The sequence below is a fragment of the Triturus cristatus genome, chromosome 9 (assembly GCF_964204655.1).
Source record: "Triturus cristatus chromosome 9, aTriCri1.1, whole genome shotgun sequence".
Classification (NCBI taxonomy): Eukaryota; Metazoa; Chordata; class Amphibia; order Caudata; family Salamandridae; genus Triturus; species Triturus cristatus.
Genome location: NC_140592.1, coordinates 824,274,056 through 824,418,234, shown reverse-complemented (window position 1 = coordinate 824,418,234; position 144,179 = coordinate 824,274,056). Strand labels below are relative to the sequence as shown.

Sequence of the window (144,179 nt, the reverse complement as noted above, 5' to 3'; positions counted from 1 at the left end):
TTCTCTGTCTCAATAACTCACTCTTTCTTCTCCTCCTGAATCCACTCCAATCATCGCTCACCTTTGTTAGGTATGATTAAGGTTCTTCTACCTACTCTCACTTCTGTGTACACATGCTCTAATTTAACAAAGGCGGAATGTGAACATTGCTTTTAACAAAGGCATGTTAGGTTTCTGTTCCTGAGAATGCTCCTGTGTCCAAAATGCTATGAGTCACAAGAGCAGTGCCAAGAGTAACAAAGGACATGTATGGGTAGCAGGTGCTCTACCTTGGTGCCCCTACATGATATCTACTGGTTTACTTGGAATGCTATATGTCTAAAAGACAGCTAGAAAGCAAATGTGTCTAAAAGGTTAAAGTGAAGTTGTGGTATGTTTTGATTAAAACACCTTTAATAAAAAATTAAAAATTCACTAAAAAACATAGTTAAAGTGCTGTTACTGCTGCAAATGAAAACTGAAAAACTGCAGGAATTCACAAAGTATGGGCAGGACTAGTCTATAACTTCACAAACCAGACCATAACGTGCAGACCAAGTGCAACAGCTCACGGCCTTACCCATCATGCAACAGATGCAATTATACATTTCATAAATGACCTTTCATGTCAGATGGTCATATATGTTGTGCTTGTAGGTGTTGTTACAAATTTGTGTAAATATTGTGAGGTCATCAGTACTGCATTTTGTGTGCGACACCTCTCTGAAGGACTGTTGTGCGAGTTTCAGTGGTTTTAATTGTGCCCAGACTATATATGTTATGTCTTTCTATACTCCATAACTGTCCACTGAACAGCGGAAAATGTCTCTGAGGATTGTTTTCCTGCTCAAAAACAACCCTGCTGTAAAGCAGACCCCCTTGCATAAAGACGCAAAGGAGCATGCATTGGCGCTAGGCAGCACTCAGTGTGCCAGTGCAGGGAGAGATCAAGAATGTATAATATCTCAGTAAATATGGCGCATTCCTGCTCTCTCCCTGGCAAGCAGGGCAGCACGTTATCTGGCTACATTGAACATCAATGGGACCCTTATTACTTAGTATTTATTTTTATTTGTTGAGGTATGGAAAACATTTAGGAAGTGGGTAAAGTGTTTTAATTACATTGTTTTCATTTCATAAAGTTAAAAATGTGTTTTTATAATATATGTATAAACCATAAATATGTTTTAATTAAATTTACTTTAACATTATTTGTATTTTATTAAATAAATAATTATTTTATTGAATTAATGTTTAAATGTGTTTACAGAAGCACACTTAATGTTTCACTATTATATCCACTTTAATAAATGTTTCGGGGATTGGATTTAGAATAGTAAACCTGACCCTTTATAAAATATACTCTTTTCCCAATGTTTCTGGGTTTGGAGTTAGAACAGTAAACCTGACTGCTACATTTTGCACACTTACCCACAATGTTTGTGGCACTGGAGTTAGATTAGTAAATCTGACTCTTAATATATGCACTTTCCCCAATTTATTTATTTATTTATAAAGTTTTATGTAGCGCGAACGTGACCCATGAGGGTATCAGAGCGCTTTACAGTCACGAACATAAATGGATGAGGTGGTATACACACATTCAAAAGTGTCAATTCGTACATAAGAAATATAAAAATATATAAATAACAAACATAGAGGACCGGGAAACTGCAGGACGTTGTACAATAGACAGTTAGTGAACATTAGGTGATTGTGCTAGCAAACATACATAGTAAGACCTCAATCGATTCACAATAGATATAAAGTGTATAGAAAAAACCAAGAGGGACCCACCGCTGGCTAAGCGTTACATTACATACAGTTGATGAGCAGTATGAGCTGTGATAGTAGTCTTACAAAGAAAATAGACTCATCCATTCCACCTGAGATAGGTAGAGGCATTCGGGTCATAAAGATGACTCAGGGACATCCTAGCGTTGAAAATTAAGGCATGTATTTGTTCATTAGATGTATTTTTACTTCTTTTTTAAAGGCGGTAAGGGAAGTGATTGGAAAGGAGTTCCAAATCTTAGGTGCAATCCCTGAGAAGGCTCTACAACCGGTTCTCTTCTTGTGGAAGGATTGAGGTTTCAGAAGGAAAGTGCTCGCACTTCGCAGCTGTCTACAGCCACCAGACCTTTCTAACTTTAGAGCCAAGTAGCTGGGAGTATTGTTGTGAATTGCTTTCTGTGTCATGCAGGCCACTTTAAGGTGTATTCTTGCCTCGTAAGGTAACCAATTCAGGGCTTTTAAGGTTGGCAAGATGTGAGTATTTCTTTTTGTTCCTGATACCAGTCTGGCCGCGGCATTCAGTGCTGCTCTCAGCGGAGCCATCTTGTATTTAGGGAGACCACAGAGGGTGGTGCTTCCGTAATCTAATCTTGGTAACACTAAAGCTTGAACTGCCATTTTTAGATCAGCCTGAGGGAGGAAGGGTTTGAGTTTCCTTAATATACTCAACTTGTGATTAGCACCCTTGGTGGCGATAGAGATGTGCGACTGCATATTCAGATGTTTGTCTATAGGGATTCCAAGTGATTTTGCTGAGTCAATGATGAGGGGGACACAATCAAAGGAGGTTAGGTGTTTTAGCCATAGGTCTAGCTTTGGAGTGTGGCTCGGGGGCAAGATGAGAATGAATTCTGTTTTGTTAGTATTCAGCATGAGGTGGTTGTTTGTGAGCCAGTTTTGCGTGTTCAGTAGAGTAGTGTTGAGGGCAATGAAGTCTTCTGGAGAGGTGATTTTCAGATACAGCTGGGTGTCATCCGCATACAGGTGATATAGGATGTTCGCTGATTTCAGAGCGTTCGCCAAAGGCTCCATTAGGAGGTTGAAAAGAAGGGATGATAGGGCAGATCCTTGAGGAACACCAAGGGTGACCATAGAGGGTTGCGAGAGTGAATTCTTCATCTTGATTGTTTGAGTTCTGTTATTCAAGAAGGAGGAGAACCATTGCAACACTGTGCCTAAGAGACCCATCCTTCGTTTCAATAGGGACAGAACGTTGTCATACTTGACCGTATCGATGGTGGAGGACAGATCAAGAAGTATCAATAAGCATGATTCATTGCGGTCAAGCATTTTTAGTAAGTTATCCATAATATGTGTGAGAGCAGATTCTGTGCTGTGCCCTTGGCTGAAGCCCGATTGGTGACTGTCTAAAAGGTTGTAATGCTCAATGTGGTTGCAAAGTTGAATTTGTACACATTTCTCCAAAAGCTTCGCCAGGGTGGGAATGTTGCTTATTGGACGGTAGTTGTTTAGATCAGATGGAGTGGCGTCTGCTTTCTTTAGAATGGGTGCAACCTGCTCTATTTTAAGGCAGTCCGGAATGACACCTTGACTCAGGGAAGCATTTACAATTTTAGCCCATAGTGGTAGGATCAATGTTTTTAAAGTTTTGAACAGGGAAGGAGGCAGGGGGTCAGAGAAATGATTGGAAGGGTTGATTACTTGCAGCGTGTTGTCGATGCTTTGTTGAGAGATTGGCGAAAAGGTGTGCCATGAGGCATTATTTTTAGTGACTTCCCCTGGATTATTAAAATGAGCTTTGAATAGATCGCCACAGTTAGCATCTTGGACCATAGTTTGCGGTAGCGCCATCCTGGAATGTAAGTCAAGCTTGATGTTCTTAGTCTTTTCGTGGAAGAAATTGGCAAGTACATCACAGGTAGGTGTGGCCTGGTCGTTTAATTCCCTAGAGTTAGTTGTATTGAATGATTGAAGCTTGACGATTTCAAAGAGTTTTTGTGGACGTTCGAATGCTTGATTCAGCTGAGTTCTGAAAAAGTCTGCCTTTGCCTTAAGAATCTTTCTATTGTAAGAATTCCTTAGCTTTCTAAGGTGCTCAAGGTTGTCCGTGGTAGCAGCCGATTTCCATAGACGCTCTGCAACTCTTAGATGTCTACGCTGCGAGTTCAGGGCCTCGTTGAACCAAGGTTTGGAAATCTTAGAGGAGACGTTTTTTTCCTGGAGTGGCGCTGTAGAGTCCAGGATTTCGAGCAACGAAGAATTGTAGAAGGTTGTGAGGTCATGTACATCAGTCATATCCCTCATGCGGGTCAGAGCGGAGTTCCAGCGGTTAACCAAGGTGATGGGGTTGATATTTTGTAAGTTCCTTTTCCTCTGCCTCATTTTTGAGGGTTGGCCCCTTTTTTGAGTTGCTTCGCTGTTGATGTAGAAGAGGATGCAATAGTGATCAGACCAATCGCATGGGGTGATGGATTCAAGTAGGACGATGTTTGATTTTGCAATAATGAGGTCCAAAGTCTCTCCCTTGATATGAGTTGGGCTGTCACAGAATTGATATAGCTCCTGTTCGGACAAAAACTCTTTAAGACAGCCTACAATATGATCGTGTGCGTTGTTCCAGTGGAGGTTAAAGTCACCTAAGAAAATATGAGTGACTTTTGAATTGATGCTGGATGCCATGATCTCCATTATCTCATCAATACAGATCAAGTTATCGCCTGGGGGGTGGTAGAATATGTGTAGCTTGCTGGTGATGCACTTAGCATCAGAGATATTAATGCAAGTGGATAGCCCGATGGGGTCCGCTTCCTTGACTGAAATTGAGTTCCGATAAATGCAGGCTAACCCTCCCCCTAGTTTCCCAATTCTATCTAGTCCCAATGATTAAGAAATTACAATACTAAATATGACTCACCCCCAAAATATGCACTTTCTCAAATATTTGTGGGATTGAAGATAGAATAGTAATCCTAACCTCCTAGAGTATATACAGTGCCCCTGTATTTGTGGCAATAAGTTAGAAACGTAAATATGGTGCTCTCTTATATAATACATTTTCCCAAATGTTGTGGAGCCTCTGGCCAGGCCCTGCGTACAACTCTCCACAGGCATCCATCCCCAGCTGTGCACAGTCTTTAGCTTTCAGCAGGCCCCGTGACCAATCCTCCATTGGTGGCTAACACCAGTTGTGGAGAATCTTCAGCTATGCACAGCAGAGGATTGGCGTCTGGCCAAGCCCTGTGCCTAACCCTATATCAGTGGTCAAACGTTGCACCTTTGGCTGAGCACAGAAGGGTTTCATCACAGGGCCTAGCCTCTGACCAGACCTGCTCCAAACACTTCATGGGTGGCCAATCATGAACAGCCTTTGGTTATGCACAGTGGGGGTTGACTGTAGGACCTGGCTTCTAGTCTGTAACTGTGCCCAACCCTCTGCAGACAGCCATTCTTAGTTGTTCACCATCTTTAAACTGCAGCCAGGCCTTGGGCAGCAAATACCAGATGAGCCTGGTGTTTAGCTGTGTGCACTGGAGGGTTGGTCTCCAGTCAGGCCCTACACCTAACTCTCTAGAAGTGGCCAAAATATGCAGTGCACCACGTCCAACCATGTATAGCGGGGTATTGGCCACATGTCCTGGCTGTTCCCATCCTTCCATTGACAGCCCAAACCAAATGTGTACATCTTCAGTTATGCACAGCAGGAAGTGACCTGCATTGCTTGACCTCAAGCCAGGTGCTGCACCTAACTCTTCATGGTGGCAACCACTGGCAGTGCATCATCCTCAGCTGTGCATGGCTGAGATTGGCCACAGGGCCTGGCCATTGACCAGGCCCTGCACATAACACTCTGCAAGAGGCCAACCCATATTGCACACTGTCTTCAGCCAGACACTGCTGGGGTTGGACATAGGCCTGGACTCTGGCCCGGCCCTGTACTTACGCCTCTGTGGGTGACCTTCAGCCATTTGCACTGGGCAAGTGGGCCCCAGAGCCTGGCCTCCTAGGCCAAACAATCTGTGGGTGGGTAACACCCATAGTGTACCATCTTCCCACAAGCACAGCAGTGGTTGCCACAGGGTTGGGCATCCAACCAGGCCCTGCATCTACTACTCAACAAATGAACACCCCCATTGCACATGGCCATTGGCCGTGCACAACAGGCTTATTTACACACTTTTCCTAATTTTTGTAGAACCGTTTGCAAGTCTTTTCACCCAACCTTCCACAGCCAGCTATCCCCAGCTATGCATAGTCTTTAACCTCTAGCCAGGCCCTGTGACCAACAGTGCATGTGTGGACAACCCCAGCTGTGAACAATCTTCAGCTGTGCGCAGCAGGATATTAGCTTCTGGCCAGGCCCTGTGCCCAGAAGTGGACCCCTTGCTCACTTTGTCACCGGATTCAAGATAGTCTGGCTGATGAGGGCAGGGTAGGCCCTGTGACTAACCATTCACCGATGGTCAACTCCTGCAGTGCACCACCTTTAGCTGTGCATTGTAAGGGTTCGCCACAGGGTCTAGCCTCTGACCACACCCTGCACCCAAGCCTCTATTTATTTCCTTCCCAACTGCACATGGCCATCAGCAATTTGTCGAAGGAATATGGACTGCAGGGCCTGACTTCCTCTGCCTAAGACTCTGCCAGTGGCCAACACCCATAGCACACCACCTTCACCCATGCAAATCAGGGGTTGCCACAGGGCTCACCCTCCAACCAGACCCAATGCCCTGCACTCTTCAAGTGGCCAACCCCTCTGCACAAGGCCATTGGCCATGCCCAGTGGGGTTGGCCACAGGACATGGCCTCAAACAGTTTTGCAAACACGGTGCCCAGTGCACAGTGCTGGGTACTGGCAATCACAACAAACATGCCTCTGTGACAGCCATCCAACCAGAAAGTAGCAGATTTTCAAATCTTCTGTCGGATTTGCAAATCTACAATGGACAACATGTGAAAAAGCTCCCAAATTCAATGAGGTGCCTTTATTTATTTTTTATATTGAATTTGTGGGTCCTAAGAGGAGATTCTGTGATTTAAAGGTCCAGATAGCTCTAAAATGTAACCTCTTCATGCCCAACCTGAGCACTCTTTTAAACATTTCTTGAAAACTGTATCTCTTTACACTGAACCAAGTAAAGGCACTTCTGTAAGTAAAATTCTAAATTATTTTCAAATTTGATGTAGTTCAGTTCAGCAAAGAATCCTTTGGTAATAAAACGAAAATGTCACTTTTTGGACCCAGACAATTTCTTGGCCTCCCACCTTGAGAGATGTACACAAAAGTTGCCATAAAAAGTGATTGTAGTTTTTTCCTTTAAAAAAGTTTCATGCAGATTTGTCCTACTGCACCAAAGTTGTAAAAAACAAAAAATATCTTTCCTATGGAAAAATCTGACTTAACTGTAACTTCACTGGCGCCATTGCCACCAGTGTAATATGTATATATATGTATGTATATATAGTCACACCATACTGTACACATGCACATGACATGCAAAATATTTTAATAACACTTTTCAATCAAGCAAGGGCAAGAAAGGAAAAAGAAGTGATAAAGAAGAGAAGAATACGTGCCCAGGCCTAAAACATGTTAGAACTTTATTCATTGAGTTGTAAACTAAATGCTTCTCGTATTTTGTTTACTTTAGTGGATCGTCCTTAAAAATATGCATGGCACAAAAGCAAAACAGAATGACTATGGCTCAAAGTAACAACTGAGATATGATTTTAATTAATAGTAGTAACATTAATATTAAAACCCTTTCTAAAAACTGCCACTGCAGCAATGATAGAGCACTGAAGCTCGATGAATGAAAATGTATTTCATGTTACCTTACTTTCCAAGTTAAAACGTTTAACTCCTTTGCTTGACTGATTCTTAAAAAACAATTACACATTTCATTAGAATTATTTTCACTCCACAAATGTCTCTTCAAGAGTTGAGCACATTATATCTGTGTCACAAGTGCAGAAGAACTGCATAAATAGTATGTTGTGCTCAAAAGTAGAATTGCAATTCATTATATTTGGCATTTATATGTTGCATTCAATGTATATGTACCAAGTCATAATATGTCCAACCTGGTAGCTGAAACAAATAACAAACTGATTGAAGGAATGCTTACTTTAATCTCAGCGGCTGGGAATCACTTTACAATTTGGGTCCATTGTTTACGATTAGGGCATAACTGGTCTGGTGTTGCTTGTGTTTGTATGTGGCTGGTACTCAGCCTGTCAGTTCAGGATAAAATGTTCCTATTATAATGTAATCAAGAATGATTGTCATATGGCTGGTCTACGTCAAGAGTCACATCGTGGACTAAAAAAACATGAACATGGTAAGAAGACTGAGTAATAAACTGCGACTGAGATTAATTTAGGTGTTCTAGTCTTCACCTTTTCTCCTCAGTGCGATGCCCTCCTAACTGTGTTGGCATCTTTTAATTAAACTGTAACTATGATGGGAGGGTGGGTGCATGTGTCCGTGCGTGTGTCGAAGCGTGCTCTAGAAGGTAGGGACAGAAAAAAACAGGACACAGTGAGTGATGTAACAGATCAGGGCTGAAGAACCACTGCTGCCAATATTGAACTGGTATAGGTTTTCCAGGTGACTCGAGCCAGTTCAATTCTTGTGTTTTTAATTAGTGTCAGGAGGCCAAATTTGAATTCAAGAAACAGTCTGCAGAAGTATGAGAAAAGTCACAACACAAACAATAATGAATAAATGCACCATTAATAAATTCTAAATAATATGTATAATAAAATGATTGACTTTTGGTTTTTGTAAAATAAAATCTGAACTAAGATCCCGGCTTGGATTTCTTATTCTATACACCTTGAATCAAACACAGACCCATTTGCTTACAATTTCTGAAGCCAAAATGGAAAAAGTTTAAATTACATTTTCAGACCTGTGACCTTTTCTGGTCAAAAGGAATATACTTAGGTATAATATAAAGTTTAGGTCTGGAGTGTGTTATGTAAATAGTTCCGCACGAATTCCACATCGTTCCTTGGGGCTTTGCCACAATGCAATTGCTATCGCGTTTTGGGTGTGACCATAAGAGGGACCACAATGCTTCATATATTCTTTGCGCATTCCCCATGATAAATTGAACTCTGTTCATAACGTTAATGATAATAGTATTTATGATGTAAATTAAAATGTGGAGTCTATGTGTGCTCTAAATCTGTAAACTTGCAAGCATCCTATTTGGCACATTAAGCAAAGGGGTTTCGTAAAATTCTAATACTCAAGACGTTTATCTTGTGTTGGAGAATGAGCTGCTGAATGATTCACTGCACCTCAGGCAATCACCATCGCTGCTGCGATTCAGGAAGGACCTCAAGATCTGGCTCTCCGAGTGAACCGCATATTCCCCTGCCCCCCCCCCCCCAGTGCCTTGAGACCCTATCCGATGAATAGACGTGCTTTACAAGAAACTTGGTTGATTGATTGACTTAGAAATGCAGCCCACCCCCCTGCAGTCTTATTTATTTTCAATTGAAGGGAAATTCTCAAATTGAGACAAAATCTCTTCCCCCAACTAGTGGAGGACAAATGCTGAGCTTTTCAGGTCATAGACATGCAATATTTGTATTACTGCTACATGCCTCTTCCTCTCCACTGTTCTTAGTTGGATTCCACCTCTGAGACAGGAATCTGTCAGAACTAAAGTTGGCTATCCCTGGAGTCCACAGGTTTCAGTGATGCTGTGTACTGAGGGCGACACTCTGAATTGCATCTCTGGACTTAGTGTGGGACATTCCATGGCCCATACTATTGATGCAGCGGAAGGTGCTTTTAACAATTTTTACCATCTGGACCCAATTTAATACCTACAAGTCCCTTTCACGCTGCATGAGTTTAAAACATGATACCAATTTCTATTGTCTATATTGGTCCTCTTTCCTCTCCCGTTAATCTTTTATAGTTGATAGGGATTGGCAAAGGATTGACAGAATTCTAACAATGAGGACCTAAATAGAGAAATAATCATTCAATATACCCTTTTGATATTAATAAAGACAGACTCTGATTACTTATTAATATGCCTTAATCTAAATTAATGTGAATGCTCATCAAGTACAATACAGCACGAATCATAGATCACTATACAAGAGATATAACAAAATTGTAATTCATAAACACATCCAAATATCCGTGTCATGCGAGAGGATAGGTGAAGAGACAAAAGAATAAAGTCATTTGCAAATAAGATTAATGCTAATTCAGAATATCATACAAACCTATTAGCACAAAATGCTAGAAGTCTGAAAAGCTACTCTCGGGCCGAGAAGGTAACTGAGGCACCCTCAAAGATAATGAGGAGCAAAGTCAAAGAGTCAAGATCAGCAAATCAACAGCCAGCCAATTAAGTTAGGAAACAGCAACACGGGTCTCTCCTCTCGCAATGTAAATCTCGCAGAACTCCTCGCAAGCATCTCCCACTACAAGCATTTCAGTACTAATAGTTATACCCTAATTCATTAAAGATCCAACCCCCCATGTATCATCACAGGACAACATCTCAATCCCCATTGGATTAGACCGGGGGTGTCTGGTCACTCCACTTTCGGTGTGACTAACTTTTCAATAGTTCCTTTGTCTTTAGAAAACATTTGTCATCATCGTTCGGCAGAGGAAGCTCAGATAATCTCTTCCACGGCTTGCACATTCTCCATCCTGCTAATGTATTAAACTTGTAGTACAATTGTCCACATACTCCACTTGGCAAGGAAATTCCATTCATAATATTTATTACTTCCTCCACACAGCCTTGGCCATCAACAGGAACTCACGAAGGACAAAATATAATACATTTTTAGCCAACGTTTTAATAAGCAAATTAACCCTAAAAAGACTCTTGAGGCCTTCTCTGCAGAACAATAACATTTGCTCTAGGAAAAACAAATACACGTGATTATCATTACCACTTTGCAAAACTTCACTATTAATGTTTCTTTGCATCACATTATATACGTTTTCAAACAGTAAGTGAAAAGGAAAATATCATGTCTCTTTTTAAATGTATGGCTTCTATTATTATTATTTCCTTTGGCTGTTATTTCTGCATTATTCATTTACATTTGGGTCCTACTACAAAAGCACTGGAAACACTAGTTCCTTTCCAGCACGAACTTGTGCAGTTTTCATCCTCCCCTTTTTAGTTTTGCACTGTTAATTTTCACGCCATTTTGTTAATAATTCACACGATGAGGAGTTTAATCCGAGCAGGTTTTATATCGCAAAACTCTGCTTCCTCACTATCAATTGTCATTGCCTGGTTTGATTAGCATGCAGGGGTTCATGACATTCCTTGACCTTGTTTGTCTGGCGGGGAAGAGACCTTGATTGAAGTTCCAAGTATGTTTCTGGAGGAGAGGCTTCTATACAGTTCCCCTAGGTCATCTTGGTCCTCTACTTGCTTTGCTCATTGGGACTTTCTAAGATTCTTGTTTGGCCTGTGGCTCGGGTCGAGGCCCACTGGGTGGAGTTGCTTCACAAGTGCTTTCCCATTTGGGTCATCGGTTTTCCTTCTGGGCTGCAGTGTTCTCCCTCCTCTCCAAGGCGTGTCCTCCAGCGGGGTAGTGTTATGCCTGGTGGTTCTCTGTGTATTGCAGATGCACATATTCTCCCTATGCAACCTGACTAGTTGCAATCCAGTTTGGGTGTTCAGTGACACTCCTGTCAAATGGCTTTGGTCCTACTGATCCTTCTGTCATTTGTTTACAGAGCACCCTTCCCAAGCTGACCATTCGGTTGATAAGGTTATTTGATTTGTATTAATTTGTTGCTGTATTGCAGCAGTTTGTGGGGGATCCATGTCTCCTGCAATTCTGCTGCTTCTGGCCACTGGACCGGCCTTCATCATGGACTGTACCTGGTTTCTCCCCACTCAATTAGTTCCACCTTGCTTGGCCATCCTTTACTAGTGGATAAGGTGTGGGTGCAGTGTGGCATCTCCTTTACATGAGAGCCCCAGTGTAACTCATTGCTGTTAAGTGAGATCATAGCAATCTAAGACTGAGGTAGGTTTGGTATTGCTAGATAGATCTCTCCCAAGGGTCATGTTTCTGGTTGCTCCTGGCTTCTTGTTGGCTGTCCTCCAACTTTTCTTATACCTTCCCGTGGCCTGCTTGGCAGCAGGCGTAGTGTACATAGTTTGAATGGCCTTCAATACGCTTGTGCTTCTAACCTTCTGGGGTGTTGACGGGTGACTCTTATCACCTGTACATGCCATTCTCTTCTGTTAAATAGAGCACATTTATTATCCCTGTGGCACTTCACTGATCTTCCATTGTGCAGCCTGCTTTCATGTCTGTGTTGTTTCCATGCCTAGGTTTGGGTGTGTTATTTGTATTTGCTTCTGCCTTCTTCCCCACTTCAGACTTCGAGTGTTGCCTCACAGGGGAATGCCCTGTTACACCCACTCCACTTTCTGGTTTCAATGTTCTGCTCTGTTGAGCTAGCTTCCCATCAGCTTTCATCTTAGTGGCAGCTGATTGGGTGTACATTGGATACTGTTGTGATATGAGATTCCTTTCTGTCTTTCATGGCCCCGCCTTCCACCAGTTTGACTTTTCTCTATACTAGTCCATAGGTAGCATGTCAAATTATAGAGTGTGTCTGTTATTGACTTTCACTAATACTATATCCAGAATATGAACTGCCACTATATTGTCAACGAAAGGATCAATACTTACCTACATATATTTGTATTGATGGTTTAGTGGTAATCAACATTAACTAAACCATCAAGTTAAGTAATGTAGGTAAGTACAGATTTATTATTCTTAATTCCACATCTACTTACCTTGACAAAAAATATCTACTCTTTCTTGTCACAGTCCTTATGAGATTCCCACTCTCTCACTCTGCTGCCCATCCTTTGGAGCTGCTTCTCGGGTGATTTGATGTTGTTCTATGTGCAGTGTTGCTAGGCATCATTTTTGTATCGAGTTTCATTCGTTGCACACAGTTTTCCTACACTGAAAGCACATACTGTGTTACTGCTTCTAATGCATATCATCTTCCAATATATTCATCTACTGGCAGAGATATCCAAAATCAGTCTTCGACTTTAGAAATGGCAAACTCCTCTTTTGGCAAAATAGACATATGCCAATGGTTTGCCATTTTCCACAGACACCTTCTACTAGGAGTAAGCTTTAGTGCATCAAGCCTCACATGGTCAGATGGGTTATCAGCCTGATGCATGGTGTTCTGCCAGACAGCAAAATCTGGAGATTAAGGCTACCATCCACAATCTGTTGCCAACTGGAGCTTGCAGGGATTAAAGTCTCCTTCTGAGTTCTTAGAAGGTCTGCATTCCATTGCACTGGGACAGATGTCAATATGTCTTCAAAAGGAAAGGTGCCCAGCTTTACCTAAGCAAATATAGACCAATGCTTTTTAGGAAAACATGAGCAAGAGTGAATCTTATTGCAAACAAAAAAGCGCTGTAATTAAGAATGTGCAGAAGTCTATGTTCAAATAGCATATAATAAACATGAAAATGTTGTAGTAGGTTATCAAACTTAAATGTTAAAGGCCTACAAGTTAAGTAAATAAGTTCTCATTTAAGTTATCCTAGCTGTCGAGCCCATGTTAACTGAAATTAGTGCATTAATATTCAAAGGCCTGTTTTTCACGTTGAATTGTTATTTTCCATTAAATGCTTTTCTTGTTTGTTGAAGATGTTGTAACTTTTCAGAAGCCTTATTTTAGTTAGTGAATAGGCTCTTGTTTTGTACCACACAACTGATAGTGAGGTTCTTGCCGGGAGGAGAGGAGGCAACAGGAAGGATCATTCATGAGAAGAACAGCCTTGACCACAGAATGTAACTGATGTAACTTTTCAAGGAATTGCATCTAAAGGCTATTGTTCGCTTGCTGCATTATTACAATATTTACTGTTATCTTGACTAATATTCAATTTTACCTTATATTGAAATATCAATTAATAAATTATGTTAAATTCTAATGCTGGTGGTTAAAGTATAAGTTCTTATTGAATAAAATGTATTCAAATCCGAGGCATTGAAAATAAAATTCTTTATTGACTGTTCTAAAAGTCATTAACAGTTAAATGCATTGTTGGATTGATGTAGATAATTGCTCCTTTACACTGTTCATGCTGGTCAATGAACAAAGGTCCATACGACCACTGGCGGCTAGTGTTTAATGATTACACTCAAAGATTAAGGATTAGAAAACCTGCTCTATCACTTGCTTGGAATTTGTTGCACTGAAGTTTGTGTTCAGAGGACACAGATTTCACATGTGTACTTCGATCTGATTTTTCATTTATTTTGACCCCCCACAACCACAGCTGTTCAATTTATAGTATAGTTGCCTTCTTGTAGCATTGGAGGTCCTGCTACAATAAGAGCCTAGCTGAGGGAGAAACCAGGAGTGATAACCAGGAGGCAGTGTTAAGGGGTAGAATTCAACATCATTTATAATAGTGGTGATGATATGAAGGTTCTTGTAACCCGATCAAGCTGGACATCCTAACTGCAGTGTGTAATAACAGAGTGATATGCTTAAGCAACTGTCTCTTAAGGTGGAAGTATAAATCTCTATGGCTATGCACAGAGAATGAATCTTATGCCCAAAGAATCTCTTCATTGCAGAGTTGGCTTATCTCTTGGCACCAGCGTCTGGCTGCTAGAATGTGGGTTATTTCACTATTTATGTACACAAACTTATAGCACCAGCGCATTTGGGGATCACCTCATTATCTTCAAATTGTCTTGATTAGGAAATTCCAATGATTTTTCCGTTGATGTTGAATAAACTGAATAAAACTGTTGTGGTTTGAAAATAGAATCAATATTTTGATGGTTAAACTAATACTGACTGAGGATGTAGAGGTTTACACTTCTCCCTAAAGAGACCATTGTTTTTTCTTATCACTTGATTACATAGGTCACAGGGTTACTGGGTTGCCCTTGTTCTTTTATATAAGCATCAATTAGGCCTGGGTGGTAAAATTCCCTCTGCTCGCGGAGTTTGAGGTATTTTTCCCACTCCGCGCTTCGCGTAGAGCGCGGAATTCAAAAATACTCTGCATAGTGGGCCAACGTTAAGTTGGCGAGTGCAAGGGAGGACAATCCAAGCCTAGACCACCTTCCAGTGAGATTTCTCAATGTGGGCTGTCGCGGCAGTTCACTACCACTCGTGTTGAGAATCTTGCCGCTCACTATGAGGAAGCTGCCGCTTGAGCAGAATATCTACTTGAGTTGTAGAAAGAATCTGTGCCCTCTTGCGCTGCATGTGATGCCGTTCACGCTGATTTACCAGTGCTGGACAAATGCCAGCATTAAAAATCAGCATGAGCAGCGCAAGTTACCTCTCTCTGCTACTTGCAGAAATCAGCGAAGCGTGGCGGAATATTTTTCTCACTTCGCAGTGGAACTCCGCCAAGGCCTACATTTAAACAGGCACATTATTTTTTATCTACTGAGGTAGTTGAATGAAGGCATGGGGACGTACAAATGCATTTTTTGGGTATAAGCACCAACATGCAAAAGCAGGCACTCAAAAGTTCAGAGCTCTCCTCAGACAGGTAGAATTCTGGGGCCTACATTAGAATTTTAGACAGATTTCTGCTCTTAAGATCGCTACCATCTAATATTCACCATTTCAGAAACAGTATTTGTGTGCTCCTGTGGCACTTTTTCTCCTAGATACAGAAGCCAAAAAATTGCACTCCATCAGCATAATAAATATCTTATAGGGGGATTATTGCATGATCTGTTCCAACGGATGAGACCAGTGTCGTGAGGTGCAGGAACAACTCTTGTTTTCAGGAAATCCATGTAAAAAGCTCACCTTGATAATTAGGCTTGGTTTCAATGCAAAACTTTAAGATTTGTACACTGAGATGCTTCAGTCATGGGCACCATCCTAGGAAGAAGGGACCTTGAAACTTTTCTTAGATCTGCACTCATGGACAGAACAGGAAACAAAAAAGCTCTGTGCTGGCCAAGCATGGACACCCAATGTAAAATGAATGGTTCAGCACCATTTGGACCTAAATGTTATAGAAGTACGTTTGTTACTGTAAGATTGCTGCCCATGAATGGTTATATATCCTTTAATGAGTAGAAATCTCCCTAGTTAGAAAAAACATTGATTTTTATTTATTTTTGTTACACGCTGTGTACTATTTTTTTTTTTGTCCTCATTTGCCATATCCCTCATTTTCTGCGTACACCGACCACCTAGCGTGCCCACCGGTAGAAGACATGATTAATTCCTCAACCGAACCTAAGCACGATGGTATATTGGTGGATGATGGTAAGCCAGAAGAGGAAACACATCCCAGCTATAGGATCTAAATGGAGTAAAAAACCGGAGATTGAAGACCCAAGATCCTTGGGGCTTTTTTTTAGGCATAATCATTGGACCCGGGGGGCAAAGAAAAAAAAAAAAAAAAAACACCGGCGCCCTATCTATGATGAATCAAAATGTCCCAAAATGCTCGATTGCCTTTGTTGCCTGGCCTGGCTAAGTCCATCTTGGATGTCTCGATCAGGGACGTCAGCCAGCCGGCATGCTGAGGCGCAGATGGGTCGACCCAGACTTTACAAATCTGTCTTCTAGCCAGAAGTATTGCATAGAATAAAAAGAGTCTGGCCTGGCCCATAATATTAGAATCCAAACCAAAAACTATTAATGGCAAGGTGAGAGTCAGGTTGGCATCTAGCATGGAGTTCAGTGATGTTATTACTTCATCCCAAAACCGGGCGATAGAGGGGCAATCTTTAAACATATGAATATCAGATGCTTTGGGAAGATTGCATTTATTACACTTTTTATTTTGCTGGTACTTTGAAAGCCTTAACGGGGAGAGATAGGCCCGATGTGCTGTGAAAAGATGGTTCCGTCTAAACCATGCAGGTTTCACAATTTTGTATAATATCGAGAAAGATTTAATCCAATCCTCTATGCAATTATAGTCCAGATCTTTTCCCCAAAGATCATCAGGAAGGGTAAAATCGCCATCAATATCTTCCAACAAACTCCAATACCACAAGGCAACCTCCTTACCCCCCTTTTGCCGCTCCACCAGTAGTTGTTCTATGTTGCTAATGGCCCCCAAAGGAACCCCTTTTTCACCAAGAGCCCTGACCCAGCTTACAAGTTGAATATACTTAAATCTTGCCAATCCGGATCCAACCTTACCCAACAAATCGTCCCAAGATATAATGTCGCCTTCTAACAAAAGTTCCCCCCACCTTACAATTCCTGCATCCCTCAAAGGTATGGCCAGTTGGTCTTTCAGCCAGGCCGGTAGGCCTGGGGAGTCCCAGATTGGTGCATAGTTGGAGTAATAAGAAAGCCCCAGGTTCTTCCTAACCGATGCCCAGGTTTTAGCCAAAGATTTTAAGATTTTTAATTTCACCTTTTTGAAAAATTTTTGGTCTCCATATTTAAACAAAAATCCGTCTAATGGTAGGTCCGCCCCCACTAACATTGCATTATACATTAGCCCCAGTGAGATGTTAGATGGAGACTTCAAGAGCATCCTTGAATATGAAAGCATAAAAGCCCATGCGTAATATTCTATATCTGGAAGTGCCAGCCCCCCCTTCTCTCTTCTCCTCCTCAGCTTCTTCCATGCAAGCCTGGTGGTTCTATAGTTCCAAATAAAGGAATTTATCTCTTTCTGACATCTGTTCAAGATTTTAGAGTCGAAAACCAAGGGGATAGTATTAAAGAGAAAAATGTATTTGGGCAGGATAGACATTTTAATGAGGTTTACCCTCCCAATGATGGAAAGTTGGAGATGGGCCCATGATTTTAAAATATTCCGACAATCCTTAAATACTCGATCCATATTGCTTTGTGCAATATTTTCGATGTCCTGTGTTATCCAAATACCAAGGTATCTCATAGAGGAGGTTGTCTTCAGATGTTCACTAGCGATGTTCCATGCCATAATTTCTGTTTTTCCAGGGTTAATTTCATACCCGGAAAAGCGACCAAATTCCTCAGCCCTTTTAATAACCGTTGGGAATGCTAGACCCGGGTCAGATGTTAAAATAAGAATATCGTCTGCATACAGAGCGACCCTCCTCTCCCACCCCTCAAATCTAAATGGTGGAATATTCACGTCAGTTCTCAGGACCTGCGCAAAAGGTTCTATATACAGATCGAAGAGTAAGGGAGAGAGAGGGCAGCCCTGCCTGGTACCTCTCATGATAGTAAAAGGCTCTGTTAAGACTCCATTGATTAATAATCTAGCTGATGGTGCCCCGTACAGCAGAGAGATAGTGCGGCAAAAAAATGTCCCAAAATTAAATTTCTTCAAAACAGCGTCCAGGTAACTCCAATTAACCCTGTCAAACGCTTTGGTAGCATCCAACGTAAGGGTTGCCAATGGAGTGGAAAAAGTAGTGGCGATATCAATTGCGCCAATCAGCTCCCTTGTCAACTCAGCCAGTTGTCGCCCTTTTATAAATCCCTTCTGGTCTTGGTGTATAATAGACCCAATTACACTCCCTAATCTTGCTGACAAGATGGTTGCAAAGATTTTATAGTCACTATTGAGGAGTGAGATTGGCCGATATGACCCGCACTCACACGGGTTTTTACCTGGCTTTAGTATCAACACAATGATTGCCTCATTCCATGACTTGGGAGGAGTATTGCCCTTGACTAAGATCTCGTTAAAGAGGGCCGTAAGTGTTGAAACCAAAGTTGGTGAGAGCACCCGGAAGATCTCACCAGGTAAGCCATCGGGACCTGCTGCCTTCCCCTTTTTAAGTGAGCCTATAGCTGTGATGACTTCAGCCTCTGAGATTTCCCTCTCCAAATACTTGCTTTGAATATCAGTGAAAGTTGGCAGAGGTATTTTCCCCAGCCAAAGATCTCTTGCATCTTGGTCCTCAACGATGTCCTCTTTGTAAATGTCTCTAAAAAATTCCAGAAAAGCATTGCCTATGTCTGAATTAGAGGATCTAAGGTCTGTCTCGCCTTCCACTTTTATCTCTCTAATATAGTTTTTAGCCTGATCTGCCTTCACTTTCCAGGCCAACAGCTTCCCTGCAACCTCCCCTAGCTCGAACTGGGCAAGTTTACTCACCTCCCACCTCCTTGTGACCCTCTCTTGAAGGATAAATTCCATCTGATTCTTGAGATCCAAAAGCCTACCTTGCTCAACAACTGAACCTATAGAGAGGCCAAGTTTTTGTTCAATTACCTTCATCTCAGATTCTAAAGCTGTGAGCTTTTCCCTATATATCTTCCGCCTATAAGAGGCTCTGTTGGTAATGACGCCTCTGAGAAATGCTTTCAGTGCCTCCCATACCATAGTTATTACAGCAGAATCCAGATTTATCTCCAAAAAGATTTTACTTTCATCTGCTAAATGCTTGATTTCATCTTCATCTAATAATATCGTACGATCGAAAGACCACGTTGCATATCTAGGCTGCTGATCACCTCTTAAAGAAAATGAGATAGCTGAATGATCAGACAAGTGAGACGGGAGATAGTCTATTGAAATCACCGAACTATTAAGTGAGAAACTGAATAATGCATAATCTATTCTGGACTTATGCTTATATTTAAGGTTCCGAAAGGAAACCCCCAGTTTATTTCCCGATCTCTCTCTCCAAATATCTGCTAGCCCCAACTGCGTCATAATTGAAATCAGTGTTTGTCTAGAATTAGATAGAACTTGGGCTCTGGAGCTACTTGATTTATCAAATTTGGTATTCATAACAATATTGAAATCTCCCATCCATATTATAGGGTCCTGGTATGTAACCAGATGGTTTCTTATACAATCCAGATAATAAGGATCATCTTGATTGGGCCCATAATATCCTACTAGTATGTAGACCTGCCCATATATCAAAATACGAGTTATAATCCACCTACCACTTTGATCTTCTTTATGACCCAAAATTTGCACTTTCACTGATTTTTTGAAGATAATAATAATCCCTCGTATGTTTGCATTATGGTCCGTGGATATAAATTTATCGATCCATCTCTGTTTCCCCAGGATTTCAGAGGCTTCAGTCCTAAGAAGATGTGATTCCTGAATGACAATAATCTGCGCGGGGGAATCTCTCAAATACTGAAAGATACGATCTCTTCTGCTCCTCACGTGCAGACCATTAACATTCCAGGATAAATACAGTATAACAGTCATGACCTTAAGTAGCTACCCACCACCACCCAAACACACTAACCATCCCTTCCATATAACTTGCAATTGACAGTTGAGGATTATTTGAGGTTTCAGCCAAATTTGGGGACATCTTAATCTTAAAGAGATGTGACAAATGAGAATTTTTAATTTGATCCCATCACCAAACCCCCTTCTCCGCCACCCCCCCCAGGAAAACCCTCCCTTTCTTTCTCTGACCTGTTGGACTGTCAGATTTGCGTCCTTGAGCAGTACCCTCGTTTACTACTACATGATCCAAGCCCTACCCTTCTGATTCCCCATAAAAGATGACGTCACAGGGGAAGACCTTATAATGAAGAATAAGTTATTTATATTTTAGTATATATTTTTTATTATTTCAATTCTTTTATTTATTTATTTTTTTTCTCTTTTCTGCTATAGTTAATTTCCTCTCCCTTTTTTTTTTCCTCCCCTTACCCTTGCCCTTTTTTTCCCCATTTCTTTTTTTTTTTTCTTTACTTCTCCTTCATAATAATGGGGAAACATGGGGGCCGCGGGTTAGCGCAGGTCGCGCGTTTCTGAGCAGTACCTTTTCACGAATGACTTCTGGCTCTGATTCTTCCCGACCCGTTTCCTCGTTTCCCCGTTCTTATGGCGGCTTGGTGTGTCACGATTGACGGGTGCTTTTCTGCTGTAGCTTGGCCCCCTCCGGTTTGCTCCGGCGGTCTCTGGATGTGTGTTGGGGGAAGGTCACCTCTCTCCCCCTGTCTGCTGAGGTGGAGTCGGGCAGTCGTGGAGCTAAGACGTGGCCGCGCGGTGGCGGCTCGCGGTTTCCTGAGACAGAGCTTCGGCGGCCCCGCTGGAGGGCTACACGCTGCCAGACGTCGAAAGCACTGCATGGATGAGGCCGGGGAGGACTGCAAGCAAGTCGATTCCAATCAATCCGCAGAGTCATCAACCCCAGTTAGTAAGGAAGTAAGTCGGAGCTCTGACAGGGTCTTCGAAGCTACAGAAGGTAAGACTTTGTTACATACGAATGGTGCAGAGGAGGCTCAAAATACCCCTGATAAGGTTGTGAAAGGTAAACAAACCGATAAAGGAAAGAAAGCATTTAAAGGGGACAGAAGCATATTTCGGAAGCAGTCTCTTAGTAAAAAAGAGAAAGTCGCAATCTTGGCAAAGGTCAAGAGAGATAACGAACAACTTGATTTGGAAGAAGTCAGAAGGTGTATCCCGATAGGCGAGGGGGTGCTAAAGAACAGAAGGGCAAGTCGAAGTCAGGAGGGAGAGGATAAGGAAGTACAGAAGTACATTAGAGGGAGAAACTCTTTACAGAAGGGGGAAAACAAACAACAGAGCAATATAGTTCGAACAACTCCCTCTCTGCGCTCCTTCTTTAAGGTCCTACCTCAGGTTTTGGAGATCTGTGCTAGTAAGGACACTTTGCCACCTTCTGTTGACCCTTCTCCTGACCCTATGTCTGACATCTCCGATATTAGGCCTTCTGCTTGCGGCATACAAGCACCCGTCCTCCAAGAAGTTAGTACCGGAGTGGTGGAGGCAAGCAATGGGGGTGTGATAATCAAGGCTATGGAGACCGGCTCCGATCCGAGCACACTGGGGGATCTTGCACAAATATTAGCAGATATGAGGGAGGAGATTAGATCTGATTTCTCAACCTCTAAGCTTAATCAGGCGGAAATAAGAGCCACGTGCGAATCACTGGAAAAAAAGTTGATGATCTTGGAGGGCGGATCGAGAATCTGGAGATCTCTGTTGAGGGCTTGAAATTGGGCATGGAGAAAGCCGAGGATAAAATTCACTCCTTACAGAGAGAGGGGGATGTCTTGAAAGAAAGGGTTGAGTCTCTCGAGAATTTTTCGCGTCGGAATAATCTTCACCTCTTAAAAATTCCGGAGGGAAAGGAAGGAGGAGATATTAAGTCTTTTGTGATCAATTTACTAAAAGCCTCTTTGGTTTTTGATGAGGGAGCCGAGATCTTAGAGAAAGACATACAGCGGATCCATCGGGACCCATTTCGGCTAAAACCAGGAAGAGACAAACCAAGGAAAATTTTGATTAATTTTCAGACTTATGCCCTGAAGGAGAAGCTATTACATTTGGCACTAAAAGAGAAGTCGGTTAAGGGTCCTGAGTTCTCCTTCGAGGTGCGATCGGACCTCTCTAAAACTACTCTGGATCGTCAGTGGGAGCTTGGCCAAAGAATGGAACAATTCCGATCATTGGGAGCTACGGTACAGATGAGATTTCCTGCCTTTTTGCGGGTGATGTACAACAACAAAATGCTTAATTTTAGATCTCCCCAGGAAGCAGATGCATGGCTGAACGATACTCTAAGGAGCTCTCAAGGGCGAAGCTAAGAGCTTAAATTTTGATTCTTGAGCTGTCATAATTATGAAGGAGACGCTGTGTACTATGTAGCCTTGCTTCTTATGCATGTAGGTTTTAAATTGGTGTACTTTAAGCTCTTCCCAATAATGTACTTATCCATTGTGCTAGAATGTGCTTGTCTTAAGACCACCCATTTATCAGTTTCCAGTAGATCTACCCAATAGATGGAGACTGAATTCAGGATACCCTATGACATCATATCATGGGCATCAGATCCAGCTATGAAATGTAGTAAAATCGGTTTAGCTAATAACTTTTAGCCAAGTGCTATAACATCCCTCTCCCTGACATCCCTTTTTAAGTCACTGTGCAGTCTGGTGTGCTACAGACATCTTGGGGATGTCCAGAATGTTGATGTAGGAATGCATTCTGCTCAATGATTACCACTGGCTTTGTGGTTTGTAACTCACATTTTCTGGCTTTCTGTTTTCTGGCTTTATTTCTTTTGGCTCCCCAGGTTCAGTTCACCCCTCCCATTGCCTTAATCAGGTTTACTTTATTCTGCCATGAACTCCTTTTCTGTAAACAGGCCTTTAAATCTTGTCCTTATCCTGACTCATTTGCTGTGCATTCAAAGACCTCGGTCAAATGTCAGGCGGTGTCTTCCAAGGGTGTTTGTATACTTTTCTTTCTCTGGCTTCAAAGTAAGAGAATTTTTGTGACAATCCTGCTCGATACTGGGGGTAGGAAAGAGGTGTTTTCTAGTACACAACAACATTTAAATGAACTGTGTATATGTTTCTGAATATATCAGAAGACGTAACACAAAGGAAGCATATTTTTTGTTATTTCTGACGTCTGTTGGAAATAAGTACTTTAATATGATCAAAACAAATCATTATACTAGGTGATGCAATTGCCACACATTTTCATTTGTGCACTGTATAGTTTTATTACAATTAAAAATGTGTTGTCCGTAATGGCAGTATCCTACCATATCATGTATACTCTGCTCTATGCTACTACACTCTACTTTGCACCACTCCACACCACTGCACTCTACTCTGCACCACTCCACTTTTCACCACTCCATGCTACTGCACTCTGCACCGCTACACTCTATGCCACTGCACTCTATGCCACTTTATGCTACACCTCTCTGCTCTACCTGGTACCTCTCTACTCTATGCCAATGCACTCTTCACCACTCTACTCTACATCACTCCACTCTACACCACTCCAGTCTAGGCCACACCAATCTACTCTGCACAACTCCACTCTATTGCACTGTACTCTATGCCACTCTGCAACACTGCAGTCTGCCAGTGCACTCTGTGCCAATACACTCTATGCCAATGAATTGACTCTGTAACACTCAACTTTATTCCCTTACACTCTACTCCAGTCCACTCTATGCAACTATAATCTACTCTGCACCACTGCACTCTATGCCCCTACACTCTACACCACTTTACTCCATGCTATTACACTCTAAGCCACTCTACGCAACTGCGCTCTACCCTGAGCCACTCCACTTTACACCACTTCACTCTACTTTGAAACATTCTACTCTATGCCACTTTACTGCACACTGTGCCACTTCACTCCATGTCACTGCATTCTATGCCACTCTACTCTTAACCACTGCACTCTATGTCAATGCACTCTACATAACTGTTCTCTGTCACAGCACTCTACACCACTGCACTCTACTCTGCATCACTGTATTTTGTCACTGTTCTCTATGCCCCTCTACGCTACCCTACACCACTGCACTCTGACACTCTACTCTAGAACACTGCACTCTCTGCCACTGAACTGTATGCCACTCTACTCTGCACTACTCCACTCAATGCTACTCCACTCAAGACCACTGCACTCTGTCACTGCACTTTACAGCACTAAAATCTACTCTGCATTACTCTATGCTTCACCACTCTTCGCCACTGCACTCTATGCCACTAGACTCGGTGCCACTGTTGTCCTCTGCATCACTCAACTCTACCTTACCCCACTCTGCACCATTCTGTGCCATTCTACTTTATGCAACTTTACTCTAGGAAACTGCACTCTGTGCCACTCTATTCTGCTCAACTCTACTATACGCCACTCCACTCTGCACCACTCCACTCTTCTATGCATCATTGCATTTTACGACGCTGCAGTGTATACCACTGAATTCAATGCCACTGCACTCTATGCCACTATACTCTGCAACACTCTATGCTAATGCACTCTACATCAGTCAACTCTACTCTATGCCACCCTAATATATGCCGCTCTACGTGACTCCACACTATGACACTCCAATACCTGCACTCTCTGCCACTCCACTCTACAAAACTCTACTACACTTATCACCATTCCACTCTGCAACACTCCACATGGCTTTTCTCTATGCCAGTAACTTTTAGCCATGCTGAACAGCAGCCACATTGGTGTACACATGGCTAAAACACTTTGGCAAACCAACAGCTCTTACATCGCTGGGACCTATTGGCTTTGCCAGTGCTTGTTGAATATTGAGACTGTCACCCATTAATATCATTCTTGGAAAAGGCCGGTCAGAGCACAGCACTTCTGAAGCCTACAAAGAAAGAGTGTAGGCCTGTTTTAGAGTAGATTTGTAACAGAAAACAATTAGGAGGAATTCATGAATAGGAAGAAGAACCTGCTGGAGGAATTTCATCCCCAAAAAATTCTATTGGCGGATTCTCCTCCACCTCTAGCCCTTATTCCGCAAATCAGTGGATTTTCATTTTTGATCAAGCTTTTTGAACCAAAAAAGAAGAAACAAGTATTCATGTCCTTCTTGGTACAGAGTGCTTGATAAAATAAAGGAGACAAAACATGTTCCGCCACCATAAAAATGAAATTCTTGAATATTGTTAAACTCGGCATACCTTGAAGCTGTGCCAATAAAGAGATCACGTATTTTCTAATTCATGATAGTTGCAACCAAGGCCATTAACACTCTTGCAGTCCAACCTTACCCACTAACCAGATCAGGTTTGTTTTCAAAATGGAGACGACCCGGATATGGGCAATGCTGAGTGAACCGATAATATCTGCAAGTTAGAATAAACATCGTTACAATGTATAGTTTTATAATCTTTGCTGCAGAAATCAGGAAACACGCTTTAATAAAACAGCTAAAACAATGATACCCAGTGGGCCCTCCAAAGGCCGCCCTAGGCATGTGTCCTTGACATTACGTAATAGAAACGTCAAGGGGAGCTCGGTACCTATTCAACTGTTAGACCTCGATGTGAAGCTGCATCTCTTCCGGGCAAACAATAGGTGTCCAACGTGCAGAACTTATATCAGTGAAGCTGAGCATCGTTCTCACTTAGAAGGAGTTTTTATATCCAAGCATGTTGCCATGGTAGCCAAGGTTTCCAGGAACTTGGAGAAAGAATACTATTTATTGCAACCTATGTTGAAAGTATAATGAATTAGCAAAGAACGCTGAATCTCTTTGAATCTCTTTTCAGGGCTTGGTGTTTCTCTAAAAACATGATAGTTCCCATATTATGCACATTTTCTTAATGTTAACTCTTTGCGTTCTAGACACTTCTAATACCTTTCATCAGGAGTGGACCGTATTTTTCTTCCTCCCGGACGCACGGGGTTGGGAAAATATGTTCCATTAGGAGCTGCTCCCGGAGAGTCTACTAAGAAATGAAAAAATACTGGAGGAATTATTCTATATAGATACTGCTGCTACCGGTCTTATTTAAATAAAGAGGCCACTGGCAATGAGGATCTAAAAAATGAAAAGGCTACCATTGTTTCTTAAGAAAATGTATATTTCTAACTAGGGTTACACATTTTCCAAAGTAGAAGACATTGTTAGCAGCTCTGTAGCTCTGATATCTTGATGAGGACACTATTGGCAGCACTAAGGTTGATTCATTCAATAGGACTGCACCACAATATCTCAGCCTTGCTGTCTTGCTTTTAATGGAATGGTAGGACTGCTATGATTTGAATATTGCAGCGCTGCTACTTGTCCCAGCCTCCATAACGAGCAGCGGTTTGATTAAGGGCAGTCTGAACTCTTTTACACTCATTTTTCTTTTTTCTTTTTCAGTTTCAAAAGTAAAGTTTATTAAGTAGGTAAAAGGGAAATAACAAACAACAGGCTCACAATATAATATAATAACAGTGCACTGAAAACATTTGAATTAATAATAATATAGAACAGGAAAATATTTGCAATTATAAGTTGATAATAGGATACGGGGAAGGGAGAAAGATAATAGAAAGGGGTAAAAATAAAAGCACTTCTCATGAAATGAAACTAGCATAATTTTAAACAATAGTGGAAATACAAAAATCATAGAGTACATATTATCAGGGAAACAAAACAGCAAAGCATATTACTATTAGAATTAAAGCTCTAATAAGAAAAATCATGTCTTCAAGGAGGCTTAGATACTTCATCAGTTAAGAGTTGATGTATGAAAGTTTTTAAAACTGACGAATCTAAAAATATGGTTACTGTAGACCGAAGAGAATTTCGTTTAACAGTTAGAGACATTAAGACAGTAGAAGCACTATCTAGTCTATGATTATAAGAAGCACCATACCACCATGCTTGAAAGGAAATATGTACAATTACACTCCTGATCAATTGTGATGCACACAGTGTACCAAGCAGCATGAGCACACTTCCCATTCATACATCTGCAGCAAATGAATCACGAGGACAGGCTTCACTCGAGCACAGAGGAGGTGCAGAACAAGCTTCCACCGCCTTCATCTTCTTACACACACACAAATAAAAAAGGAAGAACAAGAGTGACATGAGAGCAAGCTTCTCTCACAAAGAACACAGGCACACCATTGATAGCCACAGTACAAGCTTCTCTTGTGCACACAGAACGGTATCTACACAGCGGCTGTGCAATAATCCTTCACATACAGGGCAGGTACAGAATAAATTGCACAAGCGCAGTCCTCTTCACCATCCAGCAACAGGAATGCACCAGGCACGCACCTACATAATAGAAACAGCACAAGCACTAGTGAAAGCTTGCCTCACACAGTAAACAGGTATCCTCCAAACAGAAGTGTTCAAATGCAGGAATCTGTAGTGCAAGCTTCCCACATACACAAATAGCAGTTGAAGCCCAGATACACCATTACAGGTTTCCTTCACCAAGACAAAACAGGAAGATTATGGAGACACGCAGTGCATACTTCACACAGACAAGAGGAACATTTACACCACAGGCAGCAATCTTAGAAGGTTTAGTTCTAGATCATCTAAAGGCTGGAATACTCTTGTTCTTTCTGATGAAACCTAACATAGGCTGAGCACCTCTTCCTAATTTTGGGCCTCTGAGCAATTTGCCAGTTCTGGCAAACAATATTGAAAAAATTGAAAGTCATCCAGCTTCAACCACATCCAGATGCTCTTATGTGCCTCTCCACTATTCTTCAGGGCCTCATTTACAGTATTTTGAGGCACACCAGCGCAGCAAGCCTTCCTGCTGCACTGCCGTGCATCAAAAGAAAAGGGCAGGAATGATACGGCACATTCCTGTCCTTTTCCCCTGCTCGGGCACACAATGGGCTGCCATTCGCTAATGCAGGCACCCTTGCGCCATGGTGCAAGGGTGTCTGCGTTGTAGGTGTGATTGTTTTTGTGCAGGAAGGGACATCTTCCAGCACAAAAACAATCATGAGAGGTGTTTTCCTTTTTCTATGCGTGCATCAGAATGGAGCACACATAAAACAAGCATTTGCAATGCAATTGATCACGCCTTTGGGACCTTATATGTATTTAGCCATGCAGCACATTGGCCTGGGTACTGTTCTTTAACATGGAGGGAAAGTAAGCCCCAAACTGCGTGACACGCTAGGTATGGGAACACATGGAGAGAAATATTGCCTTTCAGCAGGAAATGGTATAGTCCAAAGCTCTGTCTTTAGGATAAAATCAGGGCCTTCGTGGGCATATCACTGAAAATACGAGATTTGAAAAAAATACTATTGTCTATGGGTGTTCGTGGAAGACAATTTCTATGGACTGAAATCTAGAGAATGCTAAAGTGATTCTGGTATTTTACTGACCTCTGGTGGTCGTTTTCTATCAAGACAGTGAAATAGAGGCAGTTGAACAGAAAAATAAAAAAAAGAAAGTGCCTCAGCAGAAAGCAATTCTAGTATTTTACTGACCTCTGTTGGTCGTTTTCTATGAAGACAGTTAAATAGAGGCAGCTGAACAGAAAAAAAGACCCTCAGCAGAAGCAGACTAGTCCTAGGGCTGATCTCCAGAGCCCACAAAGTACATACACATGTAAGTATATAATAGGTATATACTAAAGTATATTCAAAAGGTCTCGAATGCTCAACTTATAAATGCAGTATGTTGCGATTCAATCATGTACCCAAGCTTTCAGAGCTTTACCAAGAAAGTGGTCTGTACTTCGTTATTTGTGAATGAAACTAGAACCTAGAAACAGCTAGCACGTTCCTGAATAGGAAAATGTCCTTCGTGTTGCACTCGGTCTCAGAGATGCGATCTCTTTTATGAAATTAAACTCAGGTAAATCGAGGTTGATTCAAGCATAAATTCAGGTTTATTGAACCGTTATTCCAACTTAATAGAGTCAAAGAATTGTATTCATTCTTATTCAATGCATCATTTGTCCAACTGCCCAATGCATTTCGGGCTTTTTAAGCCCTTCTTCAGGGGCGGTACTCTGAAAGGATAAGGTATAGGATTCAGTATATACACGAGATTAAAGAGCTAGATTGAAAAAAGATTGAAAAAAGAGATGTGCTCAAACGGTTTCGTTGTGCAGTAAGTGACGGTTATAACAAACGCAATCATGTTTAAAACAGTGTTAAATTGGTGCGTTCGTAATTAATGGTAGGTGAGCACGATTACAGTTCCAGTGATTTCCGAAGCAGAGACTCGCTGTATATCGAGGTGATTTGAAAAATTCACTTTCTTAACGTGTCGGGACAAAACAATATGGTGTAGTTAGGTTTGCCAATAACGTGGGTGAAAGTATAAACTGAACGAAAAAGGAAGGTTTAAATGGTGGTATAGGCTGGGAAAAACGAGTGACAAAAAGAGGAATTGCATGCATACAGCGTGAGTATTAGAATAAACTGTGTGAATTTCAAACGATTACCAAGTGACAAAAGATCAAACTTACGGTTAGTAATGATGGTATACAGATTCTCCTAAAACCGGGAGAATCGTGTCGGAGACGCTCCGGTGAGTGTAATGAATCGTGATCATGTGATATATAAACACGTGATAGAAAAAAAGTGCGGGTAAAATCAGAACTACAAAGAAAACAGACTTGTAGTTCCAAACGTAACAAGAGGTCAATAAAGTTTGATGAAACTGAGAGGGTACAAACAACATAAATAAAGTGGTAAACAACATAAATAAAGTGGTAAACTGAGGTAAGTACAGTTAAATCCGGGAAACTGTAAGGGTACAATAAACGTTGAAGTGGAAACGCGGGTAGAATTGAGAAGACAGCGAGTGAAGCTGAGAAAAATAGCGCAAGTGAATTGGAAGATTCCAACAATGAGCAAAGGCTCTGGCAATATGAAATTATACATGATCATAATGCTAATTAGCGTATTTAGGGATGTCAATGTCATTATACAGTTGTACATGTATATGTGAAAAAACTCTGTCAACAGAATAAATGCAAAGTTCAACATAGGCATGTGGAGTTACACAAGGTAGTAGGGTATCCCAAGCCGGGTAAATGTTCAAATCCCAGTTTTGGGTGAGTAAAGAAGACCTTAGTTACAGAAAACAGCCCAGGTCGTAACGTTCGTTGAGACCTTTTGGATGTGTGGAGTTCAGCTTATGAATCCAAAATATTTCTCTTTGTAATAGATATTTACTGTTGTCTCGTCCCCTCAGGTAGGGAATCTGTTCAAGAACAAGAAACCGCAGTTGACAAATGTTGTGCTGATGCTGGTGAAAATGAGTTGCGATTGGTGATTTTGCCTGTTATGTGCGTATATTGCTTTTGTGTTCATTAATCCTTATGCAAATTTTTCTCTCGGTCTTGCCCACATAAACGAGACCGCATGGACATTTCAGCATGTAAATAAGGTTCTGGCTGTTACATGTGGCTGTAACCTTGAGTTTAATCGTGTTGCCTTGTGAGGGATGTTGGATGGTGGTACCTTTGATGATAGAGTTGCAATTACCACAATTGAGACATGGTAGAGTGCCTTTAAAGGTACTGGTGGTTGATGCATCAGCTTTAGATAGTATTTGTTTGAAGTTGTGTGATCTTTGGTATGCAAATCTAGGCGGTATTTCAAAGATGTTATTGAAATCCATTTCCGTGCTTAACATAGGCCAATACCTAAGGATGGTTTTCTTTATGTTGAAAGTTTGTGTAGAAAATTTTGACACAAATGTCATTCTCTGATCAGAAATTTTGGGTGGTTTGGGTGAAAGAAGCGTTTGTCGAGTAGACTTGTTTGACTTCAAAATGGCGTTGTCAAGAACTTTAGTGGGATATTTTCGTTGTTCAAATTTGGAAATGCAAGCCAGTTTACTTGATTCAAACAGTTCATTGGTGCTTGAGATTCTTTTCAATCGTAGAAGTTGAAAAAGTTCCTGTTTAAATCATTGACCTGGAAAACGTGGAGTGCGCACCTTCTGTTTGAGCTTTTTATATGAAACTAGAACCTAACCATCACTTATAAAAAAAAGTCAGCAGCTATACAACTCGTCAGGCTATATGTGAGATTACACTTTATACCCAACATGCTAGTAGGTTCTTTCTCCATCTGTCCCCCGTAAGGCAGATCGAAGGACACAAAAACGTTTTTTTCTTTTTTTTAAAGCACACATTGCCAAAAGGAGCTAGAAGATGCAGGCATATTTTAATAATGAACTTCTGATGCAGTTGTTCAGAAGCAGAGCTGAGATTAATTGCCATAATGGTGATGCTGCCACCATTTTTGCACATAATGACAACTGCCCATAGTCAAAGGACTTGCAATTCTTAAGGCTTAAAGAATTCCCCTAATTTAGATATTTATATAAGAATTCAACTTCCTTTGGAGACCCTATTTAACCCCTTCAGCGCTGCGCGGATTCCCGCGTGGTGCTGAAGGTTCTGAGTGCGGGCGGGGCCATGACGGAACGGTTCCGTCATAAGCACAGCCCAACCGACGTGCATGACGGAACCGTTCCGTCATAAGCGTCGAAGGGGTTAATAGGAGTGAAATACTGAAAAAACACAATTATGAATTAAGACCGGCAGAAAACACCCCCCTTGTTAGGTCAATGTATCAAGTGATCTGTCTCACACATCTTATTAAAAGGGACAGAGATCCTGCATTTTATTTTTTAGACAACCCCATCTACCTTGTACGAGGCATTAACCACATTGGGAAAGTAATAATTCAACTAGAAGAGACACTGAAAAATGACAGTGTTGCGCTCTATATATGATTTCTTATACATTTGTGATACGAATCAAGCACCATCAAGTCACACTTTAGCATGAGTAAGACAATTGATTCATTGGTCATGAAAAACAGTGATTAAGGAGGATAGATGAGTTAGGATTTTGTACCAGAGAAATGGGACTAAAATTTCATTAACATTTGCTCTCCAATATTCAGATTAAAAAAAAAGGTAAAATATTAGGGTATAACAAATACTTTACATTAAGTAGCTGGGGCCAAGCAACAACAAACAGTGCCTACCATGGTCGCATCCAAAAAAGTAGATTAGGAATCGAGGAAAGATGCGACTGGTGCACGAGTAGGAGGAAACAGCCATTACCCACCTACCCACTGTGAGGGAGTGATTCCCTGATATTAATAGAATATTGTTACTCAGCACTATGTTTTACTTTAGTCCATCAATTGTCGCTAAGTATTGAACGTATCTGTTGCAAAGAGTGGTTTTAAGCATAGTTCACATTAAACCCTTTACTTGGGCCACTCTTCAAATAAAATAGTATTTATTGTAGCCAAAAGGGTTACTTTGGCTACCTATTCAGGCGAGAGTAAAGTCTAAGGAGCTGGTGCTGGCCCACAGAGCTTTCTATTGATGAGGTCCTACATATTATCCAAGTGGCTTTTACTACCTGCCCTCCTGAACCCTGCGTTTGACAGACGCATTACTGGCTGTGGTGTCCAAGAGTAGGAGGAAGAAATGGGGAGGATCCTTCCTTTTCTGCACTAGCCGCTGCTAGCTGGAATGCTCTCCCCGGCATCTGAGGGCTATTAAGGAGGCAGGCTCTTTTAAACGTAGCCTGGAAACATAGCTTTTTAAATGTAGCATTTTAGTTTGAGTCCCCTCACATTTACTTTTAGGATCGAAGGTCCACATACCTGCAGTGTCAAGACACTCCTTGAAGTATCTGTGCGCTTTATAAGGTCTATTTTGATTTGACTATTTTGAAAGCTAGCACTTATCAAAATAGCCAACGTTTTTCTTTCGCTTTGAGCTTCCTCAGAGCTTATATATTCAAATCTTTGTTCGTACTTAATTGGTTTTTCTGCACCTACAGCTACCCGGTGATACAGATAAGACTATCCTATATCCATTCAGCACAAGAGGATGTACAACACTACATAAAAAGCTCTGACAAAGCAAATAGGTCCAGCATTGGCTGCCGGACATTTTGTTTTGTCGAGGATTTTGTTTTTTCATGGTTTTTGTGAAGCTGTATGGTATCTGTGGGGCCCCACCAATATTAAATAACCACTGGCTAAAAGCAACAGCAAAAAAGTGGGCCTCAAAAGGCAGTGTCGTAGTTCATGAATCTGTATGGAAGTACTTTGTGTGTGCATATGTGCCTTGTGAAAGAACAGAATGTCTTATTTCCCTATGATTTAGTGGGTGGAACCAATGCTAATGACAACACCAACCACTGGATGAACAGGGTTTGCTAAAAGCCCCTGTATGTAAGGAGATTTAACAAATAATTTGATTAAAATCAAAAGGCCTTAGCTAATGGCAGACCTGAAAACCAACTTCTGAAGGCGACAGGCTGCACATTAACCATTCAGTCCTAGAAAAGACAAACTATCAGACAAATTGTATAGGTTCTTGTTTAGGCGAGAACGTATTCATGCAAACATAAAGAAGGAGGAAGCCGTACAAAGACCAAAATGAACTTATGCACACAGCACAAAAAAAATGAAAGGCAAGCTGACAAGCGTGCCTAAAACAGCCTTTCAAAGAGCCCAGTCCGGTTAGAAACCCACACACAAAGGCCAACAAGGCACAGTGTCACAGACAACACATACAGGTAACTAGGGCAAAAGGATGGACAAGCGCTGGGTGAGTGAATGGATCTATAGTTTCTGCTGGGAAGATGCGTACTTAACTTTAGGTGCTGCAGAGGAAAACATCTGTCAGAGAAAGAAACAAAGTATTATATCAACCCATGCAATCATGGCCCTCAGCTTTCAGAAATACTTCAACTGGTGCCAATCAACATGCCACCAGACAAACACCAGTTCCAGGCTTTAAAGTTTGGAATGCGTGCTAGTTTTGAATTCACGTTTTAAGCTGACGGGCAGTAGGGGTCATCTACATTACATAATGGAACTAGTTTGATGGTCGCAGTGTGCTGGGCTAAATCGCACACTCATCTGACAAGCGTCTTGCAGGTCTAGATAGTGCTCTGTACAAGACCGTCCCGCTTCACAACCTTATAGATCGCATCTGCAGTCACTTTCAAATGTACTTACACTAACTACATACAGTCTACCACAGACCATACGTTCACTGCTGCATGACCACGATGGACCACTGAACTTGTCCTCAACTTCACTACCAGTCTGATACAAAACCAATAGTGAAATCTTGAGTGACTGCATGATTCATCCTTGGTCAAGTACATATGGCCGGTTCCGAGCCAGTAAACAGTTTTATGCATCAGTATTCGTAAGATAGAGATATATACATTTTAAAAATTCTTTAAATAGGCAGTTAAATCAGACCAATCCTGACAAATCTTCTAGTCCCACGTCTTCAAACATGGGTATTTTTACTCGTACAATACTTGGAATATCTTCCATATTGTGACTAGTTTAAGTACCAGAAACAGGGAACTGTAACTGCAGGCAATGTTTGTCATGCCAGATAATGAGTGCTATGACCAGGCGCACACCGAGTGCAATAAAACAGTAAGGGCTGTAAGAGGACAGCACTACAAAATGTCAATGCATATTACCAGAATATATAAAACTCTGTGCACGTTTTGTGAATTGCCTCCCTAATCATACTGGTGATACCTGGTAACATTCTGAACTTTGGATTAGTAGCTAACGTGTATACAGTGAGTGATTCTCTTTCCTCCTTGGCTGAGCATGCCGGTTACTACTTTGGGAACATAGTGAAACACATGTAGAGACTGGATCAATTGGTATCTTTGGGCAGAAAACAACTGAGACTACCAGGGTAGCAATTGTGCCACTAGATCCTTCAGTGAACCTAATTGATATGCAAATACCATCACCTGTAGGCGTTGCACTTGATCAAGGTGACCATGTGCGACAGTTTGGCACCGCCAGGCTGCTGTGCAATGATAGACCTTTAAGTCGAGTACCCCAGTTCTTCTGAATCTTAAACTGTATTAACTGATTGGGGTGGGGTAGCGGTGTATTGTACATTTGTTGTACCCACTTGACACAAGGGCCTGGAAGATCCAGCTATTCTACAAAAATGTAGGAGCCGAGTTAGTACCGTAAGCCATGGCATCGAAAAGAATAGCATCAGAGTGACAAGAAAGTGCCTTGAATCAATGCCAATCAATCCACAGTAGACACCAAAGCGTGGATGCCCTAGCATAACATTAGGAGTGCTTGAATGTACACCGCTTCACTCCCGGCTCTATTTCCTACCCAGGATACTCATACACCCCTGGGGAGGGCAGTCCCAATCTTTCAAGATCTTTACATTCATAAGACTGTCTGGATGATACACAAACTGTGGAAGGACTTGGGAAAAAGGATCTCTTTGGAACAGCACTGAAGTTGTTTGAGGGAACTAATTTTGCAGATTTTAAAAAGGATTCAGAACTATATAAAAGCTACTTTTTTTAGCTCAAGTCTACCCCAAACTAGGACGAATAACTAGTTGCTTATGAGGATGTGCATTCTTCATGCCACCACAGTTTATGGCCCCAAACAGGACAAAACAGCAACCTGCGATATTATGCCCATACGTGCCATTAATGTTGCTGACGCCCAAGTCACTTACACCAGACATGAAAATCTACGAAACAGGAGTGTGAAAGAAGAGTTGAGATTAAAGTGCCACAACCCCTCTAGGCGCATGATGCCGAAAGTTGATTAACTATGCCAGTGAAATACCAAGCATGTTTATTTACAAGTGCTAAGCCATTCTACAGGTCACTGTTTCCGATAAGCATGTCCCAATAGTCAATGCTTGAATTCAAGCCAGGCTGCACTACAGAAAAAGTGCAGGTATTGAGCCTGCAGGAAAACTGCTCCCTGGCCTCAAGTAATAGAATCCTACTTCCATCTCGCTGTTACGTTTCCTGTCATGAAAAGAGTTATCATCAATGTGAACAATTAAAAAGGTAAACGCTCTTTGCCCTGCTAGTACCAGGTGACATGTTGGCAGTTGTCATTTCAAGCACATTCCGCATGCTACGAAATACAACGTGGGGGACAGAAATCCCCCTCAGCCACGCCTGTGACATGAGAGCCCACTTAATGAAGCCTCAGAATGGAAGAGCAGTGCTTACCGGATTGTGGACAGTCAGCGGGAGGCGGCCGATATGGAGCCATGCTCTGCTACAGAGGAGATGCCTGATCCATGAGCGCTGCCCCCTGCTCTCTGGGAACGTGTCATAACACTGGCCCATCCTGGAGTGACAGGTCCGGAGAAACAACCCTGTGTTCACCATAGCGCACCAACCACAAAGTACACACGCCTGGGCGGGGAGCGGGAGGAGGAGTGAGGAAACGGTGCTTAGGGCATACAAGCGGGTGAATCGAAATGACGGGCCGACCGAAAAAGGAAGGGACAAAAGATCAATGTCGTGGGAGAGTGGGTCAAAGCAGTCTCAAGAAAGCAGTGTATTTCAGGGAAAAACGGGGCGAGGGAAAACAAATACCTGAACGAGAACGCTATTGCGCATGAAGGGGCGGCAGGTAATGAAGGGGTGGGGCAGTTAAGAGAAGAGAAGAGAGCAGGCAATGGAAGGCAGGACAGAAAAGCATTGGCAATGCAAAAGGACTTACATTTACGCGAGACCTATTGCATTGCTAACAGGAATGCTTGCGGGCAACAAGGCATGGACAGGGAGGCAGGCGGACGAGAAGGCATCGAACTGTGGAAAGAAAGTAGTCTGTTGTGCAGTAGAGGGGCCAGTAGCCATGGAAGGACACAAATGACGACATGGCCATCATAAGGAGAGACTAACAAGCCTACAACCAATCGGAAGGCAGCATTTAAGACAAATCCAATGAAAAAGATGGGCGGAGAATGGGCGGAGCTTCCAAGAAGCTTCCACGCTATACTGAATACTGCAGGCCTCGCAAAGCGAGCAGTGCATGCGCTGCAACGCTAGGCTCAACCTAAAAAGGAAACACGAGGCAAAATAAAGGTATTTCTCCTTGTTGCGCCTCCCTTCACCCCTTCCATGGGGAGGTGTAGAAATCTGACGCATTTCCAGGTTTACAAAACCATGGAAATCTGGGAATGCATCAGGTTCCCTGGGAGCTGTGTGGGAAAACCCACAGCAACACCCATGGAACGCCCCTCTCATACAGAGTAATACATTAAAGGGGGCCATATTTACAAGGCCATATGTCAAATAAAGTGACGCACCGGCAGTGCAATGGTCTTGTAAATTAGCCCCTCAGGGTATAGCCCAAGGCATGGTGCACAGAATGCACTGTTTTTGTTATGGAATGAATTCCTAAGTTGGGTAAATGGTGGGGGAGGCTATTGGAGGACCTTTTTATTCCTCATCTGTCCACAGGGTTTGTTACACTGAAACACCAGACTCTACTCGAGAGTTTGGCCATGTTTGACTGGATGGGTTGCTGGCTATCAAGTGGATCAGGTCATTCTTAAATGTTGGAACTCAGAGGGTAAATATGGGACTCCCTTAATCATCTCCCGTATTTCCATAATTTGTTGTCCCCCAGGCCTTTCGTCATTCATCCTTTTGTTCAACAAATATATGGCTCTGTTATTTTGGCTGTTCACTTACTGTGAAGCGAACGTGCAACCATATGTGGATCACACACAAGTATATATCTGGTTCCACATATCTCATATGGCAACATGCAGTTTATCATTTTTGTATGAAATCTCTTAGGGATTCAAGAACATTATATATTTCTGCTCTGCTGAGTCTCAGCCCAAAACAGTTCACCTCAGTAGCAAATGTGGGATCCTATTGTGATCAAAGCATGTCCTATGAGGCTGAGAGTGGTAAGTTGGTGGCCAACAGCTTCAAATGCTAGCTAAATAATACCTTTCTATTAGACCTGACATCATTGATGTGGGATTCCCCAAAACATTTTGCCTTCACTCCCCTGTTGTTGCTGAACTTGTTTTTGTTTGCATTAGGACAGTGCAATTTACCCCTGCTAATTATTGATAAATTGCTTGTGCTTTCTCCCTAAACATGGTAAAATTGGAATACACCTAATTGGCACATTTAATTTACTTATACGTTCATAGTAAATGGCACTATATTTTCTAAGGACCTGACAATTAAATACTACTAGTGAACAGCAGCACCCACTGAGCCACCCACTAAAATAGCGCTACAAAATGTCTTAAGCTTGCCACGTCAGCCTGTAGTGCAGTTTTAAACAGACAATTGTACCTGTCGAAATAAATCTTTTCCCAGGCTCACACCTTTTTTTTTATAATTAGAAGGCACCTCTACTGTAGACCCTAACTACTCCAAGGGCAGGGTACAAAGTAATTAAAAAGTAGGACATGTGTGCTTTAGTTTTAAATGCTCTGGCAGTGAAAAACTCCTAAAAACGTTTTTCACTATGGTAAGGCTATCGCACCCCTAGACTAACACAGGGGGTCCGATTCACAAAATTAATCTGAGACGAAATCCTAAACTAACTACTTTTGGTATTCACAGAAGGCATTTAGTAGTAGTAAAGTTAGGATTCCTAACTTTACTACTACTAAATGCCTTCTGTGAATACCAAAAGTAGTAAGTTTAGGATTTTGTCTCAGATTAGTTCTGTGAAACGGCCCCTGGGTTACCTTATTACAATTAATGACTTCAGTTTGGGGAAAGATGACAAAATACTTTTTCACTCATTTGAATAATGTTTTTAAATCCTCTTTAAGGGTAAAGCCAGATTTTAAGTTACTATTCTGAAAATAACCCTTTTAAAACGTTGGCATTTTTCTGCCTAAACAAAATGTATCTTTCTGCCAGTATCCAGGGGCACGTGACTGTGAATGGCTCTCTTTTGGTGCGTCGTGTACTCCTTCCAGACATGGAGACAAAAGGGCCATGGTGTGTGGCAAAGTGCCCTGGGGTTAGTACTCAGCCTTTCTGAGCTTCAAAAATTAGCCTCAGGGCTGCGCCCATCCCCTTCCTCACTTCTAAGGGCCTTGCCACTGAGAAATGCAGCTCACACCTAGGCCTGCCTGCCTGCCATTTGTTAGGAGCCAAACCCTCGAAAAGTGGAAGATTAGACAAAGGTGGCATCCTCCACTCACAGTCTGGCAGTGGGTTTGACAATAGCACATTAAAACTCTCTCATCTGAACTCTCTTGGTCCTGTGGAAGATACAGAAGAAGGACTGCCTTGCTGTCTGAAGAAGGAAGACTGAACCTGCGTGCCTTGAACCCAGAAGTGTCTTCAACAGTCAGTTGGCTGAGCATCTGTTTTAGCTACAGCGACACAGCAAGCTTTCAGGGGCCTCCCTGCAATTGCCAGCTGCCCATAACGATAACCACTGAGACCTGCAGGTGTCCTGCTGCTGGCCTCTGTTGGAGTGAGGCCTGATCCCCAAATCCCCAAATGGCACCCCTCCAGGTCCTTGCTTGGCTACCATCAGAGTGTACATCTTTTGAGCGCCAGGTGAAATTCAAGATGTTTTAGGCTCTTCGTGATCACACACAGACAATTTGCAGTGAGCAAAGCCTGCCCACGACAACATTAATAGGCTGTTATTTTAGAGGACCAGCTCAAACACCTATAGGTTTCGATGCACAATATAATCTAATACGATAACCAGACTGAGCTTTGCCCTAAAAGCTAATACCTCCGGAAAATTTTTCATTTCTCTAAGCTTGCTGGAGTGCACATCACACACCCAATGCCCAATGGGCAGAAAGAGGCAAAACAGAGATCAGCAATAAGCAGAGAGAGGCAAAACAGAGATCAGCAATAAGCAGAGAGAGGCAAAACAAAGATCAGAAACGACCAGAAAGAGACAAAATAGCGGTCAGAAATTAGCAGAAAGAGACATAACAGAGATAAGAAATGAGAAGAATGAGGAGAAATAAAGGTCAACAATTAGCAGAAAGAGGCAGGATAAAGAACAGAAACAAGCAGAAGAAGCAAATTGCAGGTCGAAAATGAGCAGAAAGATGCAGAAATGGGTCAGAAACAAGTAGAAGAAGCAAAATAAAGACCGGCAATGAGCAAAATGAGGCAACAACAAGGTCAGAATCAAGCAGAAAATGCAAAATAAAGGTCAGCAGAAAGGGAGCAGGAAAAATACAGAGAATGAGCAGAACCTACTCAGGCACTCATGTACCCACTCACAGAACAACTCTGACACTCTCACACCCACTCACAGACCCGGTTAAGCACCCATGAACACACTTACAGAATCACGCATACTCTGTCTCACCCATTCACAGATCTACTCGTAGAATCATGCCTGACTCACAGACCCACTCAGAGACTCACACACCCATTCACAGACACACTCAGAGACTGATACACCCACTAACAGACCCACTCAGGCACTCATTAAGTCACTCACAGACTAACTGACACACTCATGGAGTTACTTGCAAACCCACTCAGACACTCTCACACCCACTCACAGACCCACTCAGAAACTAACACATCCAGTGAGACACTCACACACTCACTGACAGACCCATTTAGATACTAATGCACTCACACACAGACTGAATCACACACACATAGGCACTCGTAAACCTAATCAGACACTCCCACACCCACTCACAGACCCACACACACACATTGAGACACTCACACACCCATTGAGACACTCATGCACTCACTCACACACTCACTCTAAAAAGGTACAGGTTACAGTTAGGAAATACAGTTAGAAAACCTTATGTATTCACTTAAAAAAACTAAAGGTTACAGGTATGGTATAGTTTGACCACCACCTCTCTAAGGCTACAATTACACATAAGGCGGGGGTTGTCCACCACCTCCCTTGGGCAATATAAAACAAAGGAAAAGTCCCCTCATGGATCCCTAGATGGCCCAGGGGACTGCCATTCCACAGGGCCAGCTCCAGCAATCTCTTGGGGTGCCCACACCTGGGACATGACAGTTTGCTATGGCTTGGCAGGAGAAGTACTCCTGCCAAGTCACAGCAAACTCTGCTCCTCTTTCTGCAAGCCAGAGCAGAAAAAAATGCTCTTGCTTGCATGAAGTGAAGCAAAATTGCTTTTGGACAGAGGGAGCTGCAAGTTAGCAGCTCCCCCTGGATGCGGGGAGCAGGCAGGGACCACTGGGGCCTTCAGGCTCCCCCACAGTTGCATTGGTGAATGGGTGCCCTCTTTGAGGCACCAACTTTAAATGGGCAGGCCCGAAGGGATTGGGCCCCTGGTGCCCAATTCGGCCCGGAGAGAGAGGCCATGCAGCTCCTCTCCCCATTTGCAAAAGGCTGGGCCTGGGGGAGGAGGTCACCGGGGCCGTAATCACCCCAGGAGGGGGGGTGCACAAACCTCTCCCTTTTTTCATAAAGAAAATAAAGGACAGGCCGGGCATGGGATCTCTGGGGCCAAAATATGCCATCGGTTGGGGGCCACGCAGTCCCCTTTATTTTATTATTATTCTTTTATTTTATTTTTAAGAAACGCTGGAGGATGGGGTCCCTGGGTCCGTATTGGGCCTGGAGAGAGGGGTTGAACAGCACCCCACCCAATTCTAAAAATGCCTGACCCTGGGGATGGGGTCTCCAGGGCCAATTTACCTTCCTTTATAGTTTAAAACATAAACGAAAAAGAAAATGCTTCCGGCACGACACCAGAGGTTTGCCCCCTTTCTGGATCACTCTGCAATCGCGCCGCCTAGTGCGGTGCTGTTTGGGGATGAAATTCCCTTGGCTGCTGAGGGTCCTTAGAGGCCAACAAGACTTCCTGTTACCACCAGTAAGTCCAACACAGCTGCATTGCTGAGAGATGGTCGGAGGCTACGTCCCCTTTCTCTACCACTCTGTAAACGCACCTCTCGGTGCACTGCTGGTAGGGGAATGACGTCCCCAGGCGTCCTGAGGGCCTACACTGTTAGAAGTATTAAGTGTGCCTGGGTCAACATTAGAGAGCATTTGTATTGTTATAGACACCTCATTTACAGACAATTTCTGGAAGCATCTTTGGATGTTTGCATGGACAATGATAATGTCTATGTATACCGCTTCACTACCTCCGGAATTCCCCCGATGTGCAGGAGAATTCTACGCGTGAGCTGTTCAAACAGCCCCCGGCCGTCCTCCGCACACGCCCACCGTGACGTCAGATGGCCAGGGGCCGTCCGACGCACGGAAAAACAAACTCTTCATATGTAGTTTCTTCTGAAGCGTTCTAATAGTTATAAATTTGTCTCTTACTGCCGCTACTTACTCATTTATCCCTCTAACTGTACTGGGCCCTCTACAGTTAGACAGATCACAGCATTACCCTTACCCTTCGGTACCTCTCTAATATTGTTCCTTTTTTCCTTGTTATACCCTTTTTTATATTTTCTCAATGGCTAACTAATTTGTAACTGCGTAAATGACAAGTAAATTGGTTAAAACGTAGCATCCTTCACAATAGAGTTTTACCCCTGCTGAGCGTCTTTTCATACAACCTCCTTCTCTGTACAGTCGTGAAACTATGGAACTCCCTCCTGACAAAGGCAAGAAATATGCAAGGCCACCAGTAACTCATGAAGGCTATAAAAATATTGCAAAAAGAATAATTGATGGACGGAATGCTGAAGAATGTCAAAAATTGATCTGGACCTGAATACATTGTGTTTTTTGCACACCATGCCATTCAAATTTCAACTCAGCCATATGCAAATCAGTCTTGACCCTGCTCCCCATGGAAACAACCCAGCCCCAACTGCCAGGCCTGGTCCTCCCTGAACTGAAGTGGCATGTTCAGCACAGGACCCACTCAGCATACCCTTCCCACTCTGGGTGACAAGTGCAAAAAGAACAATTGATGGCATTTTCCAGCAGATCAAGGAATAATGAACCAACCAAAATCAGAGCCTTTTCTACACCCCTCCAACTAAGCACAACCTGTTGGTTAGCCTGCTACCCATCCACCAAATCCCCTGTCAGGGATATGAAGTGTTTTATAAAAGCAACTACATTACAATACAGATAGTTGCTGAACTTCTTTACTGGCACAGATAGAAAAATAAGTAATGAAATTGAAAGCTACCCAGAATAATTGAGAGTGTGTGTAACTGTTTCAAAAAATGTGTCCATGTTTGGTTATTTTTCTCTCAGTGTGACTAGCTAAATGTTATTCGTATTGTTTATGGGTGTGGCCATCACTGGGTTCTACAGTTTGTTGTTCATATGAAATTAAACAGGACCTCATCCATGAAACTGAAGAAGAACCAAAGAAGGATAAAAAGTGTCATGGTTGCCTTAGATCCAATATAAGGAAGCACTGGACTAGCCGTTTGGACTTCATACTCCTTTGGGGGCTGTCCAAAGAATGATTTTCATATGGTTACCACTCTTCTGTAATGGCCCAGTGTTAGAAATGGGATTTCTGGTTGGCTAGGGCAAGTGCCTAATCCAGACAGAAACCAGCACTCTAGTCAGGGCAAGGGAGTTACACACCAAAGATAACCCCTGCTCACCCCTTGGTAGCTTGGCACGAGCAGTCAGGCTTATCCCAGAGGCAATGTGTAAAGCGTTTGCACAACACACTCACACAGCAGCGACACACTAGGCACACTACAAAAGAAACTCCACACAAGGTTATATAAAAATAGCTTTAGTATTAGAATAAAACCACATTAGAACATAATCACATCTGTATACTGTGCCACCTGGCACTAGTTAATACTTTACAGGGGATCATATACAGGACATGGCCAATCGGGCCACTGTCAGAACCATTAGAACAGGTAAGTAATAAAACGACCAGTAACTACTGGTAAAGGCACACTTAGCATAAACATATTAGGCCAAACATCCTAATTAGTAACAGTTCCCCAAATCATTAGCAGTGCACGTTAGTCACTTACTAGGTGCACACCTTACCATCATAGCCTAAGCACATTATGCATAGCCACCTTATCAGTATGGCATGAACATCATTGAGCGTATAACACTGCCAGAATGTACCTCAGTAAACACTCTCAGTGGGCACATAGTGTAACTACATCAGGCCCATAGCTGCAGGGGCCACAGTCTCCCTAGAAGGCATAGTGACTGCCCCGTTGTCACAATCAGGGCTCGGCCAGTACGTAGTCTCCAAGCAGCTGCCTGCAATCTGGCAGTGCAGCAGCGAAATCCAATACTTGCTCCTAACTCAGAGCAACACTACGGTGACTCTGGCCTATGATGACGGAGACCAACAGAGGCCCAAACAGCCTCCTCATCACACGAGACCTCCCCCGGTCTCGGACGTCGATTCGGGAGGGATGCCGACACCTTGCTCTTCCCTCCTCTGTCCTGATCCCAGACGGGCAATGCCCCTGCCTCACAGCAACCAGATCCCACTCCGAGAGAGTCTAGCCCCACTCACCACTCCTTGGGGGCTGGGCAGGTGAAGTCACAGCCGTCCGCTGCACAGATGACCTGGTTCTTGTATTCCTTGGCGGGAGGCTGCAAATGGCGGTGCCCCAGTCAGGCTCTTCAGATTGGCTAGACTCGGGACGCCGTCCCCGTACTTTTTTCCTCCGAGCACACGAGGGGGTCTCACCGGCAAGGGAGCCCCACCCACCTCCAGACAGGAGGCTTGCCTGACCCTTTTGGTGCTGCTCCTTACGCTCAGCCACTCCCCAGGTCAGGCGCTCCTCACTTGGCTTCTGATTCTTCACGGAATCAGGGAGCGAGGTCTCTGTCGACTGTCGGGCAGATGGTGCAGCCTTTCACACTCTTCACGGCCACATGCTGCTCCGGGCACTTGGCCACATACGAGTTAGAACGCTCACCTTGCGCTTTTGGTTCAGCCACCAGAAGGCTCTGCACGCTATTTTCCCCAATTAAAAAAGCCAGTCAGAGCAGGGTGAATTTCCAGCGCTTACCACGCGCTGGATCCAAACAGTGCTCAGTGCTGGGCACAGGCAGGCCAGCACACCAGGTCCTCAGCAGAGGGGAAGTCCTTGAAATTCCCCCTCCCAGCAGAAGCAGGTCAATCCCCAGTGGCGGTTCCTCCTGGTGGTCCAGCAGCCTGCCGGCCACCAGTTCCAAGTCAGCACACACCATAACACATGGGATCACAGCCCCAATGCCTATACTACTTGTGTCCTATGTTCTGCCCTGGCACAGGGCTCGTGTCCCAGTTCAAAACAGTTCTGGGGGGGCACTTAATATTTTATTTACAGTGCTCCGCAACCTCCTTTGTAAGTGTAGGCTCTGGCCCCAGACACACCACAGGGGGGCAGAGCCAGCATTGTCCCAGGCAGGCACAGACCTATTCAGGACAAAATTCACTTACCTGTGAAAAGTAATTTCATATTCAAACAGAGAAGTGCTTGATCACTTACACATACATGCACGAAGGACAGTAGAATATACATGGCATCTACTGGTCAACCACATATTACTTCCAAAACAACAGACAGCAGTGTTTGAACAATTATATTAGTGACCCAATATCAGAGTAAAAGGTGTCAAAAAATGAGACTATGGAGCCACGGATGGTATAATGCCGACAACAATATACAGGTTATACAAGACTTCACCAACCAGCTCCCCTGAGTTCCCTTGCTGGGAATCTGAAGTGCCTGCTGTTGAGCTGGGCCTTCTGAGAGACTGCGTGTCACTGGGAGCTGGAAGCATGACTCTAGACGAAGAAGCGTGTCGCCACCGCAGCAGTTGTCGTCACATCGCTGAGGAAGCATGCCGCCGCTGCTCCTGTCACCATCGCATTGCTGAAGCACCCCACATGACTGGAGAAGAGTGTCGCCGTCGCAGCAGATGCCGTCGCATCACCAGAGCAGCGTGTTGCAGGGCCTGTCATGGCTCAAGAAGATTCACCGAGTCGCTGCATGGCCATCGGGCGTGCACGCATCACCCCTACGTTGGTGCAACTTCAAGAAGACGCCATCTTTGTTTCATTGCACCGGATCTTCATCGCATCACGGTGTTGCTAGCCGTATTCCCACAGAAGCGCAGTAAGAAGCCGACGCATCACTTCCCCTCTGGTAAGGAACTGACGCATCACCGTCCCCTGTGCAGCAGTAGGGAACCGACGCATCACATCCCCCGGAGTAAGGAACCGACGCATCCCCGTTCTTGTGTGTAAGGAACCGACGCATCACCTTCCCTGCAACTCTTTTGTTGTATAGCGTTACACATCCAAAGGTACATTGAACATAAAGTGTCGCATCTACCATTTTAAGAGAACTAAGCTATTTCTACCATTTTTAAAGTACGGTATTGTGGATTTTTGTCGTTTATGGTCTTGTGTTAAATCTATATAAAAGATACTTATTTTTATAATACAACCTGTGTGACGTCCATCTGTAGTGTTGTCACTGTATTACTGTATGTGTTCACAAATGCTTTACACACAGCCTCTGAGATAAGCCTGTCTGCTCATACCAAGCTACCAAGGGGGTGAGCAGGAGTTATTTTAGGAGTGTATCCCCTTACTGTGACTAGACACAAGGGTCCCTAATTGGTTAAAGGTACCCACCTCTGCCAACTAGAGACCCCCAAATCTAACATTGGTGGTCCGAGGTGAGGATTCTGGACTTGCATTTGTGACTCATATACAGTGATTGGTGCAGACCAAACGCAACCACATACATTTTGGTAGATTGTTTTTTCTGGGATTTCCTATTTTTGCCAAGAACTGCCAAGTTTAGCCACCATGAGTAAAGCAGCATCTATCGCATCCGTTGATTTTGATTGGGAAGAAGAGAAACTAGAAAGCTACAATGTGAAACAGCTAAAGCACTTCTGCAGGAGATTTAAAGTTGCTATGAACGGTCTCTTTAAGAAGGATAAGTTCCAAAAGGCGCTGAGGGCCTGGGTGGAAGCAAGGAATATCCCTGATAATGTGGAGGGTGCTGAAGATGCAGAGGAGCAGCTGGAAGGACCATTGGGTCCAGGGGCAGGAGAGCACCTTCTCCAGCACGTAGCAGTGTTTCTTCCAAGGGCCTGTCCCCAGGAGAGCTGGAGGACAGGGAGAAGTGTAGGATGCACGAGGTGGAGCTGACCAAGCTCAAGTTGAGTGGGCAGTTAGAATTCGAGTTGCAAACTAGGAAATTGGCCGTAGAGGAAAAGAGGATGCAACTGGATCATGAGCAAAGTTTGAGGGAGTTGGAGTTGAAAGCGAGGAGCTTAGAGATTGCTCCCTCTGGTGGCAGCACACCGTCCGTGCCTGGCGAAGTAAGAGTGTATATCCCTAAGGATGTGGTGAAAGAGTTTTATAAAAATGATGACATTGGGCAGTGGTTCAAGGCCTATGAGGTAGCCATGTCCTCCCACCAGGTCCCTGAGAAGGATTGGGGAGCGGGGTTGTGGGGGCGGTTCCTTAGTGAGGGGCGGGATATCTTGTTGGACTTGCCCTCTGAAGTCCACAATTCTTATAGCCACATGAAAGATGCATTGATGCCCAGGTATGGCTTGACCCCTGAACTGTATAGGCAGAGGTTCAGGAATTGCAAAAAGTTAGAGCGCAGTACCTGGGTAGAATATGTCACTTTTCTGCTGAGCATTGGATGGTTGGGTGAAGGGTAGCAAAGTGAATGATTTTGAGGCGCTCTTTGATTTAATTGCATGGGAGCACTTGTAATTGTTTTCCAAAGCTACGCCAGCACCTGATTGATAATAGGCTGACTAACCCTAGGAAGCTTGCTGAGGAGGCGGACCGCTGGTTGAGCACCCGGGTCCACAAGGGTCACGTGGGAGACTCCGCCAAAGGTGGGTTGGGTCCCCAGCAGAAGAGTGGGGAGAACAAGGGTACACAGAGGGAGTTCAAGAGAGGGCCCCACAGTAATTCTCCAGCGAACCGAGGGAAAGGTTCCCAGCCTCTCCCTGAGAAGAAGCAAGGGGCCCTGACAGGTAAACCTGTTCAAAGAGGGCACGTGACCTGATTTAAGTGTGGCCTAGTGGGTCACAGTTCATTGGATCCCAAATGTCCCCAGTTTGGGAAGACAGCACCCACTGGAGCAGCACCCCGGCAGTTAGCTAGTGTAGCCCTGGGGGAGGAGATGGGTGCCCAAGGTGGGTGAGGTCACACAGAGATGTCCCTAGTCTCTTTAGGAGACTGTGAGGTGGTCCCCAGGACCCAGCTGCCTGATAACACTAAGAAGTACAGGCAGTTGGTGACCATCAATGGCCAAAGGGTGGAGGGTCTGAGAGACACCGGAGCCAGTGTGACAGCTGTCAGTTATCGGCTGGTGTCTGAGGAGCAAGTTGTCCCCAATGCACTTTACCCAGTTGTTCCTGCTGACAACACAGAGAGCCACTGCAAGGTAGCTCAGGTTCCCTTTGAGTGGGGGGGGGGTTTTGGGGACTCTTCAAGCGGCTGTGAGTCCAGCCATGCCTGTTGATTGTCTGTTGGGTAACGATTTGGAGAGCTCCCCTTGGGCTAAGGTGGAGTGAAGTGCTCATGTAGAGATGTTGAGTCTGCATGAGTGGGCATGCATGACCACTCGGTCTATGGCAGCCAGTAAGGGTGCTCAAGAGAACCTGGAGCCTAAAAGAGTGGCCCAGGTACCTGCCTTGACGAGAAGAGGCTGGGGGCACGGGAAACCCACCCCCACAGTTCCCACGGTCCAGGAGGAGGCAGACCTTGAGGGGGATGCCCTGGAACCTACAGGGGGACAGGTAGCTGAACTGGGGGACCTGCCTGAGCTTACCCATTGGCAGCAGGAAGGAAGACCCTCCAGGGAAGAGTTCTGTGAGGAGCAGAACAAATGCCCTTCTCTTCTGGGTTTGCGGCAACAGGCGGCAAATCAGGCAGCAGGGGATCAGTCCGGGTCACATTGGATCTACTGGGAGAATGGTCTCCTGTATAGTGAGCCTAGGTTTGCTGAGCCTGGGTCAGCCCGTGTGCTGGTGGTACCCCAGCGCTTCAGAGCCTTCCTACTGGGGCTGGCTCATGGTGTGCCGTTGGCAGGAAATTTGGGGCAGGACAAGACCTTTGAGAGGCTTGTCACCCACTTTTATTGGCCCCAAATGCGCAAGAGTTCAGACACTCATTGCAGGACCTGTCAGACTTGCCAGGCAAGTGGAAAGAGTGGGAGGAAGCAAAATGCTCCTCTCCAGCCATTCCCTGTGATCAGCACCCCCTTTGAATGGGTGGGTATTGACATTGTGGGGCCACTGGACCCCAAGACAGCCATGGGCAACCGGCTCATCCTGGTCTTGGTGGACCATGTCACCCGGTACCCAGAAGCCATCCCTCTCAGGACAGTGACGGCCCCCATGGTGGAATGTGCACTGATGGGGATTTTCTCCCATGTGGGGTTCCCCAGAGAGGTGGTGTCTGACCAAGATACAAACTTAATTTCCAAGTATATGAAGTCCCTGTGGCAGGAGTGCGGTGTAACGTACAAGTTCACCACTCCTTAGCACCCCCAAGGTAATGGGCTGGTTGAAAGGTTCAACCTCAAGGGCATGATTATGGGTCTGGAAGAACCCATGAGGCGTAAGTGGGATGTCCTCTTACCATGCCTTCTCTTTGCATACCGTGAGGTGCCACAGAAATCTCTAGGGTTCAGCCCCTTTGAGCTTCTCTATGGTCACCCAGTGAGAGGACCGCTGAGTTTGGCGAAGGAAGGTTGGGAGCAATCTCCCAGGAAACCTCCCCAGGATGTACATAGTTACATGCTGGCCTTCAGGAACCAGACTAGGCGTTTCAGGCAACTCACTGAGGCCAGCCATGAGGAGATGAAGCGGTGGTGTGACCAGAATGCCACTCTGTATGAGCTTCAGCCTGGTCAGAAAGTGTGGGTCATGGCCCCAGTGGAGCCCTGTGCGATCCAGGATAAGTGGACCGGACCATTTGAGGTAGTGGACCGCAAAAGTCCTGTTACCTACTTGGTGGACTTGCGGTCTCCCAGGAACCCTTGCGGGTCCTGCATGTCAACCGCCTGAAGCCCCACTTAGAGAGGTCCGAAGTGGGCATGCTCTTAGCGACAGATGCTGGAATGGAGACTGAGCCTCTTCCTGACCTCCTGTCTGCAACAGAGCAAAATGGGTCAGTGGATGGTGTAAACCTCTCTTCCACCCTCACCCCTGAGCAACAGAATGACTGTCACCAGTTGCTGGGACAGTTTTCTGATCTGTTCTCCCCGATTCCCAGTGTCACTGATTGGTGCGTCCATGACGTAGACACCGGGGACAGTCCTCCTGTTAAGCACAAAACTTACAGGGTAACTGACAGGGTGAGAGCTTGCATCAAGGAGGAGGTCTTCAAGATGCTTGGATTAGGGTTGATTGAGTCCTCTAACAGTCCTTGGGCCAGCCTAGTGGTCTTGGTCCCCAAAGGCTGCCACACCGGGTGTCACACCAGAACTGCGGTTCTGTGTGGACTACCGAGGACTCAATTCAGTCACCAGGATTGACGCGCACCCCATCCCCAGAGCTGATGACCTCATCGATCGGATAGGGGTTGCACGCTACCTCAGCACTTTTGACCTAACGTCTGGGTACTGGCAGATCGCCTTGACTGATGGGGCAAGAGAGAGGTCAGCATTCTTCACACCAGATGGGCACTACCATTTCCGGGTTATGCCCTTTGGGATGAAGAATGCCCCTGCCACCTTTCAGAGGTTGGTCAACCAGGTGTTGGCTGGACTGGAAGAGTTCAGCGCCGCCTACCTGGATGACATCGCAGTGTTCAGCGCCAGTTGGGAAGAACATCTGCACCACCTCTGGGAAGTGTTGATGGCGCTGCGGAGAGCAGGCCTCATGATCAAGGTGAGTAAGTGCCAGATCAGGCAGGGTTCCATGGGGTACTTGGGACACCAGGTTGGGAGCGGCCATGTGGCACCCCTACAGCCCAAGATTGAGACCATCCTGGCTTGGGAGACCCCCAAGACCCATACAGAGGTGAGAGCCTGTTTAGGACTCACTGGGTATTACAGGAGTTTTGTCAAGGGGTATGGCAGCATCATTGCACCCTTGACAGAGCTGACTTCCAGGGAGCAGCCCAAGAAAGGGAGTTGGACTGACACCTGTCAGAAAGCTTTTGAGGCCCTGAAAACTGCCATGTGCATGGCGCCCGTGCTCCTGGCACTCCACTTCTCAAAAGAGTTTATCGTTCAAACAGACGCTTCAGAGCATGGTGTGGGGGCTGATTTGTCACAGATAAATGAGGAGGGCCTAGACCAACCTGTAGCCTTCATCAGTAGGAGGTTACTTCCACAGGAACAGAGGTGGAGTGTGATTGAGTGTGAAGCATTTGCTGTGGTCAGGGCACTGAAGAAGCTAAGACCATACTTGTTTGGGACTTACTTCCGGGTTCAGACAGACCACAGGCCCCTCAAATGGTTGATGTAGATGAGGGGTGAGAATCCAAAGCTGTTGATGGGGTCCATTAGCCTACAGGGGATGGATTTCACAGTGGAACACCGCCCTGGTACAGAACACGCCAATGCTGATGGTCTGTCCAGATTTTTCCACCTTAGTGATGAAAACTCCCAGGAGGTAGGGTAGTTCTCCCCACATTTCAGCTGGAGGGGACACATGTTAGACCTGGCACCATTGGCGTGGGTCTTCCTTCCATTTTTTGCTGTCGCCTCATGTGTTTTTGCTGGTTTTAGATGCTTTGGGCACTGTGCCACTACTAATCAGTGCCACAGTGCAAGTGTTCCCTATGGTAAATTGGTGAATGGATTAGTGACTCCATGATTGGCCTATTTGGTTTATCTTGTCAGACCCTAGTACAGAGCACTGCGCGTGCCCAGGGCTTGCAAATCAAACGCTGCTGGTGGGCTTGCAGCACTGGTTGTGCCACCCACAGAAGCAGCTTCTAAAGTGTGTCACAGGCCTGCCATTGCAGGGCCTATGTGCAGTCTGTGACTACCATGCTGACTGGGCAAGTGCACCCACTTGCCAGCCCCTAAACCTTCCCTTTTCTTCATATCAGACACCCCTATGGTAGGCCCAAGGGCAGGGTGCATTGTAAGTAAAAGAAAGGACATGCCCTGAAGTGTGTGGCATGTACTAATAGTGAATTACAGCCATTTTTGTGTTTCCCTATTGCAAGGCTACCTGTTCCCCATAGGCCAGAATGGGCAGTTTGATAATAACACCTTATAAATCTAACTGACCCAGGGAACATGGTAGAAATTCGAGTTTAGTATGCCTGAACTCAGAATGATAAAATACATATTTTAGTGAAGTTAGTTTTAACATTCTGCGTTTGAAAATACAACTTTTAGAAAGTAGGTATTTTCTTGCCTAACTTTCCAAGCCTGCCTCTGCTAGGTTGTGTATTCCTTGTCTGGAGTGTGAGTGACAGGGGCTGGTGGATTCCAGGAGACAGGGTGAGTCAGCACAGGGCTGAATAGAGCTATCTGCATGTAGGTGGGTGGGAGGAGTTGCACCTGGGTCTGAATAGGGCTGTGCCTTCCTGCCACAATGCTGGCCCCACCTCCTGTGGTGCATCTGATGTCCCTGGCCCACACTGTCAAAGGAAAGAAGGAGTCTTTTCAACAAAGTGCTCCAGGACTGACTAGAACTGGTTTGGACTAGGCAAAGGCCTCTCTGCCTTCAGAGAACAAAGAAAATATGAGTATAAATACTAGGGCCCAGACCCCAAGACTTTGGATCATTTCTGGGAAACAAGAAGAACCTTTGCTGAGGAGAGGAACCAGAGAGAGAGACTGCAGGATGAGACTATCCCTATGCTGTGTGCTGTTTGAAGATTAGCCTGCAGTGGTTACCTGATTGCCAAAGAAAAAGAGAAAGGACTTTCTGCTACTTTCTTCAACTTGTAATGAAATCCCCAAGGGCTTGAACTAGAGCTTGCCTCCTGCCTGAAGTCTCAGGGATACAAGACTTCACCAACCAGCTCCCCTGAGTTCCCTTGCTGGGAATTTGAAGTGCCTGCTGTTGAGCTGGGCCTTCTGAGAGACGGCGTGTCGCTGGGTGCTGGAAGCACGACTCAAGACGAAAAAGCGCGTCGCCACCACAGCAGTTGTCGTTGCATCGCTGAGAAAGCATGCCACCGCTGTCGCCATTGCATCGCCGAAGCGCCCCGCATCACTGGAGAAGAGTGTCGTCGTCGCAGCAGACACCGTCGCATCACCAGAGAAGCGTGTCGCAGGGCCTGTTGCGGCTCAAGAAGATTCACCAAGTCGCTGCACGGCCATCGAGCGTGCACGCATCACCCCTTCATTGTCGCAACGTCAAGAAGACGCCATCTTTGTTTCATTGCACCAGATCTTCATCGCATCACGGCGTTGCTAGCCGCCCTTGACCCCACCAGGTAGGTCGCTCCCCCTCCGCACAGCACTGCCTGTGTGTCCCTGCCCCAGCTGCCACTGGTGCTGACGAAGTTTGAGGCCCTCCACCACCCGCAGGCTACCACCTGCGCCTCATCCCTGGTGGCCAGTGGTAGGCTGTAGGTTTGTTCATCTTCCGCTCTATTGTTTTATTGTATTGCCTGTATTTCATTGTTGTGTCTGTGACTGTTGTTGTTCTGTCTTCCCCCGCTGCCTGTTTGTGGTCCATGCCCGTTTTCCTCCCTCTGTTCCCCTCGCTGTCCCCGTGTCTCTGCCCGGTTTTTCCTTCTGTACCCCTTGCTGCCCCCGTGTCTCTGCATGGTTTTTCCTTCTGTACCCCTCGCTGCCCCCGTGTCTCTGCCCGGTTTTTCCTTCTGTACCCCTCGCTGCCCCCGTGCCTCTCTGCCCGTTTTTGCCTTCTGTTTCTCAGCTGCCCCTGTATTTCTGTGCCCTCTTGCCTTCTGTGACACTTGTTTTTCCTGTATTTTTCTGTCCTTTTTGCCTTCTGTGTCACTCGTTTTTCCTGTATTTCTCTGACCTCTTGCCTTCTGTCAAACTCGTTTTTCCTGTATTTCTCTGCCCTTTTTGCCTTCTGTGCCACTCGTTTTTTCCCTGTATTTCTGTGCCCTCTTGCCTTCTGTGACACTCGTTTTTCCTGTATTTCTCTGCCCTTTTTGCCTTCTGTGCCACTCGTTTTTTCCTTGTATTTCTGTGCCCTCTTGCCTTCTGTGACACTCGTTTTTCCTGTATTTCTCTGCCCTTTTTGCCTTCTGTGCCACTCGTTTTCTCCCTGTATTTCTGTGCCCTCTTGCCCTCTGTGACACTTGTTTTCCCTCGTTTTTTTCTGCCCTTTTACCTTCTGTTCCCTTCATCATCCCTCACTGCCCCCGCCGCTGTGTCCCCTGCGGCCCGCCCCCCTGACTACCCACTGCCCATTCGCTGCCCCCGCCTCCCAGCTGCTCCTCCCTCCCACCTCTCCATATCTCCATATAAGCCGGCCGGTGCGTGCTGAGGAGAGCGACCCTTGACCCCACCAGGTAGGTTGTTCCCCCTCCTCACAGCACCGCCTGTGTGTCCCTGCCCCAGCTGCCCCTGCTGCTGAGGAAGTTCGAGGCCCTCCACCACCTGCAGGCTACCATCTGCGCCTCATCCCTGGTGGCCAGTGGTAGGCCGTAGGTTTGTTTATCTTCCGCTCTATTGTTTTATTGTATTGCCTGTATTTCATTGTTGTGTCTGTGACTGCTGTTGTTCTGTCTTCCCCCGCTGCCTGTTCGTGGTCCGTGCCCGTTTTCCTCCCTCTGTTACCCTCGCTGTCCCCGTGTATCTGCCCGGTTTTTCCTTCTGTACCCCTCGCTGCCCCCGTATCTCTGCCCGGTTTTTCCTTCTGTACCCTCGCTGCCCCGTGCCTCTCCGCCCGATTTTGCCTTATGTTTCTCAGCTGCCCCTGTATTTCTGTGCCCTCTTGCCTTCTGTGCCACTCGTTTTTCCTGTATTTGCCCTTTTTGCCTTCTGTGACACTCGTTTTTCCAGTATTTCTCTGCCCTTTTTGCCTTCTGTGCCACTCGTTTTTCCTGTATTTCTCTGCCCTTTTTGCCTTCTGTGCCACTCATTTTTCCTGTATTTCTGTGCCCTCTTGCCTTCTGTGACACTCATTTTTCCAGTATTTTTATGCCCTTTTTGCCTTCTCTGCCACTCGTTTTTCCTGTATTTCTGTGCCCTCTTGCCCTCTGTGACACTTGTGATCCCTAGTTTTTTGTGCCCTTCTCCCTTCATCGTCCCTCACTGCCCCCGCCGCTGCGGCCCTGCCACCCTGACTGCCCACTGCCCATTCACTGCCCCCCCCTCCCGCCTCTCAGTTGCTCCTCCCTCCCACCTCCCCATATATGCCAGCCGCTGTGCGTCCGCGCCGCTGGCGCGCCGAAGGCATGCCTAAGGCAAGCCCGTCCGCGCCTGGACCACGCCCAGCACGAGAATCCCTGACCCTCGCACCCACCATGACGACCACCGCCACTACGATGCCAGCACTCTGCACGCTCTCAACTCCGGACGGACCCACACCTGCTTCAAGGCCGCCCCCGATACGCACACACGGTCCCTTCACCTGCCGGAACTGCAGGTACACCAGCCTCAGAGCCGACGAACCACCCGCCAAGAAAGACCCCAACCACCTTCGATGCATACTACTGAACACCCCCCCGTGCACGCAACCACGCCGTCGAGCTCTGGGACCTGCTCAACACAACATCCCCAGATGTCGCATTCCTGACAGAGACCTGGCTGAAAGACTCCTCCGCACCCGACATCGCCATAGCCATCCCAGACGGCTACAAGATCACCTGCAGAGACCGCACCAACGGAGTCAGAGGAGGAATCGCCATCATCCACAAGAACAGCATCAGGGTTTTGACTAGCACCGACGACGCGCTCAGCACCGCCAAACAAATGCACTTCCAGATCCACACAGTCCCCAACTCCACCTTCAGAGGCACCCTCGTCTACCGACCACCCGGACCCCGTCCCCAGTTCAGCGACTCCATCGCCGACTTCATCAGCACGAACGCCCTGACCTCCACCAATGACATCCTCCTCGGAGATCTGAACTTTCACCTTGAGAACAACAACGGCAACAACTCCACAACCCTGATCGATAACCTCGCCAACCTCGGACTGAAGCAACTCGTCACAATGCCCACCCACTCTGCCAGCCACATGCTCGACCCCGTCTTCTCCTCAAGCCCGCACGTCTCCATCAGCCACACCACCGAACTCCTCTGGACCGACCTCCGCTGCATCCACTTCGCCTTCCAGAAACCCACCACACACCACCGCACCCAACAGATCCCCCGCCGCTGCTGAAGCAAAATCACCGAAGACCAACTACATGCAAACCTTGCTCTCAGCCCACCCACCGAACCCTCCAACGCCGACGACGCTGCCCACAGCCTCAGATGCTGGATCGAGGACTGCGCCAACACCCTCGCCCCGCTAAAGAAACCCCCCCACAGAGACACCAGCAAGAGGGCGATTTGGTTCACCCCAGAACTCCTTGCCTCCAAGCAAGCCTGCCGGAAACTAGAGAAGGAATGGCACAGTGAACAAACTCCGGACAGCCACACAGCACACAAGGACGCCATCCGCAACCACCACCAACTCATCAGGGCAGCAAAGAGGACCTCCTTCAAAGACCGCCTCGACAACAACGCACACAAAAGCGAGGAGCTCTTCAACATCGTGAAGGAACTCCCCAACCCCAGCTCCAACACCAACGACATCCCGCCGTGGCAAGCCCTGTGCGACTCCCTCATCACCTTCTTCCACCGCAAGATAGCAGACATCCACAACAGCTTCAACACCCAGACAGCCCCAACAGACAGCAACACAACAGACCCTCCGCACACCATTGACCACGACCCCCTGCTAGCCTGGGCCAGCTTGAGCGTCGATGACACCATCAAGACTATGAGCACAATCCACTCTGGCTCACCGTCAGACCCATTCCCGCAACACGTCTTCAACAAAGCAAGCAGCTCCATCGCACCCCACCTGCGCAACGTCATCAACCTCTCCCTCGAGACCGCGACCTTCCCAGAGAGCTGGAAACATGCTGAGATAAACGCCCTACTCAAAAAACCTAAGGCAGACCCAAGAGACCTCAAGAACTTCTGGCCCATCTCTCTGCTCCTCTTCCCGGCCAAGGTCATCGAGAAAATCGTAAACAGACAGCTAACCCGATACCTAGAAGAAAACAGAATCCTGGACCCTTCCCAGTCAGGGTTACGCAGCAACCACAGCACCGAGACTGCCCTCATCGCCGCCACCGACGACATCAGGACCCTGCTGGACAACGGTGAGACCGCAGCACTCATTCTCCTAGACCTCTCTGCCGCCTTCGACACCGTCTTCCACCGCACACTAGGCGCACGCCTCCATGCCGCAGGGATCCAAGACAAGGCTCTTTAATGTACCACCTCCTACCTCTCCGGCAGAACCCAGAGCGTCCTCCTGAGATCATCTGCGGCGAACCCCAGGGATCCTCCCTCAGCCCGACACTGTTCAACATTTCCATGGCCCCTCTCGCACAAGTCGCCCGACAGCACAACCTAAAAATAATCTCCTACGCAGACGACACTCAACTAATCCTCTCCCTCACCAAGGACCCCATCACTGCCAAAGCCAACCTCCATGAACGAATGAAGGCCGTCGCTGACTGGATAAAGATCAGCCGCCTGAAGCTGAACTCGGACAAGACGGAGGTCCTCATCCTCGGCTCCAACCCCTCAGCCTGGAACAACTCCTGGTGGCCGACGGCACTGGGGGCAGCCCCGACACCCACCGACCACGCACGCAACCTGGGAATCATCCTCGACTCAACGCTCTCAATGACCAAGCAAGTCAACGCCGTCTCCTCCTCCTGCTTCAACACCCTCCGCATGCTCCGCAAGATCTACCGATGGATCCCGACAGATACAAGAAAGACAGTCACCCAGGCCCTTGTCAGCAGCAGACTCGACTACGGAAACACCCTCTACGCGGGAGTTCATCAAACGACTACAACGCATCCAAAATGCCTCGGCGCGACTGATCCTCGACGTACCACGACACGGCCACATCACCCCCCACCTGAGAAACCTGCAGTGGCTCCCCGTCAACAAGAGGATATCCTTCAAGCTCCTCATCCACGCACACAAAGCACAAAGCACTCCACAAGACCGGCCCAGCCTACCTCAACAGACGGCTCTCCTTCTACAACCCCAACCACCAGCTACGCTCCGCCGACCTCTCACTCGCCACCGTCCCGCGCATCTGAAGAACAACCACCGGTGGGAGATCCTTCTCCCACCTCGCCGCCAAGACGTGGAACACCCTCCCACTGAGCATACGACAGACCCAAGACCTGCTGACCTTCAGGAGGATACTCAAGACCTGGTTGTTCAATCAGTAGCGCCCCCCCACCCAGCGCCTTGAGACCCTCGCGGGTATGTAGTGCGCTTTACAAATGATTGATTGATTGACTGATTGCCACAGAAGCGCAGTAAGAAACCGAGGAATCACCTCCCCTCTGGTGAGGAACCAACGCATCTCCGTCCCCTACGCAGCAGTAGGGAACCGACGGATCATCTCCCCCGGAGTAAGGAACCGACGTATCCCTGTTCTTGCATGTAAGGAAAAGACGCATCACTTTCCCTGCAACTCTTTTGTTGTATAGCGTTATGCATCCAAAGGTACATTGAACATAAAGTGTCGCATTTATCATTTTAAGAGAACTAAGCTATTTCTACCATTTTTAAAGTACGGTATTGGGGATTTTTGTCGTTTATGGTCTTGTGTTAAATCTATATAAAATATACTTATTTTTATAATCCAACCTGTGTGGCGTCCATCTGTAGTGTTGTCACTGTATTACTGTATGTGTTCACGAATACTTTACACACTGCCTACGAGATAAACTAGTCTGCTCGTGCCAAGCTACCAAGGGGGTGAGCTGGGGTTATTTTAGGAATGTACCCCCTTACCCTGACTAGATGCAAGGGTCCCTATTTTGTCAAAGGTACCTACCTCTGCCAACTAGAGACCCCCAAATCTAACAATAGTGATAATAAATCTGCGCACACCATTACACAGCATTTATTACCACTATTCCAAACATATCAAACTTGATCCCTCTACTCCTCTCAAGTCAGAAATTACCACTGATGCACATATCAGGGTATCCCCAGTGCATCTCTCTGAGACGGCAGCATCACAGCAGTGAGAAACCAAAATGGCTGTTTGTCACTACCAGGACATGCCACACAGTTAAGGCACATGCCCTTCCTTTTACCTACAATGCACCCTGCCCATAGGGCTAGCTAGGGCCTACCTTAGGGGTGACTGATATGTAGTAATAAGGGAGTCACAGACGTGGCACCCACTTTATGTGTCACGTCACAGCGGCAGCAAACTGTGCGCGCAGGCCCTGCAATGGCAGAGGCCTGAGACAGGTTTGAAAGGCTACTTTGGTGGGTGGCACAATCAGCGCTGCAAGCCCACCCATAGCATTTAACATACGCCATACAGGTGTAGACCAATCTTACCCTGTTTTACCATAGAGAGTACATGCACTTTACCCTGGACGGCAGTGATAAAGTGCCCAGAGTCCTAAAACCACCAACACCATGTCAGAAACAAGACTAGGAGGAAAGCAAGAAGTTCAGGGATGACCCTGCTAAAAGTGCCAATTCCAACACCCAGCATAATTCGCAGTGTCAGATACTGATTCAATCAGTTTGTAGCATCCCTTTCTGTATTCTCTCACTGAGTCACCCTAAATGCCACCAGTATCACAGACAAAAGGGAAAAATATAGATTTACTTCAGAGCAATGCCTTGGAACCACAGTTGCCATAGCCTATTGAGAAGAATGAAGTGAGGGCAGATATCAATAAAATCAAAGGTGGCCCCTCCATCTGAGTGAGCATCCTAGAGTTATGGCCTCTACCTGGACAAAACTCCAATTGCACAGGGTCATGTTGAAAATTATATTCAACAAAATTCAAAATGTGAGGACAGAACACGGGCAGCTTTAAAACGTTGTTCTCCATTCAGAATGCAAATGCAATGCTGATTGTCTTCTATTCATTGTCACCATCCCTGAATTTGCTCCCAATCACAATAGTCAAAAATTGTAGTCACCTAATTAATACATATTCTGCAGGTCATTTTGCAACCACATGCAGATGGAAAATGTATGCAACCTGCATGTACATATGTATCATTGCAATCTACATCTTCATTTGTGAACCAGTCAGGGTGCAATTTGCACATACCTGGCTTGCGAATGGGGATATTGCATGAGGCCTTATATATATTAAATGACATGGACATCTTGGCACTGCAATAAGATACACTAGAGTCAGTGGGGGGGACTATTTCTAATAGGGATACTTAGAGGTTAAGTGTTGGTAGATCAATCCAGCAATTAGTGGCTGAAAGGCATATCAGAACTATTCCAGATGTCCACATGTCTTGACATTAAAGCTAAAGCTTTGGATACTGATGAAAGGAGAAACGCATAAACTGAGTGTAAGATAATGGGTTATTAGTTGGGAAGGATGTGAGTTTTACCCAGTTATAAATCACAAAATCCATTAAGGTCAAACATGCAGTTTCAATCATTTAAACCTGAGCTGAACCCCTAGTAGCTTTTTCAAAGAGCAGAGTGTCTTAACTTAGAAAATGTGTAAAGTATTTGGCAATAATAAAACAGTCAAGACATTAAAACACATCTCAATAAAAATCCCACAACCAATTTATCAAAATTAAGAAATAGCTAATGAGAAAATGACACTAAAATAATTAAAATCTAAAAAGGGTGACTGGAGATATAAATGTTTACATTTGTGATAATACTGGAATGTCATAGTTGGTACCAGTCTTATGAAGCCACATGCAGAATACAGACCGGTCCTTGTATCTCATTTTGCTGCAGATAATGTACGCTTGAAGGACGCAAAGAGAAGTTGTATTGTGGAACATCTTGAGAAGCTAATGAGTAAACAATTGTATAATTTCACCCTACCCTTCTGGGATCATTTCATGGGAATTGTGTGTAGGTGGAGCAAATGTTGAAATTGTGTGAATTAAATTAGCTCAGAGTAGATTATGAGGCAGTCCGTTTTCCAATGCAACTTAGAGCAGGGAAGGATATTTAAAGCACCCTTTTTATGAGAGTACTGTCTTTCCTTTAACTTTTCCTCGGAGGAGATCATGTGCTGGTTCATCCTCTCACTTATATGACTTTAATTTTAACTTCATATTAATTGATGCATTCTTATATTGAACATTGATCGAAACCAACTTGATGATTTTTGCCTGATTTTTGCCTGCTGTAACCTATTAACCTCTAATAAACCTGCATGGTTTGAAATCTAATCATTCTCTGTCTTCCTTGTGGAGCCTAATTTGCATTTCTTGAAAAGCCTCAGTTGTGAATCTTGATTCATCAGATAGCATTTTATGGGTCCCAAAATAGGCACAAGATAAAGCACTAACAAATAACTTGCTGAACTGATAACCTCTATCTTTTGTCAGATCTCCACCATACCTGTGCCCTCGAAATGTATGCAGAATCATACTTGACACTGCCTGCAGTCATCGTGGCCATCATTAATTAATTTGACCCAACTGAGAAGTTTTATCCAAATTATCTTTAAGCTTCCAGTGTTAAGTCATTACTAAGGAAGCAAGGCCTGAATGAATCTAATCTATCAAACTACAGGCCCAGTAGAACACTGACTATTTCCTGGGAAGCTTATTAAAAATGTGCTTCAGTTGATATCTCTGACTCTCTCTAGCAGCGCCCACGGGGCAATGCACTGAAAGGACCAATCACCCAACAATCAAAATGTAGGCACAGATTCCGAAGAAGGGCTCTCAGACACAGTCTTCATCCACTCTCAACTATTCCTTATTTTCACAAAAAACTCATCTGGGTGGATATTTATTCTCTAAACACACTTGGAAGATAAGATCTGGAACAAGCTCCCATATGAAGCAAGAATAGTCTGCATCCATCTTTAGTTTAGAAGGGCTATACCTGCCTGGCTGTTTCCTGAAACCTCAAACCAGCTTTCCTGAACTCAAAAGAATCAGGACTGTATGTGCCTGCTGTGGTTATATCTGTCTGTCCTTCTGCCACCTGGTGCTCATCACCGCGCACAGAGGCATGACCCACCCAAATGCGCAGTCACAGTGACGCTCTACACTTTTTGATGACAACATATCTTCAAAACTATCCTACTTGACAGAGCATGTCCCATAAATTCTTTTCACCCTTGTAGCCCTATTGGTGCAGAGATAGTGATGTAAATCTGCGAGTTTCATGATCACATCAGGAATTAAAAACAATATATTAATGATATATGTTATGTTATATTGATTTGTATAGCACTCAAATCACCCAGTGTGTTTCCAGATGCTTGGGCAGGTAAGTAGGAGTGAGCTCCTCTAGGTGCTTATATGAAGAGCCAGACCTTCAACTTCTTCCAGAAATCAAAAATTGAGGAGGAGGCTCTGATGTGTTGAGGGAGGTTGTTTGTTGTCTTGGGTGTGATGTAGGAGAACATGCGATCTCCAGTTTTGCTTTTGCAAATGCAGGGAATATGGGCTAATGAGGCAGAGCATAGGTGGTTGGTGGGTTGCTACAAGAGTAACTAACTGCCACATTTTCTACATCCCTAATTTGAGTGGTCTTTCCAGTTGCCCACACTCACTTGTTGCAGGAAACAAAGGTACCAATTTTTGCACTTCACATAGTAGAAATGAATACTTGTAAGGAGGATTTGAGCTGACTGTAAGGATATCATAAGTTGTCTGGCAGGGTGTTCATCTCACTTTGTCAGCACTATATGAGCGGTGATAGAGGGGGAAACATTGTTTACAATGCATGCGATACATCGCATGCCACTACAACGTGAGTCATTACAATGATGTATTGTTACATCGCATGCAATTACAATGCAAGTTGTTACAACAACTTGCTGTAGGGGGCAGAAGGTGTTGGATCTTCAATACAACACCCTGCCTACTGTTGGACACACTGGAGTTGGAATAGTAAATTATAATATTTCAAACTCCAGCGCCCCCCTTCAGCCAGTCGTTGTAATGACTTGCTTTGTAATGGCATGCGATGTAACAACGTGTCGTTGTAACGAATTGCATTGTATTGGCATGCTTAGAAAATGCATGCATTGTAATGAGTGCTATTCGTGATAGAGGTGCCTGTATGTGGCTGGGAGAGATCAGCTGCAGCACAGGGGGGACGTAAACAGTACAGCTTTTGGACCTGGTTTGCCTTTTGAGATACTAATACAGAATGTGGACAAGTGAAGTTAACCTCTTCGCTGCGGCGCAAATTCCGCCGCAGCAAGCTGAACATTCCAATCGCGGGCGTGGTCATGACGGCTCCCGGCCGTCGTGCGCACACGCCCACCGTGACTCATGACGGCCGGGAGCCGTCATGAGCATGGAAGAGGTTAAACCACCCTGAAAGTGTGAATTAAAAGCACAGCAGAGGCTGTTCCTGGTAATATTTCACTCATTAGGCCTCTTTCACATTTTCACACAGTGTATTCCAGGAAGGAGAGACATGGGGAGAGCAAGATTTACCGGAGCTCCAGCAGTTGGATAGATTTGGAAACTTCAATGTGATACTGCTTGTTCCAAAGGCTGTTAGTTTATCACCATAGTACCATTTGGTGAATAGACCATGAGAGTGGAAGAATGGAAACTGTCTACTAACCCTACCCAAGATAACGGCCAATGCAGTGTGCTGCATTAAGCAGCACACATAGAAGTTTCAAAATGCCATTCAGGTTGCTTTCTTCAACCAGCCTTATCATCAGATCAGTTAATACGTTCCTTGGGGAGCTACTCACATGCCTTATGGGACAAGGTGACTGATGTACTACCGGCAGTCTCTGACAAAGTCCACCACATTCTACAGTATTTAATTTTGGGATGGACAGGATCCTCCAAACATTTCGATAGGTTTGGACACTACTGACTCTTTAGGAAGTTGGAAGAAGTGTGGTGCTTAGGCACCATGCCTGGATTCTGTCCACATAGTTCTCCGCTATGGTTAAAAGGCACTTATGGACATGTCTTTTGATGGCTCTAGATTGTTTGGGCAAAAGCTGTTCAGCCCTTGAATGATTCAAGGAAAGAAAACCCCTTTAATCTACCCTTGAAAACACACACTTGACTGGTTAGAGATCAGATCACCTTTTACCTCTTGGGATGGAGGTGCATCGCCTCTGATCAATGGGTACTCCAGATCATGAAACAAGGTTACTCCCTACCCTTCCTTTCTGAACTTCCAGACATACCACCCACATTACAACTTCTTCAGGGGAATCATTTGGCCTTGCCGGATTTTGCATGAATGAAGGGGTTTAGTGAAGCTAGTTCTGCCAATGCAAAGTGTTCCCCAACGTTTTTCAAAGATTTTTTAGAGGATTATAAATAGCAGAGTAAGTAGTCACAAAGTTCACTCTCTCAATATTTATTTTGCATGTGTTTCTAATAAAGTTCCTAAGGTGTTTCTAGCCTTTTGTTTTCTAGGGTAATTATTAGCAAGAAGTTTTTAGTGACGGTATCTGGATCTTCTTCAAAAGTCTCTGTATTGGGGCAATTAACCCTCTTGCATAAAAGTATGCCTAAAAGAGAGATTTACCTTCAAAGCTCGAGGGTGATGGCTATCAAAGTAGATAACAGGGTTCATTTTCTGGGATTTGTGTAAACTTCGCTTACCAGTTGTCCATTCTTAGTTTTAATCAGAAGGTTTAGAAATTAGATTTGTTTTCTGCCCATATGTTAATTGAAATGCAGATGGGGCCCGTTTGATTAAGCCAAATGATAAAAGTATCATTTATATATGGTTTCCAAAGAGATAAATGATTGGAAAAGAGTTGTTGACACTGAAGGTATGTTGGCTTTCAAAGTCATAAACATAAAGGCAGTCTAAAGGTAGCATAATCATGCTGCCCATTAAGGTACCACCTCCCTGATCGTACAAGGTATTCTCAAACTGAAATACGTTTTTAGTGAGGGTAATTTCTGCTTAAGCCATCACAAGTGTGCAAAAAATCATTTCTAAGGATGTTCTAAACAACCCTCACAGCGGTTTCCCTTGGATGGCAGTAGGAAAGGATTCCACATCCAGGGTGAACAATATCATTGCATTTGGATCATAGTTGAGGTCTTTTATCATATTTAGGAAAGATAGCATTTGTGTCTTGGACAAAGGAGGGCATCATCTTGAGCATGGGCTGAAAGGAAAAATCAAAGAACTGGAAGAGAGGTTGCAGTACGAATCCTTTTCCTGAGACACCTGAGGCCAGATTTACTAAGGGCTTGTGTTGTGCTTGTGTCATGCAAGTCATCGCAAAGCAACACAAGTCCTTAAGTGGGATTTACTAATACACATAAAGCCACCTTGCTTGGCTCTGCATTTATTAGAAAATCCAAAGTAACGCAAGGCAGCGCATATTGCTGCCTTATGCTATCTTGCAGCAGGAAGGAGTTCCATTGTTGGAGTGTGGGCATTCCCACTCATCCACCCATGGTTTTTGACATAATCCCAGATTGACAAATGTCTGTAAACCTGGGATTGTACCAAAGTGGTATACCCCCCTGGCCTAGCCGTTACAAGAAGAAATACCTTTATTTCTCCTCATTGCTTCCCCTTTGTATGTGTGCATTCTGCAGCATGCATAGAAAGAGGAAAATGCCTTAAAGGATTGTTTATGAGGAGAAAGGTGTTCCTTCCTACACAAAAACAATCCTGTTGATAATGCCGGCACCCTTGCACCATGGCGCAGTGGTGTCTGCATTTGTACTAGACAGCCACAAGTGTGATGCACTAGGAGGCAGCAGAAATGTGCCATATCTTGCAAATATGGCCCATTTCTGGTCTCTGCCTTTCACGCAGCACAGCAAATTGTCAAGCTGCGTTACGTTGCATGACAGAATAGTAAATCTGCTCCTTGGTCTTCAAGGGTGTGGGAAGAACTCTTATATATTTTATGTTCATTTTAGAAATAAGGCATCCTGGGGTTCTGAGTTAACAAAAAACCCTCTTTATTTGAAAGTCACCCTTCAAATATTTTTTTTGTAACAAGCTTCTCAATTTCATTCTTAATGTCATGGTAGGATCCATGGCTATTTTCTTGTAGTGTTTGTCCTTGCCAAGTAGATGAAGACCTTAATTTCTATAGTCTTCTTCCTTTAGCAAGATAAAAGCATAGGGCTTTATTTATGAAGGCCTGCGTCACATTTACACCACCGTTGCGTCACTTTTCGTGACACTTCGCCAGCGTAAATAATGCACCATGTTGCGCCATATTTACGAAGTGACACATCTAGACAGATGCGTCACTTCGTAAACCCCTGTGCGACATTATACCTGTGTCGGGTATAATGTATGCAGGGTGGGCATTCCCCCGCAAGAAAGGGTCGTAGGAGTGGTGCAGTGAAATCATAAGATTTCGCTGCACCACTTCTAGGACGCAAATGCGTCAAAACCTTGCACCTTCCTCATGGCAGGCGTAAGGGTTACGCTGGCCCTTTCACATGGGGCTTGTCCCATGTGAAAGGACACATTTCTGGAGTTGCGTGTGTTTTCAGACACACACCAGCAATGCGCCACTTTTGTGCCGATAGATACGCCAGTAGTACTGACGTATCTGTCATTCCATACGACATGATACATCATACAGTAAATATGACGCATCAATCATTTCGCAATGAGGGCGCACTGAGAAGTGTTGCATCGCTGCTTTCACGCAGGGATGCGACACTTCTCATAAATGAGACCCATAGTACCTCAACAGCTTATATCTTTCCTGCAACCATCTGTGTGCAAGGCCCTTCACTATAGCAGGCAGGTACTGCCCTTGTGGCACTCACTTTGTGTTTGTAGCATATATTGCTTGTGGTAAAAAAAAACATGCATTGTATTCTTTAGAATACTATCATATTGCACTATGTTTTAAAGAAGAATTCCAACAGGTAAGGATGAAGGGTCTTAGAATCATCCTGGCAGCTGCGTTTTTATGTCTGGCTACTGATGGATTTCCCTGTCTATAACACTTCATGTCATTAATGCTCAAATAACTGCATTAAGAACGAGTACAGAGGGAGAGGGAGATAAATTGGCTTTCATATGTTTTTCATGGTTTGCCGTTACTTAGATGGAAAGTTTATCTAGCCCACATAACTTTGCGGATGGTTAAATTGTCACATTTGTGGTTCTTCTTTTAGTTTTAGTGAAAGCTCTTTGAGTAACCCTTTTGTTAGACTGCCAGAGTGTTCTGTAACAAATTGACTTTGCTAATTTTACAATATTTGAATTGCTTATTTATAGCTTTATGGTACTTGCTGTTTGGGTCTCTTAGTCTGTCATAAAGTCACAATGCAATTCACTAATGACCTTTGCACATTCACTAGTTATATTTTGCTGTCCAAATAACAGTGCTAGATTTACACATTTTTGCTTATGAAATAAAGAAATGGGTGCATTTAGGTTTTCTTAAAACTACACCAAAGTTGCTGGTAATTTGTCAAAAGAAGATGCAATAGTTTGCTCAGTGGCGTAGCTAGACCTTTGGCCGCCCATGGCGGTCCCTGCGTTTGCCGCCCCACGAAAGCTGCATTGAAGAGCAGGGGAGGGGAGTGATTCCTCCGAATGCAGGCATTGAAGAACAGGGGGGGGGTGGTGGGAGGGTGCTGGCGAGTGCCACCCCAAGATGGCAGGTAAGTGCAGAGGAGGCCACCACCTCCAAAATTCATGCCACCCAGGGGCGGACCAATCCCCCCTTGCTACATCACTGAGTTTGCCTTTTAAATTTGCCGCCTACAAGGCAAAGCTTCTTTTGTGACTCTTTTTCATAACACTCTGCTTTTCTATTGCTTTCTGTTCAACAAAGAAGACACACCCCTCAAGTTTGTATTGTTGTAAACCAAGTTGTTGCTTAATTATGTGATTTCTTCTTCTGGGAAAGCTGGGGGCAACACACACAAGTCATCCAACTACTAGCCAACACTCCACCAAGAATAATCTGGACATATTGTCATGGTCAATGCTTGTTACATTACCATCATTGGTGAAGGTCCTGCAAACTAAAATTGTATACCCTGCAACAGTATTGAAGCAAAAAGAGAATGAAAAGGTTGTTTGTCTACAAAGCCAATGGGGACTCGAACGCCCCTGCTCATGTCAGAAATACCCAAGGAGCAGAGTCCATGTCATAACCCCATTCTTAGAACTCCGCAGACGGGGTAGAGATTTAATTTGTATTTTTTCAGTAATGTAACTGTCTACAGAGCAAAAGTGAATTCAGAAATCAATAAGTATTTACACGGCACTATGATTCAGAGGTTTGTAGCTTGCAACTCATGCCCTAACTCAGATTTAATGTATGTACACTTTTGGAAATGAAAATGCATGGACCTTTTTTGCGTCCCCGCAGCGCCCAGAATTTCGATCATGTATCAACCCTACATATGGATAGGAGCAGATTTTCTAACAAGTCACGAAACGCAATGCTGCAACACAACTTGCTGCACTGAGTTGTGTGACAGGGAGAGGGCAGGAATGTGTTATATCTACTAAGACATGACGCATTCCTGTACTCTCCCTGCGCTGGCGAACTCATGCATCCTAGTGTCAACTCAGACTCCCTTGAGCCACAGTGCAAGGGTGCCTGCGTTACTGCCAGAATTAATTTTCTGCAGGAAGGGGTACCATCCTGACTTTTTTCCTCTTTCTATGTGTGCTGCAGAATTCCTTCCCAGAGCAGAGTCTACTTGCGCTGCCTTGTGTTACTAAGCCACACAGCAGAGCCATGCAAGGCGGCTTTGCTTGGCTTAGTAAATCTCACTGAAGCCCTTGCATGACGCAATGGCAATTCAAGGGCTTTGTAACTCTGGGCCTAGATGTCCAAGGAGCCATGGCTGGACTCAGCACTAAAATTAGACCTAGTAAAAATGTTCAAACAAGCACCACTGCCCTCCTCCTCGCTCTCTCATCTCTCTCTCTTCTCTCCCTCTGTCCTCGCACTCGCTCTTGAAATCCCTTCACCTGCTGAAATTACCATGCAACAGACATGCCAACATCTGCCCGTTGTAGTAAAAACCAGTCTCCAAAGGCTCCACCCCACTGGGGAAATGTGTGGTGAAAAGAACAGGCAGTCTGGGACTGCCAGGAACCTGAAGAGAGTACACTGTATTGTTTTTGGTGAGAATTCACCTATCACCGAAGTAGGAGCAAGGCTGCACTGCTCTATTGTTGCCTGTGTTATGTCACAAACTGTATTTTCCACTGCTTCAAATTCAATACATAGAACATTTTCAAAGCAGATAAGAGTTAAATAGCATCCCAAAGGATATATTTAGATGTAATGAGAAAGACATTATAGAAAAACATACATATTATACTTTCAGGGTTCAGCAGCTCAGGACATACATACAGCGTGCCATTGGTCCATCTGTGAACTAGTAACCAATGTTCATGATCCAGCTCTTCAGAGGTTGACCCCATTTGCTACACTCTCATGGCCATCTGTTAGGCAACAAACAAGCAGGTCTGTTTATATGTTTGATCTGATTAACTGCCACTCAAAACTGGTTTTAACAAAGATTCCTTTATCAGTATTTACTTGCCAAACGTCCTTTCTTTGACAAGTTATGTATGTTAATAATCTTTCAATTTCTCAATGCAGTCATTTTGAGTCCCGGGTGCCTTTCAATAGAAAATAACAAAACATCATATATTGTATTGTGGTGATACAATAATCAGACAGATGTTCTAGCATTTTCAGTTCAATTGATAAAGAAATAAGGGTGAACATTTATAAAGGTTTTTTGTCACGCCTGTGCCTTGCAAGTGGATGCAGGGCGAAGCACAACCTAGAATGAGGTTCACCTTGCATGGCCCTGCATGGCTTGGTAAATCTGGAGTAATGCGTGGCAGCGCAAGTTGCTGCCTTGTGTTACTGTACATGGTGAGGATGCTAAATGGGTGGAGAGTGGCTGTTTCCACACATCTATCCATGTATTCTGAAGCATTCCCTGATTTACCAACACTGGTAAACCTGGTAATGCATCAGAATTGTGCGCTTTCCGTTCAGAGGAGAAATATCTTTATTTCTCCTTGTTGTTTCTTTTCTTTCTCCTTGTTGTTTCCTCTTTCTCAGTGTGCTGAATTCTGCAGCATATTTATAAAGAGGAAAATGCCTCTAAGGATTGTTTTTGTGCAGGAAGGTGTCCCTTTCTGCACAAAAACAATCCTTCCTGTAATGCAGAAACCCTTGCACCATTGTGCAAGGGTGCCTGCGCTGGCACAAGGCTGCAGATTGTGCACCAGTGCAGGCAGAAGATGGGAATCCAACATATTTTTATTGATATGGCACATTCCTGCCCTCTCCCTTTCACACAGCACAGCAAGTTGTCTTGCTGCATTGCACTGCGTGAAAAAATGCTAAATCTGGCACTCAATACTTATGTTGTCATTCTGCTGCGTTTCCCAATAAAATAATTCAAAAAACATCTTTGTATCTTAGAAAGACAAACGTGTATTTTTATTGTACAATGTAACAAAACAAATGTGCTATTGCAACCAAATTGTATCTAGAAAATATTCCCTACTGGAGATCTAAACATGTTGGCCCAGATTTAGAAAGCTCTCATGCAACGTTGCACAGCACCCAAAGTTGCTGTACCACATTCTGTGGGAGGGAGAGATAAGGACAGCGCCGTTTCTATGGCATTATCCTCCTCTCTTCCTAGCGCCAGTCCAGAATTATGGTGCCGAGCAACACACACATACATAGTCCTGCCAAGTTACATGCATCAGGGATTAGACTAACACATTTTAGTGCTGGTGTCCGCATCACTACAATAAAATGCATTAGTCACGCATTTACCAAACTCCTTGACACACTGGGGACGATGAAGCATTTTGCTGTGTAGGAATGTTTATTATTAAAAAGCAGACTTCGCAAGCACTTCTGCTCATGCTGTGCTCTGCCACTTGGCCTGCCCCAAGCAATTTACACCTTAGCCTGCCAGCCGGAGGCACACTAATTGCTATAGTGATCATTACTCTTACCGAAGTCCTGGATACATTGAGCTTATTTACAAGTCCGTTGCGCTGCTGGTGTGTAATTTTTCTTGACGCACCGGCAGCGCACTGTGCCTGCCCATATTTACAAGGCCACGTGAAGACACCCTTCATGTCTTCTCATGGCCTAGTAAATATGGCCCCCTTTCACGCCATATACTGTGCAAAAGCAGCTTTCCATGGGTGATGCTGTGGGAACACCCACAGCAATGTCCATGGAACCTGACCCATTCCGAGATGTAGAAGGTTTTGTAAACCTAAGCATGCCTCAAATTGCTACGCCTCCCCAGGGGAGGCATAGGGGAGGTGCACCGAGGAGAAAAACCTTCATTTCTCCTCGGTTTTCCTTTTTCTATAGAAAGAGGAAAACACCTTTAATGATTTTTTGGGGCAGGAAGGTTCCTATCGGTTCCTACATGTTTTTTATATTAGTAGTGCTGGCACTCATCTGATTGCTCTGCAGCATGTGCATTAAAACTACTAGCCTGCCCTTCCAGTTAGATTAGGTTATACTAACAAAAGATATATATTTTTTAAATATATATTTTAGACATAGAAAAATACAAATGACCTTACATTACAGGCGTTTTGAAGCAGTTTTAACATATTTTCAGAGCTTCTTGGTGCTCAATGGGTTTAATTTCTGATATTTATTTAATTCCATGCACTTAATTGCTTGGTATTGCTCACAAGAAAGTAACACTCAATGTGTCACACATTCGGGAGTTGAATGTCACTCATGACTGCACTAAAGCATGGATATGTCACACATAAGCAGTCTGAAAACTTGGCAGTTATACACACACCTTTGTGCCATAGTTCAAAGGTGTTTGTGTGAGTCTAGCATAGGTTTTGCACTGTAGGGTACCCTTCCAGTTAAAAAAAATACAATGCTTAGACCGACTTTGTATGTGTGGTGCACAGCACAGTATACTGGCAAAGCTAGAAAAAAAAAATGTATTTCTCCTTTTAACGTCTGCTTTAATGTTGCATTACATTTTGGTGCTAAACTCTGTCTACTATTATTAATAGATAGAAATTTGCATCAAAAACCATGGGTGGTAGCACAGGAACTCCCATGTACCAACCATGAAACGCCCCTTTGACGCAGAGTAACAAAAAGCAGTGCTGGGGTGCGTTACTATTTAAACCAATGCAAATACTAATGGTCGTTGGTTTCTTATTCCCCAAGAAGATTTTGCAGCAGCTCTCTGCTAAAAAGGTAATGCAAACCTGACACAAAATCTTTGTAATTTTAGCCCCTTGTAAATTCCAAATTAAATTAAAAAAGCATTTGCAATGCAATAGGTCTCGCATTTGTCAAAGTTAGAGCCATTGGCGCTGGAAATCACAATGTATTTTACATATGTTTATAGAGTAGATATATGTGTTGTGCAGGGGAAATAGCTGTGCTGGATTGAAATTGTTAGTTGTGGAATTGTGTGGTGTACACTAGTGTGGTGTTGATTTGTGTAGTGGAATTATGTGGCGAAGTGTGGTTTGGAATTATGTGGATAGTATTTATGTGGTATTTATTGCACTGAAAGTATGTAGAGTGGGATTGTGTGCCATGGAGTGTAATTGTGTGGTTTGGTATTTTGTGTTGTGCAGTGGAATGGAATGGAGTGGTGTGCAATTGAGTTTGTGGGATGATGTGGAACTTTGTGCTGTGGGTTGGATGCATGTGGTGTGTTGTGTAAAGAACGAATCAAACTGTACCTTGAGCACACATTTCTTTTAAAATAAGTGTTCATTAAAAACGTAATGCAGAACTGAGCTGGTAACAGCATTACATTACCTCTAAAATAAAATAAATATTTGTAGATGTGAATGTTCAAGGTATTCCAACAATTAAAATCAACATTGGCTTTCAAGCATTTTTTTAATTTGCAGATTAAACAATTTCATTTGTTTGATGTAACTGTCCCTCTCTTCATCCACAGCACAGGGGAACCCCACGGGCCTATAATTTCCAGAGTCCTAAGTGCTGTAGCAAGACCTGGCTCAAAGGCACCTTCCTGACGGGGGTTACATTAACAGCCAACTCTTTTCACTCTGCTATTATTTATGTATAAGTACAGAGTATCCAAGTGCCCTGAAGTAGCAAAAATGTTCAGAGTTGGTGATATTTAAAAACACGCAAATACACAAATAAGTCACGTTCAGTACAATCCTCTACTGTGCACCTGTATTTGTTAATTTCCTTCTTGTATAATAAAGAGCTCTGAAAACAATTGTTGAACGTGCCAGCTGAAATATCTCATAAGTAAGTAGTTAGCTAAGACTTGATGTTAGAAACTTTGTATTGTGGGACTTATCCAGTTTTGCTTGAGACCCATGAATCGCAAAATATTGAAATGAATGGGAGGAAATAAAATTTGAGAAAACCACAGGCACACAAGCGGGAACACCAATGAAACAGAAAAAAACAAAATACACAATGCATAATGCTCCACATAAAATGTATATGTGGCCCTATAAACATGCACATGACAAAGAATAAACAAACTATTTTTAATTTAAAGCAGGCTACGCACTGAAATGTAGGTGCAGTATCAGCAATAAATAGATTTTTGGAAATTTTAAAACAGACCACACACACTTTTCCCTCCTGATTATGAACACAGCAGCAACTACCATCTGAACCCCAAAACTATGGGGGAAGGCTTTGCCAGCATGCAACTGGAACAAGTTGCTGCATCAAAGTGCACAGAAAGAATTTCAACAGAAGGAGGCACAGACCTTGTTGGCTTTCTCCCTGGGGCTCTTGGATCACAGGTAGCCCCATGTTGTCTAGGACATTTTTGTTTGCTGTCTGGAGGTGCCACAGGAAATGAGAGGAGAGTTGGCTACGGTTTCAGAGGCTGCCCCTAGAAGCATTGAGGAAATGATGTAACAGCTGTAACTCTTTTTAGGTCTTGCCTAGCGGCGCAGCAAATGCGCTGCACGCTTTGCGAGGCATGCAGTATACACTATAGGAGAGGGAAGCCCCGCCCACTCCCCCCCCACTTTTTCATTGGCTTGTGGCTTTGTCCTATATAAATGCTGCCTTCTGATTGGTTTAGACGCTGATAGTCCCGCCTTATGACAGCCATGTCTCCTTCCCCGGCTATTGTCCCCTTTACTGCGAGTTTGCTGAGCACTACTTTGTTTCTGTGCCACCCCTCCCGCTGTCCGAGCCTTCCTCCCGCCCCCCCACTTCTGTTGTCTGTGCCTTATTATCGCCCGCCCGCCCACCCGCAGGTTAAAGCGAGCACCTGCTTCTTGTCGAGAATTGTGGTAAAATGGGCGGTGGGTGCAGAGGTGTATTGCAGGCTGGATGCTGTGTTTAGTAAGGAAGAAATTTTTCGGCAGCTCGCAATGCAACTTTATTTTCTCTGGAGCAATGGTATCATTTTCGCGTTCTGTGAGAGGCAATGTCTTCCCGTACCGCCCCCCCCGCCCCCCTTGCAGTCGGGTGCCTTCTCCCTTCCCCTCCTCAGTCGGGTGCCTTCTCGCTCCCCACCCCGCAGTCTGGAATTGGAGCAGTTGCATTGTGTAAAAAATGGTGGTAAAAATAGCCGGTGGGCGCGGTGGTGTATTGCAGGCTGGATGCTGCGTTTAGGAAGGCAGAAATATAAATCGGCAGCTCACATTGCGAATTTATCTGCTCTGGAGTAATGGTTTCATTTTCGGGTTACACGCGAGGCAATTTCTTAATTTGGGGTTTTTATTAGTAGGATTGGGCTTTTTGAACAGCTGTCTGTGGCATCAGCTAACATGGATTCCCATCACAAAAAACAGTGATGAATAACTTAAATTAAGTGTGTAAAATTCTTTCCTCTCTATCGTGAACTTGACCTGAAGGTATTGGAGTACATAACATGATTGCTTCCAGGGCGATTAGGTGATTTGCCCAATTTCTATGCTTTTGAGCCGATGCCGAGACTCGAACCTGGCTGCCCATTTAATTTAACAGTGGTGCTTTCAAAGGAATTGAGCCACCCGGCCTGTACCCTGTCACGTTATATACGTCACTGCACATTTCCATTTGTTTGGAACCTGTGTCCCCACAGCTAAGGCTGTTGACAGTCTGTTCTCCAGCCTGTCACGGGCACAAAGCACCAATAGCGGCAAAAGCATGGGGAAAAAACAAAGGAAAGAACAAGGACAGGTAACCGCTGTCCAAGTGTATCCCCTCCGCCCCTAGCTACCTTCATCCTGACTGGAGGAGCGCTGCTGGGACTGCCGCGCTTCTATCACTGTGCAGCTGCACCACTTTTTGTTTGAAGTGTTGGCTTGGCATGTTTTCGTTTTTTTTGTAGGAAGAGTCGGGTAGGCCGCTCTCCACCAATAGAAACACATATTCTAACTTTATTTCTAATGCATACTTCCCCACCGCGACCACCGATGTGTGATTCTCGGCAGGCAAGTAAGGTCATCTCTCTGACTCCATTTTACTGTTTCACTAAAGCTGGGAGCACTTAAGAAACAACACAAAACCCGGGTGTTACACAAGCTGTGAAAACTTGCGCACTTATGGTTAAAAACATAATGAATATATTAATCCGTGCTTGAATGCAACCAGACGTGTTATATGGGATGCGATCCTATCTTTAAAGGCTGTACCCTCGAAGCTGAGGAGCAGGTATTTAGACGGGTTACCCCGGTGTCACATTACCATATTTTATTTGTGAAGTAGTGTGAAATGTTTCTTGTCAACTGTTTGATTAAGGAGATTTTAATAACAATGAGAATGCAAGCAGCACACTACAGAGTCAATACATCTAGCATGTCACTAAGTTCCATTTAAAGTTATGTCATGTGTTATGTTATGTTACTGATTATTTGCATAGGTCTGCGCTCGCTTATTGTTTTGCCTCTAGGTATTTATAAAATTTAACAAACTAAGGAGTGCCATGAATGTCACAAATGCTCTTTATGATTTAAAAGCAGGCTTTGGGCCTCAGGGGTTAAAGCAGTGGATTTTGCTTCACTAACAATCCTTCTATGTGTTGATAAATGTGCACTCTCTCCGTGTGAATAATTATTTTCCTTCGTTGTCACGTCCATAAAGGTTGTTAGCTGTTTGCCCCAATGTCCAACCGATCAGATCTACTTCAGCTGTGATGAAACTGTATGCAAAGGACCCCTGTCCTTTCTTTCAGGGGGAGGAGGGTAGTTCCAATACCTTAGACGGCTTGGAAATGCTTCTATAAAGAGTCTATGTTCAATTAATCTGGCCATTCGAGAGGATTTGCTATGATCAGAAAGGTCTCTCACTCCTAGGAATTCTGGTTTGCGTTTTCAGTCCATCAAGGCTGAGGTAGTCATCTGTCTTTCAGGTCACTTGAAATGATCTTGCAGTGTTCCCTTCCTTTTTATTGGTGCATTTTGTAGACACTGTCCGTTAAAAATGTTGTATTCAGTCTATGGCTGCATGGATAAACACTTATAAGGTCCCAAAGGCGAGACCGATTGCATTGCAAATGCTTGTTGTTCAAGGTGTCACTGTTAAGGAGGGGAAGAGGAGGCCACCGTCGAGAGGCAAGTTGGAAAACAAAGCACTCCCAACCCTCTATTGTTGTAGTGAATAGTGCATCCTTAGGGAGTTCCCCATCAGGTTAGCAGTTTTTCGATTGTCCCCAAAGATTGCCGAAATGGAGGTGCTGCAGAATTGTTGAGGGATGTATTAATTATGCATAATATTTTTTTTTGCAATGCTATACAGTGTTGACATGAACCAAAGACATCGGCGTGCTTTGCTGCTGAGCTAACTCACTTATTAAAATGCACCAAAGTGTACAGAAATAATTTCTACAGGAGCTAGCCCAAGTTGCTTTAGCCAGTTTCTCCACAGTAATACTCTTTGGCCACTTTTGAATGCTATAAGTGGGGTACATTTTACTAATGTGGGCAGAAACGTGTCTGGACTCTGGCACGGCAGGAACAGAGTAGCTGAAGCAGAGACATCGACGGCAGCTTAGAAGGAGCTGTATGTTGCAAGTGCACTTCTGTCACCTTCAAATCTAGCTGCCACACGTAATCACAATGTGAATAATATTTAATGCTGGTAAAATATATTGAACTGAGCATGTCAACCCATCTCTTAACAACACTATTTAAGCGGCTATAACATACAACGGGAAATCACCCACAACGTTTAAATGCTGGGTTTTCAAAAAATAATGGAAGGAAATTAAATTTGAGAAAACCACCAAATGCATAATTTCCCACATTAAAGTGTATATGTGCCCCCATGAACATGCATGTGACAAAGAAAAATAAAAAACCGCAACCTACAATGTTTTGCCGACCTCGAAGGTGCATGCAGCATGTGTTGGCATTCATATTACAGGGTGACCTGCCTCTAGTGAGACCAGTAAACAGCAGAAAGGATGCTGGGAGTGGAGCGGCGGGGTTGGAGTGAAAAGAGGAATGGCCCGAAGACATGGAAATAGCGTTCAACGTGGAGCGAGACAGGGAAGTTCCGCATTCTGTAATTATCCACCCTATTGCAAGGAGGATGCAGGCTCTGGGACCAGGAGTACCGGGGAGGTGTAGCAATCGAATGTGTGGGACTGATGTTTGTCAGCACCCTGAGGGAACACCCACAATAATAACGCAACCCCTCCCCATCTAGGAGGCAATGAGCAGGTTGGGCAGCAGCACGGGGACGCCCCTCTTAACCCAGCATGCAGCCCATTAGAACACTCCAGGGGCGTAAGAGCTGGTGAAGAGGACTTCGTAAACAATACGTCATCGGTGAAGTGGAAAAATAGAAAGACTGCAACTATATTAGTAATTAGACATGCCAGGTAGCCCTATTGTTCAGCGCGCCAGCATTGACGGCCCACTCTCCATGCCGGATTATAAAGCAAGGCGTGTGCCGCTTTTATAAAAGTAAAAGCACGGCAGGAAGCGCTGGGAAACATTAAAAAATCAAATGATATGGGGTGAGCTTGGTGGGGGGGGAGGGGGTTGTACAAGGCAGCGTCCCCAGCAGAGCTCTGTCAGGCAGCACAGAGAACGGAAGCATAGATAGCCTGCGTCTTCCGGCGTGCGTATATTTGGAAGCTTCTGCTTTATTGAAGTAGTCCACAATGGAACAATTAAGCAGCTACAGCGTAAGGGAACTGTAGTTGGCCGGTGCTCCAAAGTCCAAACCGGAAGTGTTGAATGGCAGGGACAACCAATGAGGAACAACCAAAGAAGACCTACGCAGGAATCATCCAATGGCAATGGTAAGCAGCAAGCGGAATTTCCCGTGGGTATAGTGCTTACAACAGGTCTTGTCGGCTCGACCTAAAAGAGAAAGAAAAAAGAAAACGCATGCAGAAACTTTATGAGCCACTAGATGGCAAGCTTATACAGCAAATGACAACTGCACACAGTGTTCTCTCAAACTCACATCAAACGTCTCTCTTATAGTGTTTGCAAAAGTAACAATTATATATTTATTTCAGTTTCACTTCAGCTAGCCAGTATAATTCAGAACATGAGACAGCCAAAGAACAAATGCTTATAAACTGGTTAAACGAGCAAGAGCATTTTTCCTACTTGAACAAAAATGTAATTTGAATATTCATTTTAAACTGCGGCATCATGAAGCAATGTTGCTCTCTAAAAGACACTGGTTAGGAACAACATATCAGGATTTAATGAGAACGAAACAAATATACATAAATGATTGGTTTTGATTAGAGTGACATATCTTGCTAGGAGCTAAAAAGGAAATATTGGTTCTTGCTTCCTACATAATAAGCCTGTTACATATTATGACAGTCATTTATTGGAATTCCCGGTTACTTTGGACCTCAGTGTGTGTAGCTTACTGTGAGAAAGGACCCTAGCAGGAATGCAGGGGTTGTGAATAGGGGCTGTGTTGACTCCGCTTCTGCGGCGCCAGATCCCTTTCGGGTAGATGATGTGGCGTTAATGCTAAATGTTAATGCTTAATATTAATGCCGTCTTTGGTACTGGGGAACCAAGATCAGTTTTGAATCTCGGAATAGAATCGACATCCTGTGATTCAGGTCTTAATCCCCCCGTTCCTTAAAATATAAAATAAATATGAGATTGAGTGATGTACCTTGTTGTCGTGTAAAGCGGTCCAATACCTTCGGGTCGATATCGTGTTATATAAAACAACCCCCCCAAAAAAAAACCAAAAGAAAGATCTCTATCAGCTATACTTTTTTCTCACTCAGGGTCATATTCACAAGAAACTATCGCCGAGTCAACACACTTTATTGCAGCCAAAGTTGCGATAAATCCATTGCCCCATTCACAAGCTGATGTTAATAGCCCACAGCACCAGTTTACCCGTGATAAGAGCCTCAAAAAACATCGCCACGGAGGACCCGCGCAGCCGCAAAAAACATCGCCACGGAGGACCCGCGCAACTGTCGCTAATGAGATGCAGAGTGGGCGTTCCCGTGCCAAAAGCCACGACAACATCACACTACAACATTCACAACGACCATCCACATCGGCGATGAAAACACAAAACAGGCAATAAGGCGCATTAGCACCAGGAAATCTACACCTGCTCTGACCTGGTGTAAAGTCGGACCGTAGCCTGCACCACAAAAGGGAGACCAGCCCAGGGCCACACCTGAAGGGCAACAGAAGCCATGGAGCCACCCATCACGCGGCCCAGAAACCCAAGAGGGCCACAACACCCACCAACACCACCCCCAGGACCACCCCTCCCTGGCACCCCCCCAACCAAAGACATGCCACATTAGCCACACCCAAAACATGCACAAAATGATCCGCCTGATGTCGCACAATCACAACTGGTGACACACATGTGTAGACACAGAAAAGAGCAGCACACTTTCACTTTCGAAGCAACAAATGAAACTTTATTAAAATGAACACTGAAATGAAAGGAAATGAAGACACATGGCCGCTCCCCTCGGGACTATCCGTAGGTCCCAGCCTGCAAGACAAAAATCATGATGAGAAGGTGTGTCCTGCGCACATCAAAGGACAGAGAGAGACTGAATGGAAGAGAGAGGAAGAGAGGGGGAGAGAGAGAGAGAGAGAAGAAGAAAGGGGGAGAGAGAGAAGAGCGGGGTAGAGAGAGAAGAAGAGAGGGGAGAGAGAGAAGAAGAGAGGGAGAGAGAGACGAAGAGAGGGTGAGAGAGAGACAGTGCCGCCCCTGCGCACCCGGACCACACTGCTCACCTGCTGCCACTGATGTGTCTCCAACCACATGCCGTATGTATCGCAGTTCACCAGGTCACACATCTGAGTCAGAGCCGCCAGCTGAAACAGAGTCCAGATACATGACTGGCACAGTACACACACCTGCACAAGACCACAGCGCCTGCCCGCCCATGCACACCCAGGCAGAGGCACCCGAACCCCTCCCGCCACCCATCGGAGCATGCCTGCCCATGCACACCCAGGCAGAGGCACTCCAACCCCTCCCGCCACCCATCGGAGCATGCCCGCCCATGCACACCCAAGCAGAGGCACCCCAACCCCTCCCGCCGCCTATCGGAGCATGCTCGCCCATGCACACCCAGGCAGAGGCACCCCAACTCCTCCTGCCACCCATCGGAGCATGCCCGCCCATGCACACCCAGGCAGAGGCACCCCAACCCCTCTCGCCGGCCATCAGAGCATGCCCGCCTATGCAAACCCAGATCTCACTGCTCACCTTCTGCCACCTGAGCATAGACGGGAGGTCCCACCACGTGCCACTGCTAGCCAAAAGCCCGGGGCCCGCGGACATGGCACCCTCCACACCATGCAGCCACGCTCCACAGGTCAATAGGGCTCACGTTTGGTGCTGGGCCTTGATTACTTCATGGCAGAGGACATACCAGTGCATCTGGCACTATCGCAGGCTGCACACCCACTCAGCCCAATGGCTGCCATAAACTCTGGGATCCCGGAAGCGATGCCACGTGGCGGTAGGACCGCGCTGTCCGCTGGCTCTGGCCTACACTGCGGTCTAGCAGGGCACACAAAACCTGAGTTGTCTGGACTGCCGGGACGGGGCATCATCGCAGGCTGCACACCTGCTCAGCAGCTTAAGGTGCCACTGACTCAGTGCACCCAAATTCACCATCCCGTGGTGGGGTGCCTGTGCCGGCTGCAATGCTCCGAGTGCCACTAACCCTGTGCAACCCCAGTCAGTGCCACGTGGTGACAGGCTCGTGCCGGGAGCAAGGCCTCAGGTGCCACTAACCCTGTGCAACCCCAGTCAGCACCTCGTGGTGGCAGGCCCGTGTCGTGTGCCAGGCCTCAGATGCCACTAACCCTGTGCAACCCTAGTCAGCACCATGTGGTGGTAGTCCCTTGTCATGCGGCAGGCCTCAGATGCCCCCAACCCTGTGCGCAACAACTCAAGGGCCCTTTCTGAATGAGAAGCGTGGGGCAGCCGTAATCCAGTCACCACCGGAAGAGGGGAATGTGACGTTGTCGGCCCCTTATGTTGGCGGAGTCACATGCCAGACGGGTGTGGTGTCTGTGCAAACCTGCCCTCAGGGAGTGGCTGTGACATGCTGATGACTAGACCAGTGACCTGCACACCACCAGCGAGTACGCTTGTAACGGGTAGCAATAATGGCCCCCCCCCACTCGGTGCGTTATCGGAGTGGTCTGGCCTGCCGTACGCCGGACCAGCGCAGGGCTTGCCACAATGACTCGTGGTCTCGGGTGTGGTCCAGTCCATGTCCGGACAAGGAAGTGACTGATGCGTGTGTCCCTGTTGTAGTGTTCACGGGACCAGGTACACAAAATGCAATGTCGCACCCTCTGACTCGCAACCCTTAGGATGAACATCATTGACGCAAGGGAAGGCACTGTCCCCACATTCATCCACACATCCATTCCTGAATGATGTAAGACATGAATGTCTGACAGAATATCGACGGACAGAAAATCGACCTACAAAAATATCGACACAAAAATATCGATGACAAGAATATCGAGATCCTATCTACAACATGGTAAGTACAAAAATATCGAAAATAAAATATAGAATGTCAAAAATATCGTTATTAAAAATATAAAGTATTTTTTTGTTAAAAACAAATATGTAAAATAAACCAAATAATATTTATAAATAAAATAAACATAATTAAATATATGTTACAATGTTTAAAATTAATAATTAATATATATAATGTAATAAAACATTAATTAAACATATACATATAATATATAATATATATACTTACTTAATGATACATTTTAATAATTATTTTAATAACTTATAACTTGTTAAAATTATTATAAATTACAAATACATCATACACATAAAACAATAACATGAATAAAAATTAAATAATTATATATAACACATTTAAAAAATTACATTTAATTTGAATATTGTTAAAATTATTTATATATTACATTAGCTAAAATATTAAAAAAAATATTAAATAGCACCGACAATAAAACTACTACTCCAGCTCCAAAAAAAAAACAGTAAAGAAAATGTTGGATAGCGTAGAGCTAAAAATTACTATTTCCACTCCAGGGAGTGTAACAATAGGGAAAGTGTTGGATAGCGTAGGGGTAAAAATTACTATTCCCACTCCAGAGAGTGCAACAGTAGGGAAAGTGTTGGATAGCGAAGGGGTAAAAATTACTATTCCAACTCCAGAGAGAGTGCAACAGTAGGAAAAGTGTTGGATAGCGTAGGGGTAAAAATTACTATTCCAACTCCACAGAGTGCAACAGTAGGGAAAGTGTTGGATAGCGTAGGGGTAAAAATTACATTCCCACTCCAGAGAGTGCAACAGTAGGGAAAGTGTTGGATGGCGTAGGGGTAAAAATTACTATTCCCACTCCCGAGAGTGCAACAGTAGGGAAAGTGTTGGATAGCGTAGGGGTAAAAATTACTATTCCAACTCCACAGAGTGCAACAGTAGGGAAAGTGTTGGATAGCGTAGGGGTAAAAATTACTATTCCCACTCCAGAGAGTGCAACAGTAGGGAAAGTGTTGGATAGTGTAGGGGTAAAAATTACTATTCCAACTCCAGAGAGTGCAACAGTAGGGAAAATGTTGGATAGCGAAGGGGAAAAAATTACTATTCCCACTCCAGAGAGTGCAACAGTAGGGAAAGTGTTGGATAGCGTAGGGGTACAAATTACTATTCCAACTCCAGATAGTGCAACAGTAGGGAAAGTGTTGGATAGCGTAAGGGTAAAAATTACTATTCCAACTCCAGAGAGTGCAACAGTAGGGAAAGTGTTGGATAGCGTAGGGGTAAAAATTACTATTCCAACTCCAGAGAATGCAACAGTAGGGAAAGTGTTGGATAGCGTAGAAGTTAAAAATACCATAGTTATAAATAAAATAATTATTTAAAATAATTAGTGATTTAATAACTCACAATTATTTACAAATACCAATAAATAATTATTACAAACATAACTACCAAAGAATAATTAATTAACAATACATTAATAATAAATACCGATAAATAATAATTAATAAATATTAATTACCAAATAATAAATATTAAACAATACAATATTTTTCATAACCAAAAACATATGAATTATTAAAAAGTAAATACCAATTAAAATATATTTAACCATTTAAAAAAATATATACCGCAAAATAATAATTATGAAACATTAATTACCAATTAAAAAATATTGAACTATTAAATATTTTTCATACGCCAAAATAATAAATATTACACATTAATTACCAATTAATAATTACTTATTAATATATTAATTAGAAATATCAATGCATAATATTTCATTCACAATTAATGATTAATCAACAATTAATTATTTTTCATAACCAAAATATTATAATTTAAAATATTTACCAATTAATAATTATTGTCCAATTAATTAATTATCAATACCCAACAACTAATTTAATAATTACTTAATTAGATTTCAATTACTTCCAACACTATTCCCCTATAAACGCACGACACACTCCACTAATAAAATAATACACTTAACATAATTATCAATTAATCAACTAATTAAAATTAATTACCAATTAATACTTAATTAACAATAATATAATTATCAATACCAATAAATGAAAATAAATTATTAATTAATTACAATTAAATTACTTCCCACCCTATTCCCCTATAAACCCACAACCCGCTACAGAACTTAAACGCAAAAATTTATTAAAATCAATTTATAATTCCTAAAAATGTATAATTAATTCCATATAATTAAATTACTTCCCACCCTATTCCCCTATAAACCCACAACCCGCTACGGTACTAAAACACAAAATTGACTTAAAAAACCATTGTTAACATATAAAAATTGTATACATATATGTTAAAACCAGTAGAACACTTAACTAAAAACATATAACACATACATATTAAATACATAATAAAATACATAACAATAATATAAATATCGATATTAGTAACATCAATCTTAGTAAAATCGATATATTTGATGTCGATATTACTAACTTCGATATTACTAACATCGATATTAAAATACTTACCTTAGGATCGATATTCTGTCCATAGATATTTTTGACATCGATATTCTGTCCCTTCGATATTTAAAACTCGATATTTGTGTAGGTAGATATTTTAGTTTCGATATTTTGGCTGCTCACCGTAAGACATGACACAGCAGTGCGTCACTGGATGTTTATTTGCACATCCAGTGCAGTTATGCAGATGGAGCGGTACAGAGCAATGCCGAGCACACTACACAATATGGGCCTGTGGAGGGCCAGCCAGAGTCCATCCGGGGATGACATGTACTGCGGAAGAGGAAGGGTACAGTCCGCAGTCTGTCTGCCGTGTCATTGGTCGTCGAACAGGATGTGGCAGTCCATGTCGTTGTCCAAGGTGAGTGCATCGGAGTGTATCGGGGGTCAGTGGAAGGTCATGAGGCCATGTGCGGCACCAAGCTGAAACAGGCCAGGTGGCAGAAATGAATGCTAGTGCCTCCTGATCACAAACCCATCCACGTCCTCGTATGTGTGCCCTGCCTCCCCTGTGGGTGTTGCAGTCCCGGCTGCGGCACTGTGTGCCACTGACACATCAGGAGCCTGTGTGGATACGTCTGCCGCACTGTGAGGCACTGACACACCAGGGGGCGGGGATTTGAATGGTGTGAGGGCAGCAGCATTCATCAGCTCCACGCCTTGTGGCGGTAATGCCATTATGGAGGTCTGCAGGGCATGATAGATCCCAGCTACATTCCGATGATGTGCAGCGGTGGCTACCATCCTTTCCGCCTCCATACGCACCATGTCCTCCATGAGTGTTGTCCCCTCGTCATCAGTGAAGAGTGGCTGGGACTGCTCTACAGGAAGTGTTGACAATGACCCTGCGATGTGAAGGGGAGATGGTGTATTACAATGTATCCACATGTATGTAGCCACATGGTACAGGTTGACATTCTGACAGCATGGCATTGTACATTGTGACAGTCTGTGGGTCTGTGTGAGGAACCAGGGTCATTGTGGGTGTGTACAGTGCCCTGCTTGATTGTGCATGTGTGCAATCATGGCCATCTCTACCCGTCCCCCCAGTACCTGTTGGCCACTCACCCTGTTGCGGTTGTGATGTGTCCTGTCGAGCAGTGTCCGGTCCCCTGACTCTGGCCACAGTATCCACACTGATGACTGTCAACACCAGCTCCTCCATGTCATCCAGCTCCAGCTGTGGCGCTGGGCCCCCACCTCCGGTCTGCATTGCTGCCTTCTGGTTGACGGAGAGTTTCTCCTTGGTCTTCCGCTTGATGTCAATCCATCGCCTCTTGACCTTGTCCATTGTCCGCTTGTGCTCTCCGACGGCATTCACCTTGTTGACGATTTCCCACCATATTCCAGTTTTGGTGCCCAATGACACTTTGGAGGTGACGAAGAGATGTTGAAGGTGTTCCATCACCTCCGTGACTATGATCCTGTTCGCCTGCGAACTGAACTTCGTCTTCCTCGTCTTCTTGTCCTTGCCCTTCCCTGTCCCCGATGTCCCTGGCTGGTCATCCGGGGTGCTTGTGGGGTTGCGCTCGTCCTCTGCGCCTGCTCCGGCTGCCTCCATGGTGCTTGGGTGTAGGTCAGTTTGGGTGTAGGTGTTTTTTCTACTTTTATGGTGATTCTTTCGGCATGCCAGGTGTGTGTTGCAGGCCTGGCGCTGCTTATCGCTGATTTCCTCATCGCGCTTTGGCCCATCGTGTGTTTTTTGGTGTTGTGGTTTTATCCCCATCGTGGTGGTTGTATCGCGGACATTGTCCGCGGTGTCGGCGGACTATCGCACGGTACCACCTTGTTGTGAATTCCATGTTGACACGGGGTTATTTTCCCGCAATGGGCTGCGATATTGGAAGTTGTGTTACGCTACTCTTGCGGTAGTTATCAAACTTTCTTGTGAATATACCCCTCAGACTTTAGAACCAGCACTTCACTTACTGTTTTTGAGTTGCTGGGATGTGAAAGAATCAACAGTTCAAAAAGGCATACAGTTAAATGAATAAACAATGAATTGTGCAAACCAAGTTTATCAAACTAGAAGAAAAAATTATTAATAATCTCTAACGTTGGTGAAAAATAAAATGAGCAAAATTGATAAAAATATGTGTGACTATTTTCAATATAAGTCAATAGGACCAGCCATGAAAGGCGATGTGAGGAATTGGGTTGTTGGTTGACTGGGGTGTGAGCCCTGATTTAGAAACAGTTACAATTCATTACATTTACTAAATTAACCTGTGCTTGACCCATGGTAACTTGGCACAAAAAGCATACAGGCTTAACTTAGAGGCAATGTGTAAACTATTTATACAGCATGCAAACAGTAATAGAGTAAAAATACAGCACGAGAAAAATCCCAAACCAATTTAGAACAATAGAGCAAATTTTAATACTTTATTTTACACCAAAACAACAAAAATCCAATCTGTTGATTCGAAGTTGTGAATCTTTAAAGATTTGAGTGAAAATATCGCCAAAAAGCCCAAAGCTCCAACTTGGGATATCTGGTCGTGCTGGGCCTGGTCAAAGTCACACTTTGAGGCCAAGCACGATGGGGCACAGATCAGCTACAGTCACCAGGTTAGGCCTGCTGAAGTTTACCTCAAGAGTCCACGCCACAAGTGCTGTTTGCGGTATAGGGGGCCGCAAGGAGCAGGGTGTTAAGGGAGGCTGCTGGTGTAGCGTGCAGAGTAGGTCAGGAGTCGCAGACGGGGCTGCTGAGGCTTCATGTTGATAGTACCCACATGCAGTCTATGTTGTAGGGCGAAGTATCAGGCTGATGGAGCTTTGCGTTGAATCATGGTGAGAGGTGCAAGGTTTTCTTTGAAACAGCCAATTCACAGCCAGGAAGAGCCAAAAAGCTTGAATACAGTTCTATGAGCCACACCAAGGGTCCACTTGGGGGCGGCCACTTCAGCTAGGTCCAGGTGGTGATGCAGGATATTGGGGAGCTTTTTATGTCACTGAGGATCAGATCAGGAAGCCAGCAGACTTGCTTTGGAGACACTCTGGTAGCCCTGGGTTCAAGACGAAGTTACAGGTCCAGTTCTTCTTCCTCAGACAGAAGGGTAGAAAGTCAGCAATTCATCTAGGCAGCAGCAGGTCAGCAGAGCAGCAGTGCTTTCAGAAGCACAGCAGACCTTCTTCCTGGCAGAAGATACACAGGTTCAGAAGTGTACTGAAAAGTTGGTATCTGAGGTCCCATTTTTATTATACTTTGGTGCCCTGGATCTGGAAGGTGGGAGAAGATTCTAGGTCGTGTCTATGAAGTGCATGGAATTCACCGCCCTCCCTGGCTCCAAGCTGGCAGCAGTGACAATGTGGGATATTTAGGCCCTTTGTGTGGATGCAGAGCATGCCCTATTCAGTTGCAATTGGGGCTGAGGTCAGTTCCGCCCCCTAATCCTGCCAGCAGATGACCCATTCAGGCACACCTGATTCTGCTTTTGTGTGACTATCTGGGAGGAATCCACAAAGTCTACATGTCAGCTACACCCAGTCATGTGACTCAAGAGAGTCTGCAGGCACAAAGGACTGCGAACAGGAAAATGCCAACTTTCTAAAAGTGGCATTTTCAAAGACGGTTTACAATTATAAGTTCATATGTACCAAACAGACATATCTATCAGCTCGCAATTTGAAATTACTGTGTATTAAATGTGATACAAATCTTTAATGGTATCCTATGTGAGGGCAAAGCCTCACAGTAGTGAAAAACACATTTAGGAATTTTTCACTATCAGGACATGTAAACCTGCATGCCCAGCCTTTTAATTACACAGCACCCTGCCCAATTGGCTACCTAGGGCCTACCTTAGGGGTGACATATGTAATAAAAGGGAAGTTTAAGGCTTGGTGAAGAGGTTTAAATGCCAAGTTGTCATGGCAGGTTAAAACTACATTCAGGCTGCAATGGCAGGCCTAGGACATGTTTTAAGGTGCAGCTTAAGTGGGTAGCACAATAAGTGCTGCAGGTCCACGAGTAGTATTTAATTTACAAGTACTAGTATATGGTATGCCTCTCTACAAGGGACTTACGCGTAAATTAAATATGCCAATTGGGAATTAATCAATTGGACCATGTTTAGAGGAGAGAACAAGCACATTAGCACTGGTTATCAATTGTAAAGTCCACAGAGTCCTAAGGCCAACAATAGCAAATTCAGCAAGTAAATAGGAGGAGAAAGCCAAAATATCTGGGGGTGACCCTGCAGAAAGGGTCTGGTCCAAATGTCAAAAGTCGATGGGAACTGGGGAAAGGTTAGAGTGACTATCAAGAGACAGGTCTGCAGGCTGAAGAATCTACCGCATTCTGTTTCAGAATCCTTTGTTGTACTGGCTTCTATAACCACAGACGCATAGGTATCATGCTATTTGGAGATCCCAGCAGCAGGCATGCTAACACCCAGGGGCAAACACAGTACTCCATTTTTCCAGAAGGCAAACATGGAAACTGGCTTGTGCCACTGTGATGTGCAAGTTTTGAGTCTATGGATTATCGTGGTTCTTGGGAGAAAGGTCCTTTTCAACTTGTACAATAGTTACAACTTAACGTGTTTATTTGTGGACTGCCCTAATATTGTTGGTACAAATCTGTGGGGCACCAATCATACCTCTTCACTTCATTGGCCTACATTTTGTTTTCTTTCGGGGTTTTATATAGCGCAAACTTGACCCAAAGATATCAGAGTGCTTTACATGAGCACCAGTTACGTTACACAAAGACTAATTCGTTTTTGTTAGGCACATTCTCTTTGTGTAAGCAAATGCGCACATGCCTGCTTCTCCATAAGACAGTTTCATAGTAGGGGTCTTTTGTATTGGGTTGCATCTCTTCGTACCACAGTCCTGACACACATTCCATTCTGGCTTTTACTAAGCCATGCAAAGTCAATTTACATGGTTTAGTAAATACAAAGTAAAACAATGCAGCACAGAGTGCTGCCTTGCATTTCCTCAGCGCTGCCTTGCGTTACCTTGTTTTGGGTATGTTTCATGGGTGAAGCATGGACATTCCTGTGCATCCACCCATGTATTTTGATGCAAACCCAGATTTACTAACACTTTAAATCGTGGGTTTTCACCAAAATGGTGCGTCCAACCGACAAACATGTAACGAGGAGAAATGTCTTTCTTTCTCCTCGTTACTTCCTCTTAGCACTGTGCAGAACATACAGAAAGACAAATATGCCTCTAAGGACTGTTTTTGTGCAGGAAGGTATATCTTCCTGCTCAAAACAATCCTGCCTGTAACACAGACATCCTTGCATCATGATACAATGGTGGCTGTTTTGACGCCAGGTAGCACACAATGCGCTAACGCTATGAGAGATCAGAAATGCGCTATTTCTTAGTAGATATGACATTTTTGTTCTCTCTCCCTTTCAAGCAAGGAAGCACAGAAAGTTGTCTTGCTGCGTTCAGTTACATAAAAGGCTAGTAAATCTACACAAAAATTTATTTATCTTTATTCTTCAAGGGGACCGTTTTAGGAGTGTTCCTGGCCCATGCCCATCATTGAACCTGATTTACTCTCCATCCATTAACAGAGGCATATCTTTGACGGATGTATGACGTAACAACGCGTGTGTTTACAACGTGTGCAGTTACATCGCGGTTTTTACAACGAACGCGATGTAATCACGCGATGCCATTACAACGCAAGTCTTTACATCGACTTGCGCTAGATGGCGTGCTAACATTAGAAAAGCGTAATTTACTATTCCAAATCCAGTCCACTTAACAGTAGGGAAGGTGTTGGGATAGTAAACTACACTATTTGTAATGTTAGCACGCCATCTAGCGCAAGTCGATGTAAAGACTTGCGTTGTAATGGCATCGCGTGGTTACTTCGCGTTCGTTGTAAAATACGCGATGTAACTGCACGCGTTGTCAAAGTTTCGTTGTAAAGGTTGTTTCCCATCTTGGACTATTGCCTCGGTGGGAATGTACCTTGTTTAGGTTTGTGAATGAGCAAACATTTTTCAGGATTTTTCCACACTACTGCACCTACAATGGAAGCAGGTTTATTCCACAAAATATTACGACCTACTTGTGTCATATTACGAGGGAGTAAATGAATTTACAAATAGAAAGTGGCATTTTGTGAATATAAAATGAGAATTTGTACTCATAAAGCAAGTCATTTGCATTTGTATATTGAAATTAAAAACTGCTCTAAAGATGTGACTGTACTTTACAATCTGCACTGAATTATCCTTTCACCTGCCTGCTTCTACTGACTAAACTGCAAGCTTTGGAACCGAGGGACCAGGTTTTGAATCCAAGCTTTGCATTTGACTTAGAATTGTGTGGCTCTAGGGCACATCACTCAATCTCACTGTAATTTAAAATGTAACTATGTCAAAAACAATTAACATTGATGTAAGTGAATGATAGGTTCGAGCTCTATGAATGCTAAAACATACCTCTATACAAACAGCCAACAAAGTATGTTTATTGCAAACTGTGATCATGAATTTAGCGATTATGCTACGGAGTCTACAGAATATTCACATTAGTGGATTTAAAATGTATTTCAGGGTGCTTATAAAGTAGGCTGCACTTTGTAGAGCTCTGCCAACTTGGGCCCAAAACTTTAATACATTTGCCTTAAAAACAAGCCACCTAGAAAGTGGGCAAAGCTGATACAATTATGGATAAATAATCACAAATTGAGTATGGTCGGCTGAATGAACAAGGCTGCAGAAAATGGGTAGGACAGATCTCTGATACCTGAAAGGGAACAAGTAAAATTCATGAGTGACATTCTGCTGAGCAAAAAGAGCTCGGCTCGAGAACTACATGTTCCAGCCTGAATCTTTCCCCCAGGAGGCAGGCTTTGTTGAGGATCATAAAATCCCTGAGGGCCTCCCACAGCGTGGGGCATTTTATTGCACAAAAGGAGCCTGGCTGGAGGACTATCAGGTCCAGCCTGCATCTGCCCACAAGGAGGCAGGGCTTTGTTGAGGAAGAGCACCACGTGGCCCATAAAATCCCTGAGGGCCTCCTACAGGGCGGGACATTTTATTGCACAAAAGGAGCCCGGCCGGGGGACTACCAGGTCCAGTCTGCATGTTGGAAAATGGCCCTCTCTAAAGAGTCACCCCAAATATTTTACCTTCCTCCTCTTTTTTCTGAACTCTTTTTGTGGGCCTTAGGACTCTGAGCACTTTACCACTGTTAATCAGTGCTAACGTGCATGTGCTTCTTCCCTAAACATGTGTGTAATTGGTGTATTCCTGATTGGTATATTTGATGTACTGGTAAGTTCCTTGTAAAGTGGTATGCCACATACCCAAGTCCTGCACCTCAAATGCTACTAGTGGGCTGCAGCACTGATTGTGCCACCCACAGAAGTTGCCTATCAAATCTGCCTCAGGCCTGCAACTGCAGTGCCTGTGTGTGCCGTTTACTGCCAGTTTGACTTGGCATTTAAAACTACTTGCCAGGCATTAATCTCTCTTTTTATTCCATATGTCACCCCTAAGGTAGGCCCTGAGTAACCCTAAGTGGAGGGTGCCATGTAAATAAAAAGTAGAACATGTACTTTTATATTTGGCATGCCTTGGTTGTAAAAAAATAGCTGATTTTGTTTTTCATTACTGTGAGGCCTAACCCTCCCATAGGCCTGCATTGAGAATTCCTTAATACCCTTTTAAGTTGTAATTCCTGATCAGAGAGGAGTAGCTTGTTCATGTTTAATATCTTTGAATGGTAATGATAAATCTTCCTTCCTGGTGAAGTTGGATTTAACAATACTATTTTAGAAATGCTACTTTTAGGAAGTGGATATTTCTCTGCTCTTAACTCTTTTGTACTTTACAGCCTGTCTCCAATACAAGTCCGGCGTGGGTGGCAGCTACACTTTATGCATTCCCTCTAGACAGCCACAAACACTGGAAAGTGGGGCTCTTCTAAATTCAGAGCACTCTTCCTGGGCAGCGAGGAATGGGAGAGGCTGACACTTACACTTCAATAGGTAGTGTCCTATCCTCACACAAACCACTGTTTTAACCCCCACAGATAGCCTGGCAGACAGGTCTGGGTTGAAAGGCATCCTTATGCATTTGAGAGAGCGGCTTTGAAGTCACACTCTACATCAAAGACACTTTTGGGTATAAGTCCTGGGTTTCTGACCCCCTGAAATCAGACACTTCTGGAACTTGAACTGAACCTCTATCAGAAGTACTGATGTGCTGCTTAAAGGAGTCAACTGGACTGCTTTTATGCTCCCTGGCTCTGCTGAAGGAGAGCTGGACTCTGCCGTTCCTCCAAGTGATCTCTAAGGGCTTGCTGGCTTGCTGGCGTGCCTCCTGTTTTCTGAAGTCTCAGAGAGACAAAAGACTTATTGTAATTTTGCTGGTGCTGCTGGACTCTGCCTTCTATGAGTCCTACCCTTGCCTGAGATGCGCTCTCCAAGTCCTGGGCCTCAGAAGTGGCATCTGTAGCTATTTCCACAAAAACGACGCATCCTCACCAGTGCACCAGACGGACCCGACGCATCGCCCTTAGACACCGATGCAAAGGCTGTTCGACAACATGGGTTCTACACCTGTGCTGGCCGATAACGGTGCTCTGAGCATTGCTATGCCAACGCATTGCCTTCATCTCAGCGAAGCAAGATGACAACACAGAGTCCCACCTGCTTTAAAAAGATCGACGCATTGAGCCCATAGCATCGACGCTTTGCACCATCCAAGGCACTTTCTCAGCGAGCCCTTAATGGACATGTAGCCGACCTGCCCTTCATAGCGTTCAGCCTGAACTTTGGGTTTACTCCGGTCTCGCGTGGCCTCAAGTAACATTTTAGTGCTATTGACTTCTAAACACTGTTTTTGCATTTAATCTTTTAAAATTCATACCTCGACTTCTGCTGATTGGATGTTTGTCGTTTTAGTCATGTTTTACTAAGACAAATATTCTCTATCTTTCTAAACCAGTGTGGAGTCTTTTTGTGGTGCATTCATTGTGTTAGAGTGTGTGTGAGTGTGTGTGTGTGTGTGTGCATGTGTGTGTGTGTGTGCATGTGTTTGTGTGTGTGTGTTGCACAAATACTTCTCACATTATCTCTTTAGATAAGCTTGGCTGCTCTGTGCCAACCTACCAGAGGGTGAACACAGGTTATCTTTTGGTGTGTATCTAGCTCACCCTGACTAGAGTGGTGGTTTCTGCCTGGCCTGGGTGCATACCTCAGTCAACTGGGAATCCCATTTATAACACTGCATCTGCCCCACAGAAGGCAGGGTTTGGTTGAAGATCACTACATGGCCCATAAAATCCCTACGTGCTGCCTGAGGTACAGGATATTTTATTGCACAAAAGCAGACGGGCAGGAGGACTACAAGGTCCAGCCTGCTTCTTCCCCACAGGAGCTGGGGCATTGTTGAGGATCACTGTGCGGCCTATAACGTCTCTGATGGCCTCCCTCAGTGTGGGAAGCATGTGGGACAAGGCTGGTCATATGCCCAGGCAAAGAGCGGGCCTGTCTTCAGCCTTCATTGACCAGCAGACGCTGGGCTGGGCCACCCCCTTAGGTTGTAAGATCAGACATGGAAGGTATGTGGCTTTTAAGTACGAAAGGGAGACTTGCCTAAAAAAACAGCCATACTGTCTACTAAGAGTAAAGCACAGAGAGAAATCAATGATATAATGAAGAAGGTGAGACCATTTTGAACCCAACTACCACGTCTTGTGATGCAAAACCAATAGCAGAAATATTATTTAAGAAGCCACGTAAGACATCTAGCTTACAGAGAAGCTCGCCCCCTTCTGTTACAGATGGTGCAGGGGTGCCTGCGTTATTGCTAGGCAGCCTAATTTAGGACCAGGAAAGGAGGAAACGCAGGGCTGCACCATATTCTAGTAAATATGGTGCAGCCTTGCGTTTCTGAAGTGGTGGAGTGTGTCGCTAGCCTTCTTGGCTTAACAACACGCTTCACCACTTACTTGTAAAATGCTCCCATGTTTGAATCTGCTCCTGCTCTGGCTTCTTATGACCTTCCTGTGGAATGTGACAATTGGTTTGCTATCTTGGCCGTGCCACAACTTGATACTCAGTATAAGCTTAGACATTTGTCCTTCTACAACTAGTAAAATCCCCCACACCGCATTGAGCTGTGATATACTTCAGGTTGAGAATGACCTTAAGACTGTAATAGCAGAACTCAAGGCTCTTTTAAAGATGCTAACCACGCAATTTACATCGATCATTCCTCCCTCTCAACACACATAAATGTTAGGCCACCAACGCAATATATCTCCGCAATGTGGAAATGTTGTTGGATTAGACCTCTTAAATAAGCTCCGCCACACCCTTTTGACAGACGGGGATCATTTGGAGCATTTTAGGCCCATCCAACCAGTTCCACATTTTTGCAGAGAAAAGTCCTTGCATCTGAAAAAGATGGACCACACAAAGAAACGACTCTGTAACATCTAGCAAGTGATCCAACCTAATAAAGAAGGAAAATTAGTCTATTTGCCCTCATTTGCCAGTATCAGTCACCTTAGAAATGGGATTCCTGGTTGACTGAGGTATATGCCCAGGCAAGAACCATCACTCTAGTCAGGGTAAGCTAAGTACATGCTAAGAGATTGACTGTGCTCACCCTCTGGAGCTTGGCACATAGCAATCAGGCTTATCTAAAGAGGCAATGTGTAAAGTATTTGTGAAACACACACACACACACATAACAACACAATGAATGCACCACAAAATTTAAGAAAAATAGATTATTATATTCTGAACAAAACACGCCAAAAACAACAAAAATCCAATAAGTAGAAGTCAAATTATGAAGTTTTAAAGAATAAGAAGACTTCTAGTGCTTAGAAGCAATGAGTGCCAATGGGGTTATCTGGCCGCGCCGGGGCAAAGTCACAAGTTCCAGCTGATCGCAATTGAGCACGGGCCAGCTACAGTTTCCCACTTGGGCCCACTGAACACAGTACCGTGGATCCTGGGGCGCAGTCTGAGCGACGAGGCTTTGCGTCATCCAGCGTAGGTTCCAAGAAGCTGTGCAGTATGGCTTTGTGAGGCTTCACATCATCCCGCATCGGTTACAAGAGGCTGTGCAGTGAGGCTCTGTGAAGATTCGCATCGTCTGGCATTGGTTCCAAGTTGCTGCCAGCAGTGCTGTGAGGCTTTTCTGGGCTTCAAATCAGTTCCATTGATGAAGGTATTGCATCCACTTCTAGTGAACCAGGCACAGGAGCAGAGTTAGAGATGTTGATATCCCTGAGTCTCAATCAGCAGGAAGCAAGCCAGCAAGCCCTTGGAGCACACTTGGAGAAAAGAAGGCAGATTCCAGCTTTCCTTCAACAAGGTCAGAGTTCAGCAGGGCAACAAATAGAAATTAAGGCCTTCCAGATGAGCAGTCTAGTCGAGTTCCTTAAGCACCCCAGTACTTCATCTGGCAGAGCTTCAGTTACCGGTCCAGTAGTGTCTGGTTTGATGGGGTCAGAGACCCAGTACTTATAACCAATTTTGCCTGTGATTTGGTGAGAACTTCAAAGCAGCTCTCTGAAGTGTACAATTATACCTTTCAACCGAGTCCTGTCTGCCAGGTTATCTGTGGGGGGCAATCAGTCCTTTGTATGGGTACAGGACACTGTCTGCTCAAGAGAAGTGTTAGCCCCTCCCGTCTATCCTGCCCATGAAAGGCCATCAGAGTGCAGATCTATGTGGAAGGGTAATCAGACACACCTATCATTCCTGTGCTGTGGCTGTCTAGAGGGAATGCTCAAAGCATATTGGAGACAGGCTGCAAGCCGCACAGAGTTACAAGCACAGAGAAATGTTCACTTTCTAAAAGTGTCATTTTTAAAATAGGAATGCCACATCCAACTTTACCAGTAAGGAGGATTTGTCATTACCATTCCAAATATATGAATCATGAAAAAGCTACGCTTCTCTGATCAGTAATTATAGCTTAGAAATGAATAAGGAATTCCCAGTGCTAACCTATGAGAGGAGTAAGCCACACAGTAGTGAAAAATGAAATAGGCTGTTTGTCACTTTGAGGACATGCAAAACATGTCCTACCTTTCATTTACACAGCACCCTGCCCTTATGGCTAACTAGAGCCTACCTTTATGGTGACTTATGTGCAATAAAAGGGGAGTTTCAAGCTTGACAAGGAGATTCAAATGCTAAGTCGAGGTGGCAATAAACTGCACACAGAGTCCCTGCAGCGGCGGGCCTCAGACAGGTTTGAAAGGCTACTTCCGTGGGTGGCACAATCAGTGCTGCAGGCCCACTAGTAGCATTTAAAATGGGGGTCTTGTATAACTCACCAACTGCTAGAATAAAATGTGTCCCTTTAGTTACTGATACAATACACATTACCAGAGGTACACGACAAGAATGCCATTTATCTCCGATCTTATACGTGCTGGTGGTGGAACCGTTAGCTTGCGCCTTACAGGAATACCATAACTATAGAGCTATACGTTTCCCGGACTACCAGCTGATAGTTTCCACGTATGCCAATGACACGCTGCTCTACGTTAGAGACCCTGAGAATAACCTGTCTCTCTACACTAAGGGAAGTAGTGAAATTCGGTGTGATCTTGGGCCGAAGAGTAAACTGGACAAAATCAATAATTTTTCCCCTTACTCCTGCTACCTGGCCCTTCATGCCTGATTACCCGCTGCAGTGGACAACGGAGCCTGTACGATATCTAGGAATAAAAATACATACTGATTCGGAAGTGGTGTTCCGTGAGAACTATGGGGTGGCTATCAGTAAGCTGGGGATGAGATAGAGAAATGGATTCGGCTTCCGCTGTCACCAGTTGGTCGAATTTCGATCATGAAAATGGTAACTCTCCCACGTTTCTTGTTCCTATTCTCCAATATTCCTATGGTCCTCCCGTGGTCTTTTTTTCGCACACTCACTTTGCTTCTGATTAAACTGACTTGGGCGGGGAAACAGGCTAGGGCCAGATGGGATGAACTTACCCTCCACTACCGTTTAGGGGGATTGGGGGCCCCGGACCGTGACTTATATATTATAGAGCGGTACAAAGTGCGCACGCTTACCAATGGGTGCACGGCCTACCAGGAACGCCTCATATCCAGATAGAAAAGGTGGGAGCCTCTCCACTCTCATTACCCACCATGTTGTTTACACCTCCTGACCGCAGGACAGGGATCCTGGATTCCACAAACGCGACGAGACATGCATGGCACCACCTGCTGAAGCTGCACTCTGGAGTGATATTGTACTCCCCGCTTGCTCCATTGAAGTGGTGCCACTGGCTTCCCCCGTGTAGAGACAGAGGAGTGACCAGAGCTCTCAGCTCTATGAGGGCGAAGACAATTGGGGATATGTTACTTGAAGGGAAAGCTAAGACGTGGGAAGAGTTTGAGGGGCCCGACCTTAACGCAACACTACTACACGGATTTCAATTCCACAGAACGAGGCATGCAATGGCAGGTAGCTTAGGAAGTGATTTAGAAGAACTGCCCGAAGTTACACCACTCACATACATAATAAAGGCAGACACTCCAACCAAATTGTGTCATAAATTTACAAATTAACACTTGGGTACCGGGAAAACTTCTGTACCAAGGCGAGACTTGCTTGTCAAACTGCTTTAGATAGAGAACTAGACGATGCAACTTAGAGGTATTGCAGCGAAAGCTCGAAGCGGATCTCGCTGAATGGGAGACATAGGCTTATCCATTTTAAATTCTTAAATAGAATGTACTACACACCGGAGAGGCTATGTTGATATGGATTGCATGACACAGCTAAGTGTGATCGTTGTGATGAAACCCAGGTGGATTTTTTTCACTTAGCTTGGATGTGTCCTGGGATAACTAACTTTTGGGCATTGGTGTTCAGAGAACTGAGCGAAATCATAGGCAAGCAACTTACACCTGATCCTATTCTTGCTTTGTTGGGGTACTCTAAGCCACTTCCAAAGGCAATTCGTAGGTTGGTAGATATGGGTTTGGTAATTGCTAGGCAAAGAGTGGCAAGATGCTGGTCAAAAGGCCCAATTCCTACTATTGCAGATTGGAGCAGAGACATGGTGTATTGCAGCACGCAAACTGAGAACTATAGCAAGCTTCTCCCTCCGCGTAGCCATCCTAAAAAATTTGGGGTTTGTATAAGACATTTCTGCTGACTAAGAGTGGGGCGGCTGGTGGGGAGGAGGTAACTATGTGTGAGGAAGAGGAGGTTGTGGCGCAATAACTTTGGGATGTCACTGAATAATAAGTGGGGGACCGAGATGCTAGACCACAAGCCATTGCCGACATAGCAGAAATAGCAAGTACCTGGGGGCCCTAAATCGCAATGAGAGTAGACTGTACTATGAATCGCGTTATAAAAATGTCGCTGAAACTGGCGGTCCTTGCTGATAATGTGCATTGTAAGATACCTGCCGATAAGACTGACTGTGAGCTGCTATAATGCGTTTGTTTTTCTTTTGTACAAACCTGTCATTATGTTGAAAGGTGTAAAGTCTTTGTTATGCAAAAAATGTCAATAAAGTATTAACCCCTTCGCTGCCAGGCCTTTTCCCCTCCTGTGCCACGCCCTTTTTTGGCTATTTGGGGTAGTGCGCGCTGAGGCCCCTGTAACTTTTTGACCACATAAGGTATCCACGCCAAATTTGCGTCCTTTTCTTCCAACATCATGGGGATTCTGAAAGTACTCAGGGTTTGTGGATTCCCCTGGAGGGGTCACAGAAATGAGCCAAAATACAGCAAAATTTAGGTTTTTTTGAGTAAAATGGGAAAAACGGGCTGCAAATGAAAGCTTCTGGGTTTTTCCCTGCAAGTGTTATCAAAAAAGGGTTTGTGAGGCTGAAATCACCATTTTCCCAGCTTTTAGGGGATACCAGACTTTTGTCAGAAACCCAACATTTTTTACACAATTTTGGCATTTTTCTGGGACATAGCCTATTTTTGCTATTTTTTGTGCTTTCGACCTCCTTCCAGTTAATGGTAGAAATGGGTACAAAAGCAATAATGGATCCTGGAACACTATACATTTTAGAGAAGTAGACAAAATTCTGAATTCAGCAAGGGGTCATTTGTGTAGATCCATCAAGGTTTCTTTATAGAAACAAACAGTTAAATATAGGATAAATTGAAAATTTGTTGAAAAAAAGCGCCTTTTGTGTCAACGTTTTCACCTGTAACTTCTTGTAATTATCACAGTTCTTTGAAAGCAATGTACCGTTACATCCGCTGGACATTACTGGTTGTGGGGATATACAGGACTTGTAGGTTCACCAAGAACCCGACGAACCCAGAGCCAAAAACTGAGCAGCAACTTGCAATAGTTTTTTATTATGTACCGGGTATATAGTAATTATTCTGTAAAAATGTGTACATGGAAAAATCGGATTGAAAGACACCTATGTATTTCTGAAATGGGAACAAAATATAGAGTTTAGAAACAGTAGATATTTGCACATTTCCGAATTTGGGAATACTCATACTAGCATGAGAATTATCAGTCATTTTTTAGAATGACTTCTTTTTTACACAATGTCTTTCATTTGGAAGGCAGAAATGCATCGAAAGTCAATAGGTAATAACAGTTCCTTTACAAATCTGAATTACCCTAAGTCTACCGATAAAAATGGTACCTCACTTGTAGGGGTAGGCATAGTGCCCACGACAGCAAATGGCTCAAAACCCAACGTGAACACACCACATTTTCACAATGCAAAATTACCCATTTTTAGCAAAGTGCCTAGCTGTAGTTTTTTAACCCTAGCTCTGCCGGTACCTAGGGAAACCTAGCAAACCTATACATTTTTGAAAACTAGACACCGAGGGGAATCCAGGATGGTGTGAATTGACTGCCTCCCACCAGGTTCTGTTACCCAGAATCCCTTGCAAACCTACAAAATTGCCAAAAAACACTTTTTCACCACATTTCTCTGGTGGAAAGTTCTGGAATCTGCATGGATCCACAAATTTCCACCCACCCCGCGTTCCCCAAAGTCTTCCGAGAAAAATGGTACCTCACTTGTGTGGGTCAGCCTAGTGCCCGCGACAGGAAACGGCACAAAACGCAACGTGGACACACCTCAATTTCGCTGTGAAAAATGACCCTTTTTTGGCAAAGTGCCTAGCTGTAGTTTTTGAACCATAGCTCTGCCGGCACCTAGGGAAACCTAGCAAACCTATACATTTTTGAAAACTTGACACCCAGGGGAATCCAGGATGGGGTGACTTGACTGCCTCCCACCAGGTTCTGTTACCCAGAATCCCTTGCAAACCTAAAAAATTGCCCAAAAAACGCATTTTCCCCACATTTCTCTGGTGGAAAGTTCTGGAATCTGCGTGGATCCACAAATTTCCACCCACCCCGCGTTCCCCAAAGTCTTCCGAAAAAATGGTACCTCACTTGTGTGGGTCAGCCTAGTGCCCGCGACAGGAAACGGCGCAAAACGTAACGTGGACACACCTCAATTTTGTAGCGAAAAATGACCCTTTTTAGGCAAAGTACCTAGCTGTAGTTTTTGAACCATAGCTCTGACGGCACCTAGGGAAACCTAGCAAACCTATACATTTTTGAAAACTTGACACCCAGGGGAATCCAGGATGGGGTGACTTGACTGCCTCCCTCCAGGTTCTGTTACCCAGAATCCCTTGCAAACCTAAAAAATTGCCAAAAAAATGACTTTTTCCCCACATTTCTCTGGTGGAAAGTTCTGGAATCTGTGTGGATCCACAAATTTCCACCCACCCTGCATTCCCCAAAGTCTTCCGATAACAATGGTACCTCACTTGTGTGGGTCGGCCTAGTGCCCGCGACAGGAACCGGCGCAAAATGCATCGTGGACACACCTCAATTTCGCAGTGAAAAATGAAGCTTTTTTGGTAAAGTGCCTAGCTGTAGTTTTTGAACCCTAGCTCTGCCGGCACCTAGGGAAACCTACCAAACCAGCACATTTCTGAAAACTAGATACCCTGGGGATTCCATGGAGGTATGGCTTGCGTGGATCCCCCAACGTTTCCTTACCCGGAATGCCCTGCAAACCTCAAATTTAGCTGAATAAAATCACCTTTTTCACACATTTTTGTGTGGGAAAGTTGTGGCATCACCGGGCTGACACAAATTTCCTACCACCCAGCGTTCCCCCGGGTCTCCCGATAAAAACGGTGCCTCACTCGTGTGGGAGGCCCAAGTACCCGCGACAGGCAAGGGCCCAAAACGTATTGAGTCAACATGAAAATTGCCTACATCAAAACGACCTGGTTTTGCAAGGGGGGTCACCTGGAGTTTTGGCCTGGTGCTCGGCGGCCACCTAGGGGAACCTACCAAACCCACACATTTCTGAAAACTAGACACCCGGGGATTCCAGGGAGGTATGGCTTGCGTGGATCCCCCAACGTTTCCTTACCCAGAATGCCCTGCAAACCTCAAATTTAGCCAAAAAAATCACCTTTTTCACACATTTTTGTGTGGGAAAGTTGTGGCATCACCGGGCTGACACAAATTTCCTACCACCCAGCGTTCCCCCGGGTCTCCCGATAAAAACGGTGCCTCACTCGTGTGGGAGGCCCAAGTACCCGCGACAGGCAAGGGCCCAAAACGTATTGAGTCAACATGAAAATTGCCTACATCAAAACGACCTGGTTTTGCAAGGGGGGTCACCTGGAGTTTTGGCCTGGTGCTCGGCGGCCACCTAGGGGAACCTACCAAACCCACACATTTCTGAAAACTAGACACCCGGGGATTCCAGGGAGGTATGGCTTGCGTGGATCCCCCAACGTTTCCTTACCCAGAATGCCCTGCAAACCTCAAATTTTGCCAAAAAAAAATCACCTTTTTCACACATTTTTGTGTGGGAAAGTTGTGGCATCACCGGACTGACACAAATTTCCTACCACCCAGCGTTCCCCCGGGTCTCCCGATAAAAACGATGCCTCACTCGTGTGGGAGGCCCAAGTACCCACGACAGGCAAGGGCCCACAAGGTATTGAGGCGACATGAAAATTGCCTACATCAAAACGACCTGGTTTTGCAAGGGGGGTCACCTGGGTTTTTGGCCCGGTGCTCGGCGGCCACCTAGGGGAACCTATCAGAAATGTGTGGGTTTGGTAGGTTCCCCTAGGTGGCCGCCGAGCACCGGGCCAAAAACCCAGGTGACCCCCCTTGCAAAACCAGGTCATTTTGAGGTAGGCAATTTTGATGTCTCCTCAATAGGTTTTGGGCCCTTGCCTGACACGGGCACTAGGCCTACCCATGCAAGTGAGGTACCATTTTTCTCTGAAGACTTTGGGGAACGCAGGGTGGGTGGAATTTTGTGGACCCACGCAGATTCCAGAACTTTCCACCACAGAAATGTGAGGAAAATGTTGTATTTTGGACACATTTTTAGGTTTGCAATGGATTCTGGGTAACAGAACCTGGTGAGAGCCAGTGAAGTCACCCCATCCAGGATTCCCCTCAGTATCTAGTTTTAAAGAATGTATAGGTTTGCTAGGTTTGCCCACGTGCCAGCTGCGCTAGGGCCCAAAATCCACAGGCATGCACATTGCTAAAAAAAATCCGGAGTCCAGTGGCCTTTCTGCCGCCCTGTGGGGGGGACTCGGGGAAGGGGGTTTCATCCTGATATACCCCTAAAGGGGCAGAAATACTGTGGCTATTTTTTGTGGGGGTGGGGGCACTGGTATGACCATTTTGGGCAGCCCCCACGCATAATAAAAGCCTTCGTACTCGCTGGCGCCTAGTGGGCTTTCTGCCCCCCCAGGGGGCAGATCAGGGGCCACTGCCACCATCTGCCCTCCCGGGGGGGCATAAAGACTGGAATTTATCTGGGGGTGGGGTGGGGTATTGTCATGCCCATTTTGGGGAGCCCCTACCCCATCACTAATAAAACAAAAAAATCCATGGTTTCTAGTGGGCATACTGCGCCCCCAGGGGGGGCCAGATTGGGGGCTACAGCTCCCATCTGCCTCCTTGGGGGCAGAAAGACTGTCTTTTGTGGGGGGGGGGTAGGGGCATTGGCGTGCCCACCCTAAAAACAATTGCGCAAAAAATATCCCTAGTGTTTAGTGGGCTTTCTGCCCCCCCCGGAGGGGCAGATTAGGGGCCAATGCTCCATCTGCCCCCGGGGGGGCAGAAAGACTGTAATAATTGGGGGGTGGGGTGGCGGCATGGGCCAGCCCGTTTTGGGCAGCCCCCACCCCTATTTTTTGGGGTTTGTTTACAAATCCCTGGTGTCTAGTGGTCTTTTTGCCCCCCGGGGGGCAGAAAGGCTGTAATGGTGGCGGGTGGGTGGGGGCATTGGCATGCCCGTTTCGGGTAGCCCCCACCCTAAAAAAAAACTGAAAACAAATCCCTGGTGTATAGTGGGCTTTCTGCCCCCCCGAAGGGGCAGATTAGGGGCCAATGCCCCATCTGCCCCCTGGGGGGGCAGAAAGACTGTGATTATTGGGGGGTGGGGGCATGGGCCTGCCCGTTTTGGGCAGCCCCCACCCCTATTTGTATTTTTTTGAAAATTCCCTGGTGTCTAGTGGGCTTTTTGCCCCCCCGTGGGGCAGATTGGGGGCTACTGCTCCCATCTGCCCCCCAGGGGGGGCAAAAAGACTAAATAATGCCCAAATTATTTGGGGGGAGCAAAGGCGCTTGCCCAAGGGGCCGCTCCCCCCTCCCTGGTGTCTAGTGGGTGGATCCCTGCTTGGGGATCGCCCTCCTGTGGCGATCCCCAAGCAGGGATCCACTGGGGAGGGGTACCATTGGAAAGGGGAGATTCTCCCCTTTCCAACAATACCTCTCCCGTCTTTCTACGTGCTCAGGGGGCTGAGATAGCCCCCTGAGCACGTACAAAGTGAAACCTGAAATGAGCCTCTTGGCTCATTTCAGTTTCACTTTGACGTTGGCGCGACGTGTGCGCCGATCGTCATTACAGTGAAAGGGGGGGCCTCGGGTGCTGGGGAAGCTCTTCCCCAGCTCCCGAGGCTATTTGCAGTAAAAGGGAATCCCTCTGGTGCCCGCACCAGAGGGATTCCCCAGGGAATGCCTCATGACGAGCTGGACTCGTCATGGGCACACAAGGGGTTAAACAAAAAAAAATAAACAAAAAAAAAATAAGAAATGGGGCCCGTGATAGTTTCATTGTATGTCGTGAATTTAATGTCACTTTCAAGCTCCTTGATCATTCAGAATTGGTTATCACAGAGTAAAAGGACAGTAAGTCTGGGAACTGACCTCCGATAGGACTTCACTCTCTTCTTTTCTATTATTCCACTCCGTTCGGTTCTTTTCCTTGTAGCACTTTTAATTGATAGGAGATAACTGGCTCCCCTCGGTTTTTAATTAGTTTATTTCCTTTTCTCACCTTTTAGTTTATTGTTATTTTAGCTTGCCATTTCTTTACCAGTAGCTGTGTGCAGGGAAGAAAGCTTTCCTAACGTGCGTTGGGTTTCTGGGCCCCAGTTGGTGTTTCTCTGCCCGCCCCACCTCTGTATGGATTGGTTGGAGAATAGACACGCCCCTCTTGAGGCAGGCTATTTCACTATGGCCGATGCAAGGAGGCACTGCTGGCATGCCAAAGGCATGTCAAAGGCAAGCCTGTTTTTGCCCGTCTGCGCCCATGCAGGTGCTGGGGCCAGAACACCAGCCCATTTTAATCCCCAGAGAATGTGCTTCTCGACCTCTGAACTTAAGAAATTCGCTCCTGCCTTACCAATGGGTTGCTGTAACCCGTTCAACGTAGGTGATTCACCTCTCATATGCAGCTCTTGCAGCTACAATCCCAACTATCTTCATGATGGCCCTAGGAAGAGTAGCCTAGGACCAACAGGTTCCAGAAACTGCCTAACAATTAATTGTCGATCCCTGACTAAACACAAACACAAGACTTTTTACATCTTCAATGATCAACAACCGGATGCTAAAGTTTTCACGGAGACGTGGCTCACGGAAGCATCTGCCCCAGATATCCTAGATGCAATTCTGAGTGGCTATATCATTGTAAGGCGTGATTGCCCCACCCAGCGAGGAGGAGGCATTGCAATTATTTTTAAACAATACTGGAAGTTCTCTTTTAACAAGGTGGATTTAGCTGAATTTGAGGCAGCTCTTTTTTCGCTAATGTTTTCTAGCATTTGTACATTAAAAAGCTCATAATTTATCGTCCCCCACCCCCAGGTCAGCACCCAATTTGATATCAACCCTCGCAGACACCATCTCACAGACTTCTCCAAACCATAATAAGCTGATTATTCTAGGTAACCTTAATGCATACTTTGAGGAGAGCTCTTGCAAAAGGGCTAGATCCCTGATTAGAGACATAGAGGCCCTACATCTTGTGCAACAAGTCTCTGGACCTATTCACATGAAGGAACACACCTGGACCCCAAATAATCAGTGTGGTCTGGTAAACTTTACCATTCTTTCTTTAGATGAACTACAAGGGCTGTTCTTAAAAAATAAATCAGGATCTCCTCTTGACCCAGCCCTGCCAAAGATACAGTGCCTAGCCATGACCTCCATCCTCCCCTACCTAAGGCAACTGATTACTATGTCACTTCACTCAGGGTGTGTTTCCCAGAAATGGAAGCACGCAGCTGTGCTCCCCACCCACAAGATACTTACTTTAGTTCCTATGATCTTGGAAAATCTGAGTCCCATCTCTCTCCTGCCCATCTTTTCAAATATTCTGGAAAAACACGTTAATAATCAACTGATGTCTTTCATAGAATCTAATGACTTGCTTCATCCCTCCCAATCAGGATTTAGGGCAGCTCATTCCACTAAGTCAGCTTTCTTACTTGCATCCGAAACGTTGAGACAAAGTGCTGGTGAAGCTCTCACCTCAACTTTGATATTGCTAGACCTTAGCACGGCCTTCAACAGTGTATCCCATGGCCTCTTGATTCAGAGGCTGGGGGAATGTGGTGTCTGTGGCACGGCGCTATGATGGCTGGCTTCTTTCATGTTTGATTGCACTTTCCAAGTTGCTCAGAGGCCTTTTGTGTCAGAGACTCTATCTCTACCACCAGGAGTTCTGCAGGGCTCTATTTTGAGCCCCACTCTGTTTAATATTTACATTCGGCCCCTAGAAGAGATCATTGAAAGACACCAGGTTAAATTAGTGTCATATGCCGATGACACTCAATTGATTGTGACTCTTTCCCAGACTGGTGATGAGTCAGTGAAACAGTTTAAATTCTGCTTGGCGGAGCCGGCCTCATGGATGGCAAATAGCTGTTTGAAGCTCAACGCAAAAAAAAGCAGATTCTCATTGTGGGTAAGTCCCAATCTATATGGTCAACTGCCTGGTGGCCAGATGCTCTAGGTCAGACTCCTGAATCCGAGTCCAAAGTTAAGAACTTAGGGGTGTAGTTTGATTCCAAACTAACCTTTGAAATCCAGATCAGCAGCATAGCAGGGAAATGCTCCAGAACACCTAAAACTTAAAGAAAGACCCTGGATTTGCCCCGGATAGAATCAAGGAAAACCATTGTCATGCTCTGTTAACATCACAGTTAGACTTCTGTAACATCTTGTACCTGGGAGCTACCAAGGAGAGTCTGAAAAAGCTTCAAAAAGTACAAAATGTGGCAGCCCAGCTAATCCTCAATCTGCCCAGAAGGGAATTAGTATTGACAGCCATTGCACCCCTCCAATGGCTCCCACTGGAGAAACAAAACAGTTTTAAAGCCAAGTGCTTCTGCCACAGACTCCTCTCCCAGAAAGGCCCTAAATATCTGTGCACTATGATACAGCATGGCGCGATCTGAGATCCTCTAAAGCTAATTTAACACTTGTCCCCTGGGTCTTTCAGGACAGACTAGCGTCTTGCTCTTTCTACTTTCTGACCGCCAAAGCCTGGACTTTGATACCAGTACAGCTGAGAGCAGAATCTTCTGAAACAAAGTTTAGGAATAAACTTAAAAACTGGCTATTTAGCTCCACTTGGTATCTGATTGTGCTTTTTCTAAAATCTAGATTCTTCCGTTTCTATAGCCTAAATAGGTCTTGGTCTTGGTGTAACCAAGCACTCTACAAATCACTTATTATTATCCTTTAAGCAGGGTATCCTGCAATTAGACCTCACACTAGTAAAAAGATGGTCGCCCCTTTCTACCAAGATTCCGGCGACAGCAATAGATTTAGGACTTAGAGCATGTAATGGATGCTCCCCCTCAGATGTAGCAGGTGTGCACACTTTTAAGAGTCTAAATCAATCAAGTAGAATAGATTATATTATGCTACATCTCCAACAGTGGCCACATATGGTAGACATAATGGTCCTTGAGAGAAATGATAGTGACCATAATATCCTTTATCTCACAATGAGAGAGAATTGGCTAATCAAACTCAACTTTATTCGGTCATTTTAATATAGAGAACAAACGTCTGATACAATAATATACAACAAATCACAATAAAACATTATAAATTCATTTAAAATTGTTGTCTAACAATAAAATCAAAATGCAAATAAAACATGATCACCTAGTACAAAACATATGATATCATCAATTTAAAAACCTACCTACAAACTTCTGATAGAAGAAACAGTCCATAGCAGTACAAGAATGTCTAGGCAGCAGGAATGGCATAGTGAAGATGCATCTAAAGCCAAAACATACAAAAGGCACACAGTTGTATGGGGAAGCAATTTCCTCGCTTTTAGCACCAGCTTCAGAAAGGTATAAATGTTAATTGCAATCTCCTCTTAACCAATAGTTTGTAGGAAGTGCAATGCCTCTGTGCAATGGCATAAGGAATAATTAATAAAGGCTTTAAAACAGAAGACCTATAATAAGAATAAAAAGTGCAAAAACAATTACACATAAAGTGCTTTGTCCTGATTTTTTATCGCAAGGGCAGTGTGAAAGTTCTTGCAACCAATAATTGCACCGGGGGAAGGTAACTAATCTATGAAATAGACTAAGTCAGAACCTAAGTATGATAAAATGCTGATAGTGCTATGCATCGAACAACAAAAATGGTTGGATTTTTTTTCTAAGTGGCCTGTATTTCATATATAAGACAACAGAGGTGAGTTCTGATACCCTTGCCTATCTCGCATTCTCAATATGACAACAGAGGTGAGTTCTGATACCCTTGCCTATCTCGCATTCTCAATATGGGTGTAGCACATAGCTTGAAGTGTTTTTTTTCTATCATAGGCAAAGTTCGTATAGGGTCTTCAAACAGTTCTTGCCTAGCCTAGGTTGTGACAATGTCCCTAATTCCCTCTGCCAGGGAATCTCTAGATCTCGAGACAGGGTCAAACAATCCTCAATTATTGTTCTATTTAGGGAGAGGGTCTGATTGACACAAACCCTCCACCATAGCATCATTGGTCGGGTTCTTAAGATATCTTCCAGCTGTGAAATGCCTAGTACCCTATGACTGATAAAAGAGGCGATGGATGGTGGGAGACCCAGTAAATAATAAGTACATTTATTTTGCGTGACCTGTAGAACGATGCCCAGAACCCTGCCCCACACATTGCTGTATCGACAAATTTTGCTCAGTAAATAGCCAGCATGTGGGCGAGCAAATATTTGCCTAATTTGGTAGCAAAAGAGAAGGCAGCATTAACACTCCTTGCTAGTGGTTTATTCCTGATTTCTAGTTGCCAAGATCCCCTGCAATTAAATGCTGACCATAGATGAAAAGAAATTACCACATGCTTTACAGGAGTGGCATGGAGCTTGAGGGTTGGGTCAGAGTCCTCCCTGAATACAAAGGACTTTTTGGTGTTGATCATCATGTCAAGCTCCTTCGTACAAGATGCAAAGGCATCCAGGGGTGATGCAGTGCAATTGGTGTGCAGAAGATAATAACAGGATTGTCAGCATATAATAGAGCTTGTTTGGGTGCTATCCAATCTGGAGCATGATTCCACAACATTAATACTAGCTCCCTCTCCAAATGATTAATATAGAGGGACAATAAAAAAGGCGCAAAGACACCCTTGCCTAACACCTCTGCTCCTAACACCTCTGGGTGCCCTAAGCTTCTTGGAGCACTCTCCCCAGCCCAAAACTCACTACAGCACTGGACTTACAGTAAATCTCTCTGATGGTATTAATAATGGATCTGTCAGTGTCCAGATCTTACATTATACACCACAATTTGGTGTGGGAAACTTGATCTAAGGTGATGAACAGATCCATGAAACCCAAGTGCAGTGTACCACACTTTGTGATTGTGTATTTCCCCACAAAAAGGCTGAGGTTTGTTAAAATTGATAGAATCAATACCAATGGTTATAAGAACGAAATGGTATCACTATTATGAAATTTGCCTGTCGTGCACTCTCCACCAACTGCGTCTCAGAAATACGTGGTAAGGCAGGCTCTGCGACTTTGGCCTGAGGTTACTGATTGACAGGTCACAGGTAGGGTTGCACGTAGCTGACAGACAAATGCGCAAACATTAAATTCAGGTCAGTCCCCCTGATAGGTGCAGCGACACCACAATGGTCCAGGGAGATTGGCCGCAATAAAGCATACATGGCCAGAGGGATATGCACATTCTGAAAACACCAAAAAGATGTCACATTAAGTTAGGAACACGCAGGCAATCAGGACATAGCACACACAGTACACTTGCCCCTCATGCAGGACATCTGGACAAGTTATCTACTGGCTCTCATTGTGTCCAAGCAAGGTCTACCTGCATTTGTTATCAGGGGCCTTATTTAGGACTCCAAAGACAAGGACCACATTCTTTTACCAAAATAAAGATTGACAGAAGTACTTTATGATATACAAAGAAATGTGTAAAACCCTGTTCAGAGTGATTGTACTTTAAGATAGTCCTCAGGCCCACTCCTGTAACTTTGCTCCCGGCCTAAGTGTTTAATTAAACCAACTGTTCCTGTTTTGCCAAACACTTTTTGTCTTTTGTTTTTTCAAGGTAAATTCATATTCGAGCAACATTTTGGTGATCCAGCCAGGAGAGATTGGTACCTCAGACCAGACTGCAGCTGACGGACAGGGACTCTGCGAAGATAGATTCACAAGATAGATTCACATTTACGCAGCAAAGAAGGTGAGCAGACACCGTCATTGATTGGAAGTTCTGCCAAATCCGCGGGGTGGAGGTCTGTCCTGAAGCCACCGTCAGTGGGCAAGAGGCTACGTCTAATCCTTAGTCTAAGCATTTGGAATGTTAAATGGTAGCTGCACTTTCAGTCGATAACCTTCAAGTATTGCCCGGCGGTAATCGCCTCTTATACCATTCGATGATTAACCAACAAAAGAGGCAGGCACCGGAGACTGGAAGGCAGGAAACAAAGTTTTATTCCGTCGGAGCAGAACACGTCAGATCGGACAGCAAGGTATCGTTTCGAGGTGCTCTACCCACATCTCTGAGGCCTGGCCTCTTATACACAGGTTTATTGCTTTATTACACGTGATACATTCTTGTTGAGACTTTGATGTACGGAAAGACATCCTTGGAATCCCCGCTTCAAGCTTGTTCCCACACATATCTACAGTAGCGGTCCCCACCCCACCCACAGTAGGAGATGGCTATCACACAGCTGGACATTCCACCAATTCCCGGGGGTGTGTGCGACTGGTCGGGTCCTAGGGGGTGGGGGCCTTGATCTACTGTAATCCCTTTGATGTGAGGCGGTTCCCTTACAGTAGGGGCAATAAACTGCATCCGCAGGGCTAGGTGATGGCCTGGGATCGGTTCGGACAATCAGGCGCAGAGGAAGGGGGTTATCAAAGGGATGTGTGACCATGTATGGGATGAAAGGAGGTGTTGGTCAGGCGCGGGATGTGGTTCCATGGCAGGGTCGCGCAGAAGGAGAGGGTTTATGGCCCATGTATGAGAGAGCGGGGGTGGCCGGTTCGCGGAGGACGTTTGCAGCGCCTGAGGGGCACGCTGGTGCTCGGCAATGAGACCATGGTGCCTAAGATGGCCGTCGTGCATTTTCTGCGTGTGGTGCTTGGAGAGAGACAAGATGGCGCAGATAATGTTCAGATACGAACTAAATTTCCACAGGAATTTGGAAGAAGTGCAAAAACTAACCTGAGCACTCTGCTACTGAGAGAAATCTGACACGTTACCTATTTTAATGTGTCCAAACTGAGTAGAAGCAAGGCGGCCTTGGAGGTGTTCCCACAGAGGTCTCCTTTTTTCAATAGTCAGCACGCTAGGAAAGGTAGGAAAAATATGCAACAGGGCTATGCTCAGTACCATGCATTTGCGTCAATACCGACAATGTGCAGCCTTTGCGCTCATTGCAGAATAGAGTAAAACTTTTGTTAAAGTCGGTCCTTCCAAATTCCGGTGCTCGGCAAAGACTCTCTCACAGTTCATTAAAAGAGCGCATGCATTTATTATTCCACGGAACTGGATCTGACACATCCTTATGACTAAGCCTTCGAAGTGACTTGGCTGTCAATGAGAAATTTGGAATCCATTGTCGAAAATAGCTAATCATTACCAGGAACATGCAAGCATTTTTCTGTGTGCTTGGTATATTCATCTGCAAGATTGCAGTGATCCTGTCCTGTGATACCTTTCTGGCTCTTTTTCAATGTGATGTCCTAAGTAGAGGACTTCTCACCTGTAAAATTGTAATTTGGCTGATGACACTTTATGTCCATTTACTGCAAAATGATTTAAGAGTGCAATGGTGTCGCAATGGTACCTGATGCTACCCTAGGTCGTCAATGTACAGAACTAACACAGGGTGATTTGGCTTCACTAGTGATTCCAGATTCTTTTTCAAAATCTGATTGAAGATGGAAGGACTTTCTGCATACCCTTGTGGAACTCTGCACCATACCAAGCCACGATTTCCAAACCGGAAAGCAAATAAAAATTGGCTATTCTGGTGCCAGGGAATGCAAAAAAAGGCTTGACAGAAATCTGAGAGAAAACCATTTAGCTTCACATGGGATTCTACCAAAGATTTAATTTTGTTTGCTAATCTCAGTGTGGGGTCTGATTGGAGGATCTCATAGCTTTATCCATCTGACAGTAGTGGGATGTACTCTGTATGATACATGATCCTAATCTATAATCACTATCTCTCCCCCTTTATCCGCAGGTTTAATAACCAGGTCTGTGTTCTTTTTAAGGGTATCAAGAGCATGTTTCTCATCTTCGCTTAGATTTTAAAATACCTTCTGGTTATGGCATTCAATTGCATTTACCTCCTTAAGTAATGCTTGTTCAAATGCTAGTACTTTGCATGGTATAGCATGTATAGGGGGCATGAAGGTTGATTTGTTTCTTTGACCGCTGTTTATTTCACCATCTGGTAGGTTAGCTTAATCCACAATAAACTCTGTGGTTTAATCCTTGAAAAGAATTGAGCCAATTCTACATATAGAGAGAAGAGATCACTCCTGGGTGTCGGTACAAATCCTAACCCCTTCGACAGTACATCATTCTCACTCTGTGTCAGGACGTAGGTGCTAAGATTCACAATGTTGGAAGGTCTCTGCTCATTGCTGGTGCTTGGTCTTTATCTATGATTCTCGTCACCACCTGATTGTTAACCTGATCTTCCCATTGTACTTTGCAGGGATGTCTGTGAGGCTTTGTTTTCCTCTGCCCTGGCCTCTGCCTCTGTATAAAAAAGGGGGGGCGGCCATGATGGAAGGGGAAGCCCTCTGTGTGTCGTTGGAAGGGTTGTTGCCAATAACCTTATGGCATTATGGGTAGAGTAGTTGGTGGGTCAGGGTAGTATGGTCTGTGGGGTCTTCTTGTTACACCTGCATCAGTACTACTGCTGTTGCTCCTTTCATTCCCTGAGCCAAAGGTCCAGTCTAGTGGAGTTGGTCTATATCTAGCCTGACATTTCTGGACTATTGAGGTTTGAGGTTTTTCATAATCTTCATCCATCAAATATGGGAACACTTTCTCGTGACTGATCTTTTGTACATCTTTTTTAGAGTTTGGTCAACTTAGATTGTGATAAGTATTCTTTGTACTCTGAGTGGTCTGTGTTTATTTCTTCAACTTTTTTCTTGAAGACAGAAATATGTACTGAGGTCTTGGGTTTACTTTTGCATATCTGTATGTCTATTAGTAATAGGTCTGCGAGTTTCCTGGCTGTGTTTATGATCAGCACCAGCCAATCCTTTGTGTATTTCCATGCAATGTATGACCAGTTCTTTCTACATTCTTTATTATTCAGTAAGATATGTGGTTCATTTGTAACTATCTGTCCTCTTGGGGCTGTGTTTTTTCTTAGGTTGTCTGTCATGAATGTCCTGTGAAGCGCCGTTCTGATCTGATCTTTTTTAGCTGCGGTTTGTGTTTCCCATTCATCTGAATTCTTTAGGGTTTCAGTAACCACTGTTTCTGCTAGCAGAGAAGGAGCTTTTAAAATCACAGCTATTGTGGCTTCATCAAATGATAGTTCATTACTTACTGCCATGGTGACCACAGGGTGTTGTAGCCTCAAATTGTAGGGTTACTTAGTGAGTGATGGGGTGGTTACAATCTTAAGTTTAAGAGCCCTAATGTTAAGTGACACTACCAATTGAAAATGACCCCAAAATTGGTTCCCACAGCCTTCAGCTGTTCAAAAAATACGTCAACAAATAATCCCCAGAAATGTCCAAGTGAGGTAAGTAGAGGCTATGGGGTCTCTAGGGTGAGCTGGCCTCCAAATTATTGTGTATACACCATTTTAGCTACCCAAGAAGTATAGTTAGCTAGCTTACATTACATTGTCCTAGTATCACTACTTGATAGGAGTGCTGGGCATGTCATGAAATGTAATGGGCTGTCCTCACACACCACCAGGTGTCATGCTTCATCATCCTCACTCACTTTCTAAAAACTCAGGTTGATAGAGAGCGGACCTACACATAGTACAACAGAGTAGGACACGTTACAACACAAACATTTACAACGCATGCCTTTACAACGCGGTTTTTACATCGCAACATTCATTACAATGCATGATTTTACAATGAATGCCATTACAATGCATTTTTAGAAACTACATTTACAACACATTCCATTACAAAGCATACCACTACAACGCATACCATTACAATGTATAATACTTTTAGGGCAACAGTAGGGTAAGTGCTGGATAGTGTAGGGGTGAAAAATACTATTCCCACTCCAGTGAGTGCAACAGTAGGGTAAGTGTTGGATAGTGTAGGGGTAAAAATTACTATTTCCACTCCAGTGAGTGCAACAGTAGGGTAAGTGTTGGATAGTGTAGGAGTAATGCGTTGTAATGGCATGCGTTGTAGTGACATGCATTGTAATGACATGCGTTGTAATGGCGGCGCTGCAATGGTATGCGATGTAAAGGCAGTTGCGTTGTAATGACTGCATTGTAAATGTAGTGTGTTGTAATGACTGCATTGTAATGGTTGTTTCCCGAGCACATTACCACACAAGGAGCCCCTTTGTTTATCCTGAAGAATGCCGCAGACTCAGTAGAGCCATAGGCAGAAACATATTGACGACGGTAACAATGGTGATGGGGTAATAGTTCCCCTAATCCCCACATTTTAAATTTTAATACCAAATAATGTGACCGCATAATAAATGTAATCTGGGACACTACATTGGTTTTTAAACTCACTACTCAAGTGGGCACACAAAAAAATTAGAAGTGCCTCCCTGTCTTCAGGTGTAGTCCCGCTCTCTATCAAACCAAGTTTTTAGAGAGCGAGGGCTCTCCTATGATGAAGCATGACACCTGGTGATGTGTGAGGACAGCCCATTGCATTTTTGATATGCCCAGAAAATCATCACTTGCCAATAATGGGAATAAACTCTAATCTTAAGATCCTTGTTTAGCTTGCTTGAAAACAACATCTTCAATATTGGTGTGAAATTCAATTCTTTTTGATGTACAATACAGGGAACAATTGAGTTTGCACAACAAGTCTCATCCTAGTAGAATCACTGGACTAGAATCACACCCTACAAACTTGTGCAAATCTTCAAATTACCCAATATGTACAGAGACAGGTTCAGTTACAGGATTTGACATTAATCAATTTGAAACTCCTACAACTTGGATTCTTTCTCCCAAGAGAGGTAGGTTGGGAGCTTCTGCTGTACTTACAGTGGAACAGGTAGCACCAGTGTCAACAAGGAACAAAACAGGAGTTCCATTTACCTTACCATCCACATAGGGACCACTCTGGTCTACATCTAAGTATGTACCAAGCACATATTCCTCCTCCCCTCTCAGGCACCATCACTGTGACAACTCAGAATCGGAGTCGACAACTTGAATTAAATATTGCTGAGAAACATTTGGGTTTGAATTGATTTGAACATTGGTATGAAATCTTTTATTTACATTATATTTTTGAACCTGGCCATTCATTGTGGTATTTTTGGGTTGAATTTTTTCTTTCTTTGAGTCTGCTGCTGCTGCATTTTATCATTCACTAGAGATTGCACATTCCCACCCTGTGATACCTGTCCATTCATTTGATTCAATGGATTAAATCAACACTCACGCTTCCAGTGTCCAAACTTGCCACAAATGTGACACAGCTTTGTCTTTTTTGGCATTTCTATAGGGACTCAATTATTCAAAGTAAAGATTGAGTGGCCCCACTATCCAAGAGATAGGGTACCAAACAAGTGTATTAAAAAAGATTTCTCCTGGATTTCAACTACCAAAGGGTCAATATACCACATTCAACCATATGCAAAACATACATGTGTTTTAAATCCACTATTGTTTAAGAAGCCATAAATCAATTATAAACACAAAATCTTTTTCACAGTATCTCAAAAATTCATTTATTAAAAACACAATCAATAGTATAAAACACAAGGATATACCAATTACAACTAAAACGTGTTAAAAATTATATTATTAGACACATTTATACGTATAGCAAATCAGTTTCAATATAGATGAGAGACATCAACAAGTGACACATTAAAAATCATCATCAATGTGTTAATTTGATTGAATCTGTTGTGTTGGAGTCTATCAATCCTTTTGTCTTTAGACTCAAACGTTCCTCGAATTTAAGAATAGAAAAAGAGCGTTGACTCGTTTCGGTGTGCTATGTATTTACGCTACCTTCTTCAGGACCTAAAATTACTGTCTCTCCTAGAGTTAGCACAATGTCGTATGTGCCAGTATTAAAACAAAATGTATGTATCAACAACCTAAAGGGCAGATTTACAAGCCCCTTGCGCCTCTTTGCACCACCATTGAATCACTTTTTTTGATGCAACGGCAGCGCAAACAGTGCGCCCTATTTAGAACGTGACGCATCTAGGGAGATGCGTCACGTTGTAAAGCCCTGCGTCACATTATACCTGCATCAGGTATAATGTATACAGGGGGCGTTTCTACGCAGGAAAGCCTCGTAAAAGTAAAGCAGTAAAATCTACAAGATTACACTGTGTCACTTTTAGGATGCCACTGCGTCAAAACCTTATGCCTGCTTGAAGCAGGCATAAGGAGTGACGCAGTTTAGTGGGAATAGGCCACAAAATGCATTGTTGGAGTTGCGTCGTGCTTGCGACACGACTCCAGCAATGTGTGACTTTTGCCGCAACAGATGCGTCAGAATTTCTGACACATCTGTCAATCCTTCCGCCATGGTGCGCCGTATTGTAAATATGGCGCATCCATGGTGGTGCAAGCATTTTTTAGGGTGGCGCAAGGAAAGTGACGCATCTCTATAGATGCGTCACTTTCTTTTAAATCTGCCCTCAAGTGTATAAGCAATCACGGCAACATCTATAGTCATCTTTATTTAAAAACCATGCACATAAAACCTGCATTTAAAAATGAGAAAAGTGGTAGAGAAAAACGTCTTTGTTTTCTAATTTAAAAATAGAACTGCATCACATTGCAGTTTATAATGTTTTAGGGTCCCGCATTGAAATGAACTAATACCATTCACACCATACGGCAACAGTCATCATTATTCATTCTTGTTACATTTCTAGAAATTGAGTATCACTAATTCTTTACCAAACAGGACTGAAAGTGTGACCAAAGGTACATAGCTAGTGCTCATTTAAATATATCTCGGGATTATATGTCCATAACTTAGCAATAGGATGTCAGAGATTTCAGCTTTCTTATATTAACATTCATTTTTATACTCATATAATATACCTCAGGGTTGCACTGTCTCATCTAGTGATTGCTCAATTATGAAGCATTATAGGCATACAGAATCCTCTTATTTGGGATTGTAGGTTCTAGATTGAAAAAAATGGTAAAAGGTCATGGAGATCCTATATGGAAAAATATTCTTAAAGCTTTATGTTATGGAGTAATTATAATGGAGCTTAAATGTTCTCTTGTTTCACATGGTGTCAATCACTAAACAAATAGACAGTTCTATTCCACTATATCGCAAGACTGGCCAATGTAGCCAAATTAGGCCGTCCTATGAAGAATTTTAGGAAAAGTAGTGGGTATCAAGTGCTGCACGACTTCTAACTTCTTCAATTATTTTCAAAGAAATCGGAGCCACATACGTCGGTTTGCAATAGTCTTTTCACCAGAGGCAAATCAGTCCTCCGTTCATTATGAAGGGGTTTCAAATCACCCTGTGTCAAAACAAGTTATATCACGGTGTGTTCTCACAGTTTGATCTCACGACATTATGAAAAAATACATATATATAAGGTATTAAGAAACATATCGCCATCCGTCAATATGTTATAGCTATACTTTTTTTTTTACATATTTTAAAAAAAATTCAACAGTATGAATTGGGCGAGAGCCCGACATAATCCACTTGATAACAAAATATCAAAGAGATAGCAGAATTGGAAATAGAACTGTATGCAGACTTCCCCACACCCCCCACAATAGCAAGCAAAATTCAATACACACATATGACCAAGAAAAAGAAGTGGTAAATCATACATTTGGGCCCACAAACTTCTCATGAGACTGTTTCTATGGGGATTGGAAAGGAAGAGGAGGGAGATCAATGCCACGTTATGCGGCCCACGGAGACCATATCTTTCTATGTTTTTGGGGGCAGCCCCTCGCTTTTAAACACAGCCATCTCTGCACCCATACATTTATCCAGCTCTTGTCGCCACTTCCCTATCATCGGTGGTGAAGCTCCCTTCCACAACTGGGCTATGTCTCGTTTGGCAATCGTAAGGGCTAAAAACAGTAGGTGTTGCTTATATCGATTCCCTCCAATGTCCTCCGTACTATGAAGCAACAACAATCGGGGATCATGCGGCAGGTCCCAGGACAGCACAATGACACCCTGCGCCAAAAAGGCTGTAATGCTGAGCGGCTCCACACAGTCTGGAGGAAGTCCCATCCTGCCTCTAGCAACGTAGACATATGGGGGATGGCACAACTTCCATCCTCCAAAGCCGAAGACGGGTGTAGTACATGTGATGCACATATTTGAAATGAATAAGACGGTATCTGGAGGCTACTGCAGTGCCCCTGAGAGCTAGCAATCGCTTCCGCCCAGTCATCGTCCATCAGATCAGGGATGTCATCCTGCCGTGCCTTCCTCGTTCTATGTAATGTCATGGTGAAATGCGCCGTCAATGTCAGGTATATTTGTCGTATTTTGTGTGCACCAAGATACCCAATAAGGAGGAGGCCCTCAAGCGGATGAAATTCAGGGAGTAAGATTTACAAGTGTGGGAGCCAAAGCGTGACCCAATTGAAGATACCTGTAGAACTGGGTTTTGTGGAGGTGGAACTTCTCCTGCAGTTGCTAGAAGGATTTAAGGACAGTGCCTCGCATGATGTCATCTAACGTGGAAATACCAATCAGATCCCATTGGCGGAACCCCCTCAGTGCAGCCACGTGGCATGAATAATTACCATGCCACAAAGGCGTCGCCTGCATCAACGGCATGTTCCAACCCATGCGTCAAACGGTGTACTTCCATAACCTAAACATTGTTCGACTGGCGTGCGGTAAGGAGTCAAGCTTCTGCATGCCATAGAGTAGGCACAAGAGGGGAGTCCTCTCCATGGCTGCATGCTCTACTGCGAATGCCGGGTCTCTAGGTGAATTGTACCACCAGTTGTTTACAATTAAAAGGTGGGTCGCAACGTAATAGTAGTAGATGTCGGCAGCAGCAAAAAGTGGATTGTGCACATGTCTGCAGCATGACCTGAACCGCCCCCCCCCATAAAAACGTATTATGAGTGGCATTGATTTGTGCAAACCATGCCCGTGGAATATGATATGGAAAGTTATGTAGACGGTAAAGCATCCTAGGGAGTGAGACAGTTTTGAAAATGGCCGACCGTCCATAGAGCGGGAGAGGGAGGGAGAACCAAATAGAGGTCTCCTCTCGAAGGTTGGCAAGAAGCGGGTTGATGTTATGGGTCCAAGTAGTCTGCGGACAAGGGTCCATAAACACTCCTAGATACTAGAAGCCCTCTGTGGCATGTTTTAGTTGGGATGCCCACGTAGTCTTGCCCTGATGACCGCATTTCGGGAATAGCACCGATTTGGCAGTGTTAGTGTGGAGAACGGTATTCTGGCCAAAAACACAAAGAATTTGCAAAATACGTGGGCCCGAAATCCAGGGGTCAGTCATAAAAAACAATACATCATCCGCGTAAAAAGCAACGTGGTCCAGCTGCGACCCAGGCCAATCAAAGCCCCTGAGCACCAAGTCGCTATGGACCCATGCCGCGAGAGGCTCCACCGCAAAGGCGAAGAGTGAGGGGACGGGGGCAGCCCTGCCGCTTACCTCTACCGATGGAAAAGAAGGGAGAGCGGTGGCCAGTGATGCGGACTGAGGCCATAGGTTCGGTATAGAGTAGGTGTACATATGGTAGAAAACGTGGCCCAAAATTGATCGCCCCTAGGAGTTGGAATAGGTACTCCCAGCTGAGGGAGTTGAAGGCCTTGTCCATGTAAGCCAAGAGTAAGGCCGCGGGCGGCCCAGTTCTGGAGCCATGGCTATAGCATTGTGAATATGGCGGATGTTATGCCGGGTGGCCCGGTGCGGCATAATACCGATTGGTCTAAATGGACCAAGTCCTGAATGCAGGACCGGAAGCGGTCAGCAAGCACTTTCCCCAACACTGTGGATTAAAAGTTGATGAGAGAGATAGGTCGATATGAGGACGAGTCCTTTGGTGGACGGCTGGGTTTTAAAAAGAGGACTATTTCAGCTTGATGCCAGTCTCGAGGTAGGATTGCTGCTCGATAGCCTCGTGAATTGAGCCCAATAGTTGTGGGACTAGTGTGGTTGCGTGAGAGTGAAGAAACTCCATGGGGAACCCATTAGGCCCTGGGGCTTGACCTGGGCGCATCACGTGCAGTGCAGCCGATAATTCGTCAACCGTAATAGGGACATCCAATTGATCTTGCATCTGATCAGAGAGTTGCTGGGGGGGAATATCCTGCAGAAACTCAGCGATGAGGTCGCCCGAGATCTGCTCCCTCCCGGTATATAGTGTAGAGAAATGACGAGCAAAATCCTCCACCACTTCCCCGGGCGAGGTATACAGGACACCCCCCTACCCCTAATGGCTGGAATTGTGGCTGGGGCCTGCCATGCCTGACAGAGTCTATGCAGCATTTTGCAGGATTTATCCCCCCACTGATAGATTCGATATTGGGATGCCAACCATATTTCTTTCACCTCCTCCGTAAGATGATGATTTAACTGCTGTTGTGCTAGGGACAAGTTTCACGAAGAGTCGGAGTGGGCTCGTTCATGTATCGTGCCTCTAGGGAGGCGCACTGGGTCTCTAGGTCAGTTCTCTGAGCGGAGCGCTTGCGTTTATCATGGGTCCTATAGCTGATATCCACCCCTCTAATGGTGGGTTTCAGGGCCTCCCACAGGGTCACTTTGGAGGGAGCGGAGTCGGTGTTTAACGCAAAATACTCTTGGATCGCTGCGTGGAGACACTCATGATGATCAGGGGCACGCAGATGCCACAGAGACATCCGCCATCTAAGTAGGGGCCTTTGGACTCCTAAGAGGAGTATCACCGAGGGGGCCGTGGCAAACCGCCAAGCATGGCGGACGTGCTTCGAGAGAGCTCCATGCCCGGGCCCCACAAAATCCTCCAAAATGCAATGTTGCTGTGGGGTATTACTCACCCAACCGTGTGCTGCATGACCGGGGAGTAATACCGGGGACATACGGCTGCTACAGCGCTGACTGGAGAGTTCCTGCATGCGCCGAGGTGGACGAGCGCACTATCGCCGGCAGCGCCTGTTCATGCTGCCGACTCCGGAGCTGTTGGATGGGCGCCGATCCATGAGGTGGCCGTGATGCTGCCGAAGCAGTGGACTGGAACTAATCCTCGCCTAGTCTGGGCGGCCCGGGGGCCTAGAATATCGGAGGTGGGTGTACGGACCACGAGAACTGCCGCTGGCCTGAGCGGGGCCTGAGCGCTGTGTGCGGCTGATCTCTGGGCCGGGGATCTGTGGTGCAGGATGGAATTGAGTTGGCCCCAGGTGACTGAAGTATTACTTCGTGCCCCACTACACATGTGACTAGAGACACCTTCATGCCTGCTTGACGGAACAGTTTAGGACACACACTGTGGGACTACTGGGTGGGGGCATGCTGGGGGTGATATCAACGTCGAGGGCCTGGCTGTTTAGCTGATCTATGTGCAGGCTGCCCTGTGCTTGATATGACCGGAGCGCGGCCTAGCTGAATCTTGAACTGGGGCTGCTGCCCCTGTGGTGCTGCCCCGCGGTCCCCTTTACTGGCCCTCTGCGGCAATACTGGCTCTGACTTACCCTCCTTCTCCTGCCCAACTGCTGAATCACTCTGGAACTGCCCTCTGTTGCCTGTGCACTGCTGCACCTTTGATTCTACTGAAGAGTGTGGCATCCAGAGTGTCTGCTGGATTGCCACGTATATACCAAGGGCAAGTGTGTCCGGCGGCCGGATTCGGGACCTGACACAGACACCTCGCCGGCGCTGAGGGGCCCGGGGAGCGGTGTGCTATGGGGCGGCGACCTTCCTGCAGTGCGCGACCCGAGTTTGCCTGGACCTCGATCTGCTCCGGGCTTGGAGGGGCCCCGTGGAGGACGGCCGAGGCGGGGCCCAGCCTGAAACAGTGAGTACTCCATATCTGCGCCACTACACTGCGAGCTTGGGTCATTATCGTGGGCCCTGGGACAGTGGCCGGGAGTGAGACTGTGGGACCATTGCAGCGCAGCCATTGCACCCCCCCCCCAGACTGGCTAAGAATGCTTCCACAAGTTGGAAATCAAGGAGAGTGCACAGCGACCCTTATTTATCTTGCCGAAAAGTGGGACATCCTGCCTGTTCTCACACTAATCCATTACCCCACTGGAGAACACATGCTACTACTTCAATACCGAGGCCACGTGAAGTTATATGGCCCGGAAGATTGCAGCCCTACCCAACCACCGGGCATATATACGTGAAATTCCCTCCTGAGAACACAGTTGGCTAAATATACAGTACACGATCTACCGAGGGTCTGCCCCCCCACCCAAACTCCGGACCTGGCAAAATACGACTAAGGTAATTATCATACTTACAATTACCGTCAAGCCTACTGGATTGTCTCACGCTGCTGAGTTGGAGAATAGTCATCATGGGGCGCCTATAAGGGAAACTACAGGAGAACACGACTACAAATTCGCAGCAGGTGGAGGATATGCCTGACACAGCCTCACAATCTTTCCCAAGCTGTATCCACCAACGAACATGACCCCAGAACCAGACAAGCTTGACCAAATTCTTCAGGAGATTCAGGAATCTAGAAAGTCCATAGAACAACAAATAGGTTCTCTGACAACATGCCAAGCTCGCCTCTGTCAAAGATAACAAAATGGCCATTACTGAATTGCTTCCACAACACAAAGAACACGCTACCCACATAACACAACTATAACTCCAGTTGACAGGCCTCCAAGAGCGGATAGACAATGCTGAGGGAAGAGCTCGGTGAAACAACGTCCGGGTAATAGGTCTGCCAGAACGATGTGAGTGGTCGGACGCTACAAAATTCATTGAACAATGGTTTAGGGACCATGTGGCCCCGGAAGGACTCTCTCCTTTCTTCTGTATTGAACGGGCACATAGGATCCCATCGGGCCGTCCAGTGGCGGGACCTATGCCACGTCCTATGATCGCCCATATATTAAACTTTAGGGATCACAAAATGCTGCTCCGGAGAGCCAGAGAGGGACCTCCAAAACAATATGAGAACCACAGACTTTCATTATACCCTCACTACACACTGCTTGTACAGCGCAGAAGGTCCTCATATCAGGCGAAAAAAACAGAGACTCAGGACTCTAGGCCTCAAGTATGCCCTGCTTTTCCCAGCACATCTAAAAGTCATACATTATCAAAAAGCAAACTTCTTTGACACCCCGGAGGAAGCTGATGAATGGCTGGAGATAATGTTCCCCCTGACAACCTTTGCATCTTCCACCCAGAGTATGCCTCCTAGCCAAAAAATGTCGGGACCTCAGAGATCTCGTTACAGTAAACCTGCACAGAAATCCCAAGGAGGTAACCCTACTCCGGAGCAGGCGATGCAGGAGTGTGCAGAGGCGATTGCAACAGTAGGCACTTTTAGAGACACAAACCAGCAATTGGCATCCGACTCTCCTGAGTATGACACTGTTCATTCAGATTCAGAAAGTAGTGTTGCCCTGTTTCCCACTGTGACTCTCCAGACTGCCGATGACCTGGTGGGCTAATGTATGGTCAGGTGGTGAGATATGTTCCATCTGTTTGGATACTTTGCCAAAGAAACCGGTAAGGTATCAATGGGATGTAACGCAATTAGTTTGGACCAGTGTAGTTAGCATGCTGGACCTAGTATTACAAGTTAGTGTATGGGAGTTTTGGATTACTGGCTCACTCCACACACTGGGATTTCATATGTCAACCCTGGTTCTCCGACACGAGGACTGTAATGCACACAGTAGTTTAATCACATGCCATATACATATATACCATAATAACCTGGAATGTTCGGGGTCTGGGCTCCATACACAAACGCCATAGGATTTATGTGCAATTAAACAGGCTTAGAGCTCACATAGTGTTCCTTCAGGAATCCCACCTTACTAACTCCGAAGTCACAAAGATGCGTAAGAAGTGGAGGGGTCAAATCTTTTCTACCTCATATTCTGCCTTTGCCAGGGGGTTGACAATTTTGATCAGAGGCGGGATCACATTTATAGCTCCAGAGCATCGCATAGACCCGCAAGGCTGGTACACTTTAGTACGTGGAACATTAGATGGTACGCAGGTGATATTGGGGAGCATTTATGCCCCTAATTTCGACCAGGATAAATTCTTGTTGACCCTTAATGCTGTCTTAGCAGATTGGGCAGTATACCCATGGATCCTAGGCGGCAATTACAATGCGGTCATGGACACTGTCCTGGACCGTTCTCATCCCCTGATCACAGGAGCAGGATCCTTTAAGCAAACTGAGACACTGGCTAGATGGTCAGAGGGCTGGGCATTAGGGGATGTCTGGTGTCTTAAAAATCCGAACAATAGAGCGTATTCATTCTTCTCCCCAACCCATCAGTTACACACAAGAATAGACAGGTTTTTCTGCACTAGACCACTTACAGCACAGGTCACGCATACCACCTATCTGGACAAGACTGTTTGACCATAATCCACTTGAACTTACCCTGGACTGGGGGATAACACCCACCCCGGTCCCTACATGGAAGCTATGGCCTCAGATGCTGGAGGACCCAGTCTTTAAGAGTAAACTGGCAGTTGGTATTACAAATTATTTTTCAGAAAATGCCGGTACGGCCTCCACAAGACACATAGAATGGGACGCATTCAAGTCCATGATCAGGGGCATAGCTATTAGCACCACTGCAGGGGCACGACAACAGATACACAATGCCCTCAAATCCCTAGAAAATAGCTTAAACACTTTAGAACAAGTTGCGGCGCGAGACCCCACCAAGGCAATAGAGCTGCAGGAGGCATGTATACAGTACGCCAAATTACTTGAAAGCCTCAGAGTGATAGACTATACAGCTTACACTCAGCTCAAACACACGAGGCGGACAAATCTGGTGCACTGCTGGCGCGCATTTTTCGAGACGCACCCCCCACTGTAGTTATACATGAGACCATCACCCCAGAGGGAGTTTGGCCCACCAACCAACGGGACATCAATGAAGCTTTATATAATTATTATAGGACCCTGTATAAAGCCCCAATACCACAGACGGATGATACATTGGGAACCTTTTTTCAGGACCTAACGTTTCCCCAGTTAGATCGCGCCGCTCAAGACACTTTGTCAAGCCCCATCACGAGGTCGGAAATTAAAGAGGCTATAGGACATTACCACGCAATAAGGCTCCTGGCCTTGATGGGCTACCAATAGAGTTCTTTGACACATTCGCAGATTCTATGGTTCCACAACTTGAACGATTATATAAAGCTGCGCTGAAGATGGAATCTCTCCCCTCCACTACGATGCAGGCACTGGAAGTATCCCTCCCTAAACCGGGCCACCCCATTACAGATATCTCAGGATACCACCCCCTCTCACCATTGGCCACATAATACAAAATATTGAGTAAAATCCTAGCACTTCGCTTCCTCCCGTATTTGCAGTGTTTGGTTCATACGGACTAATGTGGCTCCGTACCCACGTGCAGCACATTGCTAAATATCCGTCGCTCATACCATATCATGGGGACAGTATCTACATAGAACCATAACGCAGGTTGCATTACCTTAGACCTCAAACAGGCTTTTGACACCCTTCACTGGGACTACATGTTAAAGGCACTAAACAAATTTGGAATACCACCAGCATATTTAAAGTGGGTGCACTTACTATATACGACTCTCACGGCGCAGGCCCGCACAGGATGTCATATATCCCGTACATATTCGGTAGGCAAAGGCACCCACCAAGGGTGCCCCTTGTCACCTTTGCTATTCGTGCTCGAGCTAGAACCCCTGGCCATTAAATTATGGTCTGAAGCAGAACACGTGGGAATCCAATTAGGACAATTTACCCATGTACTGTTGGGATACACAGATGACATCATTATATATGCCAAAGACATACTTAATACACTAGGGCCCATCCCGAGAATATTTCACAACTTCAAATTACTTCCAGGAATGGCTATTAATGAGGCAAAATCACAGGCATTCTTTTTCCAACCTGACCTACACCCAGACACCATAGCATTTGGACACCTTTCACTGTCGGTAGCACACCATTACATTTAAATATCTAGGTATTCACGGGGGAGCACCCAACTTCCGTGCCTACTGCTATGCGATTTAGCTACAGTGGCTGGCATATTGGTTGGCAGGATGCAATTTACAGGAAGTAGGATATACAACCTGTGACATCAATCATGGAGTTCTACACATTTTAATGCTGCCCGCACAAAAATCCTGGCATAGGGGACTACAATATGCAGACAGGAATGTCCCATACGCGACTAATATACCACTTCTGGGTATCCCTCCTTTCACAGGTTTAATTACTACCCGTAGGATACGCTGTTGGGTGGAGGAAGGGGTTACTACGGTGGGGGTGCTCTTTAATATGGTACCCTCATGGATCATGAGAACTTCATTAGGGAAAATGGGGTCTCGGGTAACCTATATATATGACACATGCGGCAATCCTTGCTTATGTTAAGAAACACTGGGCCCAAACTAGAGAAGAACCCCAAACACACGAGTTCAAAGGAATGCACTTTATCTCATGGGTAATGGCCGTCACCTCACAAGGTGATTATACTGTGCCATCAGGGCACAAGCTGGGATCTCCCTCACTGTACTCCACAGCAAATGGTCTGAGGATCTAGGAAAAGACCTAACAGATAAGGAGTGGGTCACCATATAGAGTACACCAAGAAGGTGTCTCGCAATGCCAAATTTAAGTTCATACAATCTGTGATAATTACATAGGGCGTATCTAACCCCACACCGATTACAACATATGTTTCCGGACACTGAATACCACTGCCCTAGATGCAGGCTAGCAAACGCCGACATTCTACATATGATATGGGCATGCCCAAAACTGGCTGAATTCTGGGCGGAGGTGATCCAGAGTCTAAAAACCACAACTGACGTCCCTATAGAGCAGACAGCAGATGGCTGCATGCTTGGCTTGCGGTGCCGCTCTAAATCACAGAAGGTGCAAACCCGTTTTTTTGATTTGGCGGTACTGATTGTCAAACGCGCCATCACTATGCGCTGGAAATCTGTGAGGGCTCCATTAGTATGCGCTTGGCACGATGAGGTCATAAGTTGGGGAAGTGCGGAAGGCGCTGCCATTAGACGAGAAGAGGCCAGAGGCCTACGTAAGACCCCAGTATCTATGGAATGGGACCTGTTAATGGAAGCAGTTAAAGCCATAGAACCTATGCCTTCTCCCAGAGTAGACGATACATAATATTGTTATCATCGCTGACCCTCAACTATCACATTATTATTGACCCTAGAACGACACGACTATAAAACATGATTGGCGGACACTAAGGTGGACACTAAGGTGGACACATATTTGTCCTGTCCGAGGAAGAGCCAGTAAAGGGAGGATAGGGGGGTTAGGTAGTAGGGAAGTTAAATTTATACTTAAACACTTATGTACGATTTTACTATACCAAGTCATAATGTTAAAATGTACATGCAACACAACCTAATTTGTAGATGTTTGACACCAATGGCTAGTCACCAAGTGCTGATTGCTGGCTACGTTTTCTACTACTATTTGCAAGGCACCAATAATTATATATGCATGTATGTATTCATTTTGATTTTACTGCACAAAGAAAAAAAAGGAAAAAAAGTGTGTTTAAAAAAAAGAGGCGCATCACTGAAACTGAGTGATCCGACAACCCTCTCGAAAGATGCGTGGCCTGAGCAAATCTGCAGACATAGGTCCAGGATGTGACAAGGTAATCCAGGTGAGATACTGAGCCATGCACCGCTGATAGAAATGTGTAACCTGACTCGGACGGATGATATTCCCGCCAAATATCAGCCCAACCCAAGGTCCCCACCAGCGATGACAATTTAGAGGGACAGAGGGGGGCAGCGGCCCCTGAGCTCCGTCTCCTCTCCAGTGGTGTCATGGTATAGTGGTATAGTTCCAGTCACCACCGAAGAGGGACAAGCCATCAGGTAGTTCACCCCACAATCTAGTCAAATGTGGCCCCAAGAGGCGGAGGTGCATACACACTGCCGAGCGTGAGCGCCTCACCATAAAGCGTACCCGTCAGGAAGACATACCTGCACCCAGGATCTGCCCAATGTTTCTTATGAAGGAAAGGGACACGACCATTGACAAGAATGGCAGTCCCATGGGAGCTCCTGGTGAAACCCGCATGGTATACCTGGCAGAACCCAAACCGCGATAGACAAGGGACCTTATTGCCTAGGAGATCTGTCTCTTGCAAGAGCAGAATGTCAGTTCCATATCGTTTGGTTGCCGTAAGATGGCCCCCACTTAACTTTATTAAGAAGTCCCCGTACGTTCCACGTCACCACAGTCAGTTCGCCCAGATGGGAGACCTTTGCGTGAGAAGCCATAGATCTAGTCTGGTTCTAAACATACTGTTCTGCCTAGTGGGGAGTGTGAGATGTGTCTGCGTATGTAAACAACAAATAACATAACTTTGTTACCCTGAAAGCACCCCCCATTACCCCCCCTCCCACCACCCGATACTGCCAACAACAAGGAGCATCTGTCGCAGTGAGGAGTACCCCAGGACCCCAACCCTGGATACCAGGGACCCCCCTCCAATGGATCCCACCCTCCCTGTGTAAAATAAACCGTGGCAAACTAATGACCGTGCAAATCAGCCACTGTGTATAGCGTCAACCCCAACTTGGAGCAAAATGTTCTGTATGTGTCCAGCCCATGGGCACACATTAGTGTGCAACTGAGAGTATCACTGACTACAATTGCGTCAAGTTACTTGTACAGGGCTGGAGAATCAACGGTCTGAACCAGAGCGATGCCATCTTTTTGATTTTGCCCTGCGTGGCCTATTCCGCTGCAAGCCCCTAGAAGAGTCTGATTCCAGCAGTGGCGGGAAGTGTGGCTTCAGGTGGGCCCTTTCGTCAGACCAGGTGAAGACTGCTTCAGGCGTATCAAAAAAGAAAGTTTTAGAGTCAAAAATCCCCCGGAGTCTAGCAGGATATAATAACATGTAAGAGAGATTGAGCTCACGCAGCCGCCTCTTTGCAGCTGTAAAGGACTGTCTTTGCTGTTGCACCAGACGGGTGTAATCCGGTAAAATCATGATAGGCCTGGAATCATACACTAGCCTATCCTTGTTCAACCTGGTGTACTGCAGCACAGCGTCTCTATCTGCGTAATTCAACATCTTAGCGATGACGGGCCGCGGGTTTTGCCAGGAGGTGGTTTTCTCGTGAGTGCCCGGTGGGCCCTTTCGACTACAAAACATGATGAAAGCTTGTCTGCGGGCAGCAGGTCTGTAAGCCAAGAGGTGAGAAAATGGCTCATGGAGCCTCCCTCGCAGCCCCTCCGGGAACCCAACAAAGCGGAGGTTGCTGCGCCTCACGCGACCTTCCACATCCTCGGCCCGGGCAGCAAGTTCTTTAGAAATCACCGTCAATTTATTGATCTGGTGTTGGAGGGTCTGCACGGTATCTTCCACAGACGTCACCCGCATCTCCGCCTCGGTGATGCAGTCCACAGCCTTTCTCAGGTCCTGCCGCTGGAATGACACCTCGGCACCCACCACCCCGATTTTGGCCTCCAATGTGTCACTCTCATTCGTAATAGCCGCCAATAAGACCGCATTTTCTGTAACACGGCAGGTGGAGTGCCCCCTCCTGAGGACATGGCAAACTGGTTCAGGGTGCTCTACTTTGGGCCTGTAGCGCCAGGTTTATCCTTTCCCATTGTGGTGCTGCTGGTTTATTGCGCCGCTTGTCACTGGGGATGAAACTCGGGCCAACAAGGCGAAACACAGGCACAGGGACGCCAACCAGCCTCCTAAAGGCAATGTACAGGGGACACACCGCTAGGCCGCAAGCTGCACCGGGACTAATCCGGCCACCTCCGCAACCAGCAGTGGGAAGCCAAGCAGGCCCCCTAGAGGAACCTAACTTGCTGGACCACCAGCATGCTGCAGACCCCCGACAACCCAGTGCTCCAGGGCAGCTGCTCCTCCAACAATACAAGATGTAGGGCATAACGTTGTCTTTACGTCCACTGGGCCCCGCACTGGAGCTCACCCCCTCCCAGGACCTGTCCCAGGGTGTGCACCAGAACTGTGGAGTGGAGGAAATGGTCAACAGATCAAATCTGGAGCACCAAATGCCGAGGGGGGGTAATGAAGGCCGGGCAGGAGCTGCATGCCTAGGCCCCAGTCGCAGGCCCAGGCTCTGAGGTCAGCCACAAGTTTCCAAACAGGCCTGGGCGTCCTGCACCTCACACGCCTTGGCTGCGGTAAAGTAAACATCTCCTCAATGTGGCAGGCCTCAACCTAGCACCGGTATGCGGGCAGGTACCCAGAGACGCTCTGTGGCGAATGGTGCCGGGCAGGCCCTGCAGGCACGGCAAGATAGCACCGTGGCCCCCCTGCCCCCAAGGCCCGCACAGCAACAAGACCCTAGCACCGGGTGGCACTCAGGCCCAGGTGAGCCCCGCGGCCACAGCCCGGAATCTAAATGGGCCGATGGGCTCCCCCATAGCCCAAGCACCAACCCAAAGCCGAGAACCCAGATAGGCCTGCAGGCGAGGTCGCACGACACCGGCAGCACCCGCCCAGCCCCCCAGGGCGCCCCCACTCACCTCGCCCCAGGTTCTCAACCCAATCCAGGCTCTGGTCCCAGCCACGGCAGCTCAATCAGGTGGTAGGCAGGAATGCGCCGCTCCTCAACCACGCTCGCACTCTCGGATCACGAGTCTGGCAGCAATCCCACGACTGAATCTGTCCCGGACCCCACAGCGGGACACCAGCTGGGTCCCCGTCACTGGCGACATGGATGAACTGCTCCAAGTTCAGGCAATGCCGGATGAAAGACAGGTTTTGTACGGTGAGTGCACAGAGCTTGTTCAGGCTGCGTCCGCCATGCTGGCTGCTTAAAGTTTATAGCGATATTTAACGATTAAACCGTTTCCATATCTCGGTGTCCAGGGCACGGGTCAAACAGTGATCGCGTTTTATGGACATGAAACCGGGGATGTTAGATCTCCTATTACTATTAGATCCTAGTTTGCATATTTCTTACCTTTAAATAAAATGGATCCGCTACTTTCAGGAACACCGGGTACCGCTCCACAATAGGAAGACAGCAAGGGCGTTCTTCCAGCGGTTTTAAATGCCTCGAGTTAATCCCATGCACCTGATGGTTGCCGAAGCGTCATCAACATGCGTATGACGTTGTCTAAGCCAACGTCCCATGTGGGCTGGTCATTACTGTAACTGTGGTCACAGTATTTCCTCTAATTTCCAACTGCCCCGTAAGTACTAGCGAGAGTATTTCTTCTCATTTTTAATGCCCCGGAAGCACTAGCGAAAGTGCAGGTAGCGTGCAACGAGTAATGACCAGCCCACATGAGATGTCCTATTGTGGAGCAGTACCAGGTGTTCCTGAACGTAGCGGATCCATTTTATTTAAAGGTAAGAAATAGGCAAACTAGGGTATAAAAGTAATAGGAGATCTAACATCCCCGGTTTCATGTTCATAAAACAAGGTCACTGTTTGACCCGTGCCCTAGACATAGAGATATGGAAATGGTTTAACGGTTACATATCTCTATAACATATTGATGGATGGCAATATGTTTCTTAATACCTTATATATATATATATAGTTGTTTTTTCAGAATCTCGTGAGATCAGACTGCAATAACACACCTTGATATAACTGAGGGAGGTTTTAGGCTTGGCAAGGGGATTATTTTGCCAAGCCGAATTGGTAGTCTAAAACTGCTTACAGGCTGGAATGGCAGGCTTGAGACAAGCTTTATGGGGCTACTGAAGTGCATGGCATAATAAGCACTGCAGGCCCAATAGTAGCATATAATTTACCAGCTCTTAATATATGGCATACCACTTTACTAGGGACATACAAGTTATGTTTTAGGGAGTGAGTACAAGCACTTTATCACTGGTAAAGTGCACAGAGTCCTGAGACCAACAAAACAAATTAAGCAGAATAGGAGGGGAAATGGCAAAAAGGTATGCGGGAAGACCACCGTAAGGCTGACATATCTAACAAGGTGTTATGTGACCACATGGGTTCACTAAAATACCTAATTGGGCCCTTGCGAAATAAATTAGTCAGATGTCATTACGACACAGTGAAGAGGGTTTACATACAGTGTATCTCAAACATAATGACAGCCCCCACTGAGAAATTAGTATTTCAGCATGGTCTATGCTGGTACGGAGAAAGAATTGGCTTACGACTAAAGCAAGACAAAACTCAGATACCCAAGGCTTCAGCTCTGATTTATTAATTTCATAGGGTAAGAGCTAGCTGTGTGTTGAAGGGATCCCCAGGGAACGAACAGTGAGGTGTAAAAGTGCAAACATACCCACTGCCCATTTACAATAAAGGTGTTGCTCCCACATATAAATGCACCTTATAATGCACTGTATTAAATATCACCAAAGTCCATATTATGGAAAGTGCCCTAGGGGTACAACGGGTATGTGCACCCATTTTGCACACCCCAGGGCACTTTGGTATTACAGAAAGAACAGCAGACACTTGTGCAGCCTTTTCTGTGATACAGACAGCGCTGGCGCACATATAGCACCAGCGCTATCACCAGAGTGTGTTCACTCATTTGCATGGGGGTGTGGCCCAATGCAAATGAGGGAGTCCCTTTGCCTCTGCACACGTGCCGTATTATAGACGAGGCACAAAGACAAAGAAGCTGTCAGGAGGAGCACTGACAGTGCACCACCTAAAAGGTGGTGCACTCTCAGTGCTTCCCCTGATGGCAGCCCTCTGGAGTGGGGAAGGGGGTCCATACATCCCCTTGCAGGCAGGTGTAGTCAATCACTGCACCCGCCAGCAAGAGGATCTCTCTCCCCTCTTAAAAGTGCAGGCAGTTTGCCGCCTGCACAATGAAACACAGAGCAGGTGCTTTAAAGCCACTCTGTTTTCCCCTTGAATGCACTACCCCTAGGGCAGCACAACTTCGCGGCTGCACTGGAGGCAGCACATTCAATGTAATATGGTGCATTTTCCCTGTTTTCGTCCTGTGCACCTGTTTTAAGGTGCGCTGTGGCACAAACAGGGAAAGTGCACCCTATGTGTAAAAGGCGCCCTGGTTGAGGGCGTCTACAGCAAGTTCCAGGTGAGATTCTATTGGCTTAAGGTAGTGGCGTAAGGTAGTAGGAAGCCATGAGGCTATAATAGTTAAAGAATGGTAGTTCTGCATACAAGTTATTGACTGCTTAATTATAAAATAGAATAGTACACACACAACTCGTGGTTGGACATTTTTCTGTGTGTACCCTCAGGTGGGTCAATGCAAGGAACTTAGGCAATGACTTTGTCCATTCCCAAACACAATACATAAGTGAAGTGGAGGCGATTAGAAACAAACTGAAATAAATATTTTTTAGTCACTAGGATGACCCAAAGTAAAGTGTATCATTCACAGTGACACCTGCAAGCCAACATCTGGAGGAGAATTCAAGATGATAACTCCCTTAATTCAGCAAGAAAATGCAGGTCCCCAATCCTGTATACAGTGAAAAGAAAGGCCACATATGCTTAGTGGATAGGACAAAGGTTAATTGTTGATTCTAATGATCGAGGGAATTTATTACTTGTTACACAGATGTACAAGTCACTGCTTGCAATTCCTGTTTAGAGCTGTGTGTAGTCTATGTGTAATCTGCAGAATAATAGTCCAATTTCTAGTGGGATAGATCATGGGTTGATTTACCTGCTGTAGGGTCCGTATCAGCATACTCCTGCTGTAAAAACGAAATAAACATAACAGGCAAACACTGACACACCAAACATTCATCCCGAAAAAGACTTTATGAATGCATCAAGAGCACCGCAAACACTACTCCCCGAAAACCATCTCCCTTCTCTCCGCCCAGTCCATGCATCCACGTCCACAACCCCTTCCTTCTCTTAGTCATTCCTATATGGCTCTTTGCTTTTAATCTTCCAGGTGGTGTGTAATGTTTTGCTGCATAATGAGGGTGATTTGTTAAAGGGTGGAAGACCTGAAAGGGATAAAGATGTTTGCTCTCGAGACCAGAGACGTAATTGAGGCACCTTTCATTTAAAATGTCAAGAGTCATGCTGAAGAGTAGCTTTTGCCCTTCCAAAGATCAGATGTGTGACCCTCCTAAAACAGACGTCCTCAGTTCGATGTACAGCAGTTACCTATGGAACCTGGAAATGATGTAACAAGGATCACTTCCTGAATGCATTTATTTAGGTGACTGACCTAAGAGCAATCACACAAGCACAAATTCTCGTGAAAGAAGACGTGAACCAGTCATTTCTTTTGATACAGTGGCATTAAGTCTAAAAATATAATTTTTTAAATCAGGATTTTCAACTCAAATTCGAAGAATAACAAAATATTCTGTACTTATCTAATGCCAATTTGTTTTGTATATCTCACATTTCGCAGAGGCAAGTCAAGAGCAACTGTTAGTAAAACTGAGAAATGGTGGAGGTTAAGACTCCATTGAACCAAGGTGGGTTTGCAAAGCAGTGAGTGCTCTTTTTACATACCAAGGGGCATATCAACAAGGGCTTTATATCTGCTTTTTTGGCTTTAAAAGCCAAAAAAAGCAGAGATAAAACTAGGGCCCTATCAGCAACAGGGTGCTAACACGCAAATTTGCATGTTAGCACCCTTTTACTCTACGCTTCCCCTTGCATTTCTAATGAGATGCAAAGGGGGCGTTCCAGAGTAAAATAATAGGAGTAATGTCGCTAAGCGACATTTCTCCTATTATCAAGGATATCGTTAACCCTGTTAGCGACAAAAAAAGCAGCGCTAACCGCGGTTAACGCTGCTTTTTTACGTCTGGGATTATTCTGACTTAGCCATGCTATCCTATGTAAAGTGGATATCATGGGTAAGTATGTCTATCCCTATCAGCAAGCTATCGCCAAACCTTGTGGGATTATCGCTGTATTTCCAGCGATAATCTCACAATTGGCAGCTTGCGCTCTGAATTTTATCGCTTTCGAGATAAACGTTGCTGATAGCACGCTATCTCCGCGATAAAATTCAGAGTTGGACGGCGATAATTATCCTCACGCTAAGAGCGCTGAGCGATAATTATCGCCAGCCATTGCTGATATGCCCCTAACTGCTTTATGTTGCTTAGTTGATTTGCCAGCGTGACTGATGCACTAGTAAATCTCAGCGCACAATTTCCATTCACAGGTAGTTGCAAAAAACTTCTGCCTCATGCAAACCCTATTAATACCCACACCACAGTTTCTTCAATCCTTCGTATTTTTCTTTAAGACTGGCACTTGATCACCTTTACTGAACTTGGACTTTGGACGACATTATAGGAACCTCAAACACCTCCCACTTATATCCTAACATACATGGGGGCAAAAGCAAAAATCATAGCTTGTGAGAGGGACCAGATCTTCATCCCTGCAGTCACAATCACTCAATGACCATATGTTTTGCAAAGCAGCCCTTGTTACGTAAATCGGCACTGTCCCTCGGGCGCAGCAAGACACCATTCAAAATGAGGAAGCTGCTCCTCTGCAACAGCTTCCATTTAGCAAATGTCTTACCAGCACATTTGAGGAGTCTGTACCAGATCAATGGTTGGCGACCTCAACTGAGGTCTCAATGCATTGATACATTGAATATTGAATCTCAAATGGGGGGAGCATTGCATATCAGGAGCGGCCCATGCAATTAAGAGCGGTGGGTGGTGGGGCTGGGTTGGGGGGGATTCGACAGACGACCATGGGGGAAAATCAAATAAATAATACATGTTTCCACGTCGTCATCTGCTGCGGTATTTAACCTAAAATGTTCTACCATTTGGGCCCATTCCATTGAAATCAGCTTTTTCCTCAGTCCCCTATACTCCTCGCGCTGTAGAGCCTCTCTCTCTGCAGTAGCCCACTTGATAACTTCTTCTCTCCACTTGCTCTCTCGCGGCACCTTGCAAGATTTCTAGGGCGGTGTGATTAGCCTCTTGACCAGCATCAAGGAGAGCCCTGTAAAGCGGCACAGTGCAACCGCCTTTTTAGTGAGAGGGTAAAGACCCAAGAGGCAGGCCTCAATAGTAGTCCAAGAGGAGCGCTCAGTAATTTGGGTGAGGCCCAGCGTGATTTCAGTCCAAAACCATTTCAGTGATGGGTAAGTCCACATCATGTGTATGAAGTCAGCATACGGTCGGCAACACCTAGGACAGTCTGAAGAAGTGGTAGGGTGCATGACTCGTATCGTTAGGTAAGCCCTGTGTAGGATTATTAACTGTATAGATTTAAGTCGAACATTGCGGGAGACTCGTCTGGGATGTTGTAGGACCTGCTCCCATTATCTGTCAGTGAATTCCCTGGCTATCGCAGTTTCCCACTTCTGGCGACGGGACAATAGTGAAGTGCCCATATGTTCCCAGGTATAACCATCTAACCAGATGGCTTCCGTGACCCATTATGTGAAGTGCATGCAATATTTGGAAGGTAGGGGGCTCCTTCTGGTCCACCAACCAGTCTCGGCGTATAAAATGTGTGATTGCAGCGTGGGTCAAGAATAGGGTATCTGAAACAGTATTAGCTCGTACAAACTAATCATGGGGCATCAGATTTCTGCCTAAGAATAAGTCACCCACTGTCTCAATTCCGGCTTCTGCCCAACTCCATAATCTAGCAGCTGATAGTATTGCCCGTAAGGTTGGTAGGCCACAAAGTGGAACATTTGGGGCATATGGGGTGGGCATTTTGGCATATTTCAGTGCCACCTTCCAATATTGGAGTGCTATATTGAGAAGTAAGGGAGGGTCTCGTATCCATCCTGCACCGGGGCATAGCAATACCTATAATGATCCAAGTTTTAGCCGCTCAGGAGAGTAACCATTTTCTAATAAGTTACCGCTGGCAAGCCAGTATGCCAACCATTGCAATTGCCCTGCTGTACAGTATGCCTTAAAATCGGTGGCCCTATGCCCCCTTCGGTGCTCGGCAACTGCATTTTGGCAAGGGCCAATCTATGTCGACCTGGCCCCCAGAGCAATGACAATAGTAATGTGTCAAGTGCTTTGTAGATCCATGCTGGAAGGGCAACAGGAAGGTTCACAACCTGGTAAAAGAGTCTGGGTAGCATGACCAAGAGTTAAGCGTTCAAACCACATTTCCATCTATGGTATCAGAAGTGGTCCTGTAGATATGGATTCCCAGATATTTAAAAAGGATTGGCTCTAGCCCAAACTGCAGCAAACCGAACTGAAGGCTGGGAAAATTATAAGTATCACAAAAGGAGTACGCCACCGATTTTGAGGCGTTGAGATGTAGGCCGAATATTTCCCCAAATTGTGTGAACAAATTGGCTATAGGTTGCATGTTCATATGCAGGTATTTAAAATACAACAACATATCATCGGCATAGAGCGACACAGAGTGATTTGCCGAGCCCACGGGGATGCTATATGGTGTCATAACGCGGTGTAGATACTGTGTTAGAGGCTCTAAGGATAGCACGAACAGTAAGGGCAAAAAGGGACAGCCCTAACGTGTGCCACAAAAAATATGCTATGCGGGAGAAATGCTGGAATCCCAAACTTGGCAAGTGCAGCCAGCATATATGACTAAATCAGGTTGTCAAATGCTTGACGAATATCCAATGAGAGGCAGCTCGCTCGTGGAGATTGGACATAAGCTGCATGTAACAGGGCATAAAAACTGTGAATATTTAGTGAGGTGCTACGCTTGGGTATGAAATCACATTGATCTGTGTGTATTAATTTGGGGAGTAGTCTTGATGCCAGGATTTTACTGAGAATTTTATATTCTGTCTTAAGAATCGAGAGGGGCCTGTAGGAAGTGAGGCCTTTAGGGGGCATGTCTGGTTTCAATAAGGAAGTCACTTTCTCCTCCCTGGTTGTGGGAGGTAGGGTGCCCTCTGCGAGCAAGGTAGTATACAGCTGTAATAGTTTAGGAACTAGGTGTGATGCAAATGTGGAATAGAACTCGATGTGAAGCCTGTCTGAGCACGATGTTTGTTGCGAGCAAGTCCTCTTATTGCACTGCGGATCTCAGCGGAGGACAGTGGAGCCGCTAAGTCTTCGATATTTGCGTGTTGAAATAGCAGGGAGCTTTACGGATTTGTGGAATATTGTGGTTGCTTCTGTCATGTGAGGGGAGGAGCTGCATAGAGATCTGCATAATAATCCTGAAATGCCCTATTAATTTCTTCCTGGGTGGTAACAAATGTGTGATGACTATCATGGACCGCTAGGATTGGTGTAGGTGAGGGTTGTGGTATTATCAGACAAGCTAGTAATGTACTGGACCTGTCTGCTTCTGCATGTGTGCATAGGGTATATGCATTCAATTCAATCACTTGCAGTTGTTCCCATAACTCTGCAACTTTTATTCTAGCTTCTTGTAGTTCCTCTACTCTTTCTACACTCAGCTGGGCCGCCACCTCCAGCACCTGCAGTGTCCTTTCCATCTCTGTAATGTCCGGAGATCCCTCCTGTCTGGCACCTACTAACGTGCCCATAGAAACCTTCTGAATCGTCACTTTGAGGGCTTCCCACTCTACGGATCTAGTTGTGTCTGTGCCCTCATTTTCGGCATAGTATGTAGTGATGGCGTTTCTAATGTGTTTCTGACTACTGGATCTTCTAATTGCAAGGGCTGTAAGTGCTAAGTTGGAATTGGCGTAGGGATCCAGCCCCAGTTAAGCATCAATTCTATTGGATTATGATCTGAAATGTTTTTTCCCAAATAAGTGCTCTGTGTAAGAGATGGGAATAGGTCAGGTGTGCATAAGAAGTGGTCAAGGCGGGTATGCAAGCAGTGCGGGTGGGAATAGTAGGAATATTCACGCATACCGACATGTTGCAATCTCCAGACATCCAGCAGGCCCCATCCATTTGCCCATCTAGTCAAGTTAGTGGCCTGCACTATTGCAACTGTATTTGACAAGGGAGGGTGAGATCGGTCCAGCTGTACGTCAAATACCACATTAAAATCTCCCCCCAACACCCACGGGTATTGCATCCAGTCTGAGAGGGCACGTGACAAGCGGGTCGAAAGGCATCTTGATCAGTATTAGGTGCACAAATGGACCCCAATGCCACTTGTTTACGGTCCAGAGTCCCTCGCAATAGCACATATCTACCCATGTTGTCTATTCTACTCTCATTAAGAGAGAAAGGAACCCTCACCCGTAACCAGATCGCTGCCCCTCTCAAAAAGGCAGAATAGGGAGTCGCATAGAGCTGACCCCTCCATCATCTCTGCAACTTACAGGTTTCTGAAGATATTAAGTTTGTCTCTTGTAAGTACACAATTTGAGTACGGCAACGATGTAACTGAGCAGCAATTCTATGTTGCTTGTGAAATGAGCCCATCCCCTGTATATTCCACGAGATGATAGTGTAAGATTTAGCTACCTACATCATTCGAAGAACACAGTAGCATCTTTAGCCCACCCCCTGCAGATGTTAGCAAATAGAGCAGCAGAAGTTCAAATAAAGCAACATAATCCCAACACTGGGTCAAACGACTGAACTTCGATCGACCATATTGTGTGAGAAACAAAAACATAATGGACTACACTGAAACATTTGGTTTCATTTGTAGGGTAGGCTGTTTACGTGATATACATATGTACCGTTCACAATGGATGGATTCGCCTAGGACAGGCCGGGCCACGGGACAATTCCAATTAAACTTACCATGCTGGCTCTTGGTGTGCATCCTAGTCGTGGCATATTGTGCACCAGCCGGGACTTAAAACATAGAAACAACTTAGCTCTTCCCCCGAGGCATGCACAGAATACCTGAATGGTGGGGTGCCCCTTCCTATTACAATTACATAGTTTTCAGTCCAGCAGGTCGTTACTTTGCTGTGTAGACACTGATGGAAACAATGCTATGCTACCCCCTGAGTCTGAGTCCAAAGACACCTCCTCTCAGGGACTGGAGCTAATAGGTGGGCAGGGGGTCCGCAGAGCAGATGCAGACCGGAGGGCCTCTCGTCTGCCCTCTAAAACCACCTGCCGTGAAGGGGGACCAGTCACTCTGCTCTGTGTCGTAAGTCCTTTCCTCCATCTTTGAGGAGGTCGCTGCGATTTCCGTTGCCATTTTTTAGGGAACCCGATGCTGAAGGTGTCAGGGAAATTCCTTTCAAGCCAGTCCCATGCGCTCTCCTGCATGTCGAAGAAGAAGGAACGTTGGTTGTGGATAATTTTTAACTTGGCCTAGAATTAAAGAGCAAATGTGAGGCCTGCAGCACGGTACCGAGCCTTGACCTCCATAAATGAGAAATGTTTGCGTTGGACTGGTATGGTGTAATCAGGGACAATGGAAATTTTTGCACTGTCAAACTGTATCGGGCCATTGTCCCGGGCTGCTTGCAACACATAATCCCGGTCCCTAAAATTTAAAATCCTGGCCAGGATCAGTCGTGGGTTTGCGTCAGGTATAGGTCTTCGCGTTGGGACCCGATGGACCCTCTTCACCTTAAAGAGCGCAGACAGACCTGTGGGGGCCACACTGGTTTTGAGCCACTCCTCTATGAATGTCATTGGGTGAGGGCCCTCCGACCCCTTAAGGAGACCCACTATTCTGATGTTGTTGCGTCGGGCTCTTCCTTCCGCATCAACTGCAAGGGCCTGTAAGAATTTAATTTGTTGGCGCATGTGTTGTATTTGCTCGTCATGCTCTTTCACCTGCGGTACTAGTGTCTGTCAGATGATTTAAGTTTGTCAGCCAGCTTTCTGTGATCATCTTTGAGCAGGATGAGCTCCACCGAAATTGTGCCCAGTTGCTGTGCAATTGCAGATCTCGAGTCTCGAATTTTCTGCAAAATCATGTCCACTTTATCAGTGGGAGGGGTAATTGTGGCCCCATCTTCTGCCTATCAAGAGCATACAAACAATGTTTCCAAGGACAGCGAGCGAGATGTAGCCCTCCTGGCCCCCACTGCTGTTTTTGTCTTTCCTCTACCCATTGTCGCTGGCGCTTTGACTATTTATAGGATGTGGATGGCCATCCCCGTACAGGTCACCAAAACTTGGAGGGGGAAGCCCCCGCTTTTCACCTATCCGAGGCTCTGCAGTATGGATCCTTCTGGTACCCTCACACCCTGCATGCACCAGCCTCTCCGGTAGAGTTTGATTCAAACTTCCGGACCCGATGGAGTATAGGATGGAAGTGTAGGGGAAGGCAGGTCTCAGAAGGGTTTTGAAATGGTACTCGTGGATTCTCGCAGCCCTCTCCTGACTGGCTCCCAGGGGGAGGGGGGAAAGGTGTGAGTTTAACTGCACACACCTCCGGGGTCCTCGTGGGCCGAAGGTGTGCCAGTGGCTTCAAATCACATGGGGCCCTCCTGGGCTGTTCCAGCCAACCCTGATGTGTTCACAGTGTCCAGGCTCTTGGAGTATCCCCAACCATGCAGCATCCCCCGGTCCTCGACCCACCACTAGGGAGAGGAGGGCGCAAATGCAGGGAGGGATCGGATCCAATGGGCTCTTAATTACGTCTTGTGGGGAAACACTCCTTCCATCTCCATCCGGTGTGCAAATCCTAGTACAGCTGCAGACCCCCCTCCTGGGGGGAGGGTGGGCAGGAGAATTAGCCAGGCTTATTTGTTTTTAATGTTCTGAGGAGGCCCGGATCGCACCGAAGGGCCCATGATAGAGCGGGGGCCCCGGTAATACCCCAACCAGAGCCATGTAGGGCACAGTCTCTGGAGTCGAGGGGTCCTGGGCCCCCCCTCAGGATCACCGTCCCCGCCCCACTGAAGATCGCCATACCCACTCTAGTTAGGCTGGGGCAGGGGGAGGGGTGGGTAGTCCGTACCCTCGAGCAGACCAGGTCCTCTGGTGCTCCCTGTGGGTGACGTCATCTACTGGGACCCTGCTAGGCCCGCATCCGGGGCCCTCTCATGAGCTAGTGCGCACAGTAGAGTGGTACTAGTCCAGAGAGGAAGCAGCAGGGAAGGCCACTGCCCATCAATGTACCTCTAAATCACTATAAGTACTCCTGCGATGGTCCAACCAGTAATAACAATATATTGCTAGTTCAAATGATGGTATGCCCTATCTGAAGTGTATAACACCACCTAAGTGTGGGGAAGGAAGCAAGTCCTTTTGTTATTATATTCCCTCACACACCCTAGTGGTGTCATGCTTCATCATCGGGACACCCCGATGCCTAAAGGTCAGGGTGGGCTCAACCAGTATTTCAGGGAGCACTTAATGAGATGATATTTGGCCAGGGGGTTTTAAAGATTAAAAATCGGTGTCAAACCACAGTTTCCCTTTATTCTTGGGTTTGGCACTGATAATAAAAACAACAGAAGTGGGTTTCCAGGGATATTATGGTCCTAGGACCCAATTGCCAACATGTTTCTGTCCTAATTGCCCCATAAAGGGTGCACGGACATTCTTCAGGGCGTATACCCCCTGTAAGATTAGAAAAGAAAGAGGGAAGTTCCCTATACTAATGTGCAGTAAGGGCAGATAGCTGCTCCTTATTAAAATGCTGTCGTTCTGTTTATAAATTCACTCCATCTGTGAAAAACAAACAAGACGACAAACAACAAATACAGCGCGTCAATTCCGTTTTGCAAAGCAACATTCCAGCACGAATAATGTGATTGTCTCTATACCGTCCACATCATCATACGTGAAATCTACAAATAGAATGTGCGCGTGATTGTAGCATAACCACTCGTGTAAGTGACACTCAACATTGTAGCGTGTATATATTTGGTGGCGGTAATATTCCGCATTCTATTAACACACACTATTGTGACGTGTAACTACTCAGGTGGCGGTATTTTTCTGCATCCTATTTCCACACATTCATTTGCGTGTGATTATAAGACATCGGTCTTAACAGTCGGACTTCCAATATATCAGCACGAGTTTAAAACAAATGTTTATAACAAATCCACTCCTATTTCATTCCTCTATAGTAAATGCGTATTGCCATTCTCGCATATGTCACACCATATCGCTTACCCCAATTTGGGAGAGGATAAACATCATGTGGGACCTCTATACGTGGGGTAGCCCTGTAGTCACACACTGTGAATTCGTAATATTACAATTATGCAAATCGGTGCATTACCGACCAAGCGATCGAGATATTTGACATGACCGTTCACAACGAGGAGATCCAGTCCCATACCAAGTTGCCGACATATGAAAGGGAAGAAAATAAAATAAAATGAGGCAAAATGGGTACACACTTGCTCATAATCACTCCGTGTCTCAATTAGTTGTTTCATCTACTCAAGTCACTCATTCAGATTACTCACGCCACCAAGGGTCCTGCCCCGTATAGACACCTATTCGGTATGGGTTCCCACGACTCGGATTCACTCACGTCCTCATGGCCAAGGTTTAAAGCTTCCACTCGAGCCTCGAGGGACGATCCCGTCAGCTTCCGGAATTACGAGTCCACGCCCCTTTGCGGAAGTGTGTTTTGCGCATGTGCCGCTTAGTGGATACTGGGAAATGAAGTTTTTGGGATTTGGGTAGTTCCCGAGATGTAAAATTACTACCTTTGTGTTATTCGCTTATCTACCGGTGTTAAGATGTAGGGCAAATAACCAAATATGTATGTGTCATTTCTTAGGGGTTTGTAAATATCGTTTTTTATGACAGGGTCCTGATCCTTCAATTACGATGACGTGACACTCCCAAGTGAGGATGTGTACACATCCCAAGGTCACAACATATGATGTGGATGGGGTTTTTTGAATGATTTACATTAGATAAACCTAGTTGGATGTAATGTAGAGCAAGGTATACACTATTAACAACATGAGGTCTACATATACATACTGTGGTTTATATCCTCATATGTACCCCTCAGATATGGGTTACTATATTGACTACTTATTCCTGTTTAATTGATTCCAAGGAATGTGGTCATT

General features: G+C 45.2%; 1 long non-coding RNA gene across 1 annotated transcript; it reads right to left on the bottom strand.

Annotated features, from left to right (window-relative positions):
• Positions 1 to 76,778: 76,778 nt before the first annotated feature.
• LOC146798908 (uncharacterized) lies at positions 76,779 to 131,422 on the bottom strand. The gene is made up of 3 exons (XR_014969213.1): positions 131,318 to 131,422; positions 107,676 to 107,755; positions 76,779 to 78,037 (listed from the first exon to the last, which is right to left on the bottom strand). It is a non-coding gene; the product is annotated as an uncharacterized LOC146798908 (long non-coding RNA).
• Positions 131,423 to 144,179: the final 12,757 nt, after the last annotated feature.